This window comes from Vanessa cardui, chromosome 6, assembly GCF_905220365.1.
Source record: "Vanessa cardui chromosome 6, ilVanCard2.1, whole genome shotgun sequence".
NCBI classification, from domain to species: Eukaryota; Metazoa; Arthropoda; class Insecta; order Lepidoptera; family Nymphalidae; genus Vanessa; species Vanessa cardui.
In genome coordinates, this window is record NC_061128.1 from 15,586,756 (window position 1) to 15,715,213 (window position 128,458).

A 128,458-nucleotide genomic window follows, 5' to 3' on the forward strand; every position below is an offset into this window, starting at 1 on the left:
GTTTAAGTTTACTTTTCTGACAAATGATAGGATAATTTATAAATGGAAAAAACTATGAGTTCAAAATGTTAACTAATAGTTATTAAATGTTTAAAAATGTGCAATGGGTAAGTTTATCCCAACATGAAGCCTTTTGTGGCCTTATTTAAAAAACAAGTTTTTATCGTCCTAATATTAATTAAATTTGCGAAAAATCTGATTTAGAATTTCCATGATATGTAATTAATATTATATGTAATAAATTATTGTTTAGTCGTATTAGTCTAGTCTACTAGAAATAGCAAGCTTGTTAGGTTGCTGATTTAAAGATTGATGATTCATGTCCCAGGACGAGTTAATAGGAAACTAGGTATTCGTTATTTTTTGTCTGAAAACATTTCCGTGACTGCACATAAAGTCGTGCATCTGAAATGTTTCCGGTAGTATCGCACCAGCGGTAGCGGTGGAAACCGACACTCCACTCTAACACGTGACGAAAATCATCTCGCGGCTTTTTCAGTCCTGAACAAAGACGGCTAAACAATTTGTTGGGTAAAAAATCCACATAAAACCGGTTATGTGCTGAGGTCATTTTTAAATATATAACGTTCGACTCTTTTCCGATGAAAATTGATTCCCGTTCCCAGGATTTCTATAGCAGCGACATTTATGACCAATTATATTCTATTGGAATATTAAAAAGTATAGCAATTTCTAATACTTCGATTTAACGAAGACTGAAATTTACTTAATGATGAAACCGTACTTTTAAATTGCGCGAAGAACTCTCGTTAAAAATAAACACGTATTGTATAATAATAATATCGACGGCCTACACCGGAGTAAAATGTATCCAGAAAATAATTATTCGGAAGTAACTACATAAGGCAAGCCTATATCATAATTTTCTTTTACCACGAATGCTACGGTCCTACGTCCTTTATACTCGCCAATTTATTTTTATTCTAGCTTACTGACAGCAATAAATTCGCTTCTAAATTCTCTCCTTTGGATATTTATTCTTTTAGAACTTCTTACGTATTCACACTAAATTTATATTATTTTTATTGAAAATATCTGTATGGCTATTTTTTCTTTTTTCAAAATTCCATAACAATTTCACTTCTGCTAAAACAAAGATTCGATACCAAATTCACGCCTGGTACCCAAAACTCAAAACTTTATTCAATGTAGAAAATTTTACACTTTCTTATTGATGATCAAATTTAAGACTACCACCATTTTACTAGATTTTGCTAAACTTAAATTTCTGGCAAAATATTTAAAAAAACTATTTTTTTTATTTATTTATAATTCATAAAAATTCGTTTACCGTATGCATAATATACTTATTGCCAGGCCCGCCGCTGGCTGTTTTGTCGCCCGCGTGCAATACCTATTATGCCGCCCTTTTTTTCGCTGCAAAAACGCATACCACTATTCCTCCTCACGAGGTGGGGGGCGGGGTGTATACCTGCTAAAAAACCAACGTTAGCGACCCACTCTGTCTTTTTGGAGGATGTTACGAAATCTTTTGTGCATTCTACCGTGACGTCCTAACGGTAGGCTCACCTCTGCGGAGTTCCACTTCCTAGAGAGTTCTCAGGGTACAGAAACCCTTAAACCCGGGACACTTATGGCGGGAGGAGAAGACATCCATAGCGAAGACCCCTTCTACTGGTCTTCTTCGACGAAGCGGGTCAGCAGCACTGTTCCCACGGTCCCGTAAGATAAGAACCTTGTTACGAGCATTAAGGGAGTCCAACCAAATAGGTGTATTTTCCGTCCAAGTACAGAATCAGCAAACAAATCCCATACCCTTCCCCCAAATTGTTTACTAATTCAATGGAGGATATTTTCAAGACGCTAAACTGGAAAGGACATGGCATCAACATCAATGGCGAATACATCTCTCACTTAAGATTTGCAGACGCTTGCTGATTCTTCTATGCGTATCGGCCTACGGATGAACTTGGATAAAACAAACAAAGAAACAAAGTCATGTTCAATGAACATGTTCTACCGGAACCGATTGCGATACACGGTACCGTCCTCGAAGTTATTCAAAAATATATCTACCATGGGCAGACTTTGCGATTAGGTAGAAACAACCTTGAGGTCGAGGTGAATAGAAAAATTCAGCTGGGTTGGGCAACGTTTGGAAAATTACGTCGAATCTTTACAGCGTCGATCCCACAGTGCCTTAAGACGAAAGTCTTCAACCAGTGCGTCCTACCCGTCATGACGTACGGAGCCGAAACGTGTACACTCACGGTAAGGCTGGTCCACCAGTTAAAAGTCGCTCAGCGTGCTATGGCAAGGGCTAAGCTCGGCGTTTCTATGCGGGATCGCATCAGAAGAAATGAGGCGACCCGCCAGAGAACCAAAGTCATCGACATAGCCCACCGGATTAATAAGCTGAAGTGCTGCCACTTCAGGGCGGGCCATATTTGTCGCAGAACCGATAACCGTTGGGGAAAACGTGTTCTAGAGTAGAGACCGCGTCTCGGCAAACGTAGTGTAGGACATCCTCGGGCACGGTGTAGTGACGACTTACGCAAGACGTGGGTAGGAGCTGGATGCGAGGAGCCCAAGAACGATCTCAGTGGCGTGCAAATGGAGAGGACTGGACATATCCAGCAGTGACCGGAAATGGGCTGGATTGGATTAGATTTATTTATTTACAATAAATAAAAAATACAATGCCATAGAGCGCACGCAGGCAAGGTGTTTGGTTTAGGAGGTCCTCCTACGTTGGCATTGATGAGCTTTAAGCTGAGTTGGACAAAATGTTGCACGAAGCTGCATCCAGGATGTGGCCCTGATCCTTCATATGTGTCTGCGCCTTAATTGCCGTCTCTTGGAGGGCGGTAGACGCTCCTGGAGGAGACCTCAGCAAGGACCGTGGATTAGGAGGCCCTCCGTTTTAGTAAGAGAAACCATCAAGACCAGCATCTCGATTCGATCCACCGTGAGCGACACTCCGACTTTAGGGCCGCCATCTGAAAGGTTCGCCCCGTCACCGTGACACAACACACCCATCCCGGGCGAGGTCGGTGCCCGCAGGAGCCAGTCAAACCAACTGCAAACGCCGGACAAGTCGTCCATCGCCCCCTCCCAAAGGATCACCTGAGGAGGTATGCCCCAACGGCCTTCTGAGATAGGAAGGCAACTCGTGATATCGAAATGGTCCTATGGTCTCGAAAGGAAGACGGCGAGCTTGAAGTCTAACGAATATCTGCTGATGTTAAGTAAAAATATAAAGTATAAAACGCCAAAGTGTATAAATGTAAAATATAAAAAAGGCATGGGCCTATGAGCCCGTAGATGCCGTAAATTAAATTAAGAAAAAAAGAAAGGAAGACTATTGAAGTCGTTCGCCACGTCCGGTGATACCGTTAGGACTACGTTCCCTTGGACCACCGCCTCTATTGTCCGGGTCTTCAGGGTGTTTTAGGGCATCGATGGTTGAATGACCCTCCCTTTTCCCCGGAAATAGCTCCCCAATCAGTCGCAGGAGATCTGGCGGTAGTTATTCCGTAACAGGAGCGCCGTATGTTCGGAGCTTCCCTCGCAAACCACGATAGGGGCGCCCCTTTGCTCTCTGTTTACTAACGCCTTTTCTAACTCTTTTTTCAACTGACGATGTGCAGCCCACAGGTGTACGTCTAAGTTTGTGTTGAGCACGTTGCGCCTGCGACAGCGAACGTATGCCCTCCGCGCCCGGTTTAACGGTGCCCGTAGCTCTGCTATTTCGAGCGACCACCAATATAACTTACGGCGTGATACCCTTCAAGCCGCCCTACTACAAGTAACGGATACCTAATCTACCGATTGATAAGGAAGCTAAAGGGGATTCTCCTAACTTCGACAGTATTGTTTTTCATAGGATAACAGACGACGGACTTTTAACTTTACTGAGTGCGATATTTTTCGATGCTTTGAATAATTTATTTTACTTAAGGATTTGTGGGAATTATAATAATGACTTGAATTAGGTACGTGATGTATTGCTCAATTTGCCGCCCCCTGGACGTGCCGCCCGCGTGCGGTGCACGCGTCGCACCCCCGCTTACGGCGGCCCTGCTTATTGCTTTAAGTTTCAAAGAAACGGTGCGTTAATTTTCATAAATCATTACGAATCTGATTGGTTGTAAAATCTGACTATAACCTCAGCATATCTTTTTCTATCATGATCGGCAGGGCTATAGTTTTTATCTTTTAATATCGACCATCGTCACCATCCTTATGATAAAGATGCTAGTTATTTGTTACAAATACAATTTCTAAAATATACGTACATACAACTCAGCAGTCAAAGAGTGTGTGTGTGCACAGACGTGTTAAATATATTGTTGGTTCTTCGGAGCCCCCTCTGGATGAAGCCCTAGTACTAGGCACGTGCTCCGCGGTAAAGTGTTGTTATGGCAAAATACGACGAGGGTACAGGGGTGTAAGTTCCTATCCTAATAAATTCCTTATAAGCGAAGCCTGAATTTTCAGTTATCATGATGTATGTGTATGTGAGTAGCTATGTTTTTTTTTTCAAATTATATAATATTTAAACAAATGGTTTAGGAATGATGTCAATTGGAATTAACAAATCATTTAATTCAGTACAATATAAATAACTAAACATAGTAACATAATGATAAAAATAACTACACAGAAAATGTATAAAAAGAAATAAATATAATATTCAAAAAATAAAAGACCCTGTTAAAAATTATCTCTAATAAATAAATTTTAACTGTCTATTTGTGGTGTTGCGGGGAGTACTACTTATATATTTAAGATAAAAATAAAAACTTACGAAGTAGTGAACGAAATCCAATCATAATAAAACATACTTTATAAATATGTAGTAACAAAGTTGACGTCTGTCTGCTGCCAAGCTCTCTCAGTCAAGAAAAGTCTATTTACAATGCTGGTAGGTGAATAATTAGGAAAAAAATCATGACCGAATTTGTTAATGCTTCAAACAATACTAAATATAATTGTCTGTGTTTCACAAGAGATTTCACAGTTTTTTCGGGAGATGACTGCGTTGCTACTTTAATTTTTTAACATTTTATGTTTTTGATGATATATAAGTTACGTTGCATATATAGTACAATTACCACAAAACCATATAGCTTACACTAAAATAAAATGTAAAAATAAATTAAATAAAAATAAATTTTATTAAATTAGGATTGTTACAATATCATTGAATATAAATAGGTAATGAAAGACTTTTGAATATAAAAGTTACTATATTCACCGCTCTCAAACCATACAACAAGTTTATTCCTCGCACACCTCATTAAAAACTCTATAAAAATAACTAATGTAACATCACTCCTCCTCCACTTCGTCGTCTGTTGTGAATTCGCTCTCGTTGCCGCCCTGTGGACCAGAACACCCACGTTATGTGTTATCCCATGCACACGAGATGCAGTACCGTACTGTACTGTACTGTACTGTACTGCACTACACTAGATACTCCAATAAATACGCGTAGATAACGCCAGGTTATCATTGTATAATAAATGATTGAACGTAATCTGACTGTAGGTCATTTTATATATGTATATACATAGCTCTATTGCTAATAGTATGTTACCGTTTTATTCATTATATATATTTTTTTGTGATTTAACGAAAGGTAACAAAACTGATATTACGATTAATATGTTGTACGTGTTCTAACATTATTCTATAAAAAAGAAAATAAAAAAATATTATCGATAAAATCAAATCACATAAACTTCACACTTGATTACGCTTTTAGTCACGATATCGTGTAAAGATAAGTACTAAAATGCACTTCGGCAGACCGACTCGTTGAGACATTATGATATTGTAGTCTTTCGATATTTGTATTTAACATGCTTCCAGCATTAAACTTGCCAGGAAGGTCTGGCTTGCGCCGGCGCATCGGCGATACGTTGCGTCACTCACGTCTACGGGCAGTGATGCTCGATCGTCTTCAGATGACCAATTTTAAATAACTTTTCTATACCGTATATTATACATGATAATGACCTCGTCGTTATTCTCGGAGTCCGAGTCGCTGAGGTCCCACTGCGGGTGCTCGGCGGGCACGGCGGCCGCGCCCTTCACGTCCAGCTTCATGTCTTGCTCCTGCTCCATCTTTATGTAGGAATCTGAAACGAGAGAGGGTGTGAGAGACTTGTGCGTGCGCGTGTGTGTGTGCGTGTGTGCGCGCGCGTGTGTATGTGTGTGAGAGACGTGTGCGTGCGCGTGCGTGCGCGTGTGTGCGTGCGTGTGCGCGCGCGTGTGTATGTGTGTGAGAGACGTGTGCGTGCGCGTGCGTGCGCGTGCGTGCGTGCGTACCCGAGCGCAGGCAGCACACGAAGGTGTAGAGGCCGGGCCAGCGCGGCGCCGTGAAGCGCAGCTGCAGCTCGTGCGCGGACACGAGCGCCGTGACGTGCGCCGGCGCGGTGAGCAGCGTGTTGGACTTGCGGTCGCAGATGTAGCACCACCAGTACTCCTGCTTCTCGGCCGGGAAGTACGGGCAGTGCACGGGGTGCGAGCTCTTGGAGCGGCCCTCGAGGCGCTCCCGCTTCTGCAGGCGCTTCTGGAACTTGTCCCACTGGTCGTCGTCCTCCGCGTCGGGCGCCGACTTGTCCCCGGAGCCCTCGCTGGAGGAGCCGGATTCGTCGGAGCTGCCCTCGTCGGACTCCTCGCCTTGGCCTGTCGTTGTTTTCGTTGGTGGATTAATATATTTTATGATCTTTTTTAAATACACAATTATCTGTCTTTATTCTGACCATCAGAATTTCTGTCTGTTATTTTTACCATGAGACCAGTTTTACAAGAATTATTAAAATATATCAAAAAACTATGTACATTTTCATATATAGGCTCAGTAAGTATCTATACTATTGGTAACATCACCAAACAACCACACAGGGTAAATACTTTCCGTCTGTATGTGTCAATGAGCACACAGTGTGGACATCCTCTCACCTTCATCATCTTTTTTCTTTGGTTCCTTGTCTTTAGACTTGTGTTCAGTGGCAGTGGCCGCCTGTGCCGGCGCTGGAGTTGGCGCTGACGCCGGCGCCGGCGCTGGCTTAGCTTGTTGTTTGGGCGCTGGCTTTTTGCTCTTCTTGGCCGGTGCGTGCTTTTTCTGTTTCATCCAGACTGGTCGTTTTTGAGCATCCTTCTTGTCATTTTTGTCATTCTCCCCCTTCTCTCCGTTTTCCCCACCACCTTCCTCATCATCCCTGGGAAAACATAACATATTTTTTTAAATATAATTAATATTAGTATCAGAAAAACATTGATGTATTATATAGTTTCAAATTTTTTTGGTGATTAGTTGGCTCACCCTTATAAATGAGAACTTACTTCACAGTGTCCTTTTCTTTAATACTAGTATCTCCAAAGAGCTCCTTCATGTTGGTCCTGCGCAGGAACACGGTCACGGTAACGATGGCGCCGGCCGTCACCACTGTGGAGTTCTCGTCGTCGATAACTGCAACGTTATTGAAATGTCATAAATGTCAATCAAAATTATTAAGATGTAATATATAAGAAAAGTTATATGTACCTTCTGTATTAACTTGGAAATGAATGTAAGGCATGTTGCCCAGCACCTTCATGACATCTTCAAACTGTTTGTCATTTAAAAATCGAAGAACCTGTCTCCTCTCTTCACCCGATAGTTGAGCCAGTTGTAACAGCGATTTGATAGGTTTTTTACGATTTACGAAATATTTTAAGTGATCATCGGTTATATATGGCAGCTGCAGTAGAGGCGATTTTTTATCCCATAGACCCTGAACTATCATTGGAGATAATTTCATACAATTTTCAATTGTCCCGATAGTTGGTAAACGAGGTACTGGAAAAAAAAACATTATATTTCATCATTCAGGTGACCCAATGTTACGTTTATATATTCATTTTTATTATTGTATACAAGTTATTGAAGTTTAATATATGAAATAAAAATATTTCTGACTCACTTCTTCTAGCATATGCAAGAGCGATGAGCTGATTGACACAGTTCACCATCTCCACAATAAGGTCCGGGCAACGCGAAACAATATAACGCCGATCGACTTCCAACGTGTCCTGCGGCAGGCGCATGCGCAACAGGTGCGCGTGCAACAATGCCCGAGCCTTAATACTGTAAGGCCGACATAGTGGTTGCTCCTTATTTTTTTCACCCAAATTTGGCAGCTCACGAAGTAACTGTAATTAAACATTATTAACTTTCTATTATTGAATTGATAGTTTACACTGTTACTTATCAATCCTGTTAAAGATTGAGTATTTTAATCAGTACAGTACAATATTATAATATACAGTATAATATACAAAATATAGCTTGAGCTTTAAAGGGTTACACAGATTGATTGTAGACTTGATTGACTTGTAGACTTGATTCCACCAAATGTTGTCAGTTTTAATGATATTTAAAGTAAGAAAAAAATGTTGAATCATACCATAGGAACTTCTTCATTATCAGTTATTCTCTCAATGATTTCTGAATTATGTCTTCTATCAAACTCACATGACGCTGCCAAGATCATCAAAGCTCTCTTTAAAGGCATTGAAGGTGTTTTATGACAGAAATAAAAATACATTTGTGTTGTATCTAATAAAACTTGTTCTCCTGAAAACCGGATGGAGCGATACCACCAGGTACCGACCTAAAATGATTTCAGTCAAATTACTATTAATAAAAAGTAAGTTCATACAATTAATTGCTGTTTACTTAGAAGTAATGGGGTAGTTAGTGGGAATATGATACATACTGCTGTAGGTAATGCAACCATAAACACTAATGCATAAAGTCCTAGCACCCAAACACTGTTTTCTTTTTCTACAATCCAGCTTGGTAGAGCAATACCAAAGCTCATAGCCCCAGGTCCATCTGGGTTACCATATTTCTCCCAATTTCTTCTTGCTTCATCATCAGTGAGAGCCTTAAAAAAATTTTGTCACTGTTATATAGTTATTAAATAAATATATATTATTTATTTTAAAGCTGATGAATTAAGTATCTAAAAATACAAACAATAAAAAAATAACTTTTTATTACCAAAAAGTCATAAAAAAGGTTATTAAATAATTATTGCTTGAGTGATTGCTAGGAACTGATATAAATACTAAAAATAAATTAAAAAAACTACTTACTTGATATGCTTTTGTTAATCTCATAAAAGCCTTTTCATCTCCTGTTTCCTTATCAGGGTGAAGTATTAAAGATTGCTTACGATAAGATTTTTTTATTTCAGCTTGCGTTGCCCCTGGTGGTAACCCTAATATTTCATATGGGTCAAAGTTAGACATCTCATAATCAAATTGGGATACTTTGATAGCTAGAAAAGCGAACAGTACCCATCCTGAGATAATTGCTAACATTATAAAGAAATTTTTCACATTTTTGTATGGTTGAGACTGTTCTATAATAATTTGTTTTTGTTTGCAACTTGGGCACTGACATAATTCTGCTTGTTTTGCTGGATCTGGAAATTGAAACGAAGGCTGATCAATTACGATGTTATCACACAAGAATATCACCGCGACGAGTTACACGTACCGTGAACAGTAACGTGACGAGGAATTTTTAATAAGATAATATATGAAGTTCAGTTCGACACAAATGATATTTACAGAAAATCAAATGCAATTCATATTTAAACGGGAATTCACTATGAATATTGATTATTTCATACATAAGGGCAGAACTTACCTTCTTTCCTTTTTCTTGGCCAATAATAAAATGTCGCCGGCACTAATATTAGTGCAAGGAACGATAAAACGAAATAAAAATATGTTGCTCCACTTTCATCATATTCAAATTTTTGCCCTCCCATTTTAAATTATTTCCATTATATGTTTTAAATAAGAGAAAATTAGTAAGTACCGCGCTACTAGAACAACGGTAGCCTCATAGCCTGACGTGTCAATCGTGTCATGTCATTTAGGATTTTACATTTATTTATCTACATAATAGTGACGTACCCAACACATTGACTGTAATGTCAAAAGCATAGACAAAGATATTTTATTTTGATATTCATACTACATAATATTTATTTATTATAAACATATGTACGATAACAAAAAATAATAAAACACCTGATAACTATGTAGGTATATTAATTTAATAATTTTTGATTCAAAAATATTTTTTTCAAATAAAAATAATATTGATTATGAATCAATGTTTTATTTTTCATTTAAACGTTTTGAAGAAGGTACTTATTAAAATATACAATTACTATTACATATTTTTGCAGTATAATTAAGTCCCTTAAAAATATTGTACAACTGAATATTTTGTTCAATGTAACATTCAGTTCATTTTATTATGACAATTTAAAAGTCCTACTTCAATAAAGTACACATACTCACTTTACTTATAATGCCCAATTATAATCACACTTGAATAGCCGCACCTCGTTACTTCTAGCACCCGTGGACATCTGAGTTACTGCTCCAATAGCATTTCTTGATTTTTGCAAAAGTTATGTAAAGTAAATTAATTAATGTAATCGAAAATACTTTAATTTTATTTTTCTATGTATGATTTGTATAATAATAATTTAATTAAACTAATTTAAAAAGTAATTAAATAATTTTTACATTCCATTTTTGTTATATTTATTACGCCTTCTTTTACAGTCACTTCCATGAGTATTAAATACAAATGTATACCTATATGAAATATATAGTATGCCTATTTTTTTATTATTTATTTTATTTATGTTTATGCAAACTGTCATCAACTGTGTAACAAGGTCTGAATAGAAATACTTATTGCTTCCTTTATTTTGTATTTATTAAAATTCTAATTTACAAAATTTTAACAATGAAACAACATTTATTTTATTACTAATTTCATAAAACAGAATGTATTTAGAATTGCTGCATAATTTGTAATCAATTTACACAAAATATAAAGCATTAAAAAATAATAAACAAATACTTCACACATTAACAATACAAAATGAAATATTTAATTTCTTAATTGACAGCAATTAGTTAAATTTTTTAGGGCCTATGGACTATCTTATTAACAACAATACTAGTATTCCTGAGACGAGCCAACAGTATTATTACTGTTACTGTAGTTCTTCATAGCTGTCTTTCTGGGTAACAGTTGAGGCTGTATCTTTGGCATAACTCCTCCTTGTGATATAGTCACTCCACTGAGCATTTTGTCCAATTCATCATCATTCCCTATTGCCAGCATAATGTGACGGGGTGAAATTCTACAAAAAAATACTTTTATAATGTAAATAAATTAGGTACATTACATGACCGTTAGGTACATTAGTAATAAATAATGCCCCACCTTGATCTTCCATTATCTTGTGCAGCTTTGGCAGCTAGTTCTAATATTTCAGCAGAAAGGTATTCAAGCACTGCTGAGATGTAAACGGCCGCTCCGCAACCGATTCGAGGTGCATAATTTCCTTTGCGGAGAATCCTATGTATTCTGCCGACAGGAAACGTAAGACCCGACCGACTACTGCGTGTTTTATTTTTGCTCTTAACTGTAAGACACATTATAATAAGTTTAAACGATAAAATAAATACAATTACTTAAAGTTTTAATCCAGACTCACCAGTAGCTTCTCTTCCAGACATTTTTTGTATTTTGATAGTTTTAACTGTAGTTAGTTGTATAAACAAATCTTTTTATGTTCATACAAAATTTGTATATTATTTGTAAATTGTATTACAAATATTTACACTTTCAGTTTGTCGTTTGAATTTTGACATACGGCACAATGTATGAACTATGAATTACGTTCCTTTAATACTCTGACACTGACAAATAAAAAGCGCGCGTAACCGATAATACCTTACTGCAGAAAAGAGCTGTCAGACGTTTAAATGGAGGGGTAAGCGAAGAGTGTATACTGTATATTAATGACCGTATTAGTTGAGAAGCCTATTTATTTTAAAATTGATATATGTAAACAGATATCTAATTCGGAACTGCCTCGTTGAACTGATGGATTGAGATGAAGCTGAAGATCCTTAGATCCGAAAATCTCATTTGGGATTTGAATTCAGTACGGATACAAATCCCAAATCGGACCGATAAAAACCGGAGTCTGGAAATCAATTGAATCTGTAGACCACAAAAGAAAGCACGTAAAGTAGTTGATCCTGTGCCTGAACTCTTTTGGTTTTATACCCTTGCATACTATGTAAAGTCAATTTGTATTAGGTATATTACAGACAACCATTTCTATAAACTTGTCTAAAATATATATAATAAGCTACTTTGAATCGACTTTTCAATTTTACATTTGTGAAAAAGTTATATGATTTATTTACGATTTTTATCTCTTGATTTCGCATGTATAAAATATTGCTTAACGAGTACGATGTAAGTCACATATCGGGTATAAATGTAACAGTTATTCACTGCGGTACAAATGTAGTATAGCACATATTAGAATCACAGACTCTATTCTACCTTTCGCCTATTCTTAATGGGTAGCATTATTGAAGGCATTAGCATAGCATGGATAACTGGCGTCTTCTTTGGTAGCTCGATCATAAATTAATATAATTTACCTAAGTATGTACTATTTTCTATGTTATACATAAACTATTATTTGTATAATATCGATTATTTATTAATATTAGATTAGATTTGGTATTTCGAAATAATTTTATGATTTTTATCCTTATCACATATCTGTTTTTTTTTTTACAATAAATTTGACTTCCACAGCTCGAGCAGATTAAAAAAAGAAATAGTTATCCGCCTTTTGACATTTTTCTCTTGTAAGGAAGTTTTATTTTCATTTCTATTTACAGATTTATGGTTTTAATAAAAATATTTATGAAGAAACGAAAAGTAAATAAACGCATTGAGATAAACGATCGTTTTAAAAACTAAATCGTGTTTCAATTCATCGTGCAAGGGTTCAATAAACTTGTAAGTCAGATCGGCAGTGAGGCCTTTTAGAAATGTCATTATTGGTTATTGATATTTATAGCGAATGTTTAGTGTATTTTAGCTAAGTTTCTGAGTTGTTATTAGTGTTTAAATATACTGATATGGATAACCAAAATCCCCAAGAGAGGACTGTTCCAATACAATACGTGCGTGGATCAAGAGCTTTTCGTCAATTTAAGAATCCGCCCCAGCCTCATATGTGCATTCAAGACACAATAAAGGATACAACAGAGAAACTTTACATAAACGTACTGGGATGGCAGAAAATCGCTAACCCCAAACAATATTCGGACCCAATACCCTTATATGGTGGGATGCAGGTAAATTTATTAACTGTACTCTGTCAGATTAGTGCCGAAAATTGAATTAAAGAATTAAAACAAATCCAATATTGCAATTCCTTTAGACAGTATTAAATATGAGTGCATACAAGTTGTGCTACTCATTAATTTCTAAGTGAAGTTAACTACAATTTACTTTACCTGACCAAAATGTTTGCTCTAGGTACATCAAGGCTGCGGGCCTAACAGTAATCGACCTCCATTGTTAGTGTTTGCAGTTATGGTTAACCCTGATATATTGAAGGCTAATGGCAAAAATGCTTCCAACCCAACGGTAATTTAAAATTGTGTTTTAAGTGTGAGGTATAATATATATTTTTAAATATATATGCAAAGATTATACTTATGTGATCTTCTTATATATCTTGAACAATAAGAATTTAACTTGAAAATACATTAACAGTATAATTTTTTTAAAAGAAAACTATAGGACATATTAATAATCTCATTAAATTATTTGGTAAATAAAACTATATTCATAATTAAACTAAAATGCTTAAGTAGGGTAATTTATATAAAAAACATATAGTTATAATTCAATTACTACATTACAGGATAGGGAAGCTCTGGTCAGTCTGTTGTGTGACTTTGTGGAGGCTATGAACCCCGGGCTGGTGCTTACGAGGAACCCTGTTATATTAAAAGACAGAGATTTGGCCGGGGAGTTGAAAGATGTGTGGCTGGCCGTACAAAACAAAAGGGAACGAGAAAAAGGCTTAAATCAAGATGTTATGTATAAGGTACAATATATGAACATACGGTACAAATACATGTATTTTATTTCATATTTACTCTTCATATTAAATTTAACTTTTGTTATTATTACAGGTTTACGATATTGATGGTATTGGAAGTGAGGATGTCAATGAAGATGATCAAACGAATGGCAGAAACTGTAAACCATACGACAATGGAACTGCGACCCGAACACAGAACTGTGACAAGAAGAACACCGTGAAGTCATCCAAGCAGATACTCAAAAACGCTGGTCAGAAGTCAGAATTTGATTCAGGTATGAACAACTGTCAATTGAATCAAAATCATTTGAACAGAGACAACAGAAGTGGGAACACAGACGCAGACACAACTTACTGCACACCTGTTTATGGACAGATTGTGTCGAGTAGAGAAAATCACAACCAAATCAATGACATACAGCAGAAATTCTCAACAAATGAAATGACAAAACCATCTAGTTCATTTAAAAAGGATTGGCAATCTCCACCAGGAAAACCATCACAAGGTTGGGATGAATTTTCGAAACGCATTCTCTCAATAAAGACAAATGATGGTGAAATAAAAAAGCAAAAATCAAAGCCAGAAAAGGCAAGCAAACCAGTGAGCAATGGCAAGTCCCATTTCGACTTCTTCCCAGTGTTCGACAATAAGACGAGTGTGAGCGACGAGCCGCCGACGCCGACAGACGCCACGGCTAAAAGCTTAGCAAAGGAACAAGACATAGAAAATGAAGACAATTCTAAAATAATTATAGACCCAATGCAGAAGCTAGTTCTGCATTCGACTGATAACAAATTATGTGATAATAAGACAAGTGCTCTCAGCTCATTTAGCTCATAATTTCATAGCTTTTACAGAAAACTTTTGTATGGCGATATGTATTGGCTTAAATGTTGTTTACGAGACATGTATTTAAAAATAGGACGAACAAGGTGGCTAGTCAGTACGCGGATAGAACAAATAGTGATTCAGATTTATTATTTTATTACGTGGGATGTATCCATAGTTTGCATGCGTCGTTGCGGGTACTTTAATCGTAAAATCGACCAATTTAAATTAATTTTTCAATCTCATTCTGATCCTGGTGTCTCGTGATGATGATTGCGTTGTTGTGTGGAGCAGGAACCCAAGTGCTACGTGTATTGCAATGTCCGCACCTGAGCGGCCATGTTTTCTGGTTGTAGGCCCCGAGGTGGGATATTGCGAGGTTAAGGATATATTTTGCATGCAGTGTGATTGCTGAAGACAATGGTTGTGTATTTTTCTTAGTGTTTTATAAAATGGTGGCCAAATCCACGATATCTAAGCACTCATTTTTATATCGTAACCGAGTGATTTTGTATATTGCTGTATATTTTTCATTGTTGCCAATTTTATAATGAAACATCAAAATTCGAATATTAAATTTATTGCTCATTAAATTAGCACTCGAGAAGGAATTATTTAAAATGATCGAAAGTGACAATAGGTGTAATCATTTGCATTTACGAGTTTTCGCTTACTACTGAATATGATCTCTTAACTCTATATAAGTGTAAGTAACGGTTGCGAGTCGCCCAACACTGCCACGTGACGCTTCTCCCGCTCGTATCCAGAAACATACTTTGTCTCCACTCTTTGAACTTTATAAATAGTATTATTACATGTTTGTTATATAGATTATAGAGATAGTTTACACAGATATAATATGTACTAAGTTTTTATATTATGTGCAATTTTATATCTCTTCTTTTTATTATAAATCGACGTTGCTTGACGTCCGTCAGTTTTATCATTTTAAAATATTTTAATTCAGAAATGTGTCTGTCGTTCAGAATTTCTATAATCATTTTATTATTGCATTTACTTAACGTTTTGTAATTAATTCAAATATATTTAATGAACGGTAAATGGCTGTAATCACCAATATTTTGAGTGATAAATATTCAATTAATATAATGTAATAATGAATGAGTGTCTCATTAACCAAAAGACTATCAACGAATTATTATTAAATGTATAGTATATCGAAAGGAAAACCCAAAAAAATAAATATTTATAAATTTAGTTTACGGACAATACTCACAAACAGCAGAAGCTCTGGCGTCTTCTGCGGTTGATAATCGAGCTCAAAGGCGAAACAAAGCAATTCGAAAGTCCTCACCAAGCTTTACATTAATATTTAAATGAAGCGATTACTGCATTTTCCAGCCTCGTCTTCATCGCCCGCCTGTTGTCGTTCGGAGTTATTGCGATTAATTTATAAAGTAAAGTCGGCCTGATTGAATCATTCCTTTAGTGATGATATAACGTAAAGCATGTTGTTTTTACAAAATTATAGAAATGAATAATATTTTGTATTATATTTGCGTTATTTACAAGGTTAATTCGCGTTGATTGCATTTATTTTTCACAGAAAATATTTTTTTTTGTATATTTTTTGACATGGTTCTTTATTGTTTAGACTTAGTTTTGTAATTTTACTGAAGTATTTCTGATTTATGATTAGTTTTAGATTTTTATCAGTGTAGCCATATAATGCAGTGTCAGATGATTATGTTCCTTTGCTATGAAAAGCTTTTTAAATATATAGATGATTATGGTTGGTTTTAGCTGGTGTAACTCTGTAGCTAGTCTTATATTTGCAATATTATAATACAGCAATAGCATTTATTCGTTGAAAGTGTCGTAACGTCGAGCCCCAATCTGTTGAATGCAATAATCACATGTACCGAAATTAATTTGTTTATCGTGTCAGTAATGTTTGTACGTTGTACCTTATGGTTATAAAGGAATTACTATCGGATCTCTTGTTTACCTGCAGTATTTAAAATTACATGTCATTTACAAGACTGGTTCTGTTGTTTTATTTGTACTTTTTTCTTTTTAAGCATCTCGTCTACTGAAATAATATTGAATTCCCCTCATGTCCCACCTCAATACCTTCGAATACAACACAGTAAAAAAATCAACACTAGGAGGTTATCAATTGGTCTGTATTTTTTTGTTATTGTTGTTTTTTTTTGTCTGAACGGAAGTAAACGAAATAATTCTGATGAGCACGTTATCTTTTATTTATATGTTATTTGAATATTTGAGTCACCTTCCGTAACGTGGTTATGTTCATGTTATTGTCACAGTCGAATATCGTAATCAACTAGCGGCCCGCCCAGGCTTCGCTCGGGTGCAATACTGATACTAAATATACTACAGAATTTGTTTATTTACGACAACACATTGCAAACTTCTAAAGTTATCAGTGTTTCTTTACTATGTAGTTCATGTTTTATAGGATGTAGTGATGGAACTCCTAAACGGCTCACAGCTGATGTGATGTGTGATGTGATGTCATATGATGTACGACATGTATTAGCTGTTTTGCAAAGTTTTTTTTACTGAGGACGATTACAGCTCCTTCGAGAGTGGTACCTTGTAGTCTATGCCGCATGAGGTATTGAGAAAAATAACAATAACTATAACTACATTATATAATTATAAATCGACTTTTAAGTAGTCTATAAAATTTTTCATTTCATTTTACTTAGGTGGACTCTAAAAAATATGTTGAATACGCAATTATTTTTATTACTTTTTAGTGCATATTTATTTGTTTTAAATTAGTGTTTTGTTTGAAGTCAGTTATTCTTTTTGTTAATTTTTTTATTTATAATACAAAAAATGAAATCCTGAACAGTGGAACGTAAGTAAAAATCGACGTACTCTTGTTAAATTAAATCTTTTTTGAATCTTATTTTTTCTTTGTTCGAGTTTATAAGGAAGAGGTAGTGATTTGGAACCTGTTGTTATTTTGGAACTCCTTAGTATCTCAGAAACAGGCAGTAACTTCTATAAAAAAACTATGTAAGTACTTTGTACTCGTACCATATAGCGTATTTTGCTGCAACTGGCGCCATTTTGCATCGAATTTGATCTGTCACACACATCTAACATTTCATGCCAAACTTAAACGTTTTTTTTCTCTCCGTTGGAAAAACTTAAATATTTTTGTTTTAGTTTAAAACCAATTCAGTATGTGTTATAGGGAGTAGGTACACATTAATTCAGATTATCTAAGGTAAGTTTTAACGTATCTTTTTACTAGCTGTGATTTTCTTGCTTATTTGTTAATTTAGTAAAACTTTGAATTTGGAACCCCATAGGTGCGGGTAGTAAGGAACCGGGTTCAAAATTACCCGCAATATATTTAACATCTTTTCCATAGTGGCCAGGCAAATCAACCAAAAAAGAAAAAATCTATGGCTAATCTAGAGGCCGCAAGTCATCTGCTGCTAATTTGCTGACTGGATCCTTCTACAAACACCAATTTGAACAGTCAATTAAATCGATAGCGCAGAGAGGAAAAGGTCGAGGAAGACCTCGGGGGCGTAGTGGTAGGCACAGCTCGCTCGAACAGATGGAAACAGTGCCGTAAATAGCCTTTTCTGCGCCCTGTGCGAACTTCTATAACTGCGCCCTATTTAAGCAGACCCTTTGCCTATTTTACTGTCTCACTCACTAAAACTTAAACGCAGGTTCACTACTGAAAATGCATGGCCCATTAACGATAAACAAAAAATGAGCGTGATGTATATTTTTAATGATACTAGCATGTAAGTACGTTTGTATTGGAATTGAGTACTAGGGGCTCAGCGGAATCTTAACAAGAGCAAAACGAAAAAATAATAGTCCTGCCCAGTCTGTCTATTCTTGCGCCCCCGAGAGTCTACGCCCTGTGCCTGGGCACTGGTGGCACCGCCCTATTTACGCCACTGGGTGGAAATCTACCTCTTCGGATACTACGATATCATCTGTTTCCTCAGTACACACTGCGGTGGCAGAAAATATGCCGCACAAACTCAGCCGACAAACCAAGATGGTTATTTTATGTTTTGTTCTGAATGTTTCACAAATAATCAACAGGGCGAAATTTGGGTTCAGTGCCAATCTTGTGAATTGTGGGCACATGTTGACTGTTCAGGATTCGAAATAGAATATTATATTTGTGATTTTTGTAATTAAGTTTGTTTCATAATTGTAATTTGGAACCCAAAACACAAAATACGTTTTTTTCATTTTGTCAATAAAGCTAATTAGATTGAGTGGTTTTATTTTGTTTATTCTTTCCTAATATAAAAGCTAATAAGTTTTAAAGTACATAAAGTCACTTTTCAAGATGATTAGTCTAAAAGCTTTTTTTAAATATTCAAAAAACAAAGTAGGGTTCCAAATTACCATCCCTTCCTCTACATAGTATATAGTGCTTTTGAAATTGACTCTCTTAACGTTTATACGGCTCATGAAAACCCTCATTGAATCCGAGATCTTTTGTAAATTATCACGTGTCTTTGCACTTATGCACACTCGTTAGCGTCATAATATCGACAGACTCTACACATTAGGTCGTAGATTTTGGTCCTATAATGTTTTAAAATATAAATACTACACATCTGTGAAAACCATATTTTCGTATTTTCTTAAAATAATGAGATTTTACCTCGCCAATGGTCTTATCATAATTGATTTAGAATTATTTTCTCAAATATTTTGCTCAGGGTAGGTACAATTGAAATTGGCCTATAGTTATTGGTCTGAAGAACTACCAGATTTAAATATTGGAATAACTTTACTATGTTTCATCAGGTCAGGAAATATACCACGCTGGACACAACTATATTAAAGCAAGAAAAGGTGCAATCATCAATAATCGAATTTATCACCTTTAGAGAAATACCCCATAAATCAGCCGTTTTCTTGATGTCTAGTGACTTAAAGGCGCGTATTATGTCATTGGGGTTTACAAGGGTAAAATTAAAATGACTCGGCGACATCTGGAGAAGAAATAAGTAACTTAGTTGTCAAAACTGGTATGTCAGCAAAAAAATTTTCAAAAACTGTAGCAACTTACTTTTGACTATTTACTACTTTACTATTATAATTCAGGCTAAATTCGGAGTTGCAACTGCCAGTTTCCCAATTAATAATTTTCCAAGTCATTTTTATCTTGTTATGTGCATTCTTAATTTTATTTTTTATAGTTAAAGATTTTGCCAAAAGGCACACTTTTTTAAATAATTTAGAATAGTTACTTACATAATTGGCAAAAGTGGCACTATGATTGTACGTTCTTTCATTGTAAAGCTCATACATTCGTTGCCTACTTTTATGAATTCCAATAGTCGCCCAATCACTGAATTTTAAAAAGTTTTTTGTATTAACTGTTTTAGAAGTGAATATAGATTTAAAACTGATTCTAATTAATTTAAATAGATTGTTATATAATACATTAGGATTATCACTAAAATATATGTGAGGGAGATTAGCCATAATATTACTTCTAAACTTCTCAATACGAATTGCGGTCAAAGGAACAAACATTATCTTTTCAGAAGTACTTACTTTTTTAACATGAAAATTAAATAAGGCTTGTTGTCTACAATGATCTGAACTTAGGTTATTAATAATAATTTTGTTTTGTGGAATATAGGTAGCAAATATGTTATGCAATAAATTTATATTAAAATCTCCACAAACAATAATTTCTTTATAAGATCCAGATTATTTAGATCAGATAGAACATTGTCCAATATATTTTCAAACAATTCATATAATCCACTAGGGGGCCTGTATACGCATACAACAATGACACGCTCAAGCTCTGCACAGGCTATTTCTATAGTTTGCTCAATAGAAAGGCTCACAATATCTTTACGTTCTTTAAATTTTATATTTTTACACAGGAGTATTAAAAAACCACCACGTATAGCTTTATTTCTACTGAACAGACTAGCAATCTGGTGCCCACTAAAGTTAAACATAACGGTGGCGGAGCAATGCAAAAATGAAAGTTAAAATTCGCTGTCCTGAAAAATCATAATTCTTTTCATACAACCTAATGCCGTGTAGTTGTCTAGCATTAAGATTTGCCAAAGGTAAAGAGGACGACTACAACATTGTTATATAAACCACTTTTATTTTGTAGAGTAAGTAATGTGTAACTAAGGAAATTGTGATATTTGAAGATGTCATAATAATATACCTAACTATATTCCACGTAGATCTGCGATTTTTACAGAGCGAGAAAAAAATTGACAATAGCCCACTCTCCGTTACGATTCAGCATTTATGTATTTATATAAGAGTATATGACTTGTCCAGCGTTGTTCGTCATGGAGAACATGCTCGGGTTAATTAGCATGAATCGGACGGCAGCGATTTCTTTTACTTTTTTATTTGTTAACATAACTGGCAAGGATTTTAAACACAATTTCAGCTCGACTCTATTAATATTTTAATTATATTACCAAAATTCTGCCTTATCTACACCGATTGTAAACGTTCTTATGTTTATTTTTATTTTTTTATATATATGACTATCATATCTCTAAGCATTATTGTTCTTCATATTAGTTGCTTCAAATTTTGGTTACATAATAACGTAACATTGTCATATTTCTCATAATTATAATGTATTTTTATGCATTGTAAATCAACAATCAATTTATTTAATTTTTAATGAGATATCTTTTGCTAGTATTGTTTGAATTATTTACTTAATATGGAAACTTGATTTGTCTATGATAAATATATATTACTGTTTAATTTATTTAAATTTCTACTGTATGCTCCCCTAATAAAAAAAATAAAACCTACATAGGTTCAATGTACAGCATAGGCGTTTATATTTAACAGAAACAAAATCTGAAGGATGGAGCCTCCATGGAGGAGGCTTCAAATGTCGTTACAAACTTTCATCCCCTATTTAAGAGGTTAATTGTCATTCGCTGATTTGATGGCCGATGAGCCACCAACCTTGAAGTTGGGAACTACGACGTCCCTCATACCTGCAACACCGCTCACCTTTAATTAACGTGACGGTATATCTCCATTTCTCCATTATTGTGCTCTGTCTATCATTACAGATGGAACGACTCTCAATGCTTCGTAGGTAGGTATTTTTGTATTGTTTGGGTAATGTGGAAATTATAATAAAACGAATAAGTTTGTTTTAATGGCATGTAATCTAAGTGTCAAAACAAATGCCCTGGTGCGAACAAAGTAGTATACTTACAAAGTATAAAGTGAGTGTCTACTACTACTAGAGTATTAAGTATCTGTAGTATTACTGAGTACTAAAGTATTACCTAAACATCTAATACAAAAATACTAAATTGATTGCTTTAAGTCAGATTGTAGCAACCGAATTTAATTCCTTAAGAGTGCGTAGTAGCTGTAGGCCCCTTTTAAGATCTGTAAAAGAATAACTCTTTAGAAAAAAAGAAATTGAAAAAACGAAGAAACAAATTACACTATTCCAAATATTTGACAATCAGGAAATAAATCACATATTTTTCTAAAACCTGACCATGGACTAATAAGGATCGAATTCTGGGGTAAGCATACAGAGGTCCTCCAGTTGGGGGAGTTTCATCCGACAAGGGAAATAGGTGACTCATAAACCTATTGATGTAGTTACAGATTTTCATATTTGTCTGAGATTGCTTTAATAACTTTTCGCAATTCAATGTGCCGTAGTTTTATTATATTATCAGGTACTTACCGTTATAAACGTCGAAAGGGTCAGTTTACTGAATGGCCCCGCGCTGAACGCCTCGAATATTCTCAACTGCTCAGTTAGAATGAGAACTTCCTGTTTTTGCTTTGGCCCTATTACCCACCACTCGCTTTCGTAGGGTCCCATCATTACTTGCGTGCCCTAAAATATTGTGTGTTATTTATAAGTCTTAGATTATTATTAAAATAATACTATTAAGAAAAACTGATAAAATTATCCTCAAAATACTAAATGAATGATGAATATGATACAAAAATAACTTCTAATTTTTATATTTAAGATCAAGAAGTGATTTATTTAAAAACGATTAGGGGATTATTTTTGATAGGAAAATTAATCACATTATTTAAGACTCGCCGTGGAAGCGGGCGGGCCGGCGATTTTTCCTTTGCCTTTAAGCAAACATGAAAAAAAACAGGACACCCATTTGATTTTTAGGGTTACATCGATATTCTTGCTATTTGTGAAACGATTGTTATGAATTATGACTTTTATAGGTTCGTTTTTCCATGCTTAGTAATCTTATTATATATACAATATTAATCATCGTTTACGATAATCACGTCTATTAGGAACTATCCTACCAAGTATCTGCGCTACACGTAAGTAGGAAATACGTCTACAATTTTAATTTTAAGTATTATTTTTATCTAACTTTCTTTGTTATGTGTAATTTGCTATAACCAGTAATTCACTCACTTGTTCAAGAACATTGTTACTGTGCCAACAAAACATAAATAGTTGTGCTATTCCGAAAACCAAATATTGTGCCATCAACAGTTTCTGCGTTGTGTTGGTCGCCATCTGCAGAGAAAGAAAGTTATTCAGATTTGAATGGAACATACAGAATATTATCCAAACAAATGTTATTTGTATATATTTGTTACTAACGGTGAGCTGAAACGCACTCGCGCAGAGCATAAACGAGCACATCACTACGTATAAAAACATTACCGGTGACAATAAAGAGTCAAACAATTTCGAATACCTGAAACAATAAAAAGTTCACATTATTTAGATAAGTATAGTTTTTGTTTAGTTCAGGAAAGCTTAACTAAATTAGGCGCCTTCTGTCGATCAACGGTCTCGGGATAGTTCGGGAAAAGTATCGATAAGATGTCAAGGTAAAAAAGTTGTTGAATTTTTATATGAATCTTCCTAAATAGTGATTGTATAAATACACATAAAATTACTTTTAAACTTAAGTTACGTTACTCTTCTATACGTATATGTACGTACTTAATTGTTTTATATTTTCTAAAACGCTGTGTTATGTTAAACGAATAATAAGACAATACATGAACATTTATCAAGTATAAATTTATGTATATAAGTACTTGAAAACTTTAAAAGATAATTTTATTAACAAAAGAAAAGAAAGTTAAACAAAAACCTTTTGTAAGTAGTTTTTGTAAATAGCTTTCATTTGGTTTGTGTATAATGTAAAGTTTGTGTGATATTTGCTTCGTATACAGTGAGATGATTTTTTATACATCGTTTAATGATTTTTTATACCTTTTGAGGATTGATTTAATTTTTTTATTTAATTTTTCATTTTGTAAGCTTTGTATGAAAATAAATAAATAAATGGGGTTCTAATGGGACATTGATTGTTTGAGTCGCTTGTTGTCATTCCTATCTCTTCGTATATTACTAATATTCGTTTGGACTGTTAAGAATAACTCCAAGTGGATCGCATTAAAGCCTGTGCCAGTGACACGAGATGTAGAGATGAGCTAACCTGGCATTTACATATTTCATTTGATTTGTTCTGCTTTATTATGAATTAAATTTGACTTGACAGTAGGAGCTTGTGCAAGCCCTTCTGGGTAGGTTATATTCATCGTATATTTTCCATTTAACCGAAATACTTGATATTATTGTGTGGCCATTTGAAGATTGAGTAAGCCATTGTACAACACGTACCATGGACATAAGATCTTAGTTCCCTAGATTCGTGTCGTAAGGGTTGATTAATATTTCTTACAGCGCCATATATTTGGCAGCAGTGGCATTGTAACTTTTTGTCCGCCCATAATTGATATCAATAGTCTTTTTTATTCATTTCAATCTTAATAACAAAGTTGTGGCAAAATGACATTTCCTTAGGAATCCCTAGATCGTGTCAATCCAATGTCGAAGTTGTTTATTCGTCTTTATTCCTCTCTTGATTGTTAATGCCGTGCAGTGATGTTAATTACATGCTTAGCTCGTACCAAAGCAATAACGCTCATCGACATCTTTGCGTATGGAGTCGAGAAATACAGCTCATTCCTGTTCGTCGTTGAAATATTATCCGTCGTTCACTTTTGTAGTGTATATCTATGACGACTTGATAGAGTATCCATATATCAAGTCGTCAGTCATTGCTTTTCTCGAATGGAACATTTCTGATGGCGTGATGGTACAGTCTTGAGGTATGGGATATAACTGGTGTTATTTCACTACCCAAAACATTTAGGTTTAATTTTTTTAAATTACTAGTTTAATTTTAATTATATTCTAAATAGAATTACCCGTCAGATAAAATAGATTTATCGGTTGACTTGCATGTAGGATAAATTACATACATATATTACTAATTGTATTTAACTAATATGACTGTATTTTTTAAATGTTGAAAAATAACTACTGAATTTCTTGCTGGTTCTTCTCGGTAGAATCTACTTTTCGAACTGGTGGTAGCTTCACTTAATTGTTAAATGACGAATCAAAAGTGCTTGTAAAAGCCTATTAGAATAAAGTTGTTTTTGATTTTGATTTTATGTTTTTGAGATAGTATTCGTATATAATTAATCTGTAACTTACACTTTACTTTTATGTCCAAAATACACGTAAATTTTACAGCTAATATATATGTAAAAGTGTAATTTATTCGTTAGAAAAATTAAAATGCTTCTAGTTTGCGATTTTTACCTCTACAAAGATTGTTACGTAGTTCTGATTGATCTCTGTAAAATCTCTCTTGAAAATTTGAACTAATAATAATGTAAGTTTCACTTACTTCATCAAATGCACGTGCATGGAATGCACATCACGGAGCGCTGTTCTCGCCTGGTCGTCACTGACGCCCGAGCCATCGCAGCCAAACATGTTCTTGCATCTTTCTCGCAGAAGCTCCAGTTTCCCTCCAAAAAATACCATCGTCACCATTGCGATCGTATCGTACGCTGACATGATCATAGCGCCATATGCACACATGACAATATGAAGACACACGATCACCCAGGACCCGGGGAAGCTGTATTTGTCAAAAGGCACCCAAGCGCTGAATATGTGCGGAAAAGGCTCGGTGCCGTTACTAATGGCATCGCGATAGTTTGACGACGAGAGATACCTTATGAGGGGAGTTCCCGTCACGCAGAAGAAGGTGCTCAATATGAGGGTCCAGTAAAATTTTAACAGGCGGCGGCAATATGTCGTGTACGAGCTTATAATGTGGCCCATAGCCGTGTTCGAATCTTTACGTTCATTATTATCAGCTTCCGTTACGTAATCAATAACTTCTTTCCAACTCGACTGCCAAAAGACAAATGTATTCGTTTTCACGATGCATATAAAACTAACTATTGATACCTTCAGGTTTGTGATTACGAGATCCAGATCTGATCTTATCAAGTACAGCTCCATGTATTGCGTAATGACAAAAACGGTAACTAATTCATGAATTATCACGAAAATAACTTTATTTATTTTATTTTCGGGTAAAATTAGACCGATTTTCCTAAGAATCCAGTAATTTGGAGCGAGAAGTGGTCGCTGTGGATCTTTTATGTTATCCACAAATAAATGAATCATTTCAATGTGTGTTCTTTATGGCTCAAAGTACAAATAATCTCGGCTAAACAGCGACAGTTCATATATATAGCCTCCCCACGTTCACGGGTAGCCCTCGCTTGCGAACGAAAATTATTTTCTATGAAACGTTGTATATTTTTTTGATTGGTGCCGTCGTTATAATACATTTTTTATACGAAAACGAATTAATGTATACCTCTACTCCGTTTAAATATACAGAGAGAAAAAAACGTCGTGATTTGAGACAATATTCTGCTGTTTTGTTAATTTGCCTGAAATACAATTGAATAAATGTAGTTATAGGAACCGATTTATATTTATATGGATTTATTTATGCATTTCATGCAGAATCGTCTATCCCTTTAATTTAATCAATTACCAATTTCGAAAATGTTCTATTTATTATAATTCCTTAATGTGTCCCATGAAAACTTCAACAGACTGAACAATGGAATCAGATATTATCTTTGTAACCATTGCTCTGAGCGTTATAAAATCTTGAATTAAACATAGACATTGTAATCTAATAAGTAAAATAACACTAGTCTGAAGTAAGTTGTCGATAATTTAACAAGCTGGCAGCCGACATCACTAGAAACGATTTAAAGCGGCCGATAAAATGATATTTACCGTAACCCCTTAATTTATGTCTCTATTATGGCCGCTAAGTGTGGGCGGGTCGGTCACACCGTGCGGCTTCGACGGAATAAAAAAATAATGAAGCCATCACTCGGTAATAGTAGAATATACGGCGTGCAACAATTATCTATTCAATAACGGACGAAATTATATCCTTACAATATTTGACACACGGCGTCTGTTGTTGCAATTCAAAAATGTACGGTGTGGAATTACCGAACGAATATGTATTAAAGATTTAGAGAATCTTAATATCTAGTTTTTTTTCATGGCTTACGTGAAAAAAATATTTTTAACTTTAATGTTTACAAGAATAATAAACAAACTTACAACATTTTATTAAACTGGAGAGTCAAACAGGTTGTCATTTTTTACGAGAGTTTCTGGTGGAACGTAATAGTACTAAGAAATATTATTTAACATACATCTCTTAAGATAAGAATAATATTTTAGTGAAGCGACAACGTATCGGGCAAACGTCTAGTATTTCTATGAATAAGTAATACAAACCTAAATAAAACAGATATTTGAACAGATTTAATTTTATCTAGTGTTTTTAACCATAAATAATTCCAATATTAGTTTTGATTAAATTACCATTTATAATATTTAAATCATTTACAATAACAAAATATTGTTATTGTAAATAATTTCTACAGTGTAAACTTTTGCGATGTTTGATAATGCACTCTAAATCATGACGCTGCTCTCGAAATAGAGAGTCTGCTTTCGATTGTCATTATAATAGTAAAGAATTGTGAGGCCGATCTTATGTTAATGCCTTCACACCATTTTCAACATTGCGACAAATAAAATAGTATGAATTTAATTTAGCCATTTTATTAATACATGATATAGTTTACATAATCTATTTTTGATAGAAGTTTACAGTCAAGTCAGATGAGATTTTTTTTATTCCACTATCGAATTATTATTAAAACTCGGCGCAGTACATGGGTATCTGAGAAGGCAAAGATAAGGGCTTGAATAAAGGACAAATATGCCAAATTACTTAAAAAGTAGTAAAATATCAGTGGGATATTAATATCTTTGATTAAAATTTGTAGACATTGTTCGAAATGAATGTCTTCTCGCAGAGACTTCGTATTTAATTTATAACTACCTAAGCGATTGTGTTGAGGTGCAAGTATAAGGAATTTTAGATTCTCAATAATTTCATTTTTTTAAATTCAATACAGTAAGCTATAATTCATTGGCTTTCAAGCAATAATAACAATAATAATATATAATTTTATTTGGCTATTATGACTTTGTACTGTATGTTGAAAAATAGTTACTACTTTTGGCGGTTTTTCTAGGTAGAATCTACATTCCGAACCGGGTAGATTCGCCTAATAGTTTGAACAATGAAGATTTAAAAATGCTTGTAAAAGCCTGCTTGATTTTGGTTTTTGATCACATACTTATTGATTACTCATCAAAAAATATATCATACTGGTCAGAAGTTCCTGACCTGCGGAAGAAACTAAAGCAGGTAATAATTTTTCTACTAATTTAATAGCTTATATGTATAACGGAGAAGCATATCCGAGCCCGTTTTTAAAAAAAATGACGTCATCACGTCAGCTATGCTGACGTCACGAGTGTCAGGGTTTCGATCTTTAATCGTTTTCGGTGGTATGAAATAAAACTCAGGGAATATTCTTCTCTGATTTATTCCAATATGAGGCGGTCCGATCGCTCCGATGGCTCGACCAAGCCTCTCGATACCGGCGGGCGCTTGATCTTTTATAACAAGAATAGGTGGGTAGATTTATTCACTCAACATAACAGCTGTTTACAAACACTAAAATATTTGAGATTCATTTAAAATTTCAAAATTCAACAAAAATTAATAATTTAACAATCAAACAGTTTTAAATTAATATTATTATTATTAAAATAACCATTTCTGGACACGTGTTTTTCTTAAATTCATGGTTTCGTGCCGACATGTATAAGAAGTAATTTTATCTAGACACGCGGTAGCGTGTTAGCCAAGTTCAGGTATCAGAACTGGCGAGTAGCACCGTGTGTAATTTTACACGAACCATTTGGAGACACTTTTGACCCCTTCATAACTCAAAAACTGTGTGACATAAACGTGTCAAATTCGGCAAATATATTAAGACTTGCGAGATACATATGTGCTCCAAATTTCATAAACACTCCTCAAACGGACGGTAGATATTAATGTCCAAAAATCGTCATTTTTTCACTGACTGACCTACAGATCAAAAATATTTCCCACTTCCACGTGACCTAGAAAGTTCAAATGTATAATGGAAAAATCTGAAACTGGTAAATTTTTATAATTTACTTATAATATTTCATTTTATTGGTTCTATTAGGAACACTTGTATACTTATATTGCCTGTTACTGTAATAACTGTAAAAATGATGTAAGAACCTTTAATTAAAACTTATGTCCTAACGTGAATATATAACGAGGTGAATACCACCCTTATTTTTTTTATTTAAATAATTCCGTTACTAACTGCGATTTTGTATTGATTTATTGTTTCCATTATTAGCAAACAGTAATGGTGTAAAATCATTATACTTATAAAAATAATAATAATAAGCATTTCAGTACATGGCGTGTGACGCGACGCCGGAGTACCGGGATAGGAGCGTTGCTATAAAATTTTGATGAAAGTGTCCGAGATCGCAGAGAAATATTCTACTGCCTTCTAATGAAAGCCCTTAGTCACCTACCAAAATGTCGAAAACCGCGCGTTATTTCGTCTTCAAAGTCGACCAAGTTTCCATTCAATTGCATATTATTAATAACTACGTTTCGTGATACGGTAGTAGAATATGTATGTCGTAACTGAGATGATTTAAGTATGTACTCTAACGCTCCAAGCGGGGATTCTTATTGTTTGGAAGAAGAGTATCGAGCAAGTATGCTGATGACAGCAAAAGACTTGTGAATAGCGTACTTAAAATTACAATACAATTTAAACATAATTTAATTGAATGAGTAAAAACTAAGTTTCAGATATTAAGTTGGGAACAAGTCCCTATTTGCTTGTCATATTCTGCTACTATTCACGAATCATAAGCACGTTAGCCTTGACAGTTCTCTACTCAATATAAGCTCCTCTATATTTAGTAAAGGGCAGGCTTATGTTGGCCTCTCCAGAGTTAAAACCTTAGATGAGGTACATCTTATCAATTTTTATCTGGTCAAATTAAGACAAAAGAGAGATCAATTGTAGAGTACAACCGTCTGCGCAAGTTATACTGCGCCGACTTGACCAAATGAAATAAAAAACATAAAAAATCCGGATATTGAATGCGCGCAAAAATATAGAACGTAACATAAGAAAGAGAATTAAACAACAGTTTAACAACAACCATTTGGTATTAATTTTGTTATTAATAAGTACCAACTAATAATTTATGTGCAATAAGTAATGATATCCCATCATAAACATAAATATAAAATGAGAGCCAAGTTCAGTATTATGACATATATTTTAGTTGTTGACTTCAACGTCAAAAGAAGTGAGATCTAAATTGGTACCAAGTTCCATTGTTCTTCCTGAAATTCATTTAATACTACATAAAATAACATTTCTCCTTATAATTTAGAATAATGTATTGTAGATTAAGTTCTGACTGGAACTTGGCACCAATTTAGATCTCAATTATTCTGTCGTTGAAGTCAACAACTAAGATATATTTCATAATACTGAACTTGGCTCTCATTTTACATTTATGTTTTTGATGGGAAAATATGCTTCAACATATAAACAAGTTACGTTTTTTTAAATTTTGTAATTGAATATTTTGAAACTATATTATTCTGTAATAAAAGTTATTAGGTATTTTTTAGTTATTTACCAACAAAAAACATCGTAACTGACCTATGGTTTTTTTGTGTCAATAGCACTACTCTTTAAATTATTCCACTTTATAGTTTACTAATTTAAAGAAATCTAAACAAAATTATTTGTGAGTTTTATCGTGACTCAAAAATATTTGTGCTTTGGTACAACTGACTTATTAAAAGGATTTTATGACAACTAAATCGTTTGGTCTCAAGTTGATTTGAATCAGACTCTTAACATTCCGAGTTCTTCACAGCACCACCTACTAGAGATCTTTATGATGATTTCATTCCGAGATACCATTTCGTTTAAACGCTAAGTAAATTCGCGACGCAATTGTATTCTGTCTAGAGGTTATTTATTATTATATATTATTTAAAAATAAATAACTGACAAAAATACAATTTGGCTTTATAATAGGCTCAAAACACTGGAAGGTACTGCCGTTTTTGTCAACCTAAAAAGGAATTTAAACATCAATGTCAAATCCTGTAATGTTTCCTTGTAATATTCAAAATAAAAAATATTTTGTAGTCTCTAAAAAGTATAAAATCACTAGTGTCTTCGACCACACCGATATAATTATCTTCGTAATTTGGCACCTTCCTGCTGACTTATTGTGATTTATTGGTTGGATAAAAGTTTCCAAGCACAAAAATTAACCGAACTTAAAAAAGTTGTTAGGAAAATAGATTTATTTGGAAAGTTAAAAAAGCCTTATATCATGGTGTGCTGCGCTGTCGCTATGTGCAAAAACACATCTACAAAAATATCTAAGAATAAAGATGGGATTACATTTCACAGGTTTCTGTTAATTCCTTTTTATATTAATACTTTTAATATTTGTAACTTGAAATGCAAAAACCTTTTACTTTTTTTACTTTACTAACTCTTATAACTTTCCAGTTTGGACTGATTTTCTTGAGAATATTCAACATAATTATTTTATTTAGTATATTAAATTTCTGTTACAGATTTCCTCGTGATCCTGATCGAAGGTGCCTATGGGAGATAGCTGTGAACCGTGAGAATGAATGGTCAGCTTCAGCATTTAGTGCAGTGTGTTCTGAACATTTTGATATAAAGGATTTCTACATAACAGAGGGTGGGTTGCGCCGCCTATCCATAGACGCTATCCCATCTATAAATATTTCTGTAAGTGAAGTTTTAATTGTTAATTTTCTAAAATAGAAAGTTAATAAAAATATAGCAATCAAACAGACTTCAAGCAATTAATTGTTATTGATGAGATTTGAGAAATGTAAAGAGGAATTATATGAATACTGAATGTAGATTATACAAATAATGATCTTTTAAAGCTCTTAACTTTTTTTATCTTTTAGATATTAACCTGAAGTTAAATTAATAATATTATTATATTAAATATGAATATAATTTTTGTTGTTACTAGTTGTTCTGAATTGAACCTGAAATGCAATATTCCTTACAGGCTTGTCAAATACCAAAACCAACTTTTTCAAATCTTCCAATTGATGTGAAGCCGTCAGACTCGGATGAAGTGATGAAATTAAAATTTAAAGTAAACAGACTCGAAATTATAGCTGAGAACAGAAAACGTAGATTACAGATGATGTGGCAAGGCCGAAGGAGACTCAAGAAGAAACTTGAGAGAATGAAGCGTATAATTAAGCATCTTATCAGATATAAGGAAGACAAGCTCTCGGGAAACAAGTAAATATCAAGTATATGGATGAGCCTTGTCTCTCTTTCAGATTATTCGTTGTACATGTGACTCGGGATGTGCTCTATATGGACATAGCCTATGTTTTACTAGTCCCTTGAGGGAGTCACTGCTATTTGTTTTTTTATACTTCTTAATATTTATAGTTTTTTTTAAATGCTTAAGTAAATAATTCACAGGAAAGGGATAATTAAAGGAACACATAGTGATCTATAGAAATCTTAAAGTAATATATATGTACTCTGTACTCATGCTAACTGTATTAGTATGTGTAATGTAAATAAATATTAATTTATTATAAAAAATCCTTATAAAACTATTAAGTCCTTTAGTTTATAATTGAAAAAATATACTTAAAGGTTTTATTTTGTACATAATTTTTTCTGTTTTGTATCAATAGTTATTTTACAAAACATGTGACTGAACAAACTGCAGTTGTTAAAAATATTTTATATCTATAATATTTAAATATATAATCTGTCAGTGATTCCATAGTCTCGTATGTATGTACATGTAAAAGAGCTGGTTATTTGAATATTAATAATTTATGTTCTCGAAGTGCATACTCATTTGATGCAGATAAATGGGCACATCAATTGAGCACCATTTGTGAAACAGGTTCAAAAATATATGTGATAATGTATGCCAACTCTGTTTGAGGGAGGATACCAATTGATAGTGGCATCATGTACACTTTGATTATGACCTTTCTCTTATATCAAAATAGCTTTATAAAATTTTAAATTTATAAAGCAGTGGCCAGACAATTCAACAAAGACTGATTTATTGTATCACATTAAAGTATGTATTGTTTATGCGTGTAAGTTCCTACATTTTATAATTGAAATGTAAATAGCGTTTAAATATGTGTAATAACATGAATAAATGTGTTAAAATCAATTTGTTTAAATATTTAAAAAGTTTCTTTTTGTGTTTTGTATCGTAATTAAAAATGAACATCAAAGTCACTCAGTACTTATGAGTGTGATCATAAGATACTTGCGGCGGCTTGTGCGAGTTGTGCGTCCATTGAAGGCTTGCGCCCGCGCAGTCGCGCAGTCGCGCACTAGTGGGGGATGACTCCCACCAACGAGCGAGCCAGTACCTTCGCTAGTGCCGCGAAACGCAGTCGTGTGTCCGCGTGTTCCGAATTTGAATTTAAAATCGATCGAAAAACATTCCGTTCCAAAGTCGTGCTCGAAATATTTTTAATCGATATATTATCGCGAAATATTTGTGCATGTGTTTGTCGAGGCATGTGATATAGCATAGATACACATACATATACGCGAGTGAGTGTTTTCTAAACAATGTTGATGTCTACCACGTATGTCATTGAAGGAAACGCGTAGCAAGTTGCAATCGGCGAAAATGTGACTGTTGGGTCGGATCATACGTGTTATCGACTAGTGATTCAAAAATGGCCCTTACAGACGTCCACGTACCAGCTGCCGATGCTTAGCACGATGCGCGAGTTCATAAGGATCACCTTGGTGTGTGTGTGCGCTTTTCTATTGGCCGTGCATGATGGGAGGTGTGAGGAGGACAGTGGGTCCTCTGAGGTGACGGTGGAGTCAGAAGCAGCGGGAGCTCGGACCGAGGACCAGAGCGAGAGGAAGGAAGGCAAGAGTTATATACCAGGTGAGTTCAAGAGGAATTGGATGAGGTTTACTCTGCGTGTGGCAGAGGCAGGTTGTTGAATAAACATGTCGCAGAATATCATTCGGCTTGTAAGTTTCTCGAAGGTTTTTTATCACTACCCGGTTCAAAATGTATTATTTACACAAAACATAAAAACAGACTTCCTCGACTTGAACCCTTGGCCTTCGGTAAAGATGTGCGATGATCTATCCACGGTTGCCATAAGTTATTAGTAAAGGGACTGCCCTTTACTAATAACTTATGGCAACCGAGCGCCAAATATGTACCTACCTGATTATTTAATTGCGTGAGTTTTTTTAATGAGGTGTCAAGTGATTATTTTATGTGAGTAGGTTGACATAATTTGAAGAGCGATTTCTAGGCAACTTAATGATGTCATAATACCTAGTCGGAGATCTACATTTTTTGCCATAGTACCACATGTGCTACCTGGAAAAATATACCGGGATGAAAATGCTGTTTGCCAAGTTTCTGGAACAATATCCAACTTATACCGCGCGCTGCTCTATCTCATCAAACACATTTTTCTCTAATATAATATATTTTTACTAACTATATAAAAAATAATTTTAAATATAAGCAACAATTTCGGTTCAATGTTCTATTACAGTACAAATAAGCCCCAAAATATTTTTATCGTCACGTTACGAGCGCCGGTATATTGAGTTATTCGTACCTAATTGCATTCGAATGAGCGGGCATTACTTAATAGTGTTTTGTTATAAAATTAAAACGGCATTCGTATATTATCGAATAGTTGTTGTTAATTTAGTTTCTAGGTAATTTCAATACTACTACGTATTCCTTACGTTTTCTAACTTTATTAAAATATTTGAATTGTGCCCGTAAAGTTTATTATTTATAGTTAGGTATTAAAAAACAACAAATTAATAAAACCAGTTAGAATAATTTATTTATGTCGATTCATCTAGAAAAACAACAAAGTTATTTTACACACATTAAAGTCCTTCGCAATCGTCGTCACTAGTAAGCGCTTAATATTACATTAATGCGTGTTATTCACGAATCTTCACAAACTATAAAACATTAGTCAGTCGAAAAAACATCCACCCACGCCTCCACATGGCGACTTGTGTTTTTATTCCTGGAGGTGATCATTTGCGTACTCTGTGTATGATTTACAAATGACAAAATAAATTATTTAATAAATATTTATCGACTTATTTACAAAATTCAAGTTAACTTAGAATTAAGATAATCAAGTGTATTGTACCGATTGTACCGTTAAAAAGTTAAAATATAAACGTTTTCAAATTGAATTGAAGACAAATTAAGCGGAATGAGTCGCAACTTTCGTTATTTCAAGTAATCTGACATCGACTTTCACTAATCGTACATTATTTGCTAAAGAAATAAAGCGGAGTGGGCATGTGTGATATCGTAAAAAATATAATTAAAACAGGTATTAGTAGCTGGAAGTGGAAATATATGTTTTTCAACTGTGAAACTCCGAGCACCGACCTTAGCTGAGTTACGCGTTGCTTGCGTAACCACTGGTAGCCGTGTGTGTGGGAACATTAGCATTACAAAGCCGGTAACGCACTTGCGTGCCACCACGAACAATGCACGCCTAGTTTACGACTCCATTAAACATGAACCTTAAGCTAATTGAAACAGAGCCTATTTTTATATTTTATGTTTAGAATGTAATGGAATATTAGTTGACTAAAATGCATGCGTAGTCGAGCGTGTAAAATATGGAATAGGAATGTTGTCAACTTTCTGGTGCATGAACTAGGCGAGCCAGATTTTGCAGTGACTGAGTTGTTAGGTAAGCCTACTAGGAGGAAGCCCTTCTGCAGTGGTCGGTCGTGTCAATTTCAAGTATAGTAAGCCAGTGTTAGAGAGTTAAAGCGCAGCGTGCCTTGTGTGTATCATTGCGTTAGTATCTGGTGGATAGTGTATAACTGAATTAGTTCTGAAACTGCAACCTCCACCCGCTATACATTGATTAAGGTTTCCTGCGTGTATCGCAAGTTGCGCTGTTTATAAAAAGAGCGTTTGACTTACATTGCAGTGTCGTAGTTTTTCCGCGGATACCTTTCATATTCCATTGTTATGTGGAATTCATTTACATCATTTTTGCCTGCATGTCGTAACTACCCTCATTTATTATGTTCTGCGGTTTGCGGTATGAGAGGCGTTTCGCGTTATTGTGTTCAAGATCAATGCAATTCTAATGCTTTTTGGCCACAAATGTTTTCAGTGTTTAAAATTATGTTTTAGTTAAATAATTCTTATGTTTCACCGAAGTTCTCGTCGAGGATAACAAACATTGTTTTTAATAAATAAACTTTTTGCAATATGTACGTTGTATAATAACAAGCTTCACTTGTAAGTAACTAACAAAGCCAGTATGTTAACTTGTCCAGGAAGTAGAGTTAAACCTATTTCTAATTATCGATGTAAATCTATGCTACTTTATGTATACAGATACAGTGGTCAGGCTGACGTGCAAACGAGCCAGGTGAGTGGCTACCACCGCTCATAGGTGTTGGCTTTGTTAGAAAAATAAAACATGCCAATGCGCACCAACCTTTCAACTAAGGTGTTTCGTTCTATGTGCCTGCAGTTACTGGCTCACTCGCCCTTCAACCCCAGACGGGCTTGCACGAAGTCCTACCACGAAGCAATTAGGACTTTGGAATTCGTGTGACGGTACAATTATTGTGCATTTATATGGCACTGGCCTGCCTTTGGTAGTTTACCATTTATTCTCTATTCACGCAGACTGTATGTATAAGCGCGTGAGATCGACTATTACAGAATTAAATTGTGTGTAAATCTAGCAGAAATGTAGATTAAAAAAAAACATTCATCTACAAAACAAATCATCCATAATACTAAATGATATATTAATAATACACTAGCATTAGAGTCTCCTACACAAATAAGCATTACTACGCCATTCAAACAAATAAAACTCTCGAGTTTTAGCTTTTAGCTCATTTACTTCGTATTGATGAACTCCATACGTTATAGTGCCACGTTACTTGTGATTTCTATTTTAAAACGTGTAATTTATTGAAGTTGTAATCGTTAATAATTATCTAAAATGTCTTTCTGATTACCGATATTAACTGCCCATTAATTTGAAAAACTCCAGTAAAAAGGTAAAACGTTGTCATCGACAGGAACCTTGGTCACCGGAGCCATTGTATTCGTTACTTTGGGAGTTTCGTAAGCCTCCATCAATCAGCCATTGTTGTGCGATGCTTCATGAAGAGGGAATTACCTTGGAACGTCAACTCTTTGAACATTCGTTCCATAGCCTGAAGAAAGTATCTCTTACAATTAACGCGTATTGTCTAATGAAAGGGATTATTAATTCGCATTAATTACATACACTTTACATTTAGTCAAACGTTTGTAATTAATAAGTCAATTATTTAAATTCATTTTAGTAATTGTTTAAATGCTCAGATATTAAATTGTCATTTAAAACAAGGTTTCTTGGCGCATATTTATTTTGATGTTTTATGTCTTTTGATGTTACTGACTGGTACTGTGACTGTGGTGTAGGGACGTATATTTAGATTGTAACATAGTTAGAGGATATTCAGTACTACTTAATAGCAAATTAAATAAACAAGCAGTTTGTTTTTGTCATTGTATTGTAAATTAAAATCATGGCTTCATGATTTTGTGACGTAGGCATTGCACTCAAAACGGGATCTATCGTACTGTGGAGACTGCAAACTTAATTTGATGTTAAAATACGTTTGTTGCAGGAAATAAATCATCATTATAAAGCCAAGTCGCTGACTGCTGTTTGTCCCTGTGTGTGCTTAGATCTTTATAATTACGCGAAGGATTTTGATGCGGTAATTTTAAATAGATTTATTAGGAATATATGTATTTGTTAATTTCAATTTAAATTCACGTACAATGTTTGAAACACTTTAGTAATTGTTTCCACAAGCCAACTATGTCGCATGTATATTTAAGAAGTTAAATAATTAAAAACGAAACTTTAAATTATTTTATGTCATAATCATTTCAAAGTTCAAAGGTTTGTCGGGAAAAACAAAGCAAGCAAAAACAGTAACGATAGCCGTCCGAAATGGACGCGAGCCTCATCTGTCGGCCGGGGTCCGTGATTCATGAAGAATCATAATCGAGTTTTTGTAACAAACAGACAATGAAAATATTATCATGTCCCGGCGCGGCGTGTCGCGGACGTGCCGACAATTTTGATAATATAGCACTTTTATTGTACATTAGTGTTCGCTAAAATTATCAACCATATGATCAGAAACTATGTTATAAAATAATGGTAATGTCTATAAGCAAGAATGTTTTTCTCTCTCTATTGGGGAAAGGTCTCGTTTTTCGATTAGGAGTACATTTGGAGCTCATATGCTGCTCCAATGAAGATTGGCGTAGAAACCGGATAGAATGGTATCCAACCAAATACAGGTTCCCTCATGGTGTCTGCTTTTACCACCGAGCAAGAGAAACAAATTAGGTCATGACAATATTAGCCTATTAACGACTAACCTCGCTAATGTCGTTTCTGTACCTATTTAAATATTATTAATTTATAACACGACAAAAGTTCACTGTAGACGTGTTTATTTTGAAACTTATTTTAAAATAACTTAGCATAAAACAAAAGGATATAAATAAATTAAAGTAAGAAATCTTGATTTGGATGGAGTCCAGCAGATTGTTAGTAACAATGACTGTTGTCTTGTGTGTATTTAGGGCTGAGACGCATCGAGGAGTGTCGAGATTCAATACGTATATGTGCTTACTCGAAGCTGGGGAGGTATTTATACATTTCCCTGTATGTGTTACAATGAGGTGATTTTTATTCTAATGCGAAATACATTTCGCAGTCAATAAGCGATGAAAGTGATTTGCAAGATGCATCTGTTGCAAGACATTCTGATATTTTTTTATCGACCAATCCGAAGTAATGTGGCGTTGTAGTTTACATCTCTGCTGCAAATAGTAAATATAATCATTTGTACTGTTTATATTATTTTTGCCTTTGAACTAGTGCGATGCAGTTTCGTAATTGATAACAATTGTCTTATCAATAGTAATAATGGTCGATTGTGCGTCGACCATGACTGAACCTGTGAATTCGCCCTAAAAATTCAAAGGCCAGTGAAAACGTTCTCATGAGCGCCCGCGCCGGTCCTTATTGTTTCGCGGAGGAAATGCCGTTTCCATTGTGTTCTGCGATCGCCGAGATTGCAGCTAAATGTTTTCAGTTAATAAGCTACTGTTGGTAATTAAAGTCATTCGTTTTGCACTCAAATCACGTGTTATGTCCATGTACCGTGCGAGCATTCTTTTGGAAATATTCATTTTATTTTAGAAAAGTATAGATTGTAAATAGGTAGTTTCTATAAAAATGTTAAATCCGTAATAAAATTTTACCGTTTTATTAATTTCTGGAAGCTCTGAACCACTCCCCGTGACCACAACGATGTAACTTATATCCTCGCTCAACTATATACTCTTATCTTGTGCAAAGAATAGGCAACTATAAAATAAAGAATTCAGCAAGCGGTGTCGAGTGCAAGCAAGATATTTCGTGTCTCGATATTATTATCTCAAGTATAAAATAATATCTTACAGTAGAAAGGAACTCAATACGTACAGATTTCTATATAAATTTCCCCTTTCATCTCAAATCGAAGCATTGTTGTGTAACGCTAACATCTGGTTTCAACTTTCTCCGAAGGTTGCTTACCATACCTTCAACACTTAGTACTCTGAATGTGTGAACGTTTATCTACAATCTATTTGTATGGACTTTTGATATGATCATAATCACTTCCGCGTGATCATTTAATCTAGTTTTGTAAATATTACTTATAATATGTTTATAACCTTATGTATAACGATAATTAGATGATTTATGTATGAAAAGATACAAGTAACGTTCCGTTGGGCGCGCTCCGGCGCCCGCGCTAATGCCATTGCGTAAAGACGACGACGAGCGAAACGGAATCTTACTGCAACGGAATACGGACTATCCGAGTCGGGGTTTGTCTCGTATTATGAGCAGCGGTTATATTATGAACATACGCTTTTGCAATTAGTGAGGTTTCGATTACGATCCGCGTATAGTTATTTGGTAATATCCTCTTAATAAGTCCCTGAGTAAAGAGAGCGGTTAGATCGACCCTCGGCGCGATCTACATCGTTTACTGCTAACGAGAAATTATAATTCAGCTTTATTATGAAATGTTACCGAGGCATGTTGGGCCGAACGATCTCTTTAATCATTTTGATTAGTTATATTCGTACACTAAAACTAAATTTAATGAATAAGTGTGGACTGAATTAATATTTTAGACGATCATATACACAGGCATGTGCCTCTGTACGCCCTTTTATTATATGAATAGTTTTCAGCGTTGTCCGCCCCCACGGCTCTTACCTTGGACTTATTGTCTTCAAAATGTGGGCGATGAACTTGAACATCAAGTGCCGGCGCAACACGCTCGTACATCGTACATTAAGGCCTCGTATTATTCACTGTGCGATGTTTAAATAAAACAATTGACAATTACAAGCTTCAGCATGTCATTGACAACGATACATACACTACTTCAAAACCAAACTAGTTTTTTAGACAAGCCATATATACAATATGCCTACAGTGCTATTAGGAGCAAGACTAGACGGAACTAATTGTAAGTAAATTTGAACTTGAGTCTCGTATATAGTGGAGCTTCTAAGTTCCAGTGCAACATAATTCAGGTCACCTGGAAACCAAAGACTTGACGACCGCATGAGATGATAAGAGATGCCACCACCCCGGCGATTGGCTCTGCAATCAAAGTAAATAAAATAAAATATTTTAAACTAGCGACCCGCCCCGACTTCGCATTGGCAATAGTGAGACAGGCAGAAATGGTTCATTTACGACATTTCATTAGAAATTTCTAAAATTATCAGTGTTTCTTTACTATATTGTCCATGTAATCTTTTTAAAAAAAACATCAAAATCTAAGTATACATAGGGACGACTTTGCTTTATAATGATGTCATAAAGTCTTGTATAATTTTCTCAGCCTCATTTACAGAACTATATTTAACTTGAAATGTTTTGATAAGATTGTTTTGACTGTTTCGAGTTGATATTGATCTTCAGTGCCTGCTTTGTTTTTGTAAATTCTCGGCGTCGTTGCGTGTTTACGTGGGCCGGGTCGTACAGCCGTTAACACTAATACGAATACTATCAAAACAAAGTCGCATCGAGTAGTTAAAATAAAACGATAAAAACTTTATTGTTTTTCAACCTTGAGTATTGGTATCTGCGGAATATGAATGAAAACGTCGTAAAACGTGTTCGACGAAGGTGATCTCGTTGTGTCATAATATCAAATCATATTTACTATTGTACTTAACATACTTTCTTTTTTTTCGTATTTTTGTCAACACGCGAAGTTATTTATAGTAAAATGATTGATCAGATTCGTTTAGATATATTCGTTGATGCTGTAATAATAATCCACGAGTTTATTGTTAGTTTATCGTCTAGGTGAAACGCACGCTAAGTATGAAGACCCGGGTGCTAACCACGCGCTGGGGAAATTAAACCCTTGAGGCCGTTCCGTCAACAAATAGCAGTCTGATGAAGTCTAGATATAGCACTCCATAATGTTATTTTGTTTTGCAATATTTACAGCAAGTAGCTGAGATGTGTGGCTCAGGAGCCACGAACAATAAACAACATGTTATATTTTTAAAATTTAAATTTAACAATCAAGTCGTATTTTAAAACCGATTACCATTCTAAAACTTTATGTAATAAAAACCCATAATTCGACTAATTAGGAATAAATTATATTCCATCGGTTTCTTATTAATCGTATTATAACTTCAAGGTCAACAGTAAAACTATTTCACGGCAATAAAAGTCGCGGCTGTATAATCTATGCGCGTTTGATTTCAATTTGTAAAGGTCAGCGGAAAAGCCGGCGCGAACCCTCACCTGAGGACAGCAATAACGAGGAAAATGTACAAACTTACCATAACTTAATTAAAACAAGACGAATATTTTTACCAATTGATAATTTCATTTAAATAATTATACATGAAGTTTTGTAGAAATTATTTATAAAAACAGGTATTGGCAAAATCATGTATGCTTAGAATGTTGCATCAAGGCTAAAAGCGTTTCTTCGCTGTATCGTAATTCTAATTCTCTAAATGAAAAATAAAGCAGCTGCCTTTTCCCCAGGGAGGCCAAACACTTTATATAACGGTTATTTTAGATGGATTTTCCAAATAGAGGAGATTATTTTCATCGTCTATTGCTTCTTTATCTTCTGATGCAGCTCCCACCCTTAATTCCTACAAATAATATTATTATTGTTACCTTCTCTTCAATCACCTTATTACAAGAGGTTTATTTCAAAGTACATCATATTAAGAACCACAGAGTTAGCCGCGGTACAAACACAATGCCCCGTTATAACAAACGTAGTGCGCATGAGTGATGCGTGATGGGTTCAGCAAACGCTTTTCGAATTGAAATATATTTATTGTTATTGTTTTATACAATTAGTTGAATAAATAAATTTTCGTTAAGCAATTATATAACGGTTTCACTGCAGTCTTGTTATGTTCTCGGTCGACTGTTTACGTCTTCCTTCGAATAACCTCGATGATAAAATCTAATGAAACCAATACTATTTGCCGTCAGAATCGCCCTTACCTACCTCGCAATAAGGTTTATTTTCGCATGGTCGTCTTCAATTGCGAAAGGTTAGGCGTTCGCTACGTCCGTGATTACCTTTAGTAGGCTCACTTCTAAACGTTTTATTGAGATATATACATCGTTGACATTTACAAATACGGATTTGGTTTATTTTTGAAGTTATCACATATTGTTCGGTGGCGAGAGGAGCTTCGAGCGCGTTGAAATACCGGCGAGAGAACATTGCGAACGCCTCGATAACAATTATTACAATTAGTAACACACTCGCTCGCGGCACCTACTTGTTGTAGAATCCGCGTTTTTATTTAAATAAAAACCTCTTTTCATCCATTTATAATAATAATGCACATGCGTCGGGCATGTGTCCAGTTATAATCTTATTTTTGAAAAAGGAGGTTATCGATCCGGTAGTATTATTTTCAACCGACTTCCAAAAGGAGGAGGTTATCAATTCGTCTGTATTTTTTTTTTTTTTTTTGTTTTTTTTTTTTTTTTTTTTTTTTTTTTTTTTATGTTTGTTACCTCATAACTTTTTACTGGGTGGACCGATTTTGATAATTTTTTTTTTGTTTGAAAGGTAGTGCTTCCCGTGGGGTCCCATTTTTTTTATTTTTTTTTCCGATGATGGTATCCATGTGAAAACGACATAAGTCTTAAATTTGCCTTATGTATCTGCGCGACAAATAGGTGAATAACTGAAAATCACGTTAACCAATTTTGAAAATTCTTTTTTTATTATAAAATATATACTTCTAGGGTAATTTGGTGAAAGTTTGGTAAGGTTCTGAGCACAGGATCCATGACAAAGTAACGGAACGGAAGGGAACGGAACAATTCTGAGGAGCACGTTAGCGATACTCGGTCGAATCTTTTATTTATAGGTTATTTGGATATTTGAGTCACCTTCCGTAATGTGGTTATGTTTATGTAATTATCATAGTCGAATATTATACTCAACTAGCTACCCACCCCGGCTTCGCACGGGTGCAATACTGATACTAAATATACTACAGAATTTGTTTATATACGACATCACATCGCAAACTTCTAAAATTATCAGTGTTTCTTTACTATATTGTTCATGTATTATATACACAAACCTTCCCCTTGAATCACACTATCTTTTAAAAAAAACCGCATCAAAATCCGTTGCGTATATTTAAAGATATAGGGACAGAGAAAGCGACTTTGTTTTATACTATGTAGTGATGGAACTCCTATACGGCTCGCAGTTAGGGTGCGATATGGGGCAGAATTTCTTACTATCTTTAATCAAATTTTGTGTATGTGATGTGATGTCATATGATGTACGAAATATAGTTGGTCTTTTTCAAAGTTTTTTTGCTGAGTTCGATTACAGCTCTTTTGAGGGATCCTTGTAGTTTACGCCGCGTGACGTATTAAATGAGCATTTTCGAAAGTCTATTTTTGCTTTATTCGCAAGTTTCCTTTGAAATTGTCCTCGAAGTAGTTTCTGACTCATATAAACGAAACGCTTAATCTATCCATATTAAAAAAAATTAGTTAGTCAACATCAGCTTCACTTAAAATCAAAAAATAAATAAAATTTTAACAAAAAGAAAAACCGACTTCAAACAAATTTGCGCGTTAACCGCTAAAAAAACACCATTTGTCGTATCTCCACGATTTGAGAACATTCCGATAGCCGCTACAGGTAGTATCGGAATACTTGGGGTTGATATTTCGAGCCTCGTTCAGTTCCGCGGTCAATTGGAAGGCAAAGCCAAATTGGCTTCAAAAAAGCTGGGCGTGCTCAGCAAGGCGAGACAGTACTTCACGTCGGCCCATCGCCTTAAACTTTACAAGGCGCAAATTCGGCCTCACATGGAGTACTGCTCTCACCTTTGGGCGGGTGCTCCCCAGTACCAGCTCCTTCCATTTGACCGCATCCAACGTAGAGCGGCTCGAGTTATCGACGATCAAGCTCTTTCCGATCTCCTTGATCCTTTGGCTTTGCGTAGAGATGTCGGATCACTCTGCATCTTCTACCGAATTTTTCACGGGGAATGTTCCGAGGAATTGTTCGGATTAATCCCGGCTGCTGAATTTCACCTTCGGACATCTCGCCAAAATTCTAAGTTTCACCCGCACCACCTTGATGTCCGAAAATCCACAACAGCGCGATTTCTCAGACATTTTCTGCCTCGCACAACCACTTTGTGGAACCAGCTTTCGCCGGCGGTTTTTCCGAACCGATACGACATGGGAACCTTTAAGAAAAGAGCCTACTCCTTTTTGAAAGGCCGGCAACGCACCTGCAAGTCCCCTGGTGTTGCAGGTGTCCATGGGCGGTGGTAGTCACTTTCCATCAGGTGAGCCTCCTGCTCGTTTGCCTCCTATGCCATAAAAAAAAAAAAAAAAAAAAAAAAAAAAAAAAAAAAAAAAAAAAAAAAAAAAAAAAACAAAACACTATTTTAAAACAAATGAATATGCACGAAAAAGTAATAAAAATAATTGCGTATTCAACATATTTTTAGAGTCTTCCTAAGTTAAATGAAATGAAAAATATTAGACTACTTAAAAGTCGATTAACGATTATATCATGTAGTTATAATTATTGTTATATTTGGAGTCGGTGTCAGCCAATAAAACCCTACAGTATATCTATCAAAAAAAACAATACGAGAATACTTTAACAAATATGTTTTTTACAAATTACCTTTTACACAATAATATACTGGATCAATCAAGGGGCTCGTATCGCTTCTTTCTTTTGATTGTTGGGGCAAGGGCACCGTGGCTGACACCGGCTCCAAATATACCAATAACTATAACTACATGATATAATCGTTAATCGACTTTTAAGTAGTCTAATATTTTTCATTTCATTTAACTTAGGAAGACTCTAAAAATATGTTGAATACGCAATTATTTTTATTACTTTTTCGTGCATATTCATTTGTTTTAAAATAGTGTTTTGTTTGAAGTCGGTTTTTCTTTTTGTTAAAATTTTATTTATATGTTTATTTTTTCCGAAGTTATCTTACAGATTCGTAAGTTCTGCACATCTTTTATATAGTTTATATTTCCTTATCTGTACACGAGGAAAGGCAAGCGAAATTATTAAAAGACAAGTCGCGCCTGATTGAGAAGAATTATTTTAATTATGATTACATAATTAGAAGCTATTTTATCTAACTGAGCGTGGCTGCGGAGTAAATCGCTATTGTGATGGATTGCTGTATTGTTAAATGTTAATACACACAATTAAAGTTGTCCGTACGAGCAACACACAATAGAACTTCAGATGCTCCTTGACCTATGATTTTCTGGAATTGTACTTAAGTTTATGTTTTAATTGACACCAAATACAGAGAACACTGGACTGCTTTGGAAGCGACTGCGTTCGGATAAGGCGCTAAATATAATGGTAGAACCTTAACATACAATACGGCTTCATTTTATATTAGTTTGTGCTGGAGGACGAAATGTGTTAAAGGTTTTCTTGACTAATGACCTCCGAGAGAGATATTTATATCTTGATATTTAACTAAATAATTCAACATGAAATCTACTAAATTGTAAGTACGTAGGTACTATATCTGTGAAAATATACTTTATTTCAGAGAATACGATAACCATTTTCTGTTTCATAATTCTATAAATATAACATTCAATAAACACAACATTGCAGCTATTTTCTCAAACAAGATTTTCATTATTGTGGTATATGATCCATAAAATAGTTTTAGAGCTGTCATACGAGTTTAGTTTTTATTATATACAAGTTAAAGTTTAGTTTTAGTTGTTATACCAAGTACAGAGCGTGTCGGTTGATGTGCGCATGAATTAAACGCGCGCAAGCGCTTTTCCCCACGGCTTTCTCGAGCGATCCGTGCGTGACGGCGTTGGGAAGTGTGAGAAATATAGCTATCTCCTTTTGTCACATAGCACTGTCTCATTCGTTTAGATATTTCATATTATGATTTCCTTATGCGTATGGAATATTGGTGAGATGTCACTTTGTACATACCTAATTCGATAGCTCGAGGGACTTCAAAATCCAGCTAACTTAACCAATATTACAATCGTATGCGCAATCAGCGACATCACCGTATAACTTTTAAGTTATACGCTGAACAGTGAGTAAACACCATTCACATTCTCCAGGACGCCGCCGGTGGTATGTTTTCTATATTTGAATATTTTGATTAATTTTTAATGTTTTGATTGACTGCGTTCGGCCGTCACGATTATCGGACGAATACACTGAAGTCGTCGTGGCTGAATCCATTCCAGTCGTAGTTGCCTCAATTGTTATTATCTTAATTAAACACGACAGCGTAATTTTAGGAGGAGAGGAAATCGTTTGAATTATATTATTAGCATAATTTTATTATTTGCTGCTTAGTGAATCGTGATCGTGACGGTCGCAGGGACTCCGAGCGGGTTTCTAAAATCTTGTTGGTTTCGTATCTGAATATTTTTGTTCGTTTTTACTATCTTCAAATAAAGCTGTGCGCAATTCACTTCAAAGTCAAAGATGTCGTCGTCCGAATAACAATTTTTAGCGTCCATTGCCCTGGGAGGGTTTCCGATGACTTGAAAAAAACAAATACGGAGTAATCTTTTCGAAAGGTTGTTGTGTTAACACGTTTGAGCTTGATTCAATTTTAAAGTGTATATTCATAGCTGAAGGGCGGCACTGAGAGCGGATTATTCAACATTCATGAGAGATGATGGGAAATGAATCTTTGTATCAGAATTCGTTATTTCTCATTTTAGAAATATGGAAATTATCCATAATTTAATAATATGTTGATACATATGATCCAAGAGAGTGAAATTGGGGAAAAAAAGCATACTTTTGGTGAATATAGTTTGGAAAATGGTCCAAATCTAATGGTGAGTCAAAATGCAAGCCCTAAAAGGATCGGAGTTTATGCATTTGGATCCGAACTAGAAGACGCAGTTGACATCGACATCTACGGGGGCGTCTAGTTGGCATGCGAGCCGGAGGATCCGAGTCCTGTTGCCCTCAATTTCTCTTCTCGTCGCTGACCTGCCATCAAAACAAATGCAAGTGTAGTGACCTCCTTATCTGGATCCGATACCTACTTGGCTGAATCTCAGACGTTTCACGGTCGTCCGAAACGGGGACGATACATTTGTTACTTTAATCGTTGAGGATGTTATTAATCTCATAAATTACTATAACGATCACAGATCGAATATGTGTATTCCGCTGTGCAAGTAAATACAATGTGGTCACTTTTGCCCTGTGTCAATAGTACTGTAACTCAGAAATAAATATAATAAATTAATAATTATAAATATTATTGTTTTGCGTAATTTTCGAAGCGGAATGGATGCTACTTACAACGACTTGCAAAAACCGAAATACAGAGACATCTCAATACGCAGAATCAAATGTTTTAGGTTCCTTGATGATGGTTTTTGAATTCACTTAAATATTTAATTTAGCTAATATCTGTTGATTAACATAAGTACGTACAATATATTCCGGACATAGCAGTCTTTATCACGTTTCCGTATCAAATAATACAATTTCAATGAACATTTGAGCAAAAAGCATATTTTTTGTGACTGGTTGTATGAGCATCGTACATCGAGTGTATGTATTAAATAAATATTTTATTGATTATGTTTGTCTTATTCGAGTTGTCGTAGTGGAGTTATGTCAAAAGCCTTGAACGCGCTTCGGTTCTGAATATTGATCAATCTGTCGAAACTCGAAGCGTCGTTAGAATTTAGGCAATATGTAACACGTTACGTACAGGCGTGTTAAAACGTGTGATCACTTCTAGTATCAAAATAACTTTTAAAATATTTTGTATTACATTGGTTTTATGAATTAATTTAAGGCGATCATGCAATCTTTATGAAGTAATAATAATATATTCAATGCTCATTTCCTTTGAATTGAACCAGTACGGTTAAACATTACCTCATTAGTTATTTCATGAAATCTAAATGATTCTGTTCCGGGATACGAATTTGTGTTTTTAAAAGAATAATCATATGAAAAGAAACGTAATTGTGAGTAACGACTGCAACGTTTGACTTGAATAACTTTTGTACATTCAGTTCATAGTGAAATTGTTATTATTGCAAACACTACGTGCTCTAAAGGTTTGCTCGGATCGCTTACAAGGTATCATGCGGCACAAATAGTTTCGAATAACTACCTATATAGCGATTGGAGATTTCTGTATAATTTGCGTTTGCGTCGTTCTGTCTATATTAAGTAACGGTTTGCATATTTTTTGTTTCGATTAATGCCTTACTAAACCACTCGATCTCACCAAACATAGATAAGACCTTAGAGCCTTACATAAAAATGTGCGACTAAGCCGTTCTAGAGCATACCATTCACTTCATTCAAGGAACCTGACCTAAAAGTACGGACTGCCCTTTCTGAGAGGTAAGATTTTAATAAATAATGTATTTTACGATACCAGATGGAGTAAGTTATTAACATAAAACGAAACAAACGAAAAACGAAAGACAATAAGTTTGATTAAAATTGTACTTTTGCAACATGTCAGGCCGCTCATAATGAGACTCATACTTTACAACTGCGTCGACGCGGCTCGCCGTGCTGCTTCCGGGTACAATATGTATGATTTCCATCAACCGGGCGGTTTCGCACCGGTTCGCATTGACGGCATTCCGAGGTTGTCCTCAGCGGCGGCGACGCCTTTGACTCTCGCAGATATGTGTCGGTGTCATGTTTTTGTTTTCATTTATTACTTTCTTGTTCTTTATTAACATTCGGGTTGTGCACTTGATCATAGCTTCGTTCGTTTCGACGTTTCGAGACTAACCACGTGGTCACGAGCCGGCTGTCGGTATATACAGTATGATTGCGCTATAGACAGACTATAACACGTAGCTATTATGGTTTCTATGTTTGTCTTCATTGCCACCATCAGGTTTCGTCATGAGGTGCCCTATTATAACTCTAATAAATAAATGATGAATGGTAAGCTGCATCATAGAACGTAGAGAGTAATATTGAATCGACGAATGCGGAAAATGGAGTCGCTGACGTGTGCCTGCAAACAGGAGGACGATAAGTTATCCGAGACACGACGATAAGAGTAAATCAAGCGCCGCCGGTATGGAAGTATATTTATTGCAGCCCAGCGTGACGTGACGGATTTATTGTCAGTTCCTCAATGAACCTTCGTACCGACATCGACTCTGATAATAAAAATCAACGAGAATAAATATATGATGAATGAAATTTAAAAATGTGTCTTTACAATGATTATAAATACGTCAAGTAGTCGTCGGGTACCCTTTAAAATTGTACTCTACAAATAATAGATAAAGGTAATATGCATATCTCTGCTGTCACCGGTGCGAAATAAAGGTCATAGCGCAATTTTGATTTGATAGCAAATTAAAAGTAAAACCATCATAAATTGAATATTAGTTGTTATTACTATAATTAATTAACCTTATTCGTGAATTTAGGCCATTAAAGACGTCACATTTGGTTTTTTATTTTTAATCGGTAGGAAATGGGTAATATATAGCAATCAATAATGATAATTAAAAATATAATGTTTTTATTATATTTATCAAATATAATATCACATTAATGTTACGTTAGTAGGTATCTTATATAATATCAAATTAACCGAGATATCGTTTTATAGTCAAACAGTATTAATGACGGTAATTTAGACAACGAGCTGGTGTTGATGTTGGATAATTAATTTTAAAAATACAATTAATTATACGATTGTAATATGTGAAGATCGCACACGAAGAATACGGTCACTGGTTGCGAGGACCCAATATACGCAAAAAATCCTGAAATTTGTTATTTCTTATATTATAAGTAAGGGGTAATTGAAATAAATTTTATATTTTTGATATATAAAATAGTCTATAATTCTCTCAAAGTAAATAATATACTACATTTTTGTTGGGATGGGATAATGGATGTAATGTGGCTGTCCATGTCATCGGTGTTGGCAGCGTGACAAACCAAAAAGAGTTTAACCGTTTCATGGGGAATTGACGAACAAGGTACTTTGCCATTACTTGGAACACTGGCTCCATGGTCTACTCACCCTTTCAAACTGCAAACTGTAAGTAGCATTACGAGTAATAGATGGTGATTAAATTTTGAAATTCCATCCAATCAGATTCCATCAAATCAGAATTAATCAATAAATAAACAAGATTACGTTATGACAATTCCGTGGAAAAGAATGAATTTGCCTGCGGTTGTGTGTTACGAATGCACACATAGTGCGGGACACACACACACATGCCGCCCAGCGCCCGCGCGGCGCTCTCGTACCGTAATCGTCGTAATGCAATGAAAGGCGCGTCGACCGCTTTTACTTTCGCGAGAGAAAGTGAGTCCGGGTTAAAAGGTGCTGCCGTTCTTTTGTCAGCTCCACCGCGGTGTCCTTACGAGATATGCGCGTTGTTCCGGGACAGAGAGTTAAGCAAATCTTAAAGTTACATTTATTATACGGTCGGTGACACGATTTTATATTTCCACACATGTAAATCGTCGGCGTTAGTTGCTTCAGAATTGTTACTATTTTTTTTAAACTGATCGTTTATATTTCCAGTGTAAATGTATAAAGCTCATTAGCCTTTCCATATTCCACATAGGTTCTATCAATTTTTGTTGATCACACACGCACCAGAAACATATAATTAAAATCTAATCTTTCTTTAATTATTTCTGTATGTGATATTCTAGTTTTATATCGATTTCTATGTAAACTAAACTGCAAAACCGAATAACTTCGACATCAGAGTCCGTGTATTTTCTCTGTTTTTGTGTATAAAGTAGAAAATATTCAAGTGCTGCTCCGTTTACGGTTGGTCAACAATAGTGTCATGGCGGCGATGACCTCGTCGGAGCCCTGCACGGAGTATCTCTTTGTTGCTCAGTGTTGCCATCTATTATTTTTGTAGAACAAATATTGAATAAGGTGTCCAATAATTTGATAAAGATATCAGTTTCCAACACTTTATCTCAATTTAGCAATTTTATGAGAGTAAGTATAACATGTGCATACCAGGTCCGCCTGGGGCGATTCACTCGTGAATTCAGCTAGCACCAATATCAATAGATTACGTCTGTGTGTTCCGGTTTGCAGGGTGAAGCCAGTGTAACACTAATGATGAATGAATGCACTGATGGATTTTAAGTCTTCCAATGTATGTCGGCAAAGGTGATCACCATACATTTATCATTACATAGTATAAAGCATAGTCGCTTACCGCGGTCTGTCCCTATGAGATGTGTTTTTTTTACTAGTTAGAGTGATTGGAGGGGAAGGTTTTGATGTATAATATATGGACAATATAGTAAATAAATTTAAAAAAAATTCTGTAGTATTACTTAGTATCAGCATTGCACCGCTAGTTTTAGGGTTACGCGTGCTTAGGCGGACAATTTGTATGTTTAGTATCTTTTAAAGTTATTTTTATTGCATCTATTAATCAGTACGCAACGTGGAGACACGTGACACGTGTAACATCGCCGCTGCGAAGACTGCGACGTTCGCTCGCAATAAAACGCGTTGAGTTAATATACACGAGTAATGGAACGTTTGTCGTCGTGTTAATATGATTGTAATCCCTCGCCGAGCTGCTTGGCCCATAACTCTTACATGTCAGCCGCCATAAGGAAAGCCACGCCGCGCATCCTCAGTACAATAAAGAAGTGTCGCCTTCGATACTAAATATATTGATATAATGGTATTGACACGAGAGACGTCTTGCGACACGGACGGACACACAGTTCGCAGTATTCGTGTGTTGTGTGTTTGTTTGCACATCGTCGGCCGGTTCTCGGAAACATATAAAATGTTTGAGTGAATGACTCGAAATGGAATAAGGACAAGGTTTTGAAATGTACGTTAGAATATTATCTATATTTAACTTAAGTTATACGACAAACACATACATTCGAGTTGACAATTCGAGTCGTCTGCGAGTGACTTTGTATACTCGATACTCATAGCAGCAAGGAGAGTCGCACAATGTAATGAACTCTGATTGTTTAATTAATATTCTTGTGACCTTAGTTTTTCTCAATACAATACGCAGTTTAAATTATCCGTAATTTAGCAGTGTATTCAAATATTTAACAAATGCTATAAGTGCTCGACGGCGAGCAAAAAATAAACAAAAAAATGTTTTTAAATGTTAACAATTAATATAAAAATGCTTCAAATTATAAAAAATGAAGACTGTAATTACTTGATGGTCGGTTATGAATTCAATTAACTATGCAGGAAGTTCTATGAACAAAACATACTGATAAAAAGCATCGGTTTATGTGAGCGTAATTACCCGTCCGGTAATCGAACCTTGAACCGCTCATCGCCGCGTAGAGGTCTATCACGAACTTGGCTATAATTGACTAATATCCTAATTAATTAATTGATGTAACAGCTTCTAACAATAGCAGTTCTCATCTGACGTGGCAGTAATTCCTTTATCTGTATTTTTTTCAACAGAGCGCGTCTTAATGCTATTGTATTATTAGTATTTTTTTTACAGTATTAATGGCATCAGTTCAACTATTTTAATGCTATAGTAGAAATAAATATTAAAATAAAAAATCAAATATTTAGTTTTTCTTTCATTAAATTGCTGTTGGTGGTGATTTGTAACTGTAAGATGGCGGAAAACCTGTTTATTTTTATGACACGTAGTAAGCGGGACTGTCCCTCATAAATGGAACTTATGGCCATGCTATTGCAGCGTTAGTATGACACCGACTGACTGATTACTGCCGATTCGTGGCACATCTCATTAGGCCGGGAAGTGCCTACTTTGATGATTGAATGTTTATTTTGCGCACGATTTTAAAACCACAAGCCAACATTTGTCTGAAAATTACAGATTCGCTTCGAGCTTTTATTAAGAGCTTATTTTCAAGCAAAAAGACTTGTATATAAATAGCGTAATCAGATTTTTGTCCCAGTAATTATAAGATGATAGCGGTTATGGTCTCGCTTTGAAGAGCTCTGGCCGTAGATACGCGGAACATTACCTAGAGAGGATTCTTATTTGCGATTAAATAGATGACGTCACGTAAAACGTAAACAAACTAAAGTAAAATTGTCATTGATATACTTTAATTCTGACTTAACTAACGTATATATAAAAAGCTTTCGTATTTTGGCGCCAAATATACATGAATGACTTGCAGTTTACAAAGAAATTAAATCAAACAAAACCTGTCTTTCCTAAAAAACGTTTTGAATAAACGCAAAGTTACGCGGGAACATAATATAAGATAATACTAACAATTCAGTTAATTTCAAATATGTTAGTGAACATCAAATCTCTCTATCGGTTATCTGTTTGAATTACGAAAACCGCAATATAATCAACCTCCTGTCTTATCCCACTTTTACTTGGGGTCGGCGCAACATGTCTTCTCCTTCCATATCTCTCTGTCGGACGGCATCCCACAAGTAACATTCTTTCTAATCATATCGTCTTTCACACAATCCATCCATCGTTTCTTGGATTATATAACAATGTAATATAGTATCATATTTATAGATTACAAAAAATCTAATCGTTGCAGTCGTGTACAGAAAACACATTTCTGCGTATTCATTTGTATTTTGTATGCTTCAACTCAATTAGAAAACGTACAAAAGTACGGTGATCCCTCGTCCGCCGCATCGGAGCGGACCTTCAGTAATAAAATCAGTTGCCAGCAATTAGTAATCACTCTCTAAGGTCCGTAGCGCAACAATATTGATTGTTTTATGTTTGTATTTCTCATAGCGCTATAAAGTATCTGGTGCAAGTGTTCGTAATTCGCAATTATTAGGAATTGTGTAATTCGTGTCAAGACGATATGAGTTCTCGTGCTCCCGACGACACGGTTTGTCCTCTATACTATACTATGTCTATATCTATGCTATGCTAACCTAACCCACACAAGCACAAGTACATATGTAGGTTACGCGAGTGAGTGGTGTGCGGCGCAAGGAGCGGAGACTATTCGAAACGTCTATACGTACAGCACTTATCAAGGTTTCGGTTTAAATTAAATCACACAAGTAAAATATTTTATATTTTCCACATTCCACATTTATTTTCTTGGTGTAGATAATTCATACGTACAGCATAAAATTCCGACGGCTCGGCCGCGGAGCCCGATATTAATTCCATTCCTTACTCTTGCCTCATAGACCCGATGTAGCTCATCTCCCTGTACCTGGCGAGAGAGATGAGCTACCCAGTGTTTTCGTTCCTTTCTACATCTGGGTTTTTAATATTATCCATTTTCTAATTTCCGGTACCGACCCTATCCAAGGAATTTGTCAATCTCTGAACGACTACATAAATAAAGAGATATAGATAGGGCCTCTATGTTTATCATAAGATCGCTTTTTGATTACAATATGTGGCACGTTGTTGCATGCTCACATGCAGGGTGACAGGGTGAGGGTCGGCGGGAGTGAGACGTCGAGGAGTCGTGAACGAAGCTCTGATGGCACAACAAGTCGAGGTGCACGAATCCCCTGAAGGTTTCGAGCGTGCTCTAATTGTTTGCGCTTCCTCTTGCATTTACGAGATAATTATGTAATCAGATTCACATTTAGAACTCACTCATCAGGTAAATGTTTCTCAGAGCCTTAATATACACAAGGACGGTCGTACAGTTCGAAGACATTAGCAAAAATGTGTTAGAAATCTTTTTGGTACTAAAACCTTTAACGAAGAACATTGTGTTATAAAATTATGAAACGGGTATTTTCAATAAATCGCTTTTTTCGTCTCGTCAGAAAATAATATTCATATTATTTTAATTTTAAATAGATGTGCTTGGTTGTAATGTTTTTTGTTGACAATACGATAGTGGAGTAAATGCACTTAACTGGCGCGACGGTAGGTTTTTATCATGGCCCGTTAAAAATGACAGTCTAAGAAATATTCTTATTAAACCGCCGATGTGTCGCCGACCACAGCGACCGAGGTGTTAGAGATCTAATATAGTGCTCGCAGTTACTTTGGCTCACACGCTTATTAGATAAAGTTTAAATAAATAATAATGCTAGGAACCAATAACTAGCCAGCCAAGTTAACAAAACCAAAACTATCACATAAAAAGCAATTTAACACATATTTCACCCGAAGTATTTTATATTATGGATTTCCTACACATCAAGTCAAATAACAAAAAGTTATTTTAGCGACAGTCGAGCTCGGACACTAATAATAATTAATAAAACATTGCATTCGAACCCGCTAAGCAACGACAAGCAGCAGCATTTAAAGAAATTAGAAAGTCGTATGAGCAGCGCGGTCTGCGTTATCTTGTTACATTCTGTTAGGTAAGTAGGTATTTCACGCCAAACGACTCGCTTCAGTGCTTAAGTGAAAATGTATCATTGAATTAACTGTTTACTTAGCATTATTTAATACAAGTTACACAACGGGGGGCGCAGTCAACACACAACACACGTAACAGCACTTATAATGTTCGTTCACGTTTTTGTGCGTTGGACCAGGTCAGTGACTTTAATCGCGTGTCGTACTCTGTTTGTTTTTTGGTTCAGATCCAGATAGTAGCAGCTCGTAAATGTCACACTGCTGAGCAAAGCTTATCTCTTACGGCGACGCGTTTGCGCAGCGCTCGTAGACGCGTGTGCCTTAGTATATGCACGCGGTTATCCGTCATTTATCAATTAGCACTTAAATGTAATGAAGCGGGGCCTGGATTACGAAAACAATATCAAGCGATGAGTCGGCCAACTCGCGAGGAAGAGGAAATAACTGCGCGCAGCGAGCGAGCCTTGAACGTGATCTCGCTACGGGAGATGCGCGGAGAGGTTGTGGCATCTCTGGTTACGCTCAGACACATTCCATGCTCAGCGATGGTGTTACTCATTTGAAAATACGTTTATAATATTTGTGTCATAATTGCTTGGAGCCGAAGTAACGAGATTTATATAAATACTTTGGTCAGTCATCATCATCGTCAGCCCGTGTTACTCCACTGCTGGACATAGGACTCTCCAAATGCATGCCACTGTCGTACATACTTTGTCAGTGTCAAAAGTAAATAAAATTGGATTTTACTTTTTCCTATGATAAAGAGTTTCAATCTTGGAGTGACAATGTGAGGCTGTAATTTACCTATAGTGATAGAGTACATCCAGAGTAATGTAAATTAGCAGTAGAAAACTCAATAGAGCTGAAATATTAAGCCGTGGATCGAATTAACAAAAAAAAGATTGCCCCATAGCATTTAGAAGTCCATCGAGTGACCTATACAGAGCGATCTGTCCGCAGCGAATTTAATGAGATGTCTAAATCTGTAACTGTAATTACGTTTCAATTTTACGCTCTTACTCGTCGGATGGCGTAAATTTATATTGAGTAATGGAAAAACTCGACCATATAAAATGCCTCACAGCCATCTTGAACGTCCTCGCTCAAATACTTACACATCATTGCGAAGAGTTGAATCTAAATATTCTTCATTCAAGTAGCCTCATAGAATCATTTTAGAATTGTCATGTTACAGTGTTCAATTCTATGCTAATCTACAACCGTTTCCGAAAGGAGATTCTTTCCGAAACTTAAGAATAATTCAATTTAAATATATGCCGCCTAAAATAACGAATACTTAGTTTAAACTTTTTTATAACTGCTGTATATTTTAACAAATAATATTCTTTATTTATTAATGTTTTTTGTCATGTTTTAAATTTTTTAATAGGCCATGTTGAAATACCTGTGACATCTTATAATAAAAGATGTATTAACTTTGCGGAGTCGGTCGAAGTCGGAGCTAAGTGTTATTTGTTTATCATTCCTCCTCGGTGATTGTCACTGTTTCCACATATTTTGATTTTATTTTGTGTCATCGCAAGCATATTGATCAACGATTAATGTGTTTGGTGGCGAAAAATGATCGCCGTGAAGTATTTTAGAAACATAATCTGCAACGGCTGACTGGCTGACCTCTGGCGTCTTTACCCTTTGCTATAATGTCAACGGAACTGTCAAGGGAGTAACATATTATGTCTCTTCTTCCTGCTATTACCGTTCATTCGTCGAGTGTCGATAGCAGTGTTAGGGTAATGGCACTGGGAGACAGTTCCGATGCTTACTACTCGTTACATTCTACGTGAGTGGCGGTGAATGTACGATTTCCCGCTCGACACGTCCATTGTTTCCTAACAATCGCCATTTGACAGCTGGCAAAGGAAACGCATTGTTTCGAAACTCCGAGTTCCGTGCGACGCGGACGGCGACGGATCTTTTGTCGGTTCGTCACAGGCTTGCAAACGTCCGCCATGTCCGCTGCGTGCTTTCGTAACCTCTCTTATTTTATGTTTACATATGATAATAGACAATAAACTCAATTTAGATTATACAACCGACGTCGCCCGGGTGCAATACTGATTCTAAATACACTACAGAATTTGTTTATTTACATCACATTAAGAAAAGTTCTAAAATTATCAGTGTTTTATAATGTATTGTCCATGTATTATATGCACAAACCTTTCTCTATAGATAGATATAATCACTCTATTTGTTAAAAAGAACCGCAGCAAAATGCGTTACGTAGTTTTAAAGATGTAAGCATACATAGGGACAGACAACGCGACTTTGTTTTCAACCGACTTCAAATAGGTGGTTACCAATTCGTCTGTATTTTTTTATACTAGGTAATTATATACATATATTAAACTAGTATATATGTTTTAACCTTAAAAACATCCAACGATATCGATCCTTTAATTATAATTCCTCTCGCCTCTATTGTTTTCATTCTGCGACCGCGTCAGGTGTCTTATAAATTTCATTCAAGTATAAAGAAAGACATTTCATTGTGAGAAAAAAAAGACAATAACACCATGAAAATAATCACGAAAGTAGTGATTTTTTTAAAGGGTACACACTTTAACTCCGCATTTCCCTCTTAATAAATATTTTGTGAAGACGATACACCATGTTCATACTCTTACTATTTATCTTCAAGCTCAAACGATTAATCCAACGCATTTAATTGTTTAATCGAATAGCTTTTTTATAATAACATATCTGTTTACTAAAATAGAAGGTGCAATTTGTTAATCGTGAGCGTTGTTTGTAAACAAATGCGCCGTACATGAGACGGGCATACGGACGCCGCGGCCCTCAGCCCGCGCGTGTTTTTTCCTTTTATTTCAGCTTTACGACGATAATTACAAGCGGCGTGATGCTGTCATTATTCCAAATAGAGCGGCGTCTTCGTGAGGCGTCGCTGTTAGTTGCAGTTTGGCAACTCGCGGCCGGTGTCGGTGTCGGCGCTTCGTTAGATTAGCTAGTTATTAAAACACTTTTGTCATTCTAACTTAATATACACTGCACGAAACGGTTACGATCTATCGATATTGTGTGGAGGATTTCATTATCTGTTAACGATGTAACAATAATTGTTAGTGTACAAAAATAATGTACATTTAAATATTTTAATAGATAAGGCTTTGTCTACAGATTGTTTTAATCCATGGGAATGTTATAACATCCTATAACCTAAGTACATAGTGTAAATGTTATTGTATTGTACGTGTTATCAAAACGTTACCTCGTTTACGTGAAGTCGGCTAAATTAAATATTTCTTACGATTGAATATCTCCGCAACAATAGTCTTTTTGTGCGCGACCTCTAACTCAATCTCCGCGCAGATAACACGCGGTCACACTGTTTTCTCACATTTTTTCCGAGTGTCATTGTCTAAAGCTCGACCTTAAATAAACGAGTGGAGTTGGGCAGATTTATTTGTTATAGAAACAAAGCGCGGCCGTCTACATCATTATTAGCTCTTGTTGAGTTTCATGATGTTATTAAATTATATACGTCATCTTGATGTTAATTACTGATAAGATATTGTTAATATTGTACAGTAGATTCTTTTTTATTTTATAAATAGGCGAGCAAGTAAATTGGTCACATAAATTGGACCTAACCGTCCGTAGGGTTTTGCGTTCAGTGTCTGTAGCTCCACTATCTCACTCATTTTTTACCGGAACACAACAACACTGAGTATTGTTGTGTGGTGGTAGAATATGTGACGAGTGGCTCGTACCTGTTTGGGTGACCAATTTTAATTATATTGATAGTCTGACTATCACGCCGACGTTACTGAACAAGCCGGCATCGCACACGCCATGGCGTTACTTCTTTTCTAGAATGGTATAGGAAGTAACTAGGACCCGTCCACCGTGCCATATTATTATAGCAGAGCGCACGGTACGGCCGGCGGCCGCTGTAATTGCCGTGTCGCCCGGCCGCCCATTGTATGCGTTTCCTTCTCATATTTACAATAATTATTGTTACAATACATTGTTGTTAAATTAAACGTGCCATGAGTTATTGTATCAGTGCACAATGAACCCGTAATTGTGTTTAAACAATGCGAGCCGGCACTAGACTGCTTTATTCGGCTGAACTATCGTCGCTCGCAATAACCGATGTTATATTTAGACGAAGACTTTTCCTATGGATGATATTACATTTAAAACATGTTTCCATTTCATCAGTTAATTATTACCTGATGACTTTTATTACTAATCGTAGAAGATTTTTCGTAAAAATGAATAAATAAAGACATAATATACTTAAATTGAATACTATATACATATTTTAAAATATCATATGTAAAAACACTGGATTTTATTCGCTTTCCTTCGCTCCGCTTACGTCTCCAGTGAATAGACAGTAACGGTATATGCGGACGCGCTTCAAGTACATACAATGTCATATTGACAATATTTCACACAAACGTACAATAGCTAAATATCAAACCCGACATTAATCTCGACTCAACGTAATGTTATTGTGCAGCCTCTCTTTGTACGAGGATGAAACGTCAGGCAGCATTGAGCGAGGATTAGACATACGCATCAGATGTTCTGTATGCGGATGTTGCTTCAAACATAACTATGTTACGTTACATACATAAACATATAGTGTATTACTGTGATTGATGTTCCGGAATAAGATCATTCTTAACATGTTTTAATCACTAAGTTAGGCATTGAGAATCTTCACGGGTCATAGTATTGTTGACTCTTATGGTGTCACGCCATAAGCGCGTTCACGTATCGCAAAACTTACAAACACGTATTCACATGTTGACTGAGCCCGCAAATAAGGCATGTCACGTCAAATATTAGTAATATTTTATTATATATTTGCATGTTTGTATTCGCAATCAAACATGGTATAAACGTGCCTCGAACTCGGTAACGTCATAGCTTCTAAGAAGTAGTGCTGCTCACAAATACCACGATTCCTCAAAGTGACAGACAGCTTTGAGGATGTTTCATTGCTCGTTACAAAAAATATCTGTTAATGGACGGAATAATAAATTGTTAATCAAAATAATCTTATCCGACTAACGCCGGTTTGGGTGTTCGTTTTGGTTTTGGCGAAGTGCGGCGGAGGTCTTCGGCCGGCCGACCGTTCGACCGCGCACAGGGTGACCACGGCTCGTCTTTAATTACAGCTCTCAAATGATCACGGCACTGACGCGTCACATCGTATTTGTTGAGTACAATATTATCAACCAAGTTGTTTCGTTAATTCGAATCGTGTATCACGTTTTTTTTTTATTAATTATTTATAACGAGTTATTCTGTGTTATATAATTTAGTAATTTATTAAAAGTTTAATAAAATAAAATTATACTCGATACCGGTTTTTAGCCTCGATTTGTAAAAGTATTTGTATTGGGGTGTATGCTAAATACAAGCAGGCGTAGGCTGTAGGCTGTGTATGTCTCTTTTCTGTATCTACTGCACCCCTTCGCAGATGTGGTCTGGAATCAGATATGTTTTCAAGTATTGTGTTGGAAGTGCCGAACGCGAAGCTAACCTACTGCCGAACTTAATATTCATATCAAAACAAAACGTGTTATAAACTTTCGCTTTTCGACGTTATCGTAAATATATTTTAATATTGTTAGCTTTTAGCTATAGCTATTGGTTCTCGCTTCACATCACACCACACCCGCGTGCGTCTTTGCAGGTTGAAATATCCTTTATGGTGTTTTGATATCCATACGCTTATTTATTGGGTGATAATATTTTGGAACCAACAATATAATAAGAAGCATCCTGAAACTTGTATGTAGGCTCTGAGCTCACTCCTGTAGTCTCCATTAGTAGTAGTGATCTGTAGTGCACAGGTATTGTTCTCAGTTGAGGGAGTCCGTGGCAGGAATAAAGTACAATATGGACAATATGGTATTACACCATACAGGCAGAAATATTGTATAAACAAAACATCGCAACTCCATCCCACTGTTTGTTTGCGTTTCCAAACTGTTTATCAGTCGATAGTTGTGCAATTTGTATGTTATTTAATAGATGTTGTAATGTTTATTTTTATAACATCTAAACGTACATCCACATACGCTGTGAGGCTTAGTCTTTAGTCATGCACAGTAATGAACGGTGGCGAGAGAATCATAAAGACTAAATCTGTAAAAAATACAAAACCGCTAAAATTACACAAATAATCATTCATCTCGAATGTTCCCTGACGAATCGCTCAGGTTTATTTTATTAGTCATTTTATGCACGGATACCATTCGGTGTTTTTGCGATATCGTTATATTTGTAACGGAATTGTGTTTAGTATCCACACATGCATACATTTTGAAGGCCAATAAAGGTATTTCACAATGATAATATAATTTCCGAGTGGATTCATGAAAATATTCAACAAACGCGTGTGAGCTACGGACTAAAGTACTGTTTAATTAACCTTATCGGTGGAATGCGCTCGTTGTTATCGTCGTTCTGCCCGTTTGCAGTTTCACTTGAGTTCATTGAGTGATTTGCGCTGAGGCTACGGCTGATTTTAAGAACAACTGAGATTATGCCAAGACGTCAAACAATGGCAAACAATAAATAGTCAGCGCATGCGACAAATTACGAGCGTCACCAAATTTACGAAGTACCTAATAATACCCATCTTTTTAATGTATACTGGGCGATGCCAGTGTCAGCCACTTTTTCACTTTTACACTATTTTAACGCCAAAATAATTTTAAATTTTAAGTTCCGGTTTGAAGAGTGATTGTACCAGGCACAAGGGAAAAGCCATCTTCAAGCCTAATGATGATAGTGCATTGAAGATGTCTGGGCTTGGTAACATTTTATGAAGTGGTAACTTCTTACTATTTACTTATAGGTGGTGGTGCATTGCTAGTTTGCATACTTCATTCAAATATGTTGTTTTTTTGTATATTAGATATCTTAGTACACTCGGCCGCCATATATATCGAGATGGCTACGAGCGCGCAATTATTCTCAGGTGTCTTCATCTCGGCGTTTCGCAAGCCCGTCGTTTGAATAATCAAAAGGCAATCACAATTTTATTAATATCGACAATCGTAATGACAGTTGTTTCGATCAATGTTTTATATTTATTTATTTATGCGCATTTCGTAAACTAGTACTGAGAATTGTGTTGTAAGGCTATGTATCGTCCTCAAGTGCGTCAGCTGATGATGCTTTATTCAGTATACTTTGACGAACATTGTACTCATCTTGATTTATTTACATATATTTATGTTTTGTAGTACTAATTTGATAATAATAATAAATTATTTAAAAAAATAACAATAATTGAGGAAATAGCTATTTCGAACACAAGCTAAGTGTATACAAAAAACTTCTTTCCATGATTAATAATTAATTTATATTAGGTACATGGTTACAAAACACGATGTCTGCTACCGTAAATCATAGTTAACGAGCCGTCAGAGAAGGTGCTTATAACGCTCATATAGTTTGCGGAGGTACCTACATTTGTGGAAATTGACGGTCAATATGTAAAATTAACTCCATTGAAAACTGGGTAACATTTTCGTGAGTATGAATGGTTAAATAAATAAATATTGGACAACATCACATACATTACTCTGATCCCAATGTAAGTAGCTAAAGCATTTGTGTTATAAAAAATCAGAAGTAACAAAGGTACCACAAGCACCCAGACCCAACGTACAAAACTAATGAACTTTTTCTATATCGACTCGGCCGGCAATCGAACCCGGTAACTCGGAGTGGCAACTCATGTAAACCGTTGTACACACTACTCGACCACGGAGGTCTTCAAATGATAGTAATTTCACCGCTGGCGCAGCGGTTGTGCGTCAGCTCTATAATTATTATCGCTAACTGAACTTAGAGATAACTCGCCGGGCTCGACGGGAGATGTGAGTTGAGCTGCCAGTCACGAGTGCGAGTCACGTTCCTTCCGCATTCGTAACAGCTGATACAAAGCGCCAGCGGACGAACCCATAGGCGAATCTCACGAAATCACAAAAAAAACTCATCCACTGTTTGATTGATGTACAACACTATAATTAAATCGATTGGTAATTGGTTTTTGTTTTTTTACACAATTCATAATGTAATTATGGTAAGACGTTCCTAGAACTTTGATTGTTTTCAGAATTGAAAGAATTGCTTGTCGTACATCTATTGGATATAAATGAACCGGCGCTTAGAATCGTACGTCCCGGATGAGGGCGATGAGCCAGACAGAACCTTGGAGTTCGCTTGGAGTCTTGGAGATTTCGCTTTTTTAGTGAGTGTTGTTATTAAACACCGCGCCGCGCAGGAGAACGTCAAGTAGTTAATGAAGTTTAATGTCAAATGTTGACTTTAACGACAACAATGTAAGTCCAAAATAAATTAAGAAGTTTATTGAGATGTGAAAAATTTTGTGCGTCATTTTTTTCTACATCCGTTATTATTATATAAATTAGATTATATACTCGCAAAAATATACATAAAACGGGTATGTTAATAGATAATATTTATTGAATTTACATAAATTCTGAATTAATATCAGAATGTATCTCAATTGTTTGTCATAGAATGTCAAGGTGGCGCGGCGGCCCGACGAGAGGTGCGCGGACCGCTTCTATTGCCTCCACTCCACTGCCCATAAATCTCAGTAAACTTTACGTTATTTCTATAAATGTTGAAAATTAGCACATTTATGTATTTCCTTAATACATTAACTATGTTTTTTCCATTACCGCGAGACCTGAAAGGTCATTTTACATAAGAATTTAGAGATGTATCTAAACTTGGATTTTTATTTTCAGATCAAATAAGAATTTATAAAGAAATATCAAAACTTAAAAAATGGTTTTATATTTTGCCATTTCGAAATTTCTGTTTGATGGTAGAATAAATTCTGGTGGTATGTTCCGTTGCCAGCTGGAACTCAGTCGAGCACCAATCCCTAGAGCGGGTAGAATGTAGAGTGATTTTCTAGAGGCGGAGCGCTTTAAATTGAAATCACAGACGAATGTATAAAATTGACTTTATTTGGTATCTATTTTTGAACATGATGATCACGGCCGATCGCGTCGAATTTTCTTGGCTGAATTGGCTTCCTAACCTAACCTAACCTAAATCATTTCTAGTTCATAATATTTATAATATATATATACACAAAATACCATTTATTAACCCAATTTGTCAATAATTTTGAAAATAAATTATGCTTGGAATGGTCCAAGCATAATTTATCGTATTCCGTACAAGCGGGCCCGCTGGCGACAACTCTGCTCGTCACTGAGCATGTTAATCACAAGCGAACGTTTGTAAATATTAATTAAGGAAACATTCAAATAAAATGTTTCACGATTTTGAATTAAATGTTATGTTGTTAATGAAACAACGTTCTGTCGTACGACCTCTATAGTCGTGTAGTGTGTACACCGGTTTTCATGGGTACGCCACTCCGAGGTCCCGGGTTCGTTCCCGATCGAGTTGATTTAGAAAAGCTAATTAGTTTTCTATGTTGTCTTGGGTCTGGGTGTTTGTGGTACCGTCGTTACTTTTGATTTTCCGTAACACAAGTGCTTTAGCTACTCACAATGGGATCAGTGTAATGTATGTGATGTTGTCCAATATTTATATAAAAAAACTGTTCTCTTGTATTACAATCGTTACTGCCGATCTTTGTAAACAAAAAATAAATGCGCATCTGTATACTTTTAGACAATAATCACCGAAAATTCTAGAAACCGATCAGTGTTAGTTACCGATCAGCGATATGTGTGCGATCCCGATGTCCGCTGCAGCGCGTTACAGTCGAGCGGGGCGCGCGGCTCGTGTCCAGCGGCGTGTGCCCGGAGACCTACTTACTGTCATCACATTCCAGCGTGATTTGCGTAAAGCTATTGTCGGAACTGACCTTCTGCGGAGTGCGGACCGCTCCATTCGGTGAACCTCGCGCCGACTATAATTCTCGAAGCGTCATTGTTTAAAAACAGTTGTCTTTTAACCGACATATTTTAAATTAATACATTTATTAACATAAGAATTAACAACATTAAATGCTTAAATATATATATATATATACAAATATGAACTACAACTAGTTACTGTATAAATCTTGACCGCGTGGAATGGTGGCAAGAATGCTAGCAGCATTTCCCCGTTGAATCGCAATTCTGATCCTCAGGGCTAAAAACGAACCAGCCCTCCTGTCACCAGTGGAGGCAATGAGGCGAGGTGTTATATTTTTGATGAAGCTTTTTGCACCACTACTTGTTGTCTTGATGCATTTCGGTTAGTTTGAGTTCTGTTATCTTACACAACACAACAAGCTACGAAATAAAAGAATTAAATGAGTACTTACTACAGATACAACAACTTAACTAACTGTGTCTTACAGCCGACTCGTCACTTTGCAGTTGGAAATCATATCGAATTAAGGAATACTACGTTTGGAAGCACACATTATTCACGAATGACACTTAAAAATAATATACAAAATTAATAATTGCCCTAACTAATAATACAAATAATGAAATAAAATATATAAATAAAAGTAGATATCTGCAACACCGACAGCAATCAGAACAACTCAGACGGATGATTATTAAACAGCATTAAAGACCTCTTAGTTAACCTTTGTTTGCAGCTGACAATGATAACTTAAACTTGTATAGATCCAAACTATTACACGAACAATATATAATATTAATTTATTATTCAGAGTACGCGGATCCCATGTCGGCAGTGTTTCCTAAGCAAAACATTCACAATCTCTCAGATTATTATATGACTTCTTTGCGTACACAAAAGGTTTCCTCGTAACTTAAATAAGCTAATTATTGGTTAAGAAACTGATAGCAATCGAGGCGGACTCGCGTGGAGCACGTTCCGTATTGTTTGATTTTATATTACTTTCTCTTGCAAACATTAAATAAAGGGCATGCTTGATTTTATTCTAATATGTTGTTAATGATATCTGAGTTCAGCTGCATAATATGTTTGTCTGAGTTCGGCATCAGAGATATGATGAGATAAAGGCTCTTTTGTCATTCAAATATATATTTTAAATGTATTTTAAAGTGTATCAAAATTATTAAATAACGATGGTAGGTACATATAGTATGACATAACGAGTTTGCACAAAAAATGATGTGAATGTTGTCAAATTATTTTACGTGAGCGTGACGGAGACCAAACGCGAGCTTCTCGTGTTAACTTCTGTCTACTCTGTTTCTATAACGTTTGTTTTATTCAACGCATCAAAGAACCCTACAAATATTCATTCATAAACAGTTTGCAGGCTGTGTTTCATTATTATTTTTTGTCTTTGCAGGTAATTGGGTTTCATCAGCGTCATCTGCAATAGCGGACACAGTTTTGTAACGGAGTTATTTGCAAAACGGTTTGACGATCGATTAACCGTCACCGTTTTTTTCCGAAGGCATCCAGTAAGTTACGCCGACGAGACGTTTGACATTTGGTTTAGCGCCGCGCGCCGGCTACGGATAAATCTTGCGATATTTTTAGTTGAATCTTAATTGCAAAAATACTAAATACAAAAATAATATATAATTATAATATAATTGCAAAAATAAAAATACTAAAAATAAATAATAAATAATAAAAAAAAATAATAATAAATAAATTTAAAAAAATGTGTATTTAAGTTTTCAAGAGATTTTTGAGGTTTGATAACGATGCTATGGCTGATGATGGACGAGTCACTGTTGGCAATCGGCTGCTTCCACTGTCTGTGGGGGAACTGTAAGCGAATATATAGAACAACTAGGAAGTCAAATGCACATCGCTCCTATTTTTGTGCAAGAATATGTTTTTAATCTTTTTTTCCGCCGTTGTTTCTTTACCAACTTCGTCAGCGGTTTTGAAACATATCGTCGCCCAGTTTCGTTTCAATTCGTGTGATTTCCCAAATTAGCGTCTTCTTGCACTCGTTGCGGTATTCAATAGTTTTTACGTTTTAACTTGACTCTTGTATTGTTTAATAGCATTCCGTCAAGTGGGCGTGTCCTAACGCGGTTGGCCAATACGTGTAACCATTGTTTGAGTTCGACTCTGATAACATTTGACTTGGGACGCTTTCAAAATCAGTTAAGATGAACAAACACGAGACGTAGAAAAGTTATAATTTTAATAGCGAAGGCAATAATATTGAACTTTATTTTTACTCAGTTAATACTACAAAAATTAATAACAATTTGTTGAATTTCTAAAATATTTTTAGTCAAAGTTTAAGAAATTCAACAAATTTTAAAGAACAATAATGAATTAGGTGTGTAAATAGATTGAAAGGATTTCAACCACCGATCAGTCGATGAAGAAATGTGCGTGAAGTAAAATGTTCACATAAAACCGAATCTGTAATTTCATTTTCTACTATTAAGGATGTTTCTTAGAAACTCGCCGCATTAATCAGTTTTATTAAAACTACCAAGACGATATTTGTTGTTATATCTAAAAATAATTTCAATAAGCAGACGAACACATGGACAACATTACGATAAGTGGTCACCACCACCCTTAGACATTGGCACTATCCATTCCTTAAATCGCCAATGCGCCACCAACCTTGGAAGCTAAGCTGTTATGTCCCCGAGTCTGTAATTATCCTGGCTCACTCAGTACTGGTTTGCGGTACATTATATGGTGGGTAGTATATGCGCAGTCGAAATTCCACGAAGCACCGAGTGACACATATACATATGTTGTGATATAGCCAGGGATACCACATTATATTATCATCGAATGCGGTCTATTGCTAAGTGAAATGTATTCGATGTATTTTTATTATTAATTACTTTATTTGAATTAGTATTAGTTAATAAAAACTCATGTGCAGCGCACTTAATAATAGCACTGGTGCTATTTTCCGTGTTTATAACGACAACGCAGAGAGGCGGACATTCCGTAACAGCGTCATGACGTCGTTATGTTCTATAAAGCACGGCTTTCGCCTCATGAGCAGCCATCAATTAATTATGTATATGGAGCGTCGGAGATTACTGTGGTACTACGTGGGAGTTTCGTCCTAAGGACATTAAAATACGGTTCAAAATGCCGTGTTTAAAATAGATCTATTATATAACCGGATGGTATATGAGAATATTTTAATTATTTACTTAATATAGAATAAAGTAAAAGGTAAGAATTCGTTATTTATTTCTTAGATGTACTTTTAATCTGTAACGAATATTCAACAACAACAAACAACAACAACAGCCTGTAAATTTCTCACTTCTGGGCTCAGGTCTCCTCTCCCTTTGATGAGAAGAATTGGAACATATTCCACGACGATATTCCAATGCGGGTTGGTGGAATACACATGTGGCAGAATTTCCACAGACATTTAGGCATGCAGGCTTCCTCGCGCTATTATCCTTCACCGCCGAGCACGAGATGAATTATAAACACAAATTAAGCACATGAATATTCAGTGATGCTTGCTTGACTTTGCTTGATTGATCATCGGTTAAGATGTAAGCGTTCTAACCACTGCGCCATCTCGACTCTTGCGAATATTCAGTTATTATTAATGATTGTGATATTGTGTCGCTCATCGTCCGCGTGACACTTCGACATTTCGTCAATCACGAATACGTCTCTCTAAGGCTTAAGGAGCGAAGGAGCGTGACTCGGATGAATAAATATTTACGGTACCCGCGATATGACGGCCGCACCGGCTTATCAGCCTTACGCAATACATATAAGCTATGAAGCGGGGACGGCGTCTTACTCATAAGTACCAGTGTAAACATATTGAATAATTATTTTTCTATTTTTTTTATATTTATTTAATAGTTGAATATATTATGTATATTGATTCATAATAAAATAAAAAACAACATATGTGTGTATATGTCGGAACACAAACATTCGAAGTATGGCTGCTCGGCAGTAGAGTATATGATGAGCATCTACGCTCAAAGCCCAACCTCTGAGTAAAATAAAATCAAATTCGTCTCTGAGGATGTCAAATAGAAAGTTGATTGAATAAGAGTTAAATTTGAGTGATTTTCTCAGTGGTTGTTGCCAATGAAGACTACATTTGGAACCGGTAATAGCTTTATAACGGTGTTATGACGTGTTATTTTTAGTCTTGCGCAATATTATATAATTTTTAAAATGTGCTGCGATAATAACTTGTCGATAAAGGTACACAATAAACTAGTAACGGGCGCGTAACGGTGCCGTTTAGATCGCCGCCTGCGCGGGCGCACACGACCGTTTATTGCCCGTTCAATGCTACGTGTTGCAAGGATCTATAAATTTATACATAAAATAAAATTATATTGATGCAACAATGAAGCTAGCAAATATGTCCGACTCAAAAGCATACATTCTCTTTGTTCACCTCTGTCGGATTGATGAGTGGCGTGAGGACAATATCCTGAAGCGCTGGGAGATGTTATTAATGACATTTTTAACTTTGCCCTTTTATAAATTTAAATCAATTGTAAAAAATACATTGATAAAGAAGGCACATTATTCAATACGAGATTAAACAGACGATAAAGAAGCTTGGAATTAATACCCGTTTTACCTAAGTTATATCCAGGCAGCATATATTACAACAAACAAAAACAACAACAACAGCCTGTAAATTCCCACTGCTGGGCTAAAGGCCTCCTCTCCCTTTGAGGAGAAGGTTTGGAACATATTTCACCACGCTGTTCCAATGCGGGTTGGTGGAAGAATATATTACATTCATATATAATTGTAATGAACTAATATGACTGTATTTTTAAATATTGAAAAAGAGTAACTATTGAGTTTCTTGCCCCTTCTCGGTAGAATCTACTTTCCTAATCGGTGGTTTCAAAGTGCAAAGATTCAAAAGTGCTTGTAAAAGCCTATTTGAATAAATAATATTTTGATTATTGATTTTGGATGGCGATTCGAAACGTGCGATCGCTTGAATCATTTCAACAATAACTTGCTTGAATAGAAAACGTTTTAATTGTTTAAATTCATAAAAAGCACTGGAGCTTCAAATCAATGTTACTACATATATTAATAACAAAGTCGCACTCTTATTATTCGTGCGAGCCTCGCAATCCCCGTAACTGTACCGTTCCTGCTGGCACGGCGAGTGGCGCGCTCGTCTAGCGGCGTCCACGGCGCCTTATGTAACCGTTACGTGGCCAGTCCAAGCGCCATTAAGGCATTAAGTGAGCCTTGATATTTATGAGAAAGTGCACTAATATTTAAACAGTAATGTGCATTACGTGCCGGCGACTTTTCTGCCTCTAGTACTGACAATACTCAAATTGTTTTACGAAGGTTGTTTGAACAAACTGTTGAATTCAATAATCAATTATTGTTATATCGCTCCAAAGTAATGAAATTAATGAGTTTATAATTACTGCGGTGATAAATGTTTAGGTACTGACTAATTGAAATATATTGAAATAATATAGATTTATTTATTTGTTTAATTGAACCAATTCTGGTATGCTTTTTTATTTAATTTGAAATAATGGTATTAATTATCTTATTTTCAAATAAAAAAAACTGTGTAGCTCTTTGAAACATATGATAATTTCAATAAGAGTGTATAGAATGTCCACATAGTAACGTGTCTACGGGACCATTTGGCCTTAATAATAATGTTAATGAAAAAAAAACTGACACTTTTAGGAAACTTTTAATCTTAAGAATATCAATCGTATTGCATTTCACGCGGCGGCAGGGGGCTGTCTGCGAGCGGCCACAATATCGCCCAGTACCACCTCGAACCAAAAACACTGACAAAGTTTTTCTTCATTTCAACCCAAGACACTGCACGGCTGTGTTTATATTCTCGAGCCGTCACTCCCCTGAAGACGTTTCTCATGTGAAACCAGAACAACACCCCCGACCAAATAACGAGACCCGTGTTTAAGAACAAAAACAACACGTAGAGGTCCTTCACACCCAGCGGCTCCGGCAGCACATAGCGGAGCAGCGGGTTGATGACTCTGAAGGCTGACAAGTAGAAGTCATCGTCTTCGAATTTAGTCAAAATGTAGTGGTAATTGTAGTAAGCCGAATAGCCCAGCGCTAGGAATAAGTATCCGACGTAGAGAATGAAGTATCGCTGGTTTTGCAATCCAATGCAGCGTGACAGGAAGAAGCAGTGGTGGTCCCGCCGTAGCACGCAAGTGTTGCACGTCGCGCAGTGCCACGCCGCCGCGGGCCGGTGGCGCTTGCACAGCGCGCAGTAGCTGCCGGAGCCGGCGGCGCCTTTCACGCTCGTCCCGGTGAGAATGCACAACATCATGTTCCCGATGATGTTGATGAAGCAGAATGTCGAGCATATTATATGGAATATGTGTTTCGGCCGACTCAGGTTGTATGTTTTGACGACGATCGGCCGGACGACTAATATTTCGAATATAAAGTAGGATGGATTTAACACGAAAATGAGTAAATAGCAAAACGATTTCTCCAACAATCTCCCGTACGCGCGACGGGACATGTTCTCTTAGTTGATGTACAAGGGAGCGCTTTTAAATATTACTACATATTAACGGACAGACTATTCAGTTGACAAGTACAGTTTGTAGTGACGTCTACTGATCAGTGAGCGTCAGTTTTGACAGATGTGACGGCGATGTTTTAAAAACTTTGCCGACCTGAGGCTTTGAGGTTCTTGTTGCATTCATCTTTATATAACAACTTAAACGAAGACTGATTTAGTTATGAATTATCCCGCCAGCCTTTCTTATAGATGCTTTTCTTGTAAAAACGCCCCTGTAGAAACATTACAACGTTTAATCTTTGACTATTTCTGAGGTAATTTATGAGCGATCAATCGAGCGAGCGACTGTGATATAGAGGCGGTGTGTCGGCGTGTCGGTGTGTCGGTGTGTCGGCATGTCGGTGTGTCGGTCTCACGATGTTGGCATTTACTCGCCTGTCGCCACTCGCTTACCGTTCGTACCGCCGCACTGCGACGTACTTACACTAATGGATAGCATTTCCAGAGTTGCTTCAGATTAAACTCCGCGTTGGATCGCATGTACTTACGATTATATTAATTTGTTATATATTACGATCATATTAATTTGTTACATTTCAATCAAAATTAACGTTTAAATTTATTTATTGATCGACTGTTGAGGAAGCATCATATTCTTATACTATATACATAATTGATGAGTCGAGATGGCCCAGTGGTTCGAACGCGTGCATCTTAACGGATGATTGCGGGTTCAAACCCAGGCAAGCACCGCTGATTCATGTGCTTAATTTGTCTTTATAATTCATCTCGTGCTCAGCGGTGAAGGAAAACATCGTGAGGAAACCTGCATGTGACAAATTTCATAGAAATTCTGCCACATGTGTATTCCACCAACCCGCATTGGAACAGCGTGGTGGAATATGTTCCAAACCTTCTCCTCAAAGGGAGAGGCGGCCTTTAGCCCAGCAGTGGGAATTTACAGGCTGTTGTTGTTATACATAATTACTGCGCGTTAAGATTAATATTGCAACTAGCGTCACCCAGTCAACGCGGTAGCCAGCCCCTGGGTGGAATTATTATTATAATTCATGGAATATAAGACATTTTATTTGCTTTAGTATATGTAAAGCTAATCAGCAGAGGTCGCAGTGAATGTAATCTGCTTAAATGACGACTCAAATGACTTGTACAAGTCTCCCGAAGAGAGTAACAAACTATATTTTTAAATTAAGTTTCGTGGGAAATACAAGGAGTAAGTATATCTGGTTTAGCGTAGCGTCTTAAAAACGTAACTTATTATCTCTTATCATCAGCAGTGTTTTTGTTTGAGTTGTGATTAGTACGAGAACTACTCGCCCGCTTTCCCTTTCAGTGTGCTGTTACCGTTGATCCTTTTATTTCACAAATCGTGGACTCACTTCGAGGGGCCGTGTAAGTTGCGGGTCTCGCTTGAATATTTACATAAAATAATGACAGATAATTGTAATATAGCATACAATATATAACCGGCAGTATATGCAGCATATTTGCAATTTGGCCACTACTGCTACTAATCAATGAACACAAGGGATGATTCGTTCAATTTCGTCAATTTTATTTTCTTTTTAACCATTTGCTACAAAGTAAATAAAATATATTTAGCATTTCTTACTATTTTATTAGAATAGCTCAGCGTTGGCTCAGCGAATAGCTTGCAGGAGATGGAAAATACACATGCATGTCCTAAATCAATAGGGTTTAGCACGCCGTTAGGTCAGCCCTTACATTTAATAATACTGATAAATATTCTACGACTTTTTATAAACATAGCAACAGACGGCCGTCGCCTCCCGCTCTCGTGTATAAGGCAATTACACAATTGAAGCCGTATTCGTTACCGTTTTCACCTTTTAAAGTATCTCGCGTAATGAAGTTTATGAGATAAGGGCATGCGGATGTTTGTCGGCGGATCATTAATGCGTTGAACATATCAAGTGCGTCGCAGCGGCGGCGGCGACTGGCGCGTCCCGAGCGCCTTAAGCGACGCCTTGCTTTCGAAAGTTGTAATACCTAAACGGCTAAAACAATAAACGCTACGAATGAATATTCGTTCTACTCGAGATAACATGTGCCGTGGCAGAAAAGGATATTCATGCAATACCGTCTATCACATTATTCTACAAGCGTCAGCAAGGCTTCGTCCCCGTGCTCGGCGGAATTTAGACAGTACTAGGAATGTCATTATTTCTCTCCAAGCCAATGACTGTGAGCAATGGTGCCTGCCCCCATCGGGGTGCCATTGATCCACTGCTATATTAAATTTTAAAATACATATAACAAAAATATAAAAAATTATATCCGGAATGTTTTTATGTGTAAAGTTACTATGTATTTACTATTATCTAAATACTTAATGTGTAAAATGTAAAGTATCGATCGAGACCACGTGCGCGAGCGCATTGAAGAATTGCAGAGTCATCGTAATTACTTTGTTTCGGTAACCAATACGTCGGAGCACTTGACATTAATTGATTTGTGTTGAACTATAATATTGGTAAAATACTCAATGACCCCTACTAGCAATCATAGTTGATAGATATTGTATGTGAACTTCGAGTAGCCATGAAAGCTCTGTCCGTGCGACAGTAGGTCTTGATGCGATCAAATACCTAATTATAATTAATTAAGGTTAACAACGCCCACGCAACTCTATGTTGTAAAAGGTATGTTTAAAAGTCTCACCTCAACTCAACAGGTGATTATCAACGCTTAAGAGTGTTGGGTTCAGTTCAGTTCAAGTTCAGTTTGTAATTTTATAATTAAAAATAAAATAGCTTTATTTATTCCACAAACACAAATTGTAACCAACAAATTTAAAAAAATTAAGTATTTTAATTTGTGTTAAAGCCTCCTCGAAAGAATTCCATCCAATTTGTAATTTTAAACATATTTAAATATTAAATAGTCTCTAAAAAATTAAAACAATACAAAGGACGATTTTACTGATTTAAAGATGTCGCAATAACTTAATATACATATTTTTTTCAATTTCATACGCAATTATTGATACGAGTGATGTGAGTCGTGCACTTTGGAAATGGTTTGGTCAGACGGTGTCCTGCGTTTTGCAACGAGCGTATCTGCAGCGCAGTGCTTCTGGACAACGCCAAATCGCCGCTGTAACTATTGGTATTATAGTTCATATTTGAAAAACAATCAGAGATCGTTTGTAAATCGGAAACTAAGTATCCTGCTTAAATAATCTTATGTTTACGCGGTATTTATGTGTTGCAATGCCAAAGGAAGTTAAGAAAAAACTTATATTATAAATAAAACACGTAATTATATGTTTTTTCGAAGACAAAGTTACAAGTTGCACACATTCATAAATAATAAATATTGGACAACATTACAAACATTGCTTAGATTCTAATGTAATGGCTAAATAACTTGTGGTTTGGAAAATCAGAAGTAACGACCGTACCACAAACACCCAGACCCAAGACAACATAGAAAACTAGTGAATTTTTTCTATATCGATTCGGCCGGGAATCGAACCCTCGATGTGGCGTACCCTTGAAAACCGCTGTACACTCTTGATGACCACGGAGGTGTGTATCGGACTTGGCAGTTCGTGTCAGCACACTCTCGAACCCCGTTTCGCGTCCAAATTTTCTCGTTTGTGTCGGATTGCCGTCTCATCGGACTTTGGTAGAATGGAAACACAGAACGCAGTTGTCCTCCCAACGATGCATTTTAATAAATTCTGCGTCGATACCAAACCAAATAAAATAGACAAGAGGAAAGTTATTAAACTCAGATGTGAACAATTAGTTTGTAAAGGTATTCAGAGTTGAGGATGAAAAATAATTATAATATTAATGTCTTCATGCTAGGGTTTTCTTCACGGTTGTAATATTATTCCTTCCACTGCGGAAATGAAATTGGAAACCAAGCTCATGCAGGAAGTGTAAATTTAATCTGAGACTCACATTACTATTGTATAACGCGCATTCACGCACCGGCCGCTGCGCGCACGCAGCACGGCGCGCGTGAAACAGCTTCATTGTGATACGATATTCACGCTTATTACATATATTACAATATATGTACTGAAAAATAAATAAACGGAAGAATACACGGATTGCATAAACTAGTTTGCTTTTACTTGAAACATATGAGCGTAAACATATACTGCAATCAAAAGTATCATAGTTAATCTTAGTTATTATATCACTATCCGCGTCTGTCTGTATGTTCTGTAATACTACTGTCTGTAAAACTACTGAACGAATTTTCACCGGTTATTACTAATAGACAGAGGGATAAGGTAGGTTTAGGTATTTAATATGGGTTGTCTGGAAGAAATGGCTACTTAGCCATAAGACCGCCCGTTGTACTCAACAATATTATATAAAATAATTGTAACATATTATAATGTGTATTATGTGGTGTACAATAAAGTATAAATAAATAAATAATTTATGAAGGTTTTTGTATTTAGAACAACAATAATTAAACATGTCGAAAAAAAACAAAAAGTTTAGATAAAAAGTAAAATAATTAAGAAAAACTAATGTCCCGCGTGAAGCGAAGTTTCTGCATAAATATACCTAACTAGTATTTCGTATTATGATACGGGAACTCGTATTGAAACGAATGCTTCTGTTCGCATCCGGCGTGTTCACGCGTCGTTTATCCGATTGAATTGTGACTTTATGCAATTGTTGATGGGACTTCCGTGGCGTTCCGGTCACCAGCTCGGTGCCATCAATGGACAATGCCTGAAAAGCGAGTTGAGTTGGATTTTTTAAATTCACAACCAATAAATTCTTGAACACAAAGCAACGCACTCCAGTCAGCAACCAGCGCGGCGTGTTATAATGACCAATCAATTTACGTTCTTATCTCGTTGCCAATCGAAATATCATTGAAGTCGGAATTTCAATTTTCAGTTTCATTCAATCGGAAAATTTAGTTTTGCTCGAAACTATTTTTACTGGTGTGATGCGATTATCATTCTGGTCCCTTTTACGACAGGTTAATGGCCAACGAACACTTATACGGGTAAGGTAGCTGCGACGCTCTAACTGCCTATTTGTTTCGCAAGCCTGCGCCCAGCGCCGCAGGGTTCGCAACTATACGTGACTGTATGTCCGTCCGTCTCATCAAAGTGCATAATGTCGAAATATGGCGGTAGATCGAACGATACCGTCAGAAAAGGGTCAGATCAGATCGTTATGTCAATTGCTGTAACAGAATGTTTGAAGATATTTTTTATAGAATATTAAGTATAGTTTCCTTGAAATTGAACAAATACTCTGAATTGCTGCAATATATTAAAGCTTTGCGTAAAAAGATTCTAAGAGTTTTATGTTTAAATAGAATTAAAACTAAACATCAGTTTACGCAACGCACTTTCATCTAACGATGGCAATTAAGAAAGGATGGTTCGACGTCCGAGATATAATATTAGTTACAGCAGTTTGCTTGTAATTATAGTCGTCTTGCAATTAACAACAAATTAAGATGTAGTTAATCGACAATCACATCTTTCTCTTATGCAATAACTCGTAGTTTCTCTGCGGGTAGGGCCGGAAAAACATCCGCTGGAACTGGTTTGAGCTGGGCCTAACTAACCAGCTAGTTGTACGGGGATAGCACTGAGGTCGTGGATGTAACCGCGCCTATGAATATTATAAAACTGAGGACAATGTATTATTGAGACTTGAAAAGGTTGCATGCGTATTTCAATGCGATGAAGTATAATTCCAGCGCTCGTTGCATAGACGCCGGAATTATGTAATGATTGTAGAGAGATTGTTGTAAATCTTCAATAATTCAGAAATACTTCATAGATTTATGAATTATTGAATATACCTCTAAATAAATAGATGGACAAATGGATGAATAAATGGATGGAAAAACTTGATATATAAATTGCCATGCGGTGCGATGTATATTGTACACTTCAGCTACGCAGACTTCACGTCAGAGCTTGCAGATCTACCCAGTACATAGTCAGACAAATGGAGCTTTAATCATTTGAAACAAAACTGCAGAAATATTAGCAACGATATAGAATTATGGGAGCGGTGCGCCGATGTGCTCGGCCGCGACGAAGCGATTCGCTTTGCCGACTCTGAATCGGTCAGGCGACCCGCCCTTTCCTTCATAATCTTTTTCACCCGAGTTGCGCAACAGAGCAACAATAAATACATGAGATGTTTTGTACAGCGCTCGTACACCATCCGATGGGTGGGAACGTCCGGCTCGCACATCCCTACGGCGGCGGGAAACGAGCTCCGAGTGCAAGCATTCGTAATAAGGGATGGCGTCGGATGTCGTTAGGTTCTAATCAGTCAGTCAGTTTTATTGCCCATTGTAAAGGCGATGCATCCACTGCAGGCCACAGGGAAAAGGGCAAGCGACGATATAAGATATTTGCACCTCTGTTGTAAATAGTGACCAGGTTAGGTGTTATCGGTATAGCAGCAAATTATCAAAGGATTTCCTGCAAGCGCCCGTCGCTAATGCTGCTTACGTCACCTGCCGGGTAATCAGACTGAATCACAGAGTGCGTACGCGCAGTGCACGCGCTGAGATAGATGAACACTCTAATCTTAACAACATTTATAACTACTGAGTTAGCAGTGATGTTGATATCGATACTCGGGGTAAAACAATACAAATAAAGGTACATCTATGTGACTTACTTAATCTGTTTTGAGGAGATTTTTTAATATACCTAATAGTAATATGATTTATGTTAGGGCATCTAATATACATACATGATATATACTAATAATATTAACAAATCTTTAGAAGGCATCTCCTTGCACAGTATATACATAATATGTGAGACACATCTAGGAAAATTTAGTCGCTGAAGAAAAGTTAAAAAAATATGCGATGCTGGCAACACCTTCGGCATAACGCATAAAATTACGTAATTTAACATTAAGAGAACGCACGAAATGCTAAAACCACGTTAGAACCGCCGCCTTAACCACAATAATAAGATTGAACGGTGAAAGAAGCTTCAGTTTCTCTTTTCTTTTCACATTCCTGTCGAATTCCAGCACGTCTTTGCACATGTTGGCTAAAGCGTCTTCCTTCTTGTTACTGGCTCCGCCCCGCCACGCTGTAAGTCTACCAATAGGGCGCGAGTAATAACTGACAATAAAGACGTTCCTGATAAGTTCCTGGTTTTGTAATTCTAGTATAGCTTATTAGAGTAATCTACATTAATATTCTAAATTTGAAAGTAACTCTTTCGTTCTGGCTGTAACTCTTTCACGACCAAACCGCTGAACCGAATTTGATGAAATTTAATATGAAGCAAAGTTGAACTCCAAGAAAGGACTGGCTACTTTTTGCCTGACACACGACAACCAACACTAGGGACTAGTAGTAAAGTATAATGTTAGCTTTGGTTTAGAATTAATAAACTTTACGTGGTGTCTGTACCCGTGTACCGTTGATAGGCAGATCTTTGCCGGGTTAAGGCGAGCCCGACAAACACAACGATTCTCTGGTCTGCGGCAAAGGTCAGCGAATTATCGAGTCGAAACACGTTATTTAAATTTACTTACAGTTATGTATTGCTAATTCTCTTTTCGAATATAATTTTAATGTCATGGTACAGTCAAGTTTTAATACCGTTGATAAGATATTGTGGTATATATAGAAAAATATAGTCTTCAATATTCGTTCCTTGTCTTTAGCAAGAGATTCGTGTGCTGGAGATGACAGATGACTGAGAGAGATGGAGCAGTCAGGAATGCGGGTTCGAGTAAGCATTACTCCAAGAATGTAGAAATGGTGCACTTTAGGTGAACGCCATTCTCGGCTGCTTCGCTGCGGCTTATTATATCAGGGAAATGGGGGTGTTGCACTAAACTTATTGGCGGATACTGATTACGCAACACAATATTTACATGTATAAGTACGGAAAAGATTATTTATACTTAAGAGAAAGTTCAAAATTACGGATAAATTACAACCAATATGAGCTCACGATATGTACCGCACTGAACTAGAAACCCAATGGAAATGAATGAAGTAATAGTTTATTTTGAATGTTGTACAGTGTACTTTTTATAATAATTATTGTCCTTATTTAATATGGTCCAGACTGGACTTATTATGACTGGGACAAAACTGCAAAAGGTTTATCTTAATAAGAGATTAATTTTAGATAAAAATAAGAACTGACTATTTTGTCATTTCTTCTCGATAGATTGTCTGTTCCCAATCGGAGCTATGTAGCTTTAAATTTAACCCAACTCAGCAGAACTATTATTCTTAAACGTTGTCTGTTACATCTAATTTGTATATTTTAGTTCAAACTGAAACAAGATAATCCTTATTAACGGGTTTCTTCGATTATAGTAAAAACAGAATCATTAAATGATAAGATCTTTATAATTTGTTTTGCAATAGAACGTGGAAACAAACGAGTTCCTTATCACACTTATTCGTTCCAACGGTATCGCGGTCGCCGCCCCGGTGAGTGTGACAGTCCACAGTGTGGTTTATGTCCAATTATTTCTGGTCGGCGCATTGTTTGCGGCGCTGGCTTGTATTTTACGGACATCCAACATAAGTTGGACACATTTGTTTACGTAATATTTACCGCTAGGTTTCATTTCCTGGGTGACATTTGTCTTATTGCTTAGTAACTTTTATGAGGCATGGAATTCACTACAGTCGTATCAGTAGGTAAGATATATTATATCGAACATACCTATCCGTTTGTAATGTATACAACTGTTGTTAATGCCATAATGATGACGTTATAGTCGTGGTGCTCGTAACTAGTTGAGTGTTGACTTGTTAATGAGACGCCACTAAAGAATGTTGTTTAGTTGTAAATGGGCGACGTCCACTGCTGGGCAAAGGTTTTAAAGGAGTTCATTCCGTCACAATACTCTACTACGGATGGTGTACGTACACTTATCAACGCGTGCTTTTCCTTTACCGCTGAATGTTCTATGAATAATTATTATAAACACAATTTAACTAACGCGAAATTTGCTAACGCGAATCGCTTTCTGTTAAGACCCGCTTTTGTTCTATTTACTTTTTTGTTTTCTGTTTACTTAGACATCTCTGTCTCTAATGTTGACATAGGATATTTAAAAGAAATAAAAACAAAAGGTAGTTTACTTAAAAGCCCTCTTTAATAATTATGTAAAACTATGAAGCTCAAGGAATTATTTCGAAAATAAAGTAATATTATTAAAGCTAAAACCATTCACCTGCGTCTGCAACAGCGCCGCGGCGCCGCGAGCCGCGAGCCGCTTTAATTAAACTGGATTTGTCAGAAAACGATCATAAACATAAACGTCATTACGTAATTAACTTTCCCTGTTCCAGTTTTAGTGTCCGAGGCGACACAGCGCACTCGCCGACTGTAATTACCGCTAATTTTAATATTCAATTGAATTTTTTAATCTAATGTTATGCTCGATCGAGAATCAATTACTATGATTAGATTATCTATGAGTTTTTATATTTAAAACATGATTATGTGGCTCGCTAAACATATTGAAAAGTCGTTTTAAATGTAAAGAACCTCATTATAAAATTGATTACGAGCGATTGATTGCTTCACTATTATAGTTTATAAATAGATCAAAGTGTATCGTTACTGCAAATTGTATAACACCGTGGCATGTGCAGAGTGAGGTAACGCGACGCAAACGCTGGGCCCGGGGTCAGAACGGAGAAAATTGGATCCGTAATAAATATAGCGCCAGAGACTGTTGCGTAACGATCTAAAGGTTATCAGCGAACATGACTACTCGCTCTGTTCACGACACGGACGTGCAAATGTTTCAAAATAATCGCGTTGTCGTTACATTCAAGATAAGATACATAAATTATATCAAGTTAAATAACTCTAATAGCGTTTCAACAGTCCGAGTCAGGAGAAGTCAGTGCACTTAACCAGCGCCGGGTTTAAAATTCCGCAGTAATTTTTATTACCATTTTAATCACTTTAAACGTTGTAATATAATGATCGATTCGATCAAAATTATTTAGACCATAAAGAATCATGGAATTGACGTCTTTACAAATTATAAGAGTAATTAATGTGTAAGCCGTGTAAATAAAGTGTCTCTTGTCGGGTCTTCTCAAAATAATTTAGATATAGTAGAACATACATATTTAATTTATTACCTTGTATAAAATTTAACTTACTTTTACATTGTAAAGAAAATAATCATTAGGTTTGATATCATATTATTATTATCTATTGAAATTAGGCACGTGGCCTTGTGAACCGGCTACCATGACCACCGGCCCATAAACAGGCGCTGTAAATATTAAACATTCCCTGCAACTCCAACTCTGCTAATCCTTACAACGCCACCAACATTAGTAAATAAGATAAGATAATAATACGATGTGTCTCACGTGAAAAGATCACCACATGTAATATTCTGTTCATTGTTCGTTCATTCGGTATGAATTACTAAATTGAATAGTATTACGATAACTGCTTTTACTGTAGAGTAGAGATTCGGTGAAGACATAATCTCTCACGTCAATCAGTTGCGATATCGCCGACACAGATTTGGCTCAAGATAAGCCGTAAAACACCAATTTAAGTTAAATTCAATTATGATACAATTCTTCATAATTTTGATTTTTTGAAAATTCATCAACTAAAAGGGGATTGAATAATTTACGAACGTTGTTTTTTAAATATAGAAATGTCTTTATCGGTATTTTGGCTCGTGGCGGAAAGTTTTTGGAAATTTGTCACCGAAATTTCCCGAAAGGTTCCTCCTTAAACACTTTGTACAATTATATTGAAGAAAATATATGTTTACTCATATCAATATTTTATAAATACACAATATGTATACTTATAAAATATTGATATGATTATTACGTTCCTATTGTTCTCAATAAGCTATAGTGAAAACTGTATGTGAGTGAGAAGTGCCCACTGACGAGCTGCGAGTCAGAAATTCTCATGTTTCGAGCGCCGCGTACAGTCTTACCGTGTCTGCTTCTTCCATCATTTCCTCCATAAAAAGTCTAAAATTAATGTTGATAGGAATAATAAACAAAGGGCCTTATCAGATGGATCTGAATAGCATTAATAAAATAATTAACCGCATAAAAAAGGCGGAACTTTTCGATTGTTTGAGTTTACTCGCAGGCGAGTACGAGCATACATTAGCCTTCTGCCGCGGCGACCGGCGTCGGCCACTGACGCCGCCAACAATACGCGCCTCACGTCTACAACAAGCATTATTAACAGCAACACTGCCAGGCTGTTCTTCGTATAACAACTTTACTTTGATAGATTGCAAATAATTGGATAGAATTGAATTTATTTAGACGCGGCCTTACAGGTGAATGCTTGTTTTATATAAATTATTATCATGAACTAAAGATTTCATAAATATTATATAAATAGGTGTTACGGCGTAAATCTAATCTTCTCGAGGCAATAATCGAAGCTCGTAACGAGCCGCCGGCACTCGGAACAACACGTGGCTTAGAAAGTGGTCGTCCTTGTGAGTAAGAGTCTGTGAAAGCGGCTCGAATGAGCTCTCGTTATCGGAGTCACCGCTGACTGACTCGTCTCATGCTAGTGACCTACCGTATGGAATTATAACAATAAAACGGGACATGAGAAATCATGGAATATTTCAAAACAATCGACAACTGGCAGTACCTACATACAGTAAGTATCTTTTATAATGTGGGTTCGAACCTGCCCTGACAGGCAATGTTACCATCGGTGTCTCAAAACACTTATCAAATAAACCAACGGTTCGGAGATAAATACTTTCGATAAAAAAAGAATGCAGCTCATGCAATTGAATTATTATATAACTTTTGCAAGGTTAGGAAACACGGTTTCAGAGTTCAATTCGCCTGAAACGTCTAACCCCGCGATTAGCTGTAAATGACGTTAACATTTTTCGTGTTACAACGTTCCAAGTACATTTTTTTTTTATTTTCTACAAGCGTAAGGTCAAAGACCGTAACTGTTGCCTGTTTTGTGATCGATCGGTCGCGCCTTTTTACAAAATGGTTTTAAGCCTCTACACTTTGGAGGCGCTTGCGCACTGCTGACTGGTAAACTTGACTTTGCTTATTTTTATGTTCCATCTACCTGTCTTTAGGGATGAGGAAACACACACGTTGTCGATGCGATATTTTTCAAATAAAGGATATAAATAACAATAAACTAATATTATGAAACAAGAAAAAACACCGCGTCAGTCCAAACGCGCTAAAATTAGTTTGTTTTTATTTGGATAAGGATAAATGTTGTGAGACAAAAAACGTGTAAGGTTATTTAACTTATATAGTTATATTTATCGAATACTAGCGACCCGCCGTCTTCGCACAGATTCAATGCTTATGTGATATTCAAATAAAAATACTACATGATTTATTTATATACATTACACGCTTTTTTTGTGATTAGACAATACAAACCGATATGCCTTTGCATTTGAAATCTGTAATATCTTCGATTACATCCATTTTTATTGCAGCTGTAGCCGTATTGTGTAGCCGTATTGATCTCTATTGAATGCACAATGTATTTAGGGTACTTAGTTAATGTTGTATTCCTTAAAATCATTTCTAACAAATATTGTTTATAGACAATAACTCGTGTTGCGTGTGCTCTCAGTTCATACGATATCAAACATTCGACAGCGAGTCAGTTCTAATTGTCCTAACGATTTTAATACATGAAACCTAATTATTGCAATCGACAAATTGATTACTTTTTGTCTGTTACAGCAATTGAATGTTAATTATGTAGAAAATATTTACTAGTTTCACAACAATTAGAAAGCAAAATAAATAATTTTTATGATAGTTTGCAGAGAAAATGAATGTAATTTTATCGATTACCGATTTATGTATGATAATTTGGAGCGCGGGTTGGTCCTGGCTAATAGTCCGGTGAGCTGGTGAGACCTAATGCGCAACAGATTTTTTTAGAAATCAGTGCGAGAGGATCTCGCGGTCGTTTCTGCTCGAATTGTCGTCAGAAGGTTTATCACGACGCGCCGCGGTTTCGTTGCTCTCGACGTCGCCAGTTGCGATAACAGTTATCTTACAGATTTAATCAGCTCCACTGTTTAGCTTTATTTAACAATATTGATTCTGATAAATTATGATTAATTAACGAAGAGGGTGAATCATTGTTGCCATTATTCCCACTTGTATTCAATATTACTTTATAAAATAAACATTCTTTAAATACATCTATATTTATACGGCGAAGACACTAAAACGCATCTAAACGCTAGTAAGTTATAGTCTTGTGTCATGACGATTAAAAATGATGATTTTGAGCGTACTTAATAAAGAATATTACGATTTTTCAATTGTCAAATCCTGAATATAGTACATTTATACCAATAACTGCTATTCAAATTATTACTAGCGATTTTTAAGGAGAGCTACGTGTTTATTGAAATTTAGAATTGTAAGGTAAATCTTAACCGTTGATTGCGGTTTCAAGGCAGGTCACGTCTATATGGATTTTTATAAATATACACAGCTCTAGTTAGAAAAGTCATACTAATGTCTATATAAAGTCAGCGCACTATAAAAGGCTCAAATCACATCTAGTGTAAGCGCAGAGGCCACGCCCTTCTTTATAAATGTGGAATTTCAATTATATTTTAATATCACAATAACGTATAACAACTTCGCCTACGCAGTACGACGAGAATAACAAAACTATGACGCTGTTTCATTATTAACATTTTTATATTATTTCAAATTACGATGAACACTAATGTACTCGACGAATATTATGGACACATTTTGAACAGCTTGAAATCTCGTTCCTTGAAAAGTATTATTTGAGTTTTGTTGTACATAATGTAGACTAGACGAATGCTGTACCCGTGTGCTCATCGATACCGTAGCATTCGTGCTCGTAATTACAGCAGACAATGAGAAAGATATAAATTTCAGAATTCTATTGTTTTACTTATTATTACTTAAGTGAATTATTTCAAATATTAGAAAAAAAATTACCATAAAATTGTATTCATAGATTGTTGTTTTGGTATTTTAAATGTTCCTTCACTATATACTTTTTAAATATGTTTTTTCTAATAAATAAATTGATGCTATCGCGGAAGTGTTCCATATATCGAACTAGTTTCATTTCGAATAGTAGCTTAGATTCAAGGAATTAAATATTTAGGTCGTTACGAGCCCGCACTCGCGCCCTGCGGCCGTCGGTCGCCTCGGTTCTTTGTGCTCAATCAAACACAGAACGATTAATTTTTTGCGTTCAGTAATTTTTATATTCACACCTGTAACTTGAGGTACATTATAGGTTTGTAATAATGATGTAATGCCACCAATTATTTATGCAATAAAATTGCTGTTATTTAAACCCTATTAGTTTGTGGTTCGCATGTAGTATATGTACAATGATATTTGTTCGACAGATATTGCTCAAATTTAATAACGTTATATAACAATTTATGACTAGCCAAAATTTTGTTTTTATTTGTTTAATGGTAAATCCGAGCCGCTGGTCCAATTGTGTTTTAGAAATATATATGTATTTTTATAAATTAAAAATAATAATATGTATTTGAAATATTGGTAAAACATTTTTCTTTATTACACATATATTTTTGAATGTTTAATTCATATTTTTCTTTATAATAATATTTTATTCGTAAAAATGTTAAATACTAGGAATTTCCTTATGACATTGATTCAGATATTTTCCTACTTAAACAACACGTAACGTTCCTGCATCTCCTAAACACAAGCATTTCATTGCAATTCTATTGAATGCAATTATTACATATTGATAACGCGTCAACCGCACTGCAATATAAACCTTATTTACTTATGTATAAGGTTCATACGACGTCGCCACAAGACGCGGACGTGGGATTCCTCAATCGAGCATTTTCTTATAGAGTAATTTGCAGGTTGATCTTTAAGTATCCGCCGATCTCTTCTGATAAATGTGTTGTTTTGATAAAAATATATAATATGTGTTGTGAAAAAATATTTTAATATGTCGACAATATTAGGCTTTGAACTTGTTGATTTGAGAAAAAATAACTAGTGGTATTATTTAGTTCTACTGGTTATATAGTAATTCATATATAAATCAGATGAATTTTCATTTATGATTTGAAAATAAATTTTCATCTAAAGATAAAAATGGCCTGCGCGCTGTACTGCGCTCGCCAGCCTCAACGGATTGCAGTTGAAAGGCGTCGACCTTTCTTGGCGATTAGTTACCGCCGTCGTTCGCCGTTAGCAGTAAACGGGCGGGGTGTCTGTTTGTATGTTTGTGTAGCAATTAGTCGACGATAACCCGACAAATAGTCTTTGTTATATAATTAGAAGATAATTGTGTGTTCGCCGTTCGGAAAACAGTTCAACCTGCTTACATATGTATATACCTGGGCTGAGCTGGAATGGTAGACAGCACAAGAGATATAATGCCTTAGAAGCCAAGGAAGGCGTGCGCAGACAGAATTTACTGTGAGCAATAATTCATATCTTTCGAGAACGAGTCTAGAGTCTCGAAGGTAAACCTATCATCAGCAGGCCCGCTTGCTCGTCCGCCTCCTGTAATATAAAATGATCTAGATAATGGAGCGAGTTGCAATGATTGGCTACAACAATTTTATTTATGAATAAATATTTCAATAGCCAAGTCCGAGCATAGCAGTCGACAAGATCTAGCATTATGACTTATGCTCGCGATGTTAAATATAACAAGGTTGCAACTCGTTAACCATATGTGACCTCGATAGAACCGTGTCCCTTGAAACCGGTTCTGTTTACCGGCATCTCGTTATTAACCTGTTACGCCGTTCCTATTCATTAGAGCTAGAAATTAAATCTATTTAGAATCAATTGCACTAACAAAGTACGCCGGTCCTTACAAGGCACCTCCTGCTTTACATGAAGCGTAGCAGGTTCGACATCGCTTATCCATGGCGGGTGTATTAACGCTATTACGGAAAGTTGCATTATTCATGAAACTTGATCACTTTTTGTCATAGATTTTTTTACTGCGTCGTCGATCTAGCCGTTAGCTTATAATGCGGATTCCAAAGGACCCGTTTAAAATCCTAGATTTTCTTTCCCGGTCGGGACAAAAATAATAATTTTTTTGCCACAATATTCTCAGAAACAGTCTGTTGTGACCAAAAAGTGGAACTTGGTAGAATTTAGTTGGTAGAGTCCTTGGTTTTGCGGGTGACCGGCTTACGAGAATGTTTGTATTTGAATTGTGTTTTCAATTTCTGCCTCAAGTCGACTTATTTGTAATGAATTAGAATTTAAATTTACAAAAACTTAGACTTGAAGGATTCGAATTAATTCAGCATCTTTTAATTGCGACACACAACATACTCGACGAATTTATGTAGATCGACTTAGCAATTGTTATCGATCGCTCAAGATAATCGCGAGGCAATCGATGTCTTTGAGCGGTACCCACTTGACCCCCGGCCTCTGGCCCGCGGGGTCAATTATACAGCACACGACAATTGATATTGTACAATTGACGTAACACAATAAACGATGTACTTGTCACAACAGTGCTGAGGTTGCGACCCTGTCGATTATTGTCGAGGAAAACTATTTCAGTATTTTTATCTCCAACATCTATTTGTTCTAAATGCTCGTCTTTGTCGAAGGTGACGTGGTCGACTGTTTCAAGATCTATTATTGGACTTCATTCACGAATATTATTAATTACTAAATTTATTAATTTCGCTTAAACAGACCTTCACAATTTTCTTGTCTCACCATTGTAACGATAAAGTTATAACTAAAATCTTTAATTACTAAATGAAAGGAGTGTGGCGTCTGTGACACAACGGAGCCCCGTCGCAGCTCGTAGACAGTTAGTCGTTAAGCTGAGACTACACTTTCTAAATCACAACAAAGACTTATCGAGGAACTAGTTTAGTTTGTCAACTTACTAATTTGTGGAGAAACTCGTTACATCCAATTTAAGTCGTATTATGAATATTGTAATGGCCGTGGTCTAGATTCAAAAAATGAAAGTTAAATTCTTCTCCAAATCTATCATAAGATGTTATTATTCTTATGTTCGAGATTAAACATTCGACTTAATTTTAAAATTAACTAGTTCTTAGTTGTTTGTGTTGTGTCTCTCGCCCCTACGTCACCGCCAGCGCCTATCGGCTGCTGTCGGATCTTTGTGAGGAGGACGATTATTTTATATGGAATAGTTTTGTGCAATAGACTATAAAAGGCGTGGAGCTAATAATTCTTGACTGCCAGATGTCTTATATACATTATTTAACTAACATGACTTTTTATTTTCAAGTCGTGAAAAAGAGTAACTACTGAGTTAGTCTGGTTTTTTTTAATAAAATCTTCACTTAATATAGTTTGTTACACGATGATTGATGTTTTTAAAAGCTTACTTACCTGAATACAATGTATTTTTATTTTGCACATAAACATGACACTATAAAAATTTTCTAGTGCCTTTTCGAAAGACTTAGTAAGAAATTCGTTTGCTCCAATAAGAAACCTAACTTAAAAAGGTCGAGATGGCCCAGTGGTTAGAACGCGTGCATCTTAACCGATGGTTGCGGGTTCAAACCCAGGCAAGCACCGCTGATTCATGTGCTTATGCGAGGTCAGCGGTGAAGGAAAACATCGTGAGGAAACCTACATGTGTCTAATTTCATAGAAATTCTGCCACATGTGTATTCCACCAACCCGCATTGGAACAGTGTGGTGGAATGTGTTCCATGCCCTCTCCTTAATGGAAGAGGAGGCCTTTTCCCGCTGTGGGAAAATTACAGGCTGTTACTTTACTTTACTTTTTTTAATAAGAAACCTTCTCCAGAAGTATTGTTAGCGCTCGTTAGTCTACAGTATTTAAAGTTGTGTAATTTCATAAATAAGATATGCAATAGCAGCTCAATGCTTATAAAATACGAGTAAAAACGGCGGCGTGTATTTCCACTAAATCGCACCACGAAGTAGACATAACGCTGACGACACAGCTGTTATCAAAGCGTTGCATAAGTTACACAAGAGCCTCGCGGCGCCGCTGTCAGCACTGCGCGCTTCAGGATGCCGCAAGTGTCCGTTGTGGTGGATATTAGGATATTAGGATATCATTTCTTTCTCTCTAAAGTTAAGAGTTACTTTATTTTTTATGGCTCAAAAACTCGCGTTAGAGCATGGCAGTGGAAGAACTAAAACCTAATATTCAAGGAGCCTTTGCTCAGCGATGACAGATCACAAAGGGTTGAAACTGTTTTGGTTGCTTTTAAAGTTTTTATCTGACTTCCATTTACTTTTCAGGTCGTAACGTAACATAATGTGTCGGGCTGTAATGGAACCGAGACCTTCATAGTTCATACCCGCTCACAGGCGCTCGCTCAGTCCTGCAAAATAATATACCGCTCCGCAATGATGGCGAACTACTCCGACGCCTACGATCACTTACCTAAGCCCGACATACACACTACTGGTCATTAAAAATAAAATATTTAAAGCATGTGTAATAAAATATGCAAAATAATTTTGTAACGATTACAATTATAGAAAATAGTCCATTGCGTAACGCGAACTTAACATAGACGCCGGAGTACTTAGCATGCGCTGCAAACAACCTGAGGTAACGCTCGCGTCTCATTGTATGGCGAGGTGCTAATTCGATGCCGTTTGTATTATAATAGAGGCATTGTGAGGCAACTCATAATCGCTGCGGACTGAATATGGGTCAACGAGCGGCTTCAAATGAGCGCTGTTATTGGTTTGTGTCGCTCCCAATACATTTGTATAATAATGCATAACAATTACGTAAAAGTGGCATAATATTTATAATATTAACTTTCCTCAGGCAGCGTGAATAAAGGAACAGTTCAAAATATTAGCACCGACGATCATAATGTGCCGCTGACCGGAGAGCGAGATAGTACTCTATATTGCAACATATTCAAATTAGGTTTTGCACTTTAGGATCGGTGGCGGTTTTGAGCTTTAGCTGAATTGACTCCTGTTACCTGACGATTCAAAAGCTTGTTTACGAGAGTCACCTTGAAGTATATTTCGGTACGTAATGACCTAATCACAGCTGGTAATCAGATATTGCATTGCGGCTGACTACTCCGCATCTGTCCTCATAATTACAAACTCGCAACACAATGAACACTCAAATATATTAACTGAATGGTATGTGGGTATACACTATCAAAACATAATATAGTTTCATACAACAATTGCAACGAATTATGCAGTGTATTCTACGCTCTATGTGTTTACGCTGTAGGGTCATATTAGCTTAAATTTGATGAAGTATGCCTGCGTGGGCGCAATACGTTTGATGTATCAATTTCGCGTGCGTGCTGACTTGCGTCAATGTGTGTCGTCACGGCCTCAGTCATTGTTTCCTCTCAATTATCATAAGATTTGCATGCCCGAGAATATCTTCATATAGGCGATCCTCGAGGCGTAACGAGTGCTCAGTGTGTCGTATGCTTTTGTTGCGGTCTTTTGTAAATCGGTATTGTCAAGTATGTCATCGGTACCCGGCGCTCGGCGCTGTCGTGGACTTAGTAGGTCTGATTGTGACGCATCGCTGACTCGTTCTAGCGTCAAAAGCTTGAAATTATTCTTACTGCTAAAGATTATCTCTTTGATTTGCTATAATATATTTCGTATTTTAATTTTCGTATATTAATTATAACCTATATCTTGTCTGCTTTAACCAGTTTAATAACTTGAACCACTTTTTGTTCCAGGTAATTTGGATATATGGCACTCACTGCGCTGGTAATGCTTAGACAAAGTCATCCTTACCATATAACGATAATTTTGTAGCTTGGTTAAATTAAAATATTTTAGATTCTAACCGTCTTGCCATCATATAGGTATTTAGTAAAACAAAGCTGAGGTTGCGTCATTAATCCAATCTCTATTACCACAAACAGCGACTTAATAGAAATAAACTAACCAAGTTACGGAATGAATCACTAGCATAATAAACGTGAAAGTAAAGCTGTCCGTCTGTTTGTTGGCTCGCTATGGAACTGCTGTACCGGTCGTAAGGAAATTTGGCGCAAAGGAACCTTGGGACCTAGAAGTTATGGGTGTTTAAGTTATGAAATCGACGAGAAAAATATTCTGTATTTATGTATTTGTACACAGGGAGGAGTAACGAATAAATATAATAGTAAAGCGGTTAATAACGTCCTTAGAACTCGTTTATGGTTAAGATTACAATAGTATATTTATTTAAACCCTTGTTACGTTTCCCTTTTAACAAATATGAGCGAGTAATTGTTCCTCGGTCACTTATCCCGCACTTCGATCTGCAGTCAGAACACTTGGTGAGTATATTTACATAAGCGTAGCGGAAGTTGAACTCTTGAATTGAAGATGACGTAAGGGTTAGCGAAAGCTGCCTTTCGCGGTTATCAAAACCTCACTCGGAATATTTTCCCAGCGTTCTGTAAACGTTCATAAATTCACTTCGAGAATTTCGATTGCGACATTGGCACGTGCAGCCTCATGTAGCGCAGTGTCTGTCGAATGACACCTCATATAGCGGATTGTGTTTAATTATCTGAACACGCGTGAGTAACTATGCGTGTGTAACCTTTGTTTAGTTCACAAAATTTCAATTTGCGTTCCCCACATTCAATATTCCGGTAATTAAAGGTCATGTTCTGAGAGCAGATGCATCGCATCACGATTTTGATTAAATAATATTCAATCACATGAGTTGCTGTGAACCGCTGACCCTTCCGAAGTGACCTGTTGCAGGTGTATGGTCATAACTAATTTGATCGCAGCGATTCCCTCGAATTGAATTTGCCTTGTGTTTATTTTACGTTCGGCTAAAAGCACAATCACAGGAGTGTAATGGAAGTGGTTTAAATAACGAAAAATATACAATACATTTATTCACATAAGAATTAACAATTTTAAATGCTTAAATATATACATACAAATATGAACTAAAACTAGTTACTGTATAAATCTTGACCGCGTGGAATGGTCGCAAGAATGCTAGCAGCATTTCCCCGTTGAATCGCAATTCCGATCCTCTGGAATATTGAATAAAGAAATAGATATTGAACAAAAACACATACATTACTCTAATCACCCAGACCCACAACATAGGAAAGTAATGATTATTTCTCCATCAACTAATCGAATCGAATCGAACCCGGGACCTTGGAGTGGCGTGCCCATGAAAACCGGTGTACACACTACTCGACCAATGTATTATTGTTTAGTTTAGGAATCTCTTGAGTCTTAAAAAAAAATCAACTAAACTAATATTCATATATTCTATATTAAACGCTCAACGGAAGCACGACATTTTATGTCTAAAATTAAAGTTTGAATTGTAGATTCTACTCCGAATATCATTGGCACTTGCCTTCCTTAAATATGAATACTGTAGACCCCAGTTTGTATGTGCCTATTCTGATCAGTATGTATTGTCGCGTCCACCGGCTGCCGCCCCGAGGAGGGGCGTTCGTCATGGATTCGCTTTCTACACGATATACACAATGTTGGTGAAGTACTTATGGCGGTACTAACATTCTATACACGGGACAATTGTATTTAATCTCTGCAAATGTCCGTAACATCCGGTTGGTTCAGTAAAACTTTTTGGACCGTGAAATGTTATAAATGTGTGTTACGCAGACAAATCAACAGGTTGCTTAATATATTTTTTCATTTATATCTAATAATAAAGTGTCCTAGTACCTAGAGGCTGTACTTGCTTACATATTAAGACGGGTGCAATATATTCATGAGTAGGATGCCTAATAGTAATAAGTTTAATGTCCTTTCCACAAAAGTCCCATGTAAAAGTGTTTTCCTCATAGAGTGGTCGTTTGTGTTCCGCGAACCGCTGGCCGGCTGCCACGGACCCGCACGCGTCCCCCGCACTCGCAGTAAATCTATCTGAATCTGTATGGCCTATTCGTAACATTCAACTGTTTTCCATATTACGGGGACTGCACATTCGTTTCTGTACGTAAATATAACAAGAAAGAACTCCACTCGAGGAAAGACGAATTTTCGCAGCCGTGGAATATTTACAAACAGATTACAGATGAACCTGATAAGTGGGATAATCTGGTACCTTCACCCACATTCATCGGCGCTGCGAGATGTGTAAATCCACAATTGCCCTGCCGACCACGGAATATCAAATCCCTATGAAACTCTTGTGCTCGTAATCATAATTGATCTCTCACTATTCTAATTGGACCACATCTATGTGTGATCTTGGCGACGCTTTGCCGATAAAATAACTGGTGACTTGTAAATGTGGAGCACTCAGTATTCAATGTTCTTCCGGCAAAGATATATTTTTGCTTAAAATTACTGTTGCTTGTCAATCACAGTTGCTGAATTCAAGCTGTTAACTTAATTTCATATTCTATTCATATTAAACGTATGTCTTTAAAATCAATTATACATTTATAACGTTGTGTGACTTGCAGTAGATACGCGTATTTACACTGCACGCGTAGACTTTATGACCGCTGTCATACAAAATTAAGTATGTCAACTACATCATACTGTTCGGAGCGCCGGCCCCTGACTGCCGTACCCTTAAGCTGAGCGCGGAATCAAACGTACTTTTCTGCGCACTTCGTAGTCAGCTCATGTTTTTCTTTCCCAGAGCTCAACAATATTTACAAAGTAATGTGTGTGGCCTTGTTTTTGTTTAAATGTATAAATAAAATAAATATTAATAACTCGTGTTTTCGTCCACCTGCAGCGCGCTCCGGGCATTTAATCAAACGGTGACAATATTAGCGGACATGTTCCCACGGCCATTGTTAAGCCTCTACGATCTGACTCCGACATCGCTGGTGCCTCTGGCTGACGTTTCCGCGTGTGTCTCGATGTTCTAGTCTGACGTGGTTTTCATACTTCGGTAACGTTCGTTCGGTTTATTCCCTTAATCTTATGATGATTAAAAATATATGAAAATATAATTTTAGTATCGTACAAGATTATAAAAACGATAAAAGAAGCGTAAGGCTAGTGTTTGTTGATTTTTATGCAGGAAGTAGCAATATTCATAAGATCGTTAAGTGACGATTCAAAGGGCGCGTGTATAATTTTACTTCACGGATACAGTTAAACATGAACAAAATATGTGTATCACATAAGTACGAATTGACATGATTGCTAAAACCTAACGAGATAATTATTGACCTAAATGTGTTTGGAATTTTGTAAAAACTAACAAACGGACATGAATGCGAAAGGATCTTTGGAACATTGACTGACGGATAAACAAACACTAAACCGTTTTGAATAGCAAACACGTCTAAGCGATGCCGAGGCATAGTTCAAGGCTGCAGCCATTACGCCGTTACTGTGATCACGATCGGCAGCGATTACCGGACTGATGGGAGTCCGATTGGAAACATGTTCGAGCAATAATACATCTTAAGGTGATGTGATCAAAGTTATTTTTTGCGTACGTCTTATTGAGTTATGTTGCCTGGACAACACAACGTTTGACTGTTTAATCACAACGCGTTGATAATTAGCGCAGTATCTCGTTAGCAAATATTGGAGGAGACGCTCTTATTAATTTGGTAGTAAAATTTGTTAAAGTGGACTTCTGCAATGAACGCGATGCGATTTCTATATTTGTGTTCGAATTCTGATGGATCGATTTATAATAGTAAATACCTTTTTGTAATAGCGGGGAAGTCGCACGTACCTATTATATAGGAACATTTTAACGAGACGTTACACGTAGGGAACAGGCATTGCAATATATTACAGACAGGTTGTCAAGCTGAAACAAGTGCCCTCTCTTATGATGGGGGGCTGCGTCGTTGACGTCGCCTAATTGAGCGTTACACTGAGCTACGGTTGCATCGGGAATTGCGCGTTATATGATTTCAGAAAAATGATAAATAATACCTTCTACAAAAAAATGGCGAAGGCTAATTTAGTTAATTATTCATCCAATGATAATAAAAAAAAAATCTTTCGACCGATAGACTGGAAAAAAGGTAAAAATAAAAAAATTGTGAGGAATTTTCAATAATTTATATTTCTTATATTTGTTTTTAATTCTTTGAAGACTAAGAGAAAATACTATATAAGATGTAGCTGAACAAATAAATGTTTTTAATTTTCGGGTAACGTAATCGAGAAAATAAGGAAACAAAATAACTCAAAAGAATCAATTTCTCAGACTGTCGCTACAAAAAAATCTCGGCAGTTCAAATTATCTTAATTTGAATCCATAAGCCGTGCTCACGTAGTGATCTGTTTCATAAAACAGTTCTAGGAACGAATAAATTATTATCTTTATACAATAAATATCGATATAGGTACAATTATATAAAGTATGTAATGAACATTATATACTGGCTACCCACATTTCTCATTTTGTGTAACAATAATTTGTACCCGTGCGGATCGGGGGCGGCTCGCGATAATAGACAAACAATTTCGTCGATGAACCTCGTAATATCACTCAACTGGTCCTATTAATCAACGATTTGTAGTTAATTAATCGCGTCTGCCTGCGAGCCATCGCTATACATTGCGGTCATTGGAATTAAAATCACGGCTGACACGTGATTGATTTGTATCGATCATTTACTTCAGACGAGAGAGCTCGATTGCTCCAAATTCGAGCTCAACAATTAGCGTTGTAAACACACGAGTAACACACTTATACACGCTGCCATACATTTGCAGGCGCAGGAGGCGTTCTTACGAACTAATATTTGTTTGCGTAGATATGTGGACATCTAAACATTGAATTAAATAATCGTTTGGAAGACCAAAGTCTTGTAATACACTAAACTAATTACTTTGATAAATAACTACAAAACACTAAATCTTCTAATTAATCGCCGGATAGCGAATTGACGTTGACATTAATTAAGACGGATTTTTCGTTTCATATTAAATCAAATAAATAATTCTGATTACATAAAATCATTGTTCGATTATTACTTTTGTTTACAACAAATACTTGCGTCTTGTGCGAATGCTCGTTATTAGTAGAATATTATTCCGAGTGTATTTGCCGTTGCGAAACATTACAGATATTTCAATAATCCAAGAGTTCTAGTTCTCAGAGCGTTTATTGCAAATGATTGTTCTGCATTAATATATATGACTCGATAAATCAACTTAATGAGATTCGCCCGCGGAAAGAAGTCTGCCTCGTGATTTACATCTCGTCCTTGAATGGCGTCGTAACAAATACAGCTGACTACCCTTATAAAGTAATATGTAGCAATCTGTGTAGGGATATTACAAACGCTTGGAGGTTTAATAATACTATTGTAGATATAAAATATCGAAAATGAAACCTATAATTGGTAAAAGTTATTACTGACATTTATTACGATAATTCAATAGAATGTAACGTTGGTACCAATTTTTTAAATGTTATTATTATTGTATTTAATGAAATTTAAACAAGCATTCGAATCAATTTTGCAGATTAAATTACGTTTAAAACGACCACGTGTTCGGAATGTATGCATAGTTTTTGTTTAAGACTGAAATTAATTAAATATACATTGAAAAGAGTCTTAGTCATCGTTCAGTGAGCAAATCACTTTTGTTTTTAATTGAATATTAAAAGTCACTTGAAATGGGTCATCAGAGTGATTTGAAACTCGTTCCCAAATCTGGTTCGTCGCGCGTCTGAATGTTCAAGGCGATGCGACCGCCGTCTCCGCGCGTCTTGCCCAAGACCAAGAGTTGTTAATTAGAGCAGCTTGAAAGTTGATACTGTCGGTGGCTATAACACTCTTAACACTTTTGTTTTATTCTTATTTTGTCATAATGATCTAATTCACTTTTACCTTGGTTTATCTTTGCAACATTTGCTAATTTGATCCAGCCTTTGCCGGTTTGTATAATGTAATGTTTTAATTTGTATCAATATTATAAGCTATTTAATCTTAATTTGTAAGTATTCTCGTACCTTAAGTATCTGATGTAGCTGTGTAATATATCGGTCGTGCTTCTGATCTGTTCCCGGGTGCGTGAGATTGTTGTTCCATAGCGTTGTGATTGGGAAGAGACGCGCAACTGCCGCCGGCACGCGGATGCACAGCCTGTCAACTATAATACGCGCGACATTAGCTACTCATGGGTAGCGATCGTTACTTGACATTGCAAATTCGTAATCAATTCCCAAAAAAAAAAAAATTTTTTTCCGTTTACATTGTTGTTGTTTCAACGAGTTTTAGTTTAGAGTATAAATATTATAGCAAATATCTTAAAAAATTGGAATTCTGTATCTATCGGTTATCGGTTCTCTAGATAAATAAATAAATACATAACTGGTCCGTCATCGAATTCCTTAACAGCCTCGTAGTATTGACGATACGATCTAACAAATTGTTACAAAAACCACGTCTGTCTAAATCTTATCTCAATCGAGCATTATGTGTCGAGATTTCAATCAAGATGTTTTAAAAGTACAACCGACGTCTAATAATAACAATTGTTTTATATTAATGTATGCAAGCTAATATGACTCTTATTGGATAGGAAACAAGACCCACTACAGCTTCTGTAACGGAATGCCTAGTCCTCGGGCCAAAATCAATATAAACATGAATAAAAAGTCAATCGGTATTTGCATACATAATGTGCCTTTCCACTATTGTGTCGGCTTATCGTTACATCGCGTTATGAATTTATAATGCCGACCATGAAACTATCGGCTTAAGGCGCGTTGATACGCGACTGATCGCCGTGTTGTAACGAAGAATGCCGACCAGTGGGGTAGCTTAGTGAGTCCTCTCCTCTTATGTGAATAATCTGCAGCGAAGTCCACTATATACAAAATATACAGGAAGAGCCGTCGAGCGGACCCGGACGAATAATAGATTGACACTTAAACTCCTAGAACTGCCGGTAGCCTTAAAATTATTGGTTAGTCTGTTGTTTGAATTAATCGCCCCTGGCGGCGCTGGGCGCCAAATTAAGAGTCTCGACAAGTTACTTATTACAAGCGTGCGCTGTCGTCCCACTCGGTGTGCGTTGTATGTCAGTCTTGAGCGCACTTGTATTTGTTTATTCACATAATCGGTTTTGTGCTTAAACGCGGCGAAGGTCACACTCCTTTGTTCGGCGTGTCATTAAGTATGATCTGTTATTACGAGTTATATACTTGAACCTATCAATGATTTCCAAACAGAGAGACGTATTGGGAAGCTTTGTTTGTGCAAGGAGTGTGAATGACAGCAGTTTTACAATTCTTCTGCATATTTAAATGTCATAAAGGGATTTATTTAAATGCTCCCTGAAGATTGCAAGCTGCTACTGAGTGATCGTTCCTATTCCTCGGGATTTCCTCAACAACGTCTACTCCCGGTTGTTTTATTAAACATAACTTTAACAGATACCATTCTACATATATGAAGAATTAACATTGCAAAAAGAATTATACTGTAGTGAAATTTAAAATCATACGCTTTATAAAACGATATACGTACTCCCGTTTCATGTGAATATACTTTGTTCTAAATAACAATCGATTAAATTGATAAATTTCATTTATGGATGCTCTTCCATAGTCAGGTACAAAAATCTGTAGTCCTAACCTAGTGATATTTATTCACATAGTATTTATTGAGAAAATACGTGTAGGTACAGGAATACTTTATTTACTAAATAATTATTTAACATGAACTCTGCAACTACACAAACGTAAAACAAAATATTTACCTACTGTATAAATGATGACAGCATTTCCCCGTCGAAATTCCGATCCTATGGGCAAAACGATCCAGCACTTCTGTCACCAGTGAACGCAATAGGGCGAGGAGAAACACTCGTATTTTTAACGAAGCGTTTTTCACCACTACTCCAAAGACCAAGTGTTTCACAAGCAAATGGGCGAAACCTTTATTTTGAGTAAAAAAGTTTACTCTTTTTTACTCGTTGTAGAATATATTTTTTTCAAAAGTATGATAGTAAATTCAGCAAATATTACCTTACCTATAGCTGTTTTATTCCGACTATGTTTTGAACAAGGTGTCCTGTTCCTATTAGTTATTGTATTGCAGTGCTTTCATTCTTTTTATTTTGGTTGGATATGTGTAACGCCTGCCTATCAAACATAAGATGGTTACGAACTGCATAACAAAGACGGTCGCTGACTGCTTGCGATGGCTTAGTGCCCTTCCTCCACGAGGTGTATCATAGATGTGCTCAATAAAAATTCAATTAAGGACACCCTTGGCTCGGGAAAGGACACTTCGTATAATACAACGTAATAATTTATTCAATCATTGCAATTAAAAACAAGTACCAAACTAATATCACCAGTTCCCGTCAAGATATCCAAACACACAAACACATGTCCGCCGGTCGCGTGTCAAATTACTGGCGTTTCCTGTGCGTATTATAACCGTAATTATGATTTAGCCTTCACATTATTAACGCTCGTGACGTCGCGATTTGTGTATTAAATAAGTTATTACATAGAATTTTTAAAATAACATTACCTAATCTTTCGATTTTCGTCATTATGGTCCTCAGAACGCTGATGCATAAGTGATCTAAATTGTGGTCACAAAAAGAACGTGATTAAAAACATCAGTCCAGAAGCTATCTTATTTCAAAATATTGTTTTCTTATTCACTGAAATTCATCAAGTCATTGCATTATATTAGGAAATATGATCGCAAAGGTTAAGTATTTGTATGAACCTGTAGGCCGGCGCTGTCAGGCGAGAACTGTTCGATCACTCCCACGCCTGAATACTTTGTAGATAATAGATTCAGTTGAGGAACAGGCAATGAGTGCCAACAACTAAAACTGAATATTCAAGTGAAGTATAATGATGTAAGTTCACGTTATATACTTGCATACTCGCATTCCACGGACCTAACATTGTAAAATAACATTAAATCTATACGTCACTCACATTATATTGTGTTTCGTATGTATTATGGCAAACATACGAACTACTGTTACTGAAACAGATATTTTCAACGATACCGCAACGAAATTATTGGCCACAACAACTAATCTTAATGACTAGCCAATTATGCAGGATTACTTATGTTACGTCTAATTATTATAGTGCACAAGTGCACGCATACATTCATGTGCCTGATGGAGCTCCCAGCCGACACGCATAGCCGAGACGTGTCAGCCGCCGCACGAGCCACTGGTACAATGTACCACGAACAACTTAACTTCGACTTTCTGTCAACTGTCAAAATTAACGAACTCGATTAATCCATTGGAATTGAATAAATTATAAAAAAATGAGGTTACTTCATATTATTTCTTGAATCTATTAGATGTAATATGTATGTGTATGTATAAATACGAACGTGTAAAAGACACTGAGATTAGTTTATTGCTGACTTTCTTTTAAGTAGAACCTCCATGGCAAGTCGCAGCTATACACGTGACACTATTTAAATTACCTTCTTAGATAAAGTGCCTTTTATATAAATTAACTGATTTACCTAGACCACCCAACTGCACTTCTGCTGCCGCTATTGCCTCATCACATAGGAACTCGAGAAACACTTGTGTTTTCTCTGCAGCTAATCACCCGACGTGCTCGAGTCGCGCGGCTCGTGATCGCGCGGCCGGCTCTCGTGCTGATAAGGCACGCGCGATGATTACGCTGAATGGCTGTCGACTTAAATCATCAGATTATCGAATGAATTCCAACCGCGTCAAGTGTTTCACTAGAAAATCATTAAAGTATTGGCTTACTAAATTATTTCTTCTAATTAGTAAGACTTTTGGTTTCCTTAAATAACTTTGTAGAATAACATCGTAAGTTCAAACTTTTCAACAAAACTGAAAGATAAATAATCACATACATATCTGAAAATAACTCTCACTGTTTCGAAACCTAACTGTGCCAGAACAAACATTCGATGGCTATAGCTGATTTTATTGAAGCACAAACGACCCTCGCCCTTCTCTTCGTGCCACAAATGCATATGACGATAGTTAACTCTAAGCTTCGAACTGAAGATATTTTTCTAGTTTCAAGTTTTTACGTCTTTGGTTCCGTTTACAGCAGTAAACGTCTGTTATGCGGACGAGCAAGGTTATTTCTATAAACTTGCGGGAGTTGATCTGTTCACATAGGCAGTGTTAATATTATTTTTAAATTGGATGAAGTCTGCCAAATGTGCGTTAATAATGTTTGTTCCACAGGGATACGTTATGAATCCTCTCTTTTTTTCTTAGAATACATAAAGGTACTCCTCCCATTTTATGCAAATGGTTTTTTTCATTTGAATCCTAAACTTAGTGAAAACCTCATTTAGCATCCCTAAAAGATGATTTAGGTCCGTAGCATAGAAAAGTTAGAAAACTGACCACGGTTAGAAAAATTAACAAATATTGAGGATAGAAAGTGAACTTAGTATTTTAAATTCTTGCTTGTGTCAGTTTCACTTCATAGGGTATATTTTGTGATGTTGTATTTTTCGCTTACACATAACCTTGAAAGATGACGGAAAAACAATAAACATCGCGATTGAAGCGGTACATTATCACTGGTGCGCCAGTCTCCGGCGACAAATAAGCTCACTTCATGGTTGAAGTGAGTCAGGCGGCCATTTTAGACGAGTTAGCTCTGTGAGTAACTGTCCGCTGTTTCCTTGCTGCTATTATGTACGCGTGCAATGTGCATTTACGAGTCGCACTGTACTCTTAATAGTTTAATTTGAAGCGTAGTTTTTCTTTTATTTTTAATTAAAAACTGTGGCTGATTTGTTGTATTTATTATTTAGTTTTTTAGAATACCGTTACTGGAATTACAACGACATGTCATGTCATGTACATGATATGTCAACTACATATGAGTTGAATCTGGAAAATGAGTTTTTATTGATTACAACACCTACGAGGTTACACAAGATAGCAAACTTAACACATGAGCGGGAGATAATAAAGTGTAGGGTTTATTCGTTCTTTTTCATTCTATACAAACAAAAAGGTTATAAAAAGTTACTATTTTCTTAGGTATGAAAAATAAATTATTTAAATGTCATTGTTTCTCTCTCCGACTCAAAAATGATGATTTCATCGAAGCATCTGGGAGCATCGAATCACTTGTACATTTGACGTCGTCTGGTTATATGAATTCGTTAATAATATGTCACCCTTATAAAGTTATTAACATCAGTATACAGATACAACACAATCGCGGACTCGCTTCCTTGTGGTGAGACCATATTATGTCAGTAGTTGTCCCCATTGTAGGTCACTGCTCGCTGCGGCTGCGCATGCGCCAAACTATTAGCTGTGTTATCGATATAGAATAATAATAATAATAACATAAATTTATAACAAAAAATATGTTTTTGTTATATTAACGAAAATACGCTTTACTTTACATCGTTGATCTAAAGTATAAATTAATGAAGTATATAATGGTAGCGAGGGTTATGGTTATGTAATTCGAACAATCTCTTAAGGAAGGATTTAAATAAACCTGCACTGGAGCACCGTGATGAAATCACCCCTTTACTTTCTCTTTACGAGGATAGGATGGCTCTAAATTACTTTCATTTATAAATTTAAAATCTTTTTTATGTATTGTGTTGTTAAAATATCGGTATTCGATACATTCGATTCGATTTGTTTTGGCAAGAATACTGTGTTTGTTTGCAATAGGAATGAATACACTCGGAATGAACGTAAGAAGTTCACTAGTTGTGTTTTTTTAACTACTCGAGGTCAACATTTTAGCATAACAGTATTTTATTAAATTACTATACTAGCTAATTCCCGTCATTTGATGCGTAGCGATTTTTTGAGATGTTTAAATTGTTTGTTTAAAACAATATTCGTCAAGACTCACCGACACTCGAGCGCTATCGAATGCTCGTCGATGGAACTAAACCCCAGAAACAGTTGGACGACACAACACATTACGTGAACATAATGTAAGAAAATGACACAAATACCTGCACTTGCCGCCAAACTAACTGCACAGACAATGCCTACAATACTATATTCATTATTGTAATGCGGACTAAGGCCGCTTGTTGGAACAAACTAGACTTTCCGTATGTGTATGTGTATTATCGAGTAGGCGCGACATATTATGTGTGCGTATCTGCGTAATCCATACTAAGTAAAGTTTTTACCAATTTCAGAAATTTCGCATATCAAATATTTTTTTACTAAAACGGTAATGTGGGAAACCGTTGTGTTATAGACTGTGTATCGTATTTACGTCCGCCGGTGGCGAGTGAGAGGCGCAGTAACGTCCACTGCCACTGAGGGATACACGAGACGACATGAAATGATCAGTATACATGTACACTAATTTACAAATTCGTTACAGAATATCTTTTTAACTGTTGGGCGCGACTCATAGTGCTGGTAACTGTAACAAATAATTAACACTTAAAATGATTAACTATTATAAATATTTTCCTTAAACGCACGATAGTTCAATGCTAATGCGTTCACATGGATGACTCGCAATAGAAAGGCGAGACATCGCAGCGGGCAAGCGAACGCGGTCGCGTCACGAGGGCCGGTCCAGCGAAGGGACTCTGTGTCGCCGGACGCCTGGAACACATCTCAGCTGTGTCACTACTGACTCACACCCAGTCGATTCGATCTAATGTCATTTGTCAAAAACGTTAATCTTGAGACGCATATAATAGTATAATTACAAAGTCGATATTGTAAAGTGATAATATTATTTAAAGAAATATCCTACTGTGCCTAATCCATATGAATGCCTTCGTGTTACTCTAAAGCGAGTAAGATCTAACCGAAGCGCCACTCCCAGAGCGGCTTATCGGCTGTAAGATCACGGACACCTGATTTGTTTATAAAAGAACAAGACATTTCTGAACTTTAGCGAACGAACGGAGCGTTCCAACGATAAGTTGCTTGCGAAATATACGTGAAAATCCCATGGCGTTGGCTTAGGGTAACTTGCTGCTAAATTTAGGACAAACGAATCGCTGACATTAGTGTGTACTCTTATATAGTTTTACATTTAACTAATATTTTTAAACATGTCACATTTGTACTAATGCTTTAAATAACCTACTTGTGACTCGTAACTGTAAATTGATGTTTCATATTACGATTGTTCGCAAGCATTAATAAAAAAAAAAGACCAAATACTGTTTGCAAAACATTTGAAAGCTCGAGTGACTTATAGGTCTATAGCACTGAACGGTTTTAAGGCCCGAGCCGGCCGATGTGCGGAATTGTGAAACATTCCAGTTGTACAATTAGGCCATTTCAAGCTTAGACCTGAGAATGTGAGAGGCGATTGCTCAGAGAACTATTTACGAACACAACAATTTCCTCGTTTAACTGATATGCATAAAGTACTTTCCGTAAAATCGTAAAAGTTAACATTATTTAAAATGAAATCTAGTTAAGTTAGACGCGAGTCTGAAAAATGATTTATAAGTCAAGGTAAACTAACATCATAATTATCTAGAGTAGGTTTAAGTATTTTGGCAAGTCAATACGCTTTTCGACGACTCTAAAATATCGGAATACAATTACCATGTTTTACCCGTGGTGGGCCATATTCGATTTAAGTAGAAGAAATAATTGACTTCAACAATAACCTGTACGGCCTCCGCCCCCAGTCCAAGCCTTTGGACAATTAATCCTGCACAGCAAGTTATTAATATGATGCTATTCATATTATACCAAAAACTATGTAATACTGTATAATGCCGTTTGGTAAAACGATAAACGTAAATAAATATCGTGAACATCAACGCTGCCATACTGCGGCATACGTACTTGCACTTTTCGTTAGTAGAAAATATAAAGATGCTACGAATATTCCGAATATTTGTTGACGCTGTTCGTTTATTACCGGTTGTCTTAATGCTCTGTAAGTATTGTCTGTTTCTTTTCCAAACTTCCTTCTCGTTTCTTCTTTGACAAATAGCAATTAATTGAAATTTATATATTTATTATAACTACTTTCATTTATTCTAAAACTATGAACGTCTTCCAAAATAAGTCATAAGTGTAACGAAAACCAGTCGTCGACAAATACACCACCCCATGTTAACTGGTAGAATTGTATAAGATATATTGATTTTTTCACTAAAACTACTTTGTTCTTTGTAACAAGTGCTGTGTACAGATAGTTTAATAGTTGGCTGTAATTACACTCAATAGTGTTTTTGCTTATTAGAAACCTCGCGTGTCGGCCACGAATTTCACTGCGCATGTGCCATTCATGACAACTTTTCCCAAGTACCGACACGTGTTTAGTGCAGCCAATTAATCACTCGTGTTACTATACTCTGTACTGCCTGGATTCTGAGCTCTCGATTTAACAATAGGTAGCGATTCTTACGTGAATATTACTTTTTATATAATATGCGGGCGTAAGATAGTTATTATAGTAGTAATGCGTTAACTTAACGCATAATATAAATAATAATAGTAGTACTACGAACATAAACTATTTTAGACCACAAGTCATATTTGTTCGATTTGCGCGTTTTCGATTCTTGAGTCGAACATTTATTTTATGTGTCAGCTGTAAGCGAATTTACAATTTATTAAACTTAACGTAAGAAAATGTAACAGTGCTTAATTACTTAAAATAATTTAGAATAATCAAGAAAAAGAAGAAGTAAAAGAACCACACACATGATATACATGTAAAGATACTGATATAATTCTATGAACAAAACAATGATATTTCAAAACATTAGACTTGTCAAAACTATGTATTCTTTCAAACAACCTACAACACCCGAGAATAACTATTTGAAACTTTTATCTTATACGCTACTAAACGATCAACGATAGTCAGGTACATTTTCCTAGTATTTAAGTTAGTATGCTTAAAAATTACGGTAGGAAGGCCGATGGCAGGAGGGTGTTCTAACTCAGTCGACTGAGTATTTTTAAGGAATTATTTCAGAGAAATGTTGATATTAATGTTTCACATCGTGTTGGATCTCCGTGCCGTGTCAAGGCGATGGCGACAATCTGGCTCGTTTGCATTTCGTTCAGTCTATTGTCTCGCTTTGAGGTGAAGGATGCAGCGAACCGTTTGCTTGATTACATCTAATTACAGTCATGCAATCAAACTCTTAAGGCCGAAACATTTGTGGCGATGAAATTGTCCCTTGTCTTCGTTTTAAGTTAATTAGGGTCGCATAAATCGCAATATATATATAGAATTGCTTATCTTTATCGAAAGGACCTTGTTTGTTTTTAAAGCATATTTTGGGTGTTTTCCTTCGAGTAATCGGGTATCTGCTAAAGACCTTTATTGTTACAAAATTAAAATATTAAAAACGCGTATATTTCATTTCCAGGCAGCGCACGACGAACGACGACGCAAAGCAGCGCGAACACGACCCGGGACTCGCAGCTGCTGTCTCTCCTCGCGGCGCGGCGGAGACAGCTGCTGACGGGCAGGCTGACCAGCCACATCAACACCATTGCGACCTTAGCACACAAGCCTCACAAGTAATTGCAACATTTATAGAATCTGATATTACACAACTGCTTTAGAAAACTAATACGGAAATTTATAAAAATACTTTTATTTTTGCGTTGTCCTCAATACAAACCTGACGTAGTACTCAAATGGTAATCAAATCTGTAATTAAGAATCTTCTCCCAAGAAAGTTTAGTGCAACGCAATACTAGAACGTATCTCAATTTTAGCTATAAATATAGCAGTCGAAAATAAAACTATAAATTCGTTGAATTATTTAATTCAATGTTAACATTATAGTTTACTTATATATTATTTATGATAAAGGCTTTAAATTTATTTTGTGTGTTTCAGAGGTAATACTACGTTCGCCCAGTTGGAAATCAAAGATTCGAACAGCTCCCTTGTAAAGAAGATTATATTCGACAATTCTAGCAATGAAGCTATAGCACCGACATTGAGACTTGTCTCCCGTGAAGGCAATAAAGAAATACGACAGGAAGTCAAACCGCATGAAATAAGACACTTATTTATACCCCGAGTGTTGTATCAAGAAAATAAGAGTAGAGCAGGGTTTTTGAATAACAGAAGAAAGGAATTAATTAATAGAACTCTCGTAGTAGATACCACTACTGAGAGTAGTGTTGTGTATGTCCCTCCAGAAAAATTGGAAGGGCTTGATAAAGAAGTAGAACTAGACCCCGAAGAAGAGTTTCAGGTTGACGAGTCTAATCATGGCCTTTATTTACTTAATTATTCAGATACGGATAATATTACACAAAGTCATCCAAATTTAAATAAAGTCGCATCTAGTAATGAAATTAAAGATAATTCTAAGTTTAATACTGATACTACGACTACAATACCGTATATTCAAGAAAATGAAAAAATTACTACAATACCAGATAGGCAGGAGAAAGAAGAAAAACTGGAAGTTAATACAATAGCAAACAGTACTGATATTCATAAAACAAGAGTCGAAAATGTAGATAATGACAAAGATAAAGGAAACCAAACTTTATTTATGTCAGAAGAAATTTACAACCATTTTCGACCTCTTGAAAAAGAATTGCCCGATGAAGACATGGCCCCATTTATATATTTTGGTCAAAAGTTAGGAGGTCCAGGTTTCAATGATAATTTAACTAATTCTCCTTTTCTCTCAGCATCAACAAAATCAGTTAATTTCATAGCAACACCAACAGAGAAGCGAAAATTTAATTCAAGGTATTCTGCTACCGAAAAGTATAAAAACAATAGCGCTGGAGAAGAAGAAATAAATGAGGATATGGATGTATCCGTTGTAAAAAATATAATAGAAAAAAATAAAATAAGAAACACGGTAAAAGGACCTGCGCCAGCGAGACACGTAGGATTAGTTAATGCTTATAGAAAATATTCAAGTACAACACAGTCAACTCCAAAGCCACAGTCGATTGCTCAACTGAATGTAACCGAGCCAATTGTACAAAATGTTACGCCAGAAAATTTAGATATAAGTAAAGAAATCTCACGCTTGAATAGCACTATACTAAAAGATTCCATTAGCATTGGAAATGTCACAAAGGACGTTTCTACAAATAAAACAAATCTCACATCATCACCTCCAAGGAATTACACACGAACGTATTTTAATTTACGTAGACGTCCGTCTAGATTAACTACTTTATCAAGTACTGAAAATGTCTTACCCGAAACGACAAATACGACAACGACCGAAAAAGTTTCAACATCCGTTTACACTGCTGTCGTCACATCTGTATCAATAACTTCTTCTATAAAAGGTCATAACAAAACAGACTCTTTAGTAAAAGAGTCAGATAATAATACTGTGACTGAAAGTGTTGAAGAAAAAATAAAAAATGATACAATTCCAAAGACAACTTTATTAAATGAAACAGAAACAACTGTTTTGTCATCCTCAACTCTGAGACCGAATAGACATAAAATAAGAATAAGAACAACAACTACGGAGGGTCCTTTAAATTCCAATCCCAGTCCAACGCCTGTGTCCGATACTCCAAAACTAACAGAACTTCCTCTCGTTAGTGATAGATACATGAGTGACTTTGGACAAGAAACGACAACTACGAAGATATCCGACAGACTAGCGACTCTATTTGGACTTAACAACACTTTTGATAATTCGACAAGTGGGGTCACAACGAGACCAAAAAATAAATTGCGACGACGTAGACCAACAACAACGACTAGTACCACCACTACCACAGCTACTTCTACTTATGTTCCTTTGACTACAACCTCCACTGAAGCAGCAAATACTAGACCAGCTGTTTTCCTTCCAACTACAATATCCACAACTCAAACCATACATACCACTGAAAACGCCATCAAACCTTTCATCGTTACATCGCGAACATCTTCAGAATCAAGTTCCAAACCGTCCGTATTAACTTTACAAACGTCCAATAATTCAAACGAAACGGCAGTCACTAACAGTACTAAGGCCGAGAGGGACGAATCACAGAATGAGGACGTTGTAATTGAAGCTGAAAAAACTTATACCGCATCGTATGTCCTAGCTGGTCTCGGGTTCCTTCCGGTCATAGCTGTCGTAGCTTTTGTTTTAAGAAATCTCCTTAATAAGAAAACCAAAGAAATCGATACCGAATATGAAGGCTATTTTGACGACGGTGGTGATATAAAGAAGGAATCACCTATAACTCCGGTTGCACGTCCCCCGATACCCACTCCAAGTAAACCCGACCAAAAATGGGAATTCCCAAGGAACAAACTAAGATTACAGACTTTACTGGGACAAGGAAACTTTGGACAGGTAAATAAATTAATGAAATAAAAGTAATTTACGCAATAGTTAAGTTTCATTGTTTGGTCGTTAAACAATTTTTGTATAGGTATGGAAAGCTGAAGCAGACGATTTAAATGGTCACGATGGTTTAACACGGCTAGTCGCAGTGAAAACTATAAAGGAATCGGCTTCTCAAAAAGAGAAGCAGGAACTTTTACACGAAATCTACATCATGCAGAAGATTGGGACGCACCCGAACGTGGTTACGCTTCTAGCTTGTTGTACCGAGCAAGGTCAGTGTCTCCTATAAAGTTGAATAAGATAACGTTATTGAATTTATTCCGCTAGTGGTCATCATGTTAATAATAAATTAGTTATGATTATGTTCTTATTTAATTGCAGAGCCGTATCTACTTATAATGGAGTATGTAATGTGTGGTAAGCTGCTAACATACCTTCGCGAGCGACGTTCCCGGCCCGATCGTTTCAGCGGCAGCGGCGCGCTCACATCGCGAGACCTTACCGTATTCGCTTACTGCGTCGCGCGAGGCATGGACTATATTGCGTCCAAAGGGGTAAGTTTGGGCTGAGGTTGGTGTCAACTACACCTAACTAAGCTAGGAGAATTTCATTGCAACAACAATAACAGTCTGTCAATTTCCTACTGCTGCACTAAGGCCTTCTTCTCTCCCTTTGAGGAGAAGGTTTGGACTATATTCCACGACGCTGCTCCTGTTGCTTGGTGATTTCATATGTGGCAGACTTTCTTTGAAATTAGACATGCAGGTTTCCTCACGATGTTTCCCTTCATCGCCGAGCTCGAGATGAGTTATAAACATAAATAAAGCACATAAAAATTCAGTGGTGCTTGCCTGGGTTGAACCCGTAATCATCGGATAAGATGTGCGCGTTCTAACCACTCGGCCATCTCGGCTCTGGCAGAATTTAAAACCACATTAATATTTTAAGTACCTTAGTCGATATTATAAATATTCAATTCTTTTTCAGATTGTGCACCGCGATCTGGCAGCTCGCAACGTGTTGGTGGACCACAACAAGCTATGCAAGATTGCGGACTTTGGCATGTCGCGCAGCGCGGGCGCGTCGGCGCGCGGCGGGCGCGGCGCGCTGCCCGTGCGCTGGATGGCGCCCGAGGCGCTGCTCTACAACGTGCACAGCCACCACACCGACGTGTGGGCTTTCGGCATTCTGCTGTGGGAGATCGTCACGCTCGGTATGTCATAGCGTGATTAGAACGTAGGTGCAGCTGCAATAGATATGAAGTTGTTGACGACCCCATTTGTTTGCAGGCTCGACGCCGTACGCGGCTATGTCGGGGCGTGAGGTCCTGGCGGCGGTGGCGGAGGGCTACCGATTGGAGCGTCCGCCTCACTGCAAACCACAGCTTTATCGCGCAATGCACGCGTGCTGGCACGCCGATCCTTCACAGCGGCCCAGCTTTGCGACGCTCAAGGCGCAACTGGCGGAGCTGCTAGACAATGAGCCCGCAGAGGGCAACTACGTCGACCTGGACTCGTTCTACCAGGAGTCTTCCGTCTACAGCGACCCGTCGGCCATCATACACGACGACGATGGGCTGTCCGCCGAGTACGACAGGGAACGGCGGTGTTTTAGAGAGTGAGTGTTGTATGTTGTCGCTGTTATAAGATCGTGGTATGAAATAATTTGAGACAAAACGTTTTATAGATTACGCGTAATGCTTTTATATCGCCTTTTATACCTACTTTGTATTAGTGTTTGGGGTGTGAATTGAAATTTTAATGTTGTTTCAGATTACAGACGGGACCACCGAAATTCGAAAACAGGCCCTTTAATTTACGAGACGAAGAACTCCGAAACAAATTCAGCATCGGGACACCGCGGATGGGAGGATTCGGAATTCGGGACATAACTTTCAACGAGAGGAACTTCTCCGACGGAGAGTTCAACGACCGGAACTTCCAGGAAAAGAACTTCCCGGAGCGAAATTTCACCGACAAAAACTTTAACGATACGAACTTTACAGAACGTAAAGATGGCAAACTATCGACGTCTAGTTTTCACAGAGAAAGAGAGAGAGAGAATCCTTTAGTCAGTAGGAACAGCTTTAACGGGTTTCCGAGGATCGGGACGCGGGAGAACCATTTCCAAATGACGCCAGAGGGTCGTAACAAGCGAGTGTCGGAATTCGAATGCGATATTTAATTAGTGACAGTTACGGGAATGGATTTATTTAATTAGGTGGCCGTATAAGTTAATTGTAGGCAAATTCTCCATAGACTATATTCTAAATGACTAGTTTCTGGAATTGACCTTTTAATGTGTCACAAACACTCATAAGATTTTGTATACAGCGTTCCCAAACCTCTGCGGGGTCTGCGTTGTAAGGTTTCAGATGTAATTCACCATTAAGTCCTTTTAGTATTTGTAACGTGTTAAAAACCTTACACGAGTCCCACCTAAAAGTATCTCTTAATAATTTAAATGTTATCTCATTGTGATTGGATCGGAATCCTTCTCTTCGTCGCGGCGATGCGCGCACATGACAAATTATGCTTTAAGATTTAATTTCAATCGATCTGTGACTTAGATCTGTGTTGATATTGTACATACGTTTAATATATAGCAGTATTCGTTTGCAGTGAACATCTTGATGTCTAACAGTAGAAAATAAATATTGTAAATAATAGTTACGCCTTTGTAGAATAAGACTTGTAAAGTATATAAAGCACAATAGGACGACCTCCTGACCTTTGTTAGACACGATGTGTGAAAGATTTTCATTATATAAACTCAATATTTTCTTTATTTTTAATCTGTATTAATTTTTATATAATAATAAAATATTTTGTTTTTCGTTGATTTGTATGAGTGGATTTATCCTTTTTTGAAGAAATAATATCACTGTAATAATAATTTTATATATTTACCCGTTAAATTATGGTGCTGACAGAGTTTTTTTGTATTCTTGTCTATTGTTTATGTAAATATTTAACAAATTTTAAACATGTGTTACTAGAAATAAGTTTTCTTTCATTTCAAATCTCAGTTCAATATTATCTTCTAGTCTCTAAAATGTATAATTCTATTGGATTGTTAAATGATCTGATTATTGGATAAGTTTAAAAGATTTATTTTCAAATAAATAAAGTATTAAAGTTATGTTTTTTATTTTTTTTGCAAAAGTTACTTTTGTAACGCAAATGGTCTAGGATTCCGTATAGGAGGAGGTTCCTTCTGATTTGGGCTCAAGGGAAATAAGGCTGCCATTCATTTATTTATATTATGACGTGTATTACACTTAAATGGTTGATATTTATTAACTTAAGAATTAATAACATTAAGTGCTTAGATATATAAGAATATCGATTAAAATAGTTGCTGTATAAATCTTGACCGCGTGCAGTGGTGGCGAGAATGCTAGCAGCACTTCGAGTCGCAACTCCGATCCTCTGGGCTCAAACTCAAATTCCTTTATTCAAAACTTTATACAATATAGAAGCATTACACTTACTTATTGATTGTCCAATTAACCCCTAACACCGGTTCGGAAAAAGAAACACCCTGACCTGAGAAGTACTGGCGAAAGATATTCAGTGGGCTTTTTTTGGCAAATTAATTGAATACATATATTGAATATTAATGGAAATTGATGAAAATTAAAAATAAAAAAATGCTTTTTGCGCCACTACTCCAAAGGACCAAATGTTTTGACAGCAAATGGGTCAAAAAATCGTGTCGTTTTCTTATAAGAACGAATCTCACTATTATCCGGAGATAAATACAAAAACTATACAGCTTAAGATTACCAATACACATCACACATTCTTTATCATTATTACTTTGTTGGAAAAGAACAAACATAGCTAGCACTATTAACACTCAACGTCGTACGAAGCGATCCTTGATACGAGCTTCACAGGCACTGATTTACTATTTTTTATTTTTTAACACTAAGTAGAGGAACAAAAATATCAATTACCCGGAGGAGAAACCTGGGGTGGGGACAAAAGTAAGGATATTAAAATTCATAGTTTAAAGTAAATAAAATGACAAAGCCTATGCCCTCTTACTTAAATATTATACATCAAAATATACAAGGCATATGTGGCAAAGATTTATTTATTTAATATTTGGGAAACAAACTGATGTAAAATATAATCTAATTACATAATACAGTTTAGATATCACATTATCCAGCGAAGTTTCCACCGATTAATAAAACATAAAATGCACTCAAATATTTTAACACAATAAGAAAAAAAAATTGACAATATTAAAAGTATATAGTTTAGTTAATTTAAGAAGGTTACAAATATTACCTTTAAATTTAATTAAAGATAAATGAAATATATCAATGTTCCCAAAATGCTTATTATATTCGCGACAAGCTCTGATTAGAAAACAGTTAGCATTATGTGATGAATGACAAGTGGGAGTATAAAAACATAACGGTTGACGAGCGTTGGATCGTGGGCAGTTCAGAGACAACTTGCTTAGTAGAATAGGGGAATTAACAATATTATTAATAATTATTTTATAAGAAAACTTGATCTCTCATAGATCGGCGCTTTGAGAGAGCTAATAAAGGTTCATGGGTACAATCGCTAGATTTAAAAGACAAATATTTAAAAAAAATGTTTTGGTTCTTCTCAATTTCATTTATATGAATATTGTAGTGAGGATTCCATACCGTAGATACATACTCGTGTATAGAATGGACGTAAGCGTTATAAAGCAGGTTAATAGTAGAAGTATTTTTAAATTCAGATCCTGTTCTCATTATAAATCCTAGCATGCGATAGGCTTTTGATGAAATGCTTCTAATATGAGAACCAAAAGAAAGCTTGCTATCCAGAGTCACGCCTAAGTCTCTCACCTCGGTCTTCCTTGATATGTCGTTATTATTGACAGTATGTTTATAAAGCAAAGTTTTACGCTTACGAGAAAAAGAAATTATAGCACATTTGTTTATGTTAAGATGAAGAGAATTTAATTTGCAGTATGTCTCTAACCTATTTAAGTCAGATTGTAGATCATGACAATCATCTAAAATTTAATATATTTGAAAACTTTTGTGTCATCAGCATATAAAAGAAAATCTTAAGACACAAATACATTATTTATGTCATTTATAAAAACATATATTGAACAGTAAAGGCCGAGGTGAGAGCCCTGAGGAACACCTGAACTTATCGGTATAAAAGATGACAGATAACCTTTAATAGAGACAGCCTGACTACGGTTGCGAAGATATGAAACCAACCATCTGAGCAGGTCGCCGTGTATAGTGAAACTTTCAAGTTTGTAAATAAGTATATTGTGAGACACTTTATCGAAGGCTTTACGGTAATCGGTATACACGACATCCACCTGATGTCCTTGATCCATGGAATTAGAAACCCGATGCAAAAATTCACATAAGTTTGTTTCCGTCGACCTTTTATTGATGAAACCATGTTGCTCATTTATTAAGTAAGGACGTATAATAGGGAATATTGTGTCGTAAATTATTTTCTCAAACAACTTCGCAATGCAGCATAGTTGTGGTCGCATCGATATACAATATAAAGATAGTAAAAAGTTCAGAACTAAGCACCGAATCCAATAGCCAGGTTTAACTTTAACAGATAATGTCACAATCGTTAAGAAGCAAACTTTTACAGAATAAGTTCGTTTTGGTGCGCAACCCACGAACATTTTGATGATACATTTTTAAATTATTATGATCCAACACGGTGACCGCGGATTATAAGCATAATTAATATTCACAAATATAAAAATAATAATAAAAATGTTCATACAAAGAAGTTCAAAAAAATAAAGTTTGGTAATCGTTAGTTTGTAAAATAGTCGCAGTAATAAAGCATTTAGGGAAAATGTTTTTTAAAAGGTAAATTAATTAAGATTGAACATAGAAAAAAGAAACAGCTATTTATGTATGCAATAAGTAAAACAAAAAATGACAATTGAAACATAATAACGCCCATTTGATTTTTTTTTAAATCATTGATATTCGCATTATGAATAACAGGGCTGGTGTCACCTTTTCTAACCATAATTAATAATTTATATTAATAGAATAATTATAATAAAATTAATTAATATTAATAGAATTTAATAAAATATTCAAAATTAAATCATTTTATAATAATACAAAATTAAAGTTTAGTGACTACTACTATTAGTATATATAAAAGCATACATAAATTATACGACGAATGAAGCAGTGGAATCTAATATTCCAAAATATTTAAAACAGTGTGTATTTATGCTAAGTCTTTATACCTCAAGAACAAAATGTTGACTTCCGATGATAGAAAATGGCCACTTGGGATATTATTGAAAGTGTTTATTGAAAACCTAAAAAGGAAATTATACCAAACAAATTGAATACAGGAAGTAGATACACAGAATCTGAATCAGAAGTTGCAAATTTATTTGAAATATTTTTTGATAATATCTTAAATCTTTACATAGTATAAAACAAAATCGCTTTTTCTGTCCCTATGTCCCTTTGTACGGTTTAATCTTTAAAACTACGCAACGGATTTTGATGCGGTTATTTTTAATATATAGAATAATTCGAGAGGAAGGTTTTATATATAATAGACAATACAGTTAAATAACACTGATAATTTAAGAGTTTCTAATATGATGTCCTAATTTTTTTAATTTTTTGCGCTTCCATTGTAAACGCTGGCTGAACCCTACTCTAGATAGATCAAAATAATGTAATACAGAATTGTACACCTCAAAAATGTCTACAAAAAAAGGGGACAAGTGCGAGTTGAACTCGCGTGAAGAGGGTTCCGGACGATGTTACCTATCATGTTTTTTTAAATCTGACCCAAATTTGTTTGTGGTAACTTAAAAAAGTATGAATGGTCCCTGATTGGAGAGGGATATTACTAAATATATTATCTATTGTTGAATTTTGTCTTGTTGTATATTCTTGAATACGCAGAGTAAGACCGAGTGACAGAAGGTATTCTGATATTTCATTTTTTGATTTGTCCTTAAAATCAATATTAAAGTCACCGGCAATAATTAATTAATATCTCCTAAAATATTGGTTGTAGAATGCTCATTGTGGGCTTATTTTTTTCATTAAATATTCTTCTACAAACCGATTCAACAAAACTTAACATTGGAGTTAAAAAATATGTTCTCCCACACATTCCACCTGCAAATGTAAGTTGGTACGCACAATATTGAGTGATTTACCATGTTATTTTAATATCATGGACTTCTTATAGGTTTTCCTATAATCTATAAGGAGAAAACTAATTTCTGTATTTTTTTCAAAATTTTAGGTTTAGTAGTTTCGGAGATAAGGGGGGGGGAATGGTCAATTTTCGTCTATTTTCTTGAATAACTTGGAAACTACTTATTTTAAAATTACAAAAAAATATATTTAAGATCTTCTCAACAAGACCTTTCATTTGATATGCCACACGATGCAGTTTTCAAATTTTTTTTTTAATTTTCCCCTTCCCCCCCCAAAAAATGACCCCCCCATATACAGATTTCATCTGCTCACGTCACACCTCTGTATTTGGGTTACAGGAATTGATATGTGTACCAAATTTCAACTTAATCGGTTTAATAGATTCGGAGATAATTGACTGTAAGCGACGGACGAACAGACACACGAGTGATCCTATAAGGGTTCCGTTTTTGTATTCAGACGTACGGAACCCTAAAAAGTCCGCTATATGTCTAGCTCTTAAAAATAACCCACAATAAATATTTTTTTATCTTTTATTTTTACGAGAAATAATGGCTTATTTTTGAAGCGATTTTAAGCAATAGAGCCTAATGAGTGAAAACTGTGTACATTGTACCTATTTGTTGTCACTACATAGTATAAAATAAAATTGATTCTCGCTGTCTTTTCCTGTCTATGATTTAATCTTTAAAACTATGCAACGGATTTTGATGAGGTTTATTTCAATAGATAGAGTGATTTAAAGAGAATGATTTTGTAAATAATACGTGGACAATATAGTAAATAAACACTGATATTTTAAAGGTTTCTAATGTGATGTCTTAAAAAGACACATTTTTGCGCATATATTGCAAACGCTGGCTGAATACTATGAGATAGATCTAAGTAATGCTCTACAGAATTGTACACCTCAAAATTTTCTATAAAAAAGTCCGCAATGGGTCGTATCTGTAGTACTCGTACTATCACAAATATGAGTTATTGGCTCGTTATGTCACCAGTAGCTAGCGATTACACGTCCGCTCTCACCACCGGCTCGCGCGCTACTGTACCCCAACTGCCCGTGTACTCGAGACGTACGTACGAAGTATACAAACACTACATCCCTTCCTTAATGTAATTATTTATTGAAAATATATCCTTTTATAAATATACCAAATATAATTGCTGAAAGATAAGTAATATAAAAACACAGAATAATTTTCCAACAAGAAATTTTAATAATAATCACTTAGTACTATAATCAAGAAGTTTAAATTTTGTAATAATATTTAGTAGACAATTTTATACAATAAAGAATAAACTTAGATAATAAACCCAGGCGTACTATTTATTTACTACTAAATCTACTATTTTTCTTCACTCTGATCCATTTCATTTTCCTCCTTTTCCTCTTCAATTTCCTTTCCACCATTATTTGGAACTTTCCATTCACCTTAAATTTTTTTTAAATGTGTAACATTGCGTCTAAGTGTTTGACCAGTTTCTTCATTTCTCACGAGTACGTCTCCACCTTCTGTTCTTTCCACTATGTGCGGAGTTAATTTGTAATTAACTGATAATTTATTCCCTTTTTCCATGTCCTTCACATATACTTTGTCACCTTCTGTGATCATTGTTTCTTGAGCTCTTCGCTCTCTATCTCCGTACTCTTCTTCCTTCTTTTCCTCTTTCTTTATGTATTGCATCCCTGTCTCTAACTTCTGAATCGTCCAATACACGTTCACTATATAACAATGAAGGAATTTTGTCTTTATATATCCTCTTAAAAAATAGTTCGGCAGGTGTTTTGCCTGTTACAGTATGTGGTGTCGAGTTATACATCATTAAATATTCCCATACAGCTTCCTTTAAATCACTTTTTTTCACTTGACTTATTTTTAACCTTTTTAAAATATCTCTGTTTTGTCTTTTTACTTCGCCATTTATTTGAGGCCAGTAGGGAATGGTGTTAAATAGTTTTATATTACACTGTCTGCAATATTCTTTGAATTCCTCACTTATGAATTGACGACCGTTGTCTGCTGTGATAGAAACAGGATAGCCAAGGCGACTGAATGTTTCTTTTAATGATTTTATAATCTTTGAACTCGTTATTATTTTAGTAAATTTTATCGACTATAATAATCAATAATAACTAACAAGTATTCATTATTTGGCAAAGGTCCAAGTAGATCTATTGCAATATATACCCAGGGAGCAACAGGAAGTTCTCTTCGCTTCATTGGAACTGGTGGGGTAGGCAAACCGACAACAGTGCATCCTTTACATTGTTTTACAAGGATCTCGGTATCTTTATCTATACGTGGCCACCAAACCTTTGACCTTAGACGACTTTTCATTGCAACTATTCCCGGGTGACCTTCATGCGCTGCTTCTAAAACCCTCTGTCTTAATTCTTTTGGTATGACAATCCGACTACCCCTTAGTAAAATTTTATCGTAGAAACACAGCTCTGATTCGAAAATTTTATAGTCGTTAATAGAGTCATCCCAATTATTATTATAAATCCCTTTTGACATTTTTTATTTCTGGGTCCTTTTCAGAGCTCCTAATGATATCTTGCATAGGAACTGCATAAGGGCGTGCCTGTTCTACTATATGTTGGACATAATCTTCGATAGTTCCCGAATGTTCATTTGAATATTTACAAAGTCGAGACAAAGGATCGGCAATGTTTGTTTTGCCAGGTTTGTATTTAATATCAAAACGATAAGTCTGCAATCGTAACACCCATCGCTCAACTCTCGCACAAGGCTTTGATTTAGGTCCAAATAAAAACTCCAGAGGCTTGTGATCCGTAATAAGGGTGAATTTTTTTCCAAATAAGAATATATCGAAATGTTCAACAGCCCAAACTAAAGCAAGCGCTTCTTTTTCCGTTTGACTGTATTTACGTTCCAAGTCCGCCAATGTTCGGTTGACATAGGCAATTACTCTTGGACCACTACCATCATTTTGAATTAATACTGCTCCTAAGCCCACCGGACTAGCATCAGCAATAACCTCTGTATCATCATTAGCATCATAGTATTCCAATGACTTGACATTCGATAATGCTTCCTTCAACTGATCGAATGCCCTATCTTGTTCGTCTTTCCACAGATCCTCAATATTTGCCTTTTTTCCTCTCTTTTGCCTCAACAATCTCTTCAATGGCTCAGTCGTAGTTGCAATATTTGGTAACCATTTGTTGATGTAGTTAACCAACCCCAAGAAGCTCTGAAGTTCTTCAATGGTCTTGGGAACACGAAACTCTGCAATGCTTGTCATGTATTTTTTAAGTGGTTTCGCTCCGTCTGGTGTCAATTCATGCCCAAGAAAATTTATTTTCTGTACCTTATACACACACTTAGATTCATTAAGCAAAACGTTATTTCCTTTCAAGGTTTCCAAAATTTTTGATAATCTTTCATGTTGTTGCTCATTTTCGCCATAAACTAAAATATCGTCAATAAAATTTATTACTCCGTCTAATCCTGCTAGTATTTTCTCTAATATTTTCTGAAATAATTCGGGTGCACAGGTGATTCCGAACATCAATCGCTTATATCTGTATAGTCCTTTAGATGTTATAAATGTCGTTAAGTGTCTGGAATTAGGATGAATTTCCACCTGATGGAAAGCATTTTTGATGTCTAGTTTGGAGAAGAATTTGGCTTTTTTAATTTTCGGCAATAGATTATCCATACAGGGTAAGGGATGATTTTCCCTCATAACTGCCATATTAGCCCGCCTCATATCGACACATAACCGTAAATCATTGTCATCTTTTAGTATAGGAACAACAGGTGAAACCCATTGAGAAGGTCCCTGTACTTTTTCTATAGTGTCCAACTCAAGCAATTCCTGTATTTTATGTTCAACCTTTTTTCAATAGGAATAGGTATTCTTCTATATAGCTGTGATACTGGTTTGCACTTCTCATCAATGGGAATTTCGACCAGAACATCCTTTAATTTTGGAAAAGGTTGGTTTTTTCTCTGACCTCATGTACACCAATGCCTAATTTTAAGACGCCTAACCCAATTGCGGTTTCTTTTCCCAATAGATTTCTTGATCCGCCATTAATTACATAAACTTTAGTGTACACAGATCGCCCATTCGTTTTAATAGTGGTATTAAAAGTTCCCTTTACATCCAATGCTGTTTTACTTCCATAAGGATATAATTTATTATTTGAACCTTTGGTTTGGTTGCATACTTTCACACCCTTCCTATTTTGCCGCAAGCGTGACAAGTTTTCTTTTTTGCTGGACACTCTTGATTTGGCAAGGTGTGTGTAATGTGTCCACATCTTTCGCATTTCCCTTTTCCTGATTTAATGAATCCCGGCTTAATAGAACGATTTTTTATTGCATTAATATCAGAGCTATTCGAAGTGGTAGTCTTGTTTTGTCCATATCCTTCTAGCTGATACCCCACAGCTTCTAATGTATTAGCCTCCATAATAATTTTATCAAGTGTTATATTATCTCCTAGGGTCAATATTTTCTTACGAAGTTCTGAAGATGAACATTTCTCTACAATCTGGTCAATCAAGTTCTCCTCGGCATAACTAAATTTGCACTTCCCTGCTTGATTTCGGAGCCTAACAACAAACTTTTCAAATTTTTCATTCTCCTCGTTTAATTTGGCGAAAAATATGCCTTTCATAGATTTTATTTTGCTTTGGAAGAAAATATCCATCAAGTTTTTCGATTGCAGTGCTGAATACATCAAGTCCTTCGGAGGCATCTACATATGCTCCAGGTAAATTGTAAATAATTTCTTGTAGGTCCGATCCACCTAATAGTAATAACGTAGCCCTTCTTCTTTCAGGTCCATTAATTTCTGTAGCGTCTAAGTAAATATTAAGAGACCTGTTCCATTTTTCCCATCGTAACGCAATCGTGGCGTTGTCACCTACTAGGTCAAGTTTTTCTGGGGGTGGAAGTAGATTTGCCATATCCGAGTGATTTTGGACAACCTGAAACCGAAATGCTTTCTATGCACAACATTCAAGTACGTATGATTTACCATTAAACAGGAATGCTCATACTGCATTTTTTAGGAAAGGCTCACATGGCCTATACAACAAAACATAACTTTACAAAAAAAAATTTTTTTTTTTTGTACGTATGGTTTCTAATAACATGAGGTCCATACTGCCATTTAGGCAATAACGTGCAGTTTTTATTTATTTAAAGGCCCGCACTGCCTACACACAATTACGCATGGTTTTCATTTATATGAAGGCCCATACTGCCTGCACACAAATACGTAAGTACGGTTGTCTTTCAATTAAGTTCCCGTAATGCCAACTAACAACAACGCACGGTTTTCATTTCTATGAGGGCCCGTACTGCCTCCACACTATATTTGAATCACAGGTAAGTAAAACTTCTTTGTAATAACTGGGTTACTACGTATTATATATAATTATATATGTAAATCAATAATGTAAATTCCAATTTATTCAAAATGTTATTAAGCATTAAACTTTTTATAAAGTTCATCAAACGAAGATCTTAATTCCAAAAGTACCTATTGTTAGAAATAATTCTTTATGCTAATACATTTATATTATAATTATATATTTAATAAACTCATGCTAATACATTTATATTATAATTACATATTTCATAAACTCATATTTTTTTTTAGTGTATCCGTTTTCGTAAGTGTAATCGATTTTAGAACTGGTATGGCTGTATAAAATAATACAAGATATTTTCCCGCGAAAACGGATTATTAAAAAAACAAGAGAAAGTCGCGCATGGAACGACATTTTTAAAAATTATTGTAAAAGATTTGATTTGTAAACTTCAGGGCAATAATATAAAAATAAAACCTGAAATAAATAAATGTTATACTTTCTACTGGCGTATTTAATACTATATAATATTTAATGTCAATATTAGTTTACCCTAGCTATCCATATGAATTATTTTATTAATTATTTTTGTTTATTATAAACCTTGCATTAATATTGTACGACAACGCAAATTCTGTATACATAAATAAAAATTTTAACAAAAAGAAAAACCGACTTCAAACAAAACAGCATTTTAAAACAAATGAATATGCTCTAAAAAGTAATAAAAATAATTGCGTATTGAACATATTTTTTAGAGTCCTCCTAAGTAAAATGAAATGAAAAATATTAGACTACTTAAAAGTCGATTTACGATTATATAATGTAGTTATAGTTATTGGTATATTTGGAGCCGGTGTCAGCCACGGTGCCCTTGCCCTTGCGATACGAGCCCCTTGATTGATCCAGTATATTATTGTGTAAAAGGTAATTTGTAAAAAAACATATTTGTTAAAGTAAAATATACTGTAGGGTTTGATTGGCTGACACCGACACAATCAATTTGCATTATCGCGCGATTTATTCGCGCGATAATGCAAATTTAAGACTTATGTCGTTTTCATATGGATACCATCATCGGAAAAAAATTGAAAAAAAAATGGGACCCCACGGGAAGCACTACCTTTCAAACAAAAAAAAAAATTATCAAAATCGGTCCACCCAGTGAAAAGTTATGAGGTAACAAACATAAAAAAAAAAAAAAAAAAAAAAAAAAAAATACAGACGAATTGATAACCTCCTCCTTTTGGAAGTCGGTTGAAAATAAAAATTTTCACCTACAAATTTTTACTTCTATAATTTATAATATAATTTTGTCTTTATTTTTTAATGTAAAACAAAACAAACCTTAACAATGTATCAAATTATTTATCAAAATTGATTTTTATTTACACCTACCCTCTTTTTTAATTTAATTTAATTTTAGTTTTCAATGAAGTTATTAAGCACAAAATATATTTTTGTACTGACCTTTTTACTCGTCGCCACTTGTAGTACTCGTACTAACACAAATATGAGTTATTGGCTCGTTATGTCACCAGTAGCTAGCGATTACACGTCCGCTCTCACCACCGACTCGCGCGCGACTGTACCCCCACTATCCGTGTATTTGAGACAAGCATACAAACACTACAGTATCTATCTGTTAGTTATAACCCACAATAAAAAAAAATTGTCATTTATATTTTACCACCAATAGTGGTTAATTTTCGAAGCTATTTTAACCTATTCAGCATTAATCCTTATCTTTGAATACCTGTTTGAAATACCTTAAATACTTGAATATTGATCTATATGGCCCTTTACAGCATTTGATTTAATTGAATATTTTCGAAGATATTACAGATTTAAAAACTGCAGAACGTAGCGTTTAGGGTGGTACCGGCCGGCCGGGGCGGCGCACTATGGGAAAATCGCTTATGTTTCATCTCCAAACTCCGTATCTCAATTATTTCAAAACTGAATGATCTGTAATTTTGCACACATATACGTGATTGAATAAGGTTTAATAGAAAAAATAATAATTTTGAAAATTATGTTTATTAATTTATTTAAAAAATAAAACTTAAAAAAATACATGAGTTTAGAGGAAAAAACTTTTTTTTGTAATTTACTTACATAAAATAGAATTCAATATCATTGTGTAAACAGTGTCTAACGAGAAAAAAATAATGTACCAAATTCAACAAGCTCCTACAGATTTTCGTTGACAGCAAGAAGGGACTACAATAAGGGGCTTCATCGAAAAGTTCTTTCGATATTGTTTCTGAGGTATTTCTCAAACAAACTAAATATATGGATCAGAAGTGAGCACGTCTATATTAGTAGCCGCTTTTGAGCACTTTCTAGAATAGTAAAGTCTAAACTTTTTGTAATCCTTCTTGTGGGATTTTCGAACGTTTTCCAACAATGGCCCGATGGGTAAAATAGCATAGTACTCAATGTGTTTTTCTCCGTGAATAAGTATTTTATGTACGGAGGAAGGCATATAATAATAATAAATAATAATCAAGCCATTTATTCCATATTTCAATATAACATTTCAAATGAAATTAGTAGTTTGTTAGTAGGTTTTCTTAATTTATTGTTAGTGTGGTTAGTCTCCATTGTGTGAAATATGGACCCCTTTTTGGGTAAAGGCCTCCTGTAGTTTTTTCCACGTCTCTCTGTCCTTGCTTACTGTTAGCCAGTCGCTCCCTGTGACATTGGTGATATCATCAGCCCACCGTTTTCTTGGTCTACCAACACTTCTCTTTCCCCCAGGGCCGTTCCATCTTGTGGTCTCAATAGTCCATCTTTTGTCAGTATATCGTGAGATATGTCCAGCCTACTTCCACTTAAGTGTGAGTGCATGTTTCAGAGCATCGGTGATTTTGGTTTTTTGTCTGATAGTTTCGTTCCTCACTTTATGTATTTTTCTGATTTTCAACATACTCCTTTCCATTGCTGTTTGGTTTTTTCAGGAGTTTCTTTGGCTTATTCTATCAATATATCTGTCTGCATTATCTTACGGATGAGCAATTTTCATTTTTAAAATAACAATATCTCTATGAGTTTAATGGATACAACTGAAGCAAGAGAAAGGTTCGCATCTGATATGAAATCGCTTTCTTCGGGCAAAACTTGCTTGTATTCACTTTGCCCTGATGACTCACAATCCCATTTGCAGAATAGTTTCAACTGTCTTACACCGTTTTTGTAAACTCAACCAATTAGTAATATACGTGCCACAATAATATATGTGAGAAGTAAAAAGATATTAGAAAAAAATAAAAAAATTATCTCGCGATATGTTTTGGCACTGTGTCAAAAAAGGCGCAAGTATGCGCAACTTTTTTTTTTTTTTCTTCTTGTATAAACTAATGTATAAAGATTGTAATACAACAAATATCTCGACATCGGAAAACAGAGGTAACAGCAGTAAGTCTCGTTAATAAAAAAGTAACCCGAAAATTATACCATCTTAAACTATGTTGGTTAATTTTAATTTATTTATTTATTATACGTAATATTATTTAAGAAACCTAATGAGGAGATTAGAGAGAGAGATTAAGAATTTCAAAAATGTATAATACTTATACATTTATATCAAAAACTTTCGAGTAATGTGGCGTTAAATTGTAGTAATGTATTGTGCCAAAATCACATCATTGAACATGTTCAAGTTAGCTAGAGTTAGCTGTGATGCCTTTTTATATACATACATTATCGTTAGCAAAAAAAAATGGAAAATAAAGCTTATTTATAAGACTAAATTAATTAATTAGTTTTACTCAATAACAACGACTTTAACGTGAAACGGTTTTGAGACGGTCTTGTATGGGACTTTCCCATAGTGCGGCGGGAGCGTGCCTATAAATAGCGCTAACAAAGAAATAACAATATTTAATAAAAACGTACTTTTCAGCGCGACAACTTGTCAGTTATCTGTACTACTATATGAATCCCGCTATAACTAGAGAACGGCTATACCGATCCCCACAAAAATTGTTAAACAGAAAGAACACGTGATTTTTCAATGATAAGGTATTTATTTATAATCAATGATAAGGTATTTATTTATTTATAACCGACTTCAAAAAGGAGGAGGTTATCAATTCGTCTGTATTTTTTTTTTTTTTTTTTTTTTTGTTTGTTTGTTACCTCATAACTTTTTAGAGTGGACCGATTTAGATATTTTTTTTTTTGTTTGAAAGGTAGTACTTCCCGTGGGGTCCCATTTTTTTTTTTTTTTTTTTTTTTTTTTTTTTTTTTTCCCGATTATGGTATCCGTATGAAAACGACATAAGTCTTAAATTTGCATTATGTATATGCGCGACAAATAGGTGAATAACTCAAAACCACCGGACACCTGTTCCAAATATAACAATAACTATAACTACGTTATATAATCGTAAATCGACTTTTATGTAGTCTAATATTTTTCATTTCATTTTACCTAGGAGGACTCTAAAAAATATGTTAAATATGCAATTATTTTTATTTCTTTTTAGAACATTTTTATTTGTTTTAATATAGTGTTTTGTTTGAAGTCGGTTTTTCTTTTTGTTAAAATTTTATTTATTGTCGTCGAAAACTCAGGAACTAGTTGCCCAATAATTATGAAAATTGGTATGTATATGTATTTTTTCACGTAGAGCAAATTTGTATAATTTCCACATCGCCGCAATTCGTGGCGCTACAATCATGTGGCGCTGCGATGTAAAATCTTTTACATCTTTCAACCGATTGTCATGAAAATGAGTACGTAATTATCATTAGTATTTTTAAATGGAGAAAGTGATTATTCCATACGTATACAAAGAGATGGCCCTGAGTGTCAACCGACTTCTATTAGTACTAAATATTGACGTCAAACTGTTTCTAATATTTTTTTTTTTTCTTCTTATACAAACAAAAGCAGACAAATTAAATTACAGAGACATTATGTAAATAAAAAAAAAAAATTGTGTAAAAGATTAAATTCAATTTTTA

General features: G+C 35.7%; 6 protein-coding genes across 7 annotated transcripts; 3 read left to right on the forward strand and 3 right to left on the reverse strand.

Moving 5' to 3' along the window:
* Nucleotides 1-5,139: 5,139 nt before the first annotated feature.
* LOC124530331 (translocation protein SEC63 homolog) lies at nucleotides 5,140-9,929 on the reverse strand. The gene is made up of 11 exons (XM_047104463.1): nucleotides 9,695-9,929; nucleotides 9,136-9,467; nucleotides 8,754-8,924; nucleotides 8,442-8,648; nucleotides 7,959-8,187; nucleotides 7,541-7,834; nucleotides 7,339-7,465; nucleotides 6,955-7,214; nucleotides 6,319-6,678; nucleotides 6,007-6,128; nucleotides 5,140-5,367 (listed from the first exon to the last, which is right to left on the reverse strand). Exons 1-11 carry the CDS (start codon nucleotides 9,816-9,818, stop codon nucleotides 5,317-5,319), a joined length of 2,277 nt encoding a protein of 758 aa, XP_046960419.1. The 5' UTR covers nucleotides 9,819-9,929; the 3' UTR covers nucleotides 5,140-5,316.
* A 1,062-nt stretch (nucleotides 9,930-10,991) lies between these two features.
* LOC124530356 (histone H2A, sperm-like) lies at nucleotides 10,992-11,804 on the reverse strand. The gene is made up of 3 exons (XM_047104503.1): nucleotides 11,577-11,804; nucleotides 11,303-11,504; nucleotides 10,992-11,219 (listed from the first exon to the last, which is right to left on the reverse strand). Exons 1-3 carry the CDS (start codon nucleotides 11,596-11,598, stop codon nucleotides 11,033-11,035), a joined length of 411 nt encoding a protein of 136 aa, XP_046960459.1. The 5' UTR covers nucleotides 11,599-11,804; the 3' UTR covers nucleotides 10,992-11,032.
* Nucleotides 11,805-12,705: 901 nt separating this feature from the next.
* Nucleotides 12,706-16,841, forward strand: LOC124530346. 2 transcript variants are annotated; one of them, XM_047104491.1, is made up of 5 exons: nucleotides 12,706-12,907; nucleotides 12,980-13,248; nucleotides 13,433-13,543; nucleotides 13,824-14,009; nucleotides 14,098-16,841. In XM_047104491.1, the coding sequence occupies exons 2-5, from the start codon at nucleotides 13,030-13,032 to the stop codon at nucleotides 14,845-14,847; spliced, it is 1,266 nt and encodes a 421-aa protein (XP_046960447.1). In that variant the 5' UTR covers nucleotides 12,706-12,907; nucleotides 12,980-13,029; the 3' UTR covers nucleotides 14,848-16,841. The 2 variants fall into 2 exon arrangements, with proteins under 2 accessions (XP_046960447.1, XP_046960445.1); XM_047104489.1 differs by having other exon boundaries at nucleotides 12,706-13,248.
* Nucleotides 16,842-22,042: 5,201 nt separating this feature from the next.
* LOC124530351 (odorant receptor Or2-like) lies at nucleotides 22,043-26,673 on the reverse strand. Its single transcript, XM_047104498.1, has 5 exons — nucleotides 25,563-26,673; nucleotides 23,450-23,546; nucleotides 23,258-23,362; nucleotides 22,544-22,699; nucleotides 22,043-22,233 (listed from the first exon to the last, which is right to left on the reverse strand). Exons 1-5 carry the CDS (start codon nucleotides 26,354-26,356, stop codon nucleotides 22,189-22,191), a joined length of 1,197 nt encoding a protein of 398 aa, XP_046960454.1. The 5' UTR covers nucleotides 26,357-26,673; the 3' UTR covers nucleotides 22,043-22,188.
* A 4,141-nt stretch (nucleotides 26,674-30,814) lies between these two features.
* Nucleotides 30,815-33,392, forward strand: LOC124530374 (THAP domain-containing protein 1-like). The gene is made up of 3 exons (XM_047104526.1): nucleotides 30,815-31,638; nucleotides 31,809-31,989; nucleotides 32,285-33,392. Exons 1-3 carry the CDS (start codon nucleotides 31,559-31,561, stop codon nucleotides 32,528-32,530), a joined length of 507 nt encoding a protein of 168 aa, XP_046960482.1. The 5' UTR covers nucleotides 30,815-31,558; the 3' UTR covers nucleotides 32,531-33,392.
* Nucleotides 33,393-33,619: 227 nt separating this feature from the next.
* Nucleotides 33,620-114,024, forward strand: LOC124530197. The gene is made up of 8 exons (XM_047104211.1): nucleotides 33,620-34,177; nucleotides 108,003-108,156; nucleotides 108,482-110,924; nucleotides 111,004-111,190; nucleotides 111,300-111,472; nucleotides 111,906-112,131; nucleotides 112,208-112,535; nucleotides 112,691-114,024. Exons 1-8 carry the CDS (start codon nucleotides 33,991-33,993, stop codon nucleotides 113,100-113,102), a joined length of 4,110 nt encoding a protein of 1,369 aa, XP_046960167.1. The 5' UTR covers nucleotides 33,620-33,990; the 3' UTR covers nucleotides 113,103-114,024.
* The last annotated feature ends 14,434 nt before the right edge of the window (nucleotides 114,025-128,458 follow it).

Bases quoted from the DNA above. Each gene is read 5' to 3' on its own strand.
- LOC124530331 (XM_047104463.1), bottom strand. From the start codon at position 9,818: ATGGGAGGGCAAAAATTTGAATATGATGAAAGTGGAGCAACATATTTT. The intron at 8,925-9,135 runs GTAAGTAGTTTT...AATTTTTTTAAG, and splicing joins GATTAACAAAAGCATATCAA to GCTCTCACTGATGATGAAGC. The intron at 5,368-6,006 runs GTCATTATCATG...TCTGGTCCACAG, and splicing joins ACTCCGAGAATAACGACGAG to GGCGGCAACGAGAGCGAATT.
- LOC124530356 (XM_047104503.1), bottom strand. From the start codon at position 11,598: ATGTCTGGAAGAGAAGCTACTG. The intron at 11,505-11,576 runs GTGAGTCTGGAT...TGTGTCTTACAG, and splicing joins GTCTGGAAGAGAAGCTACTG to TTAAGAGCAAAAATAAAACA. The intron at 11,220-11,302 runs GTGGGGCATTAT...ATTTTTTTGTAG, and splicing joins CAAGATAATGGAAGATCAAG to AATTTCACCCCGTCACATTA.
- LOC124530346 (XM_047104489.1), top strand. From the start codon at position 13,030: ATGGATAACCAAAATCCCCAAGAGAGGACTGTTCCAATACAATACGTG. The intron at 13,249-13,432 runs GTAAATTTATTA...TGTTTGCTCTAG, and splicing joins CCTTATATGGTGGGATGCAG to GTACATCAAGGCTGCGGGCC. The intron at 13,544-13,823 runs GTAATTTAAAAT...ACTACATTACAG, and splicing joins AAAATGCTTCCAACCCAACG to GATAGGGAAGCTCTGGTCAG.
- LOC124530351 (XM_047104498.1), bottom strand. From the start codon at position 26,356: ATGATTCATTTATTTGTGGATAACATAAAAGATCCACAGCGACCACTT. The intron at 23,547-25,562 runs GTAAGTGAAACT...TTATTGTTTCAG, and splicing joins ATGCACGTGCATTTGATGAA to GTATTCGAAATTGTTTGACT. The intron at 22,234-22,543 runs GTAAGTACCTGA...ATTCTTTTACAG, and splicing joins CCCTTTCGACGTTTATAACG to ATCTTAAAAGGGGCCTACAG.
- LOC124530374 (XM_047104526.1), top strand. From the start codon at position 31,559: ATGGTGTGCTGCGCTGTCGCTATGTGCAAAAACACATCTACAAAAATA. The intron at 31,639-31,808 runs GTTTCTGTTAAT...TTTCTGTTACAG, and splicing joins GATGGGATTACATTTCACAG to ATTTCCTCGTGATCCTGATC. The intron at 31,990-32,284 runs GTAAGTGAAGTT...TATTCCTTACAG, and splicing joins TCCCATCTATAAATATTTCT to GCTTGTCAAATACCAAAACC.
- LOC124530197 (XM_047104211.1), top strand. From the start codon at position 33,991: ATGCTTAGCACGATGCGCGAGTTCATAAGGATCACCTTGGTGTGTGTG. The intron at 108,157-108,481 runs GTAATTGCAACA...TGTGTGTTTCAG, and splicing joins TTAGCACACAAGCCTCACAA to AGGTAATACTACGTTCGCCC. The intron at 110,925-111,003 runs GTAAATAAATTA...ATTTTTGTATAG, and splicing joins GACAAGGAAACTTTGGACAG to GTATGGAAAGCTGAAGCAGA.